The sequence below is a fragment of the Thunnus maccoyii genome, chromosome 8 (genome assembly GCF_910596095.1).
Source record: "Thunnus maccoyii chromosome 8, fThuMac1.1, whole genome shotgun sequence".
In the NCBI taxonomy this organism is placed as follows: domain Eukaryota; kingdom Metazoa; phylum Chordata; class Actinopteri; order Scombriformes; family Scombridae; genus Thunnus; species Thunnus maccoyii.
The window spans coordinates 33,108,185-33,252,363 of NC_056540.1; the positions used below are offsets into that span (position 1 = coordinate 33,108,185).

The window sequence follows — 144,179 nt, forward strand, 5'->3', positions numbered from 1 at the left end:
GGGGAGGAGGAGGAGGAGGAAGAGAGGGAGGACGAACTGGGAGAAAAACATGAGGAAGGTGGAGGAAGATGGGAAGGAAGAAAAGGATATTTTGGACAAGATGTGTAACTATCGTAGGCCAACATGTAGCTAAATCCTGACAACAAGCCAACACTCAATAACTTGTGGGTTATAGTTAAATAGTGAAATTCTGATGCTTTAAACCTGCATTAACTGATGTTTTGTCCACTAGTTTCCATCAGAAACAAGCAGCGAACACAACACTGACACATCATCAGCTTTTAAGTTGATATGTTGAACTTGTTAGCAAACAGTTGCTTATTTCCACATCCGGCAGTTACGGAGCAACATTATCATTCATTTGGAGTCGTGTTTCTGTCCACCTGGTGAATGTAAGTCCAATATTCACTCTCTTTTAGTTCTGTTTTTGCTCTCTAACAACTCCTGAGGGAAATACCTGGCTCTCTTTTGGTTGATTTCCTTTCAGTGAGCTTATAAGAGTACAACCATAAAAACAAGGACAGGACAGGTAGAGAAATCGAACAGGGATTAGTAAGAATTGCAAGAAAAAAGGGCAAAAAAAAGCATCATCAGACCGTAAAAAAGACTTAAAAGTGACACACACATAAATAAAAAAGACCTCTGTTATTACAATAAAGTGGCCTGTACATGAGAAGATCCCTGCGTATTAATTAAGAATGATGTTATTACTTTGATTATCTTTTTTGACGTGTTTATGACTGACCCGTGTTGAGGTTAAAGTGTCGTCTGCACCGCTGCTTCATCTGTCATTAAGTTTAATAATCGCACCCAAACTGTTAATCTGTTTTTCCTGCAGCGTGTGAAGCATATCTCTGCTGGCTGTTAGAAGACGATTAGTGAAGAGAGGCCACGCTTTACTGCCCACAACTTCCTGCAAGATGTTCAGCAAACACTTTAAAAAAAAAAAAAAAACAACTTTGTAAATCGTTGAATGATAACTGCAGATGAGCCATCATTCACACGGAGGCGATGAAACCAAGTCATAGAGGCGAAATTAAAAACGGTGAACGGTCATTTCTGTTTTTTTTACCTCCTTCAGCTTCTCTCTTCTCTCTTTTTCTCCATTAAACCCTCGCTGCTCTGACAGGTTGATGTTCAGCAGATAAAAATCGTGACGAGGGAGCCTTCAGAGACTCCTCCACGCTCGTTGGTGAATCGTCCTCAAGCTTTCGGAGGAGGCCGCCGCTGCGACGTCCTGCGGACCCCTCGGTGTGTGTGTGTTAGAGGTGAAACGGAGAGATTTAAAATCTGTAGAAAAAAAAGGCTGAAATCAGGGGAAAAAACTGCTCGACTAGCTCTATAAAAACTGAAACATACATCTTCCAATAACTCCAAAGCTATTTCATTGATTCTAAGACTCAGAGTTACAGTACAGACATCAAAATGTTCGACGGCTGGACTGTATGTACTGTTTCTGATGTGACTAATAAAATTGTCATATAACAGCTACACATAACACTCTTTTCCACATATTCGCCAGTAAAAACATAAAATAAACATAAAATAAACAAAAACAAACTGTAAACAGATCATAAAACAAAGTGTTCTGCACAAAATTGAAGCATGAAAGGATAAAAACACTAAAAATGTAAATAACTTATTTCCATAGTCTTACTGCAGACTGATAGTAAATATACAAGTTGTACATTTTTACTGTATTACTCCTCTTTACATTTCAGTAAATAAGATGTTTTTACACCTGTTTTTAAAAACTGAAATAGATTCAGAGGATTTTACTTCATCTAGTCAGCTGTTCCAAATTTTAGCCTCCAAAAACTGAAAGGATTTGGATCCAAAAGTGCATTTTCAAATTTCAGTCTTCTTACATTCGAGAGAAAAATTAGATACAGTTGTAAATACAGCTGCTGGTTACTATTTTAGTCTTGTCAGAGATGATGATAATTTTGCAAAAAATACATAGTTTAACTAATATTATTCATTTTAGATTCAAGAGGTCCATAGACAAAAATACATTTTTACCCACTGACAGCAACAGCAGACTGAGAGGAGTTTTAAAAGGTTGATGAAAAGTCAATCATAAGTTTGTTTGGCTTGTTTTTATGGCTCAATCACTGTTTTGTTGTTAGATGTTTTTTTTTTTCAACCGGTCTCGTCTGACTTGAATATCAACCATCTTACCCCGTTTTACCCTTAGAGGACCTCAATGGAAATAAGCTTTTATCTTTATTGTCTTTTTATCCTTGATAATTATCAATATATCAGGATATCAGTCGCTGTGCTGCAGATTAGCCTGACAGTAGTTAAAGACGTCACTATCACAGGAAGTTGACTTTCTGTAGGATTAATGACGTCTGGTCATGCAACACATTCTCATAATGAAATAACTATTGTACCTGCACTCAGGAACGACCCACAGGAGCGTAATCTGCCGCTTTCCAAAACCGTAAATCACTGTTAAAAACGCCGTGGTTCAGGTCTGGTTAGGGTTAGGGAAAGATCATGGTTTGGGTTAAAATGATCACTTTAAACGTGGTTAGTACTTCCTTAAAGTTAGGCAACCTTCGTCATTATGGCAACAGTAAACACCACGTTATGGTTTTTAAAAAAATGTCCTGATTCGTGGTTGAACATGACACTTGTGGTTAGAAACAGGAAGTGAACAGCGGTCTCCTGCAGCTAAGTTCACTTTCTGCCACTTTTTTCCATCTAACTATCCAGCCATCCACCCAAACCACCTCCTCCTAAGCGTCGTGTCTAGACGGTTACCCTAGATTTGTGAAACTCTCGCAAGATTTGTACATGTTGTTTTTTCATTGTGTGTGTTGCAGCCAAGGACTCAGGCAGATGCAGGACTGTCGTGCAACTAGCAATGTCTTTATTTTTTTGCTTTTAACAACGAAAACAAAGCAGTATATGCTCACTGTCACAGTCTGGCAGCAAACTTTCTCTGCTGCTAAAACGATTGTGTTCTTCTCTCGGCTACAATGGACAACAACACAGTTTTCTTCTTCTCCCTCACAACTCGCTTTTTCCGACTCAACAGCACACCCTGGTGGCGGGAGCCAGACAGCACATCCACAAACAATACTGAATGAAATACAAAAAGGCATTTAGGATTATCTACATTGCCTGCAGACAAGAACTTTAATGCAGTTTAAATTTAACCCATTAGGTGAATTAAGTTCTGCAAATTAACCTGTTAAACTCAACTAAATTACAAAAGAAAATAAATTCTCTGATTTAACAGTAGAGAATGCCCTCGATAACAAATATAAAATATCTCGCTGATATCAATTGACCCCTCACATGTACGTTGTACAAAAGAATGTTTGAACTCTACATCAGTTGCAAACGGTCTGGTAAAGGATCTCCATTGTCATTCAGGTCTTTATGGAGAGACACAGGTTCAGAGCTTTTATTCTCAACAAGAGCTTCAAGCTGACTCGTTTTTTCTTTTAACAGAGTAGAAGAGAATAGAGTCCTTAAGAGGCTGAATGAACTGAATTACAATATAGCAACAGGTTTAGATAATATACCTGCCAGGTTCCTAAGGGATGCAGCAGAGTGTATTACACCTGCTGTGGCCCATTTAATTAATCTCTCAATAGAGCAAGGAGGTACCCACAGATCTCAAGACTGTAAGAATCATTCCTCTCTATAAGAAGGGTAATAGGTTTGAGAAAGGAAATTATAGACTGGTTTCAATCTCAAGTGTCCTTTCCAAGGTCATCGAAAAGATTATACATGAACAGATGAATACATACTTGACTCACAACATGTTATTTGAATGACAGTCAGGTTTCAGAAAATCCTATTCCACAGAAACCTGCCTTTTATATTTAACAGACGGAAAGGAAGTTGATGCAGGCGATTTCTGTGAAATGGATACATTAGACCTTCAGAAGGCCTTTGATACTGAAGATCATGATATCCTGCTGTTCACATTAAAGGTCGTGGGGTTTAACAAGTTGGCCATGAAACAGGTCAATTCTTACCTCTCTGGAAGGACACAGATGGTGGATGTCAATGGAACATTTTCCAAAGCTAAAACTATCAGTTGTGGGATCCCTCAGGGGAGTGTCCTAGGGCCACTCTTTTTTAATTATATATTAATGACATGAAGGATGCCTGTCCTTCTCACCTTTTTCTCTATGCAGACAATTCAGCTATTTTTGTGTCACATAAAGATTTAGCAGTTGTGGAAAGTTCTTTGAGTAAATGTTGGGACTTGGCTGTCTGATAACAAGCTGTCTCTTCATGTAGGAAAGAAAAGAGGCTATTTGGTTCAAGAATTAAACCAGAAAAAGACCCCAGAGATGAAGGTAAAGGTAGGAGAGACTGTTATTTTAGCTAAGTATTCACTAATTAACATTTACATTAGATAAACATCTATCAGTGGAGGCCATAGCTATGACAGTCCTCAATAATCTGCCAAAAGACTAAATTCCTGGCTGGAAAATCAGGATTGTTGGATAAATCAATACTGAAGACGTTAGCTAAGGCATTAGCTCAATGTCACTTTGACTATGCCGCCACTTCCTGGTTTAATATATATTTATATATAATTGTACATCACAACACATCAAAAATAAACTCCAGACCGCCCAAAACACATTAATCAGGGTTGAAGTAAAGTTACCTCCCCGTACACATCTTGATTCAGCATTTTTTCAGATCAAATCAAATGTTTTTATCATGACACTGATAGCTCAGTATCTTTATCAGGTGGTACTTCCTCTTGTTTTACAATTAACAGACGTATAAAAGAAGGCTGCCGAGTTTCACCATCACTCTTCTTAGTTGTAGCGGAAATGTCGTCACTTCTTATCAAAAATTCACATGTTGCGCAATAGAGTGTCTTTGAGAACCAATTAGTCGTAAGTCAGCTGGCAGATGACACAACTTTGTTTTTGAAAAATTTTTAGCAAGTTCTAAAGGCTATTCAGATTACAGATTTATTTTCAGAAACATTTGGTTTACAACTGAACTACAAAAAGTGGGAAGTATTAGCTGTACATGAGGGTATCCCCATTAAAACTACGGTTTAAATACTTTGTGTGCGTATTACAGAGGGAACTAAATTAAGTGAAACTTTGAATATATGGAGCAAAATGGATGAATGCAAATCGAGGTTAGACAAATGGTCAAATGGAGGTTTTTCTCTTTTTGGTTGCATTTATATAACAAAGGTGAAAAGTCTTTCAAGATGCATTTATCCAGCTTATCCTCTTCCCATATATAACAAAACAGTAAAGACCATCAACAAGTTAAACTTTGACTACATTTGGAAAAGCAAACCTCATCATTTAAAGAAAGTAACCATGGTAAAAGATAATTAAGATGATCTAAAGGCCATTGACTTACGACTGTATAACTGGAACCTCAAAGATCAAATGGTTAAAAGCCTTTCTAGTAAATAATAGTTTTTGGTATTGTGTTCCCAGGAAATTTTTTTAAATGATTGGTTTTCTTTTACGTTGTGACTTTGTTCAAAAATTACCTGTAAAATGCTCCTTTTTCCATTCACAAGTACAGTTACACTGGAAACTATTGTACAAACACAGTTTCACTCTGCACGATGTTCCCATCTGGAATTACAGATTCATTCATTTTACAAATTGGCCTTTATTTTTATATTATATATTGACTGGATGGAGAAAAATATTTCACCCATTTATTAGATGAATCTGGCAACATCTTACCTTTTGAGGGACTCTGTATGAAGTTTAATTTCCAATGCAAATATAAACAATATTATAATCATTTTGATGGCTAAAACCGCACTACTTCAGCGCACTAAGAATCAAAAATCTTTTCTTTCTCCCATTTTTCCAGAAATTATATCACATTAGGAATCATAAAGGAGGATAAAAAAAATGAATTTCTGTTGAATACTTTATTTATTTTAGGTAATTTTTTTTATTCATATATGTAAATGTATCAAGACACAACCCTTATTGGTGGTTTGTATGAGAGAACTAGCACTGTACTGCAAATAACTGAAGTATATGAGGAAGAAAACAAAAAAATTACAAAAATATTACTATTATTATTATTATTATTACCCCTTAGCTATTTTATTCTATTATATTGTTTTGTCTTTTGTTAGGTTATTACTCTGTTTTCTAAAGAGCTTTCTACTGATGATGCATCACTTCCCATTTATTGTTGTACAATTTCTACTTCAATTAAAACAAAAAAAAAAGAACTGTCCTAAGAAGGAACTCACATCATTGAAATTACTACAACCGCTACAAAGCGTCTGTCACTCAAACCTAACTAAGGTCATTGTCGCCAGACCGAACTGTAGACGAGCTGGGTCATCAGAGAGCAGCTAACAGCGGAGGACGAGCTGTGCTCTCAGCTGCCTGTTCTTTAATTAAAATCACATAACTGCGTAGTTCAGTTTACAATAAACATAAACTCTGTCAGTCACTGAGTGTGATGATAATACTGTTTGCCGGTTTCTTTTAATTGCGCTGTTTAGAATGACTGTGTGTATTTAAGTGGATCCATTTACAGTATGTGACTGTCTGCTTGAGAGAAGAAGAGGAGACCAGAGGAAGAAAAGGCAGAAAATCCCTGTTTCATAAATATTTGGACTTGTTATAGAGCAGTGATGAGCAATTAGGGAAGAGAGCAGGGAGGGTATACAACCTCACCACTAGATGTCACTAAATTCTACACTCTTGGACCTTTAATGCTGTCAGGACATGAAAGATAAGAGCGGATTAGTAGTGAAACCGCTAGATATAAAACTATATTATCAAATCACAGTATTTTAACCCTCACACGACCAGCTTTAGAGTCATACAATCAGTTTTGTAGTCTCGTGAGTCATGGAGTCTTTCCTATGTATGGAAGGAGTGTATTTATTTAGACAGACAACTTTCTGATTCCATTCAAAAACTGCATTAAAATATTATTTATTAAAATTAATTTGTGGTTTCTCATCTTTAATCATTATTAGAAATATCACTGTTATTTTGAGTTAATATTTTCCTCTTTATGTTGCTTTATTTCTGCTCTGGTGATGATGGGAGATGTCTCGCAGTGCAGGACATGATGTTATTTCCCAATACCGAAAACTTGGTGAAGGCCAAGGTAGCAGTGTACATGTAAACCTGCTCACTGCTGCCTCTGTGTTTAACGGCAGCTCACCTTGTGTGTGTGTGTGTGTGTTTGTGTGTGTGTGTGTGTGTAGATAGATTTCACACCTGACTCCCCCCGTTGCATCTTAACATCAGACATTAGTTCAGCTCTCGTTGTTTTTATGTATCCCAGCACATCCTTCAACAATTATCTCCACTCATTAATTCCTCTCAGCTCGTCTTCCTCCGGCCGTCCACGTTTGTGACGCTGCGTCGGTGTAACATCATCATGTACAAACGCAGAAATGCAAACATGCGTGAAGAAATCTGCTGCACGCCGCACCTGAGCCAGCCTCCGATGAACCGAGGTCAGACGTCGTGTCGGAAGGCGTCGGTTCGCTGTTTCATCAGCGCTCGCTCACTCGTCGAGTGAAGTGAAGTGAAGCGCGAGTCAGTATGTAAATGAGAACGAGGAGAAGCTCCAGACAAACAGGGAGCAGGATGTAAACAAGGAAAAATAAGTATTAAGACCTCTGTTAGGGGAAAAAAGACCTGAGAACATTATTTTTCTGTATATGTAATTTTTTTTTAATTATATTATTTTCCATTTCTGCCAAGTCTGATGCCACTAAATCTTACAACACTGCACCTTTAAAGGGCACCTGATCACCCAGTTAGTTCACCAGCCTGCTAGAAAAGTCGCTAGATGTCACTAGATGGCGAAGGAGGTGTGCTAACTTGCATGATGTCATAATGTTAACTACACATATGCAAAATGAAGTCAAACTAAACTCATTGAAACTCCTGACGGTGGTTTGTACGTGCTGCTCTCTGCTGGACAACATTGAAATGCAACACAGCTCCTCCCTTCATGTTCTGTGTTGTGATTTGATTTAAATGAAAAATTCATGTCATAATGAAAACAATCCAAACAGCTGAGTAATTGTCCTTTTAACATGTTTTCATTTCATTATGACACAATAAACACATATATAAAATGGAAATACATACAACAATGTGTATTATACTCCTTCATTTCTTTGTTTAATTTGTTTTCATTTACGTCAGAGCTGCAACGATTAATTGATTAGTTGCCAACTACTAAATAAATCATCAGCTATTTTGATGATCGATTACTCGTTTTGAGTCATTTTTTCCAGATTCTCTGATTGCAGCTTCTTAAATGTGAATGTTTTCTTGTGTCTTCAGTCTTCTGTGATAATAAACTGAATATCTTTGGGCTGTGGACTGTTGGTCGGGACAAAACAACCAAAAAATATTCAGTTTACTGTCATAGACGACTAAAGAAACTAGAAAATATTCACATTTAAGAAGCTGGAACCAGAGAATTCTTTAAAAAACGACTCAAAACGATTAATTGATTATTAAAATAGTTGGCGATTAATTTAACAGTTGGCAACTAACAGAGTGTTGTTGCAGCTCTAATGGGGATTACACTAAATTTACCATGTGAGCTGTTATTTTTTTACCCAGACTTTATTTGTTTGTGCTGGTCGTGCCCTCAGCTATCAGCCATTATTTGAATATCGGCTTTTATATAAAATAAATGAAACTTAAAGAACAGAAAGCTGGAAACTCGTTTTGATAAATACTTTTTTGGATGAAGAATTACACTCGCAAAGTCTGAATTCATGACAGATTCAGTCTGTGGTCTAATCATCGCAGAGGTCACCTGTGACATCTCAGAGTCATTCTTTTTCTCAGGTAGCAGGTTAGCAGCACCGTTAGCTTAAACACAGAGAATTAGAGAGATTAGCTTCATGCTAATTTCCCCTGCAGTCCTGAGCTGCTGGCAGAATATTAACCAGCTCAGGTTTTATAAAGACATTCAGCGTCCTCCTCCTCAGGTAGACTGTAAGCAGACTTTGGATAAATCCAGCTGGCTTTGTGTTAATATTGTTTCCTCCGACTTATCCTCCATCATTTTTTTTTTCCTCGCTGTGGAAGAAGCAGTGGCCCCCAGCGCCCAGGGGCCTCACTGCCATCTTTTATTATTTATGAATCTGATTAATAATCTGCCACCCTGCTGCAGGAGAGGCTGAGATCCATAAAAGCACCCAGAAGAAAAGCAGCACCGGGGTGTAATTCCACCTCAGCGTGCTGCAGAGAAGAAAAGAGAAGAAATCATCATCTCCCACATGCTTAATGAGAATAAAAGCCGAGACAATGCTGCTCGGAATCCCAGACTCAGCTTGTTAAACTGAACTTTTTATTGAGGTTCAATCAAAGCGGCGGGGGGTTAAACACTGCAGGGGGTGGAGGGAGGCGGTGTGTGTGTGTGTGTGTGTGTGGAGGAGATCGAAAGCTCAACCAGTCTGTTCACTATAAAACTGCATTCGTGTGGTTTCTTGTTTATTGAACAGGTGAACAGAAATAGAAAAGTAAAACATCTCTAAAGTCCTGAACTCACAGTGAGCTTTGTCACATAAACCCAGTGGACTCTTGTTGTGTGAATGACACAGTTTTGGAGATGTTGGAAGAGGGATGTCAGATTCTTTTTGATGGAGTTCGGCTACCACTTTGCTTCCAGCAGAAGGCTAGCAATCAGTCTGATATTAGTGTTTATAACTGTATGTTTCTGAATGCTAACTATTAACTTGATGTAGAGATGTAGCCCCAACAAACACAAACAATCACAACAAATGAACCTGTTATCACAGCTCCCTAAATCAATGACTTTATCAAACGTTGATTGATCCAAATTATTGTTTGTTTGTCCAATTCTGAAGCAAATCTGTGCAAAACCTTCATGTCAAGTTCAGCTTCAGTGAACTACGACATGTGACTTCCTGCCGTCGACCAGAAATCATTATGACAGTGTTGACCTTTGAGGTGACGGAGAGCCGGAGAGTCCAGATCATATTAGTGGTGTGTCTGCTCTGCTGGAGTATAAAATGCTTCACTAAAGAGATGCAGTCAGTCGTCAGACAGCAGTCTATAGTACAGAAACATCATTTGTATAAACTGTGAACTTATTGTCCAGTTAGCAATCACACTAGCAAGCTTCCAAAATCAAAGTTAGCAACCCTAAAGGAGAGAGAGAGATGCAGTGAAGATAATATGAGAGTCTTTGGTGATGAAGTGATGAGTCACTAGCTGACCCAGCCGGGCTAACGCCGAGCAGCTAGTCAGTCACAATATCTCCTGCAGTTTTTCTCTATTTTCTCTCTTCTGTTTACTTCCCTCTGACATTTTCTTCTCTATTGCACACAATTTCATTCAATAAAAAGTGACTGAAGAGGGAAAGTAAAGCTCTTAGAGCTAAAAAAAAAAAAGTTGTCACGTTAGCTTAGCTCGGTCGCTAACGTAAGTTCAGCTTTGCCTTTAAAACAGCAGCAGTTCTCCTCAGAGACCATCTTTTGCAGGACTCCTTGTTCTTCTTGTAGCTGAAGATAGTTCTTTATGACTCTGGCTGGATGTTTGGGCTCGTTGAATCTAAACATCTAAAGTGACTAAAACTTTCTCTCAATACTTTATGTCCAATAAATTAAAATCCTAAAACCAAAGCTCCATTTTTAACCGTGTGGATAACACATTTAAACTTTGACTTTTAAAAGAAAACAGATGTTCTTAGTAGGTGTTCAGGCCTCATTGTACTGCAGCAAGTTGTCCAGACTCAACTTCTGACTGCAATAGTTTGAAAACTTCTTCTGAATGGAACATTTATAAAAGCATGTAAATGAAGTGCTTCACCATCAGACCGACTGATAGCACATGATGTTTTTTCCTGCTCCTCCCCAGTAATTCAGGTTCAGCAGATGGTGAACCCAGAACAAACGCCGCCTCTGAGGTCACTGCGACTTATCGGACCGTGACCTCTGACCCCCTGACGGCTGAATGTGTTGGAATAAATGAGCAGGTATTAGAGGGCCAAACACAGCGGGCCCGGCAGTAAGTGGCAGTTTATGGAAATGAGAGGTGATCTTTCCACCTGGGCGCGATAACCCCGGCGTTAATCCTCGCTTCCCGACCTCCTGCTGCCCTCCCGCTCAACACTTTCATTAGAGTTTAATCGCTGCACGAATAAAGAAAGTAAACTGCTTTTTAAAAAAAAAGCTGCTGCTGCTGCTGCTGCTGCTCGGCTGAAGAGACACAACTATGTCCAACATGTCAAAGTGTCTCTAACTCCGGTGTTGTGGTGAAGTTTTCCACCTGTGTAACACGGAGCTGCTGTTTCCTGCGGCCTGAAAACTCTTTGTCTGTTGCTCAGATCTTTTCTTTTCTTTCTCCTTCTTTCATTTCCTGTCTGCACGTTTATTTCTCTGCCATCTCATTTCTCATTACCGCCTTTTTCACCAACAACCTTTTTCATTCCTACGTACATTCTTCATATTCTTTTGTTTCCTTTTATTTGCTTTGTTCCTTTTTTTTTTTTATATTTTTCTCTTTTCATTCAATACCTCACCTTTACTTTCCTCCCTCCTTCCTTATTTCCTTCCTTCTATACCTCCTCCTTTCCTCCCTACTTTCTTCATTCTATACCTCCTCCTTCCTTCCATCTGTACCTCCTCTTTTCCTCCTCCCTTCCCTCCTTCCTTTGATACCTCCTACTTTCTTTCTATACCTCCTCCTTTCCTCCTTCCTTCCTTCCTTCTATACCTCCTCCTTTCCTCCCTCCTTCCTTCATTCTATACCTCCTACTTTCTTTCTTCCTTCCCTCTATGCCTCCTCCTTTCCTTCTTACTTTCTTCCTTCTATACCTCCTCTTTCCTCCCTCCTTCCTTCTATACCTCTTCCTTTCCTCCCTCCCCCATCCTTTCTTCTATATGTCCTCCTTCCCTCATTTCCGTACCTCCTCCTTTCCTTCCCTACATTTTCATTTCCTTTCCTGTCTTCTTCTTCTTTCTTTCCCTGCCATCTCACTTATTTTTCAGCCTCCTCATTCTTTCCATTTTCCTCTATACTTCTTCTTCCTTCATCCGTTCTTTGTGTCTTTTATTCTGTACATCCTCTTTTTTTCTTGCCTCCTCTCCTTCCCTACCTCCTTATTTCTTCCTCCTTTCCTTTTTTTCCTATCTTGTCCTTCCTCTGCATCCTTATCTCCTTCCCTACCTCCTCATTTACTTAACTTCCTTTAATTTCCGTTCTTATCTTTTTCTGTACATCCTCCTTTCATTTACCGTGTCCTCCTTTTCTTTTGCACATCCTGATATTGCCCCCACCCCCCGTTTCTTTTCTTACCTCCTTTTTTTATTTCCTTTCTTTCCTTTCTACCTTTTCATTCATTCCCAAACTTATTTTATTTCTCACCTCCTCCAGTCATTCCCTTCATCCTTTCTCCCCTCTACACCTCTTTTTTTCCTTTCCTACCACCTCCTCTTCTTCCCCACCTCAGCATCCTTTATATTCCTACACTCCCTTCTTTTTCCTTTATTTCCTACCTCCTCATTTCCATCTGTACCTCCTTCTTTCCTTTGCTACTTTCTCTTTTACTTCCGTACTCCTCCTCCTCATTCTCTCCTTTCCTAGCTCCTCATTTTCTTTCATTCCCTTAATTTTTTCTCTTTTCCTTCCTCGTCTCCTCCGATCCTTCTCTTTGACCTTTTTTACCGCTCGTTTCCTTTCCTAACCCCTGCTCCCTCTTTGTCTGGAGCTTCTCCTCGTTCTCATTTACATACTGACTCGCGCTTCACTTCACTTCACTTCACTCGACGAGCGAACGAGCGCCGATGAAACACAAACAGCGAGCCGACGCCTTCCCGACACGACGTCTGGCCTCGGTTCATCAGAGGCCGGCTCAGGTGCGGCGTGCAGCTCATTCTTCACGCATGTTTGCACTTTCTGCGTTCGTATATGATGATGTTACACGGACGCGGCGTCACAAACGTGGACGGCCGGAGGAAGACGAGCAGAGAGGAATTAATGAGTGGAGATAATTGTTGAAGGATGTGCTGGGATACATAAAAACAACGAGAGCTGAACTAACGTCTGATGTTAAGATGCAGCGAGGTGTGAAAACGGTCAACGCACACAGATCCTCCTTCACAAAACACTCGTTTTTCTCTCTACCTCTTCCTCCTTAATTTTACTCCTCCTTTGCTTTTCGCCTCCACTCCTTTACTAACTCTTTGCTTCTTCTCCTTTTCTTTCCTTCCTTACCTCCTCCTCTCCTTTATTCCTTACTCTTTTACTTCTGTACCTTTTCTCACCCGCCTTCTCATTTCCTTCTTCATCCTTCTTTCCTTCATTACTCTTTTACTACCTCTTCTTCCTTTATCTTTCTTACCTACTTCCCTTTCTGTTCCTTACCTGTACGTCTTTCCTTTCCTACCTCCATCTCTCCATCCCTACCTTGTTCTTCCTACCTCAACATCCCTTCTCTGTCTCATCCTTTCCTTTCACACCTTGTCATCATATCTCCTCCCTTCATTTCTTTATGCCTTATTTTTTTCCTTCCCTACATCCTCCTTTCTTGCTAGACTTCCTGCTTTCCTTCATTACATCCGTAATATTTTCTTCTGCCTCCTTGCTTTCTCCCTTTTTTTTTTAGAAGGAAGTACAGAAGGTAAAAAAGGTAAAGTAAGTAAACGTCAAAGGGAAAGGAAGGATGAGGGAGGAAAGGAAATGAGGTGATCAAGTGGGGATTAAGGCTGGTGACGAATGCAGTATTCAGAAAAGCACAAATAGTAGGTTTTTATGATTATTTATTTCGTACAAATCACATACTTCTGTTAGTACACTTTCATGTAGCACACTATGTACTTACTGGCATAGTGCGCAAATTTCTACAGGGTAGTGTCGTCTCAAATCAAACACAGCTGTTGTGCACTTACTGGAAATGGCGATTGCAAATTAGCATTAGCTAGCGTTAGCATTCGCGTTATCGTTCGCGTCATCGTTTGCGCTAACAAATCATTACAGACGGCTAAATTTACCCAAAAAACATACTGATGGCTTAAATCTGACAACAGTATAGTGGTGCTTAGTGCTAAAAAACACATGTATAACTTACATTTGTATAATGTGGCGATGTTCACCGTAGTTACAACGTACCCGGCCGCCATTTCCAGTTTGAAAAGTGGTCCCTCCCCTTCTGCTACGTAGCCAAGATGGCGACCGTTGAGGGCGAGAAGTGTCCATAGTTCCACACTCAACTTTTTGACCGTTTTAAACGCACCATCCGGGTTCTCACAGTGCACTGCAGTTTTCCATACTTCTCAGTGTGAACGCACTTGTGCACTCAAAATGTTAAGTGTAAGTACAGAAGTGAAGCGATTTGAGACACAGCGCCAATGTGGGGACCTCCCTCGTAAAAGAGTTTATTGATGAAGACTTATTTTAACACTTTAATATCCTAAAATTAGATTAGATTAGGATTTTTACGCTCATTCCCGCTTTTATTTGAATACAAAATAATTCTGCTGCCTCAACTAATACAGATAGAAACATAAATACTGGGCTCTCTGCACATCCCTAACTGGTATATGTTATAGTGGTTATACATGACATCAATATCAAAATAGTCATGGATGCCAACATTACTACAAACCTCAGCACAACCATCATCCTGGTCATCAACATCAGATCATCATCATCAACAGTTAACAGTCAACGACAACGCTCATTAAAACACTTCAATGGCCTCATCTTTAATCAGGACAGTATGGTTACTATGGCTACGGAAATGTCCAAGTACAACTCTTTCAAAGCATTTCATGAGCTGAGAGGTGAGAGCTGTAAGGGGTCTTTAAGTCCCCATGCATGAGGTTTTCCATCTCATGGGGATCTTGGACTGGAAGAGAGATAGAGAGAAAATGAACTGGAGCTCATCACCGAGTTGGTCTGCACACACCTGAAGGGCAGGTGGCAAGACCCCAACTGAGCCAGGCGCCTTTATTTGTCCCTCAGCTGGGAGCAGACCTCATCAGAGGTGACCGTTATTGGGGGGGGGGGGGGGGCTGGGGTTACCATTAGACCCCCTTAGAGAGAGAGTGGCGTGGACTGATTCAAGCTCAGCGGAGAAATCATGTGCGTCAAAGCCGGCAAAGAAGTGGTTATCCTCATCAGTGCGCTGGAAGCCCCTTCCTGTAACCTAGCAGTGGTCGAGCTCCAGCCTGTGATTAGCTCCACAAACCTCTGGTGTCACTCAGATGTAGTTTGCCCTCAACTTTATCTCTGTAATTCTGCTTCCCCTGTCTGATAACACGTCTGAGTTCTGTATATGCTGATTTAATCAGATCCTAAAGCTGATTTCTAGTTATTAATAGCAATCAGCAACCTTCCTTAATAACAACCTTCCTCCTAATTTTCCTCCCTACCTCCTTTTTCTGCTCCTTAGCTCCTCTTCTTTTCCTTTTATTTTCTACCTCATCCTATACCTGCTGCAACTCTTTCATACCTCCCATTGGACCTCCTTATTTCATTTTCTACCTCCTCCTCTCCTACACCTTTCCCTACCTCACCATCCTTCACTTTCTCTTTTTTCCTCAGTACTTCCTCTTTTCCTTTCCTCCTTCCTCCTTTTCTTCCCTACATCAAACCCTAACCCTCCTTGGCACCTTCCCTAAAGTAGAAAGGTAACCTCCTTCATTCCTTTCCTACTTTCTCCTTTTCCTCTCTACCTCCTTTTTCTGTTATCTTACCTTTACTCTTACTCTCGTGTTTCCTCCTTTCCTTTCCTGCCTCCTCCTCTCGTTCCCTGCGCCTAGTTGGCACGTTTGGCTTAGGGAAGCGAAGGAGGAGGTCGGAAAGAAAAGGAAGGAAAAGAGGAAAAGAGGTACAGTTGGAAGGAAAATGAAGAAGCAGGGAATGAAAGGAGAAAAAAAGGGAGAGTTAGAAAGAGAAAAGGATGTTGAGGTAGGGAGAGGAAGAATAATGGTCTTTCTTTGAACACAGAGGTACTTCTAACACTCCCTGAAAGTTGACGTAACTTTCCTTTAGGAGTCATTTCTTCACTCTCAGCTTCGCCCGCTTTGCTGAAAGTGAAAATGAAATCATTAAAAACGGATCGCAGAGTCTTTGTTCACCTGGACGCTCTCTCTCTCTCTCTCTCTCTTTTCCGAGCTCTGCAGGTCTCGTCGTCTTTTTCCTCAAACAGCCATTCTCCCCCTCGTCCCTTTTTTTCCCGCCTTTGTTTAATTTCTTCTGTAAGCACATGAAGATTAATTGGGCCTCTCTTTCAACTTACCTTTCCTCTCGCCCCGCTCGCTCCCCTCTCTCAGGAATGCCTCTCATCATCTTTTCATCAGTTCTACCTCTGCCCTTATACATTATTCAGCCCGAGTCTCTGTGCAGAGCTTGTCCTTTATTAGACTGTCGCCAGAGTGCATTCCACAAACTCATTAAAAAACTATTAAAGGCTGATGATTTCCTCTGATAAAGCCGAGCGGGCTTCAGGTTTGGTTTTCTGACAGAATCAGACGATGTGTCAAGAGGAACATCTGCACGGCGGCTCAGGCTCGCGCTTTTTATTTAACCTTTAGATCCGACATTTTAATCCAGGATGGATCTGTGAAAACAGTCACTGTACTCCCACATACATACAGATAACCCACAGCTCATGTTTACTGTATAGAAAAACCCTTTTTTCCTCTGCAGCTACTGAACATATCATCATTGTCACAGTACTTTTATCAAATGAAAATTAGTGAGTTTGCACCACTGAAGTAGTCTTATAATCATAAATGATTATTTTCATTATTGATTCATCCATCAACTATTTTCTCAATTAATTGATTTATCTAGAAAATGTCAGAAAATAGTGAAAAAAGCCTGTTTTTTTCATTGATATTCCATGTAGAGCTGCAACAATTAGTTGATTAGTTGATCACCAGGAAGTGAATCTCCAACTATTATGATAATTGATTAATTGTCCACTTTTAAGCAGTGAAGAACTGCTGCTTTGGACTGTTGGTTGGACAAAACAAGACATTTGATGTCATCATGTAGGGAAATGTGATGGATATTGTTTTCTAACATTTTATAGACTAAATAAATTATGATTGCCACGTGTTCTGTTGTTTGCACTGTACTTAGAGGAATCCCATATAATGATATACAGTATATTAGAGCTACAGCAATTAGCTGATGAATAGAAAATTAATTGGAATTTTTTTTGGTTCCACTTTCTCAGATGTGAAGATTTGCTGCTTTTCTTTTGTTTTACATCACTGTAATCCAAATATATTTATGGGTTTTGAACTGTCGGTCGGATAAAACAAGACATCGAGGCATTTTGGTTCATAGACAATTAATCCATCAATCAAGACTGTGTGTGTTTCCTTCCACTTGTTTTTACTCACATTTACAGTGGAAATACTGAAAGTTTTTCCGCTTGAGGTGTAAAAAACGTTTCTGCTTCCCTGAAGAGCTGAAAACATCAGATCTGAGTGGAGCGATGAGGAGATGTAACCTTCCTCAAATTAATGTTTTCCCTCATTTTTGAGCTTTGACTGCTTCTCCAAATGTTCACAGAACAGCAGTGGATGGAAACAAGCTTTTATTTCAGTTGTTTTTTGCTGATATTCTGGAATATTCTGATAAAACAGGGTTCAAGAACAGGAACTATTTTATGTGGTGTGTCACTTTCTGACAAAAAGCTTGATATGTGGTTCAACCTGTTGACTGACTGAAACCATCTGTCCATAAATCAGTCTGAAATCTTATAGTTTTCATGTATTTGTTAGTTTTTAAAGGTTGTTTTACAGCATTATGTTCTGTCTGATAGAGTCTAACTGTGATAAATGACACCTGTTCAGAGTGAATCCTCTCGCCTTTAGAGGAAACCTGATGAGAGGTTTTTTTTTCTTATTTCCACAGGGGATATTGGAGTATTTTGGAGGAGAACAGTTCTTCTGCCTCCTCTGGCATGTTAATTGATGCTTTTCAGTTTTTTGGTGCCTCTGTTCTCTGCTCTCTCTCTCTCTCTCTCTCTCTCTCTCTCTGGGGAGTTGCCTCCTCTCTGTGATTTGCCGTGGGAGTTTAACAGCGGCTGTGATCAGACGAGTACAGATAAGACGACGAGAGCGCACACACACACAACAATCAGCCTCGCAGGGTGCCGGCTGATTTGTCGAGGTCTTTTTCCTTTTTTTTTTTTTTTTTTTTTCTCCTTCCTGTTAAAGACGAGCGGAGGAGTCAGGTGAAGGGGCTCAGCGGAGAGATAATCTGCAGCGGAGGATAAAGAAGAAGAGACACTCTCATTTAAAGATCACCCAGGTGGAGAGAAGATCAACTCTTCTTCTTCTTCTTCTTCTTCTTCTTCTTCTTCTTCACTATAAAACCAAAACATGACATTTATATCTGAAAATGTTAATTTATCACATAACACTGTACTGAACTTAATGTTGCTAAGGGTATTCATGCTTTTTAATGGACTTTTTATTCATGCAGAGCAGAAAACGATGACTCGAATAATTGATTTGGAAGAAATTAATCAGCAGATATTTTGATAGTTCATTAATTGTGTAAGTATTTCATTAAGCCAAAGTGTCAAACATTCATTTGTCCCAGCTTTTCTTACTTAATGTTCTTACTTAATTACTTACTTCACTTAATTTGGAGGACTTGTTAATATCTTTCAGACTGTTTTTTGGAGCTCATCATCATCATCATCATCATCATCTGTGACGGCGGCATCGTCTAGGCCGCTCGATGGCGATGATTCGCTCCTCGCTGTGTTTCTCCATGATGTCGTCATTCAACAGGAATTTAACTGGAACTAAACGTCTGGTCCTCACATATAAAACAACTCCTGCTTTTTTAAACATAATTTCAAGGGGAAAAAAAGTCTTATGTTTGGGCCAAACGTAGACGAGAACGCCATCTTGGTCGTACAGAACCACATTTTATACATACATGCGAGCTCACAGTCCACAGAGAGAGAAGGATGAATGGAGGATAAAAAGCATCAATCAGGTCAGATTAGTAATCAGCTAATCTATTACTGGTACTCATCCATAATTAAAAAATGTTGAATGAACTGACCTTGTGATAGACTCCATTAGACATCCCCTAATCCCTTTAGTACTACTTCATGATGTTTTATTATAAAGTTTTAAGGCGGTCTGAAATAATAATGTTCTATTATTCTCCTTTGACTAATATCATGTATAGTTTTCATGTTGTAGATTAAGAACAGATTCACGTAAATGTGAGTTTATTTGAATGAATCCGTGGTGTTGTTGGTGTTCTGTGTGTTGCCGCTGAAAAGTCTTTTCCTCTTCCGCTCGGCTTCATATTTTGTAAAAATGAAACAGAAGGAAACTCGTCTTGACATGAAATCCGACTGGCCGGCTGCAGAAAGTGCTGCGAGTAATGAGCGTCTGCTCGAGGTGTCAAATAAGAGGATTACCTCGTTTGTGGGCTTTCAAAAGATAAGTGGATATCTGAGCGCTCATTCGGCCGCGCCGTCCGAACCCTGACCTTTCACAGACGGAGGAGGAGGACGGAGGAGGGGGGCGGGGCTTCAGGTTGGACTCCCACCCCCTCCTTCTCCTCCTCCTCTTCCTCCTCTTCCTCAGGGATGATACGTCCGTCAAGGGAGCTGACATTTCCGCCATTTATGGTCCAAGAAAAACAAACTGCCGCCTCATTCATATGGAAAAGTGCAATTTTATTCTAACCTTTCAGCTCGGCCGCTAATCAAGACGACTCCAGATTATCTTCACGTAATCACCTCGGCAACGGAGGCAGATGTGTGGATCCATCTAATCTGTCAGAGTGAAATGAGATCCATCACAGATCTGGATAATGGCCCCTGCAGATTGTGTGCAAAAATCTGCATCAATAATTCAAGCTCAGATTTTTATTATTCATGAGCGGGAGAGTGAGAGGAGAGCAGGGCGAGCGCGGGCGAAAGCTCTGAGGCCTGGATGTAGATTCAACCGCTGCTTTTAAACCAGCAGCGGAGCAGAGGATGCACACACACAGGTCCAAAACTCCAAGTGATGTTAGAAAAGGAAACGTAGGAAAAACATCTGAACATGAATCTTTTAGTTGCAGCAGACTTTATGGAGATGAATCGTCTGGTTTAAATATGGAGGGAATGAGAATTTTTTAAAAAAAAGGAATAGAGTGAAAGACTCACACTGTAGATTGTAAGATCAGTTTTCTCAACATCGTAATCTTTAGCTTCTGCCCGCCGTTAGCAACGCATGTTACCAAATTTTAAGCTCAGTGATTGGCTGTTTCTTGCTGAAATGCACTTTGGGAGTCGTAGTTAACTTCTAGCCCAGTTTTTCGTATCCACAGCCTTCTACCTTTGACTTTCTCTAAAGAACCAGATGTTTTCTAACTGAGATGTTCATCTTTTGTACTGATGATTAAACCAGGACGGTATCATGGTAACTGTGTGAAATCTGATAAACTGAAACTGAAGTTTGAAAAGTAAAACAATCAATGTGGATGTGAAGTTGGAAAGAAGTGAGGTTAGCAGACCTCTGTAGCTAATTGTCTCTGCTGGAGGCAAACAGCTCCAGGCTACATTAGCCGCTACTAGCATAACACACCGCAATCTCTGACTGAACCATAGACTGTATAAAAATATGGACGTAGTTACCGTGACGTCACCCGTTGGTTTCTGAAGAGCGGTTTTGAAGCTCAAAGTGAGCCGCTCCGGCCGTCGCCATCTTGGCAGTGCATGATGCTGCCTAACTCCCAGCCAATCAAAAATGGGCAAAGAGGCGGGCCGAACGGCTGAAACAAGCCACCTAGCGGCTGGCGGACCTGTCACTCAAAGCAGCCATGTCCTTCATTATGCAGAACTTTACGGCTTAATAACATTTAAACGGGTGAGTTATAAAAAAATTCACCCCCGTACAGTTGTCATGAAAGAGGAAATTAGCTACAGAGACCAAAACCGTTGTTTGTACCAGGCTGTAAACATGTTTATTTCTGCTGTAAAGTTGGACATTTTAACATGGGGGTCTATGGGGATTGACTCGCTTTTGGAGCCTCAAGTGGCCGTTCAAGGAACTGCAGTTTTTGGCTTCATTTTACAGCCCCAGAGGTTGCTGCTTGCTGGTGACCTGTCCAGTTGCATTGTGGGTAATGTAGGCACCAAGTTTTGACAAGGAAGAAGAATGTGTGGAGACAACAGACGATATCTCTGGTTCTGCTGCATCGATTTTCATGCTTTTTTTTAAACCGTCCATCGTGATCAGACCTGATAATGTTAAGTGAGTGTGATGCTAAATCTGTGGAGAACTCTATTAATAAACTAGGCAGTTAGTGAATAAGACGGGGAAATTAAATTAACTGAATCAAACCGCCAAAACAAATGTTGAGACTTAAAGAACAGAAATCTGTCAGGATTCAGCAAGAAACACACACAATGTGTCAGTTTGTTGTTTGTCTCCTGGGTTTGATTTACTGACAAAAACAACATTTCAACGCACCAACAGGGAGAGATGCATTCATGACATTTGAGAGAAGCAACTTTCTGTTTTCTTTTTTGAAATTTATATTCATTGCACCAGTTCGACATTATGACAGAACAACTCACAAACACAAAGGAGATGATCCTGTTGAAAAATAGAAATAAAATTTAAAAAATAAAGTGAATTAAAGGAGAGAAGAAAAACAAGTGGTGTCCATCTCTCCATAAATATTTCACTTTTTAAACCTTAACCAGGACACTGTGTTTGATTATTTCTATTGCCTTTAAAAGCAAAATCCTTCATAATAACCTAAATGATTGTCATTCTCTGGTAGGATATCAAGTATGAAAAGTGTTGCGTTCAGAGTCAAATTGGTATCCGAAATAAACATCATCTCTTCTCTCTCGAACATTTTGGATTTAGGAGATTTGAGAAGAGGCCGACCAGGCCGCAACCTCTCCAACATGTCCGATGAAATATTACAGTTTGACATAAGAAGAGTTTTAAAATACTTCATTTTGACCTTCGAATTCACTCCGTGTTGGACTTTTTATTAACCTGTGTCTGCTTTTGAATGTTTCCTCCCACAGTTCACCTGAAATTATAACATTCTTCTTTTGACATAATTCTCTTTTGTCAGGAAATTCATGTTGTAAATTTTCGATTTAATACCTCTTTTTACCCTGTTTTTGTCAAGTGCAGTAATCAGTTTTCTAGTGTTTCTGGAGATATTGTCTCAATTGTAAAACAAACACTACATATTTAATGGAAGAAATAACCAAAATCACTTGTTGTTCACATGTTTGCTTGTTGTTTGTCTTCTGGATTTGATTTTCTGACAAAAAAAACAGCAGTTCAGTGTCAAGTTTTTCGGAGTGTCCTTGAATGCACCACCCAGGAGACTTCCACAAAACAAATAAATAAATAAAAGAAATAAATATCTGTGACTGAATCAGCCTGGAAGGTAGAGCGTCAGTCATCAGTCATGATCAGTGTAATTAACAGTGAAAAAGCAGCGGTATGGTCCTTTAAAAGAGTCATCTGCATCGGTAATGTTTGTCTTGTGACAGGCGGCGTCTCCTCTCAGAAACAAATGTGTCCCAGAGAACACACACTCACACCACTCTGTGTCAATAAGTGACATTTTCCATCACAGCGACTCCTTTAACATCAAATCATAAAATTCAAATGCGGCTCGATGAATCTGAGCCTCAAAGCGAAGGCTCCTTTCACTCGAGTATTGCTGACATCTCGCTCACAGAGAGTCTCCGGTTTTTAAAGTTTAAACACAGATGTGCGCCTGCCTCGGCTCACTTTCAGAATATTTTAAAGAGGAACTTCACGGGGGGAGAGAGACAGATGAAGGTGAGAGTCTGCTGCCACCCAGATTAAACAGAAAGCATTAAAAACCGAGTTAACACCGACTCTCTGCCTCTCCGCTCAGGTGTGATGGTTTTAATCCGAGGGCCGGATTTTCAGATAGCGCTGCCTTTTGTCAGTTCCACTCACACGCAGTCTTTAAACATCCGCGCACCTGTAGTCAGAAAGTAAAGCAGAAAGTTTTAATTAGGCCTAAAAAACTTCTAATGTTCCTCTTCTTCTGTACAAAGGAAACAGGAAGAGAGTCGAGATCAAACTTTGCCCAAAGACAATAAGATAAAAAAGCGGCGTTAGTCAAAGGCTGTGCCCTTCAAAGAGGTTTGAAGAGGATAAATCACAGAATGAGTGTGTACAGCGCGACCACGAGACTGTCCGGGGTTTTTTTTTTTTACCATAAACGCCGCCGCTGGTCACGACAGAGAAAAGAAAAGAGAAGGATGTGCTGAATCCACACCACCGGACCGACAGTCTATTTGCACATGAGCTCAGTTCACAGCTCTGTCTCCGTCCTGAGCTGTGTGTTTGTAGTGAGGACGGGCGGGCTCATTAGATCGGGTGGTGTTGTTCTTGTACAACACGCCTCGCCACAAAGCTGCGGCGGCGGTGAAAGAACAGTCCTCGGGTGATTTCTGAAACAACTCACCCAACTCGCCGTCACCCTCTAAATGAGCCCGTGTGTTCCTCCTTGGCCCCTTGTTAAGAAAAACTAGTGCAATCTCGATAAAAGAGACGTCACAGACTGCTGGCCCCGCCCCCTCCGCCGGGTCAGATATCAGTCAAACGAAACAGTAGTTTGAAACTAGCTCCACCTCCAGCAGCTACAACAGTAACATGCTGCTCTAACACTGATGCTTCACTATTAATAATCTAATGATGTCATATATAATAATATATCAGTCAGAGGGACCAAACCACTACTTTTACTGCAATACTTTAACTACATCAAGCTCATAATACTTATGTACTTTTACTGCAATACTTTAACTACATCAAGCTCATAATACTTATGTACTTTTACTGCAATACTTTAACTACATCAAGCTCATAATACTTATGTACTTTTACTGTAGTAGGATTTTCATGCAGGACTTTTACTTGTAATGGAGTATTTTTACATTGCTGTATTGGTACTTTTACTTAAAGATGCAATGTTTAGATATATTATATATATATCCACACCAAGCGGCAATCTCCGGGGCTGAAAAATGAAGCCAATGTGGAAGTGCCAAGAACTGCAGTTCCTTGAACGGCCACTTGAGGTTCCAAAAGCGAGTCAATCCCCATAGACCTCCATGTTAAAATGTCCAACTTTACAGCAGAAATAAACATGTTTAAAGCCTGGTACAAACAACGGTTTTGGTCTCTGTAGCTAATTTCCTCTTTCATGACAACTGTACGGGGGGGGAATTTTTTTATAACTCACCCGTTTAAATTTTATTAAGCCATAAAGTTATGCATAATGAAGGACATGGCTGCTTTGAGTGACAGGTCCACCAGCCGCTAGGTGGCTTGTTTCAGCCATTCGGCCCGCCTCTTTGCCCATTTTTGATTGGCTGGGAGTTACGCAGAGTCACGCACTGCCAAGATAGCGACGGCCAGAACGGCTCACTTTGAGCTTCAAAACCGCTCTTCAGAAACCAACGGGTGACGTCACGGTAACTACGTCCATATTTTTATACAGTCTATGATCCACATGTATACATACACGCACATATGTACACATTTACATACAAAATAAAACAACAAAGCAAACGTGTCCTTTCTGCAGTGTTGAGGTGCATCAAGCCAGCGAGTTAAACATGGTTCACAACTGTCTCGTTTACTGAGAATATCCATTAATAAATGTTCAGTTTTACACACAGAGACATAAATGAAACACAGACCTGCCTGCTGTGTTCAGTTTATACGCTGCCAGCTATGATTACTGTCTGTTTCTCTGAATGCAACACAGCCTAGTTTCAGTTTCAGCTAGCTAACAGCTTCATGTTAGCGTCAAGCTATGAAGCAGGAACAAAAGCGGACATTAGATTTTGTATTCAAAAAGAAAATGGTGATAAATAAACAAAAATACATATTCAAAACATAATGTAATGTCTAGGTATTGTTTTTTACTTGGTGATATGGTGTTCTTCTTATGGTGATTTAATATCTATGTGTTTTTACCTTGATACATGTCTTTAAATGCCAAAGTTATTGTTTCAACCGTACAACCAGAAATGTTTGTTGTATTCATCCGAACTCGACTCTGGTATTAATAAAAGTATCAAGAATGACTTTGATTAGTGTTTTAGTGTTCAGAGCAGGGAGTTGTCTCACATTGTTTTGTTTTATTTACAATTTGTCTATGATCACATCAGATTTTTCAGTCTATGCGCACACACACATGCACACATGGCAACCTTGAAACCACAGAACCCCCCCCCCCCCACCACTCGCCTCACATAACAAATCCCAATTTAACCCCCCGCTCCTACCATTTGATGATAATAAAGCACCTCTAAAGATAGAGGGAGGGATGGTTTCACTTTTTGTTTCATTCATGAACGTTTGATTCATTTCCTTCTCTGTGAGAGGGAGTTTTTCCAGTTTGAACCTCACACTGAGCTTCAGAGAGAGATGGACGGCTGTGTGGAGATAACTGTGCTCTTAATGCTCAGCCTTATTAGACCGGACACTGCTCATAATTCTCCGTCTCTCACGGATGTTTAATTCATGTTCCTCTCAGTCTGACACATTCAGCTTCATTTCAGCTCCGACAAAGAGCAGCTGCTAATGGTCCTTTCAGAGAGGAGGATTAAAATAAAACACACTGCTGGACGGGACGAGGTAGGAGGACAAACGACGAGAAGAACAGAGTTGGACAGAAAAATATTCAATCTGTCAGAAAAATATTAACTCTTTATTTGTGTTAATGGCCAAGAAGGTCAACATCAGAGACAAGTGACTCCAAAGACAGACTCAGGCATTAATTTACTTCAGTTAAAGGAGACAAATTCTAAAGTCCATACTGATCCGTTTCTACTCTGCTGTCAAGATTCTGTCCATCATTAACAGTGCAAAAACCTATGATGGACACTTTGTAGCAACACATAAGCATATTAACTTACTGTTACTGTTTATTTCTGTTGACAGTTTCTCCAATATCTTTTCTACATTCCTCTATATGTCTAACTTTACAGCCTTTTTGGCAGGATTGCAGGGATCAGCCCTGTGAACACAGATGTCAGTTAGTCTCTTAAAGGACACATATTCTGCACATTTCCATCTCTATATTTATATTCTGGGACTCTACTGGAATATCTTTGTATGATTTCCAGTTAAAAACTCCTTATTTATCTTCTACTGGTCCTTTATGCAGCCCCTCAGTTCAGCCTCTGTCTGAAACAGGCCGTTTTAGCTCCTGTCTCTTTAAGGCCCCGCCTCCTGATGAGCCCACTCTGTTCTGATTGGTCAGCTTCAGGAAGCCTCGTAAACAAACTATAGTAGCAGGATTTCACTTCCTGATGTTGAACCGATCAGTCTGATGATGCAGGTTAACATATTTTCCATCCGCTGCTGTTGTGTGAATATTAGCAGATAAACAGCAGGTGGCGCTAATTCTCCAGTCGGTGCCAATAAAAACCGTCGCAGAAGAAGAAGACACAACGAGATGACGTCATTAAAAGAGCGACAGTCAAAGCTCAAACGATGGAAAACATGATGGAAATAGGACATTTCTGTTTGTTTCATGGTAGTCATGTGACAAATCTAATGTTTTCAGCTCTTCAGCGACGCTTAAGTCACATGATTCATGTACGTCATTACATTTGTTTTTATCCAAACAGCTTCTGTTACACTGGAGTAAACTGCGTAATTTAAAAAGGGAACAATTCAGTATTTTTAATGCACAAATCACTCATTTGAGTTAATAAATTAAATAATTTGAGGACATTAATTACTAAATTGAAGGAACAAAGTGGATATATTGACTGCAATAATTAGCAATTTGAGGGAATATGTTGTAATTTGTCTAAAATGTTCCCCTAACACTCACAAGACTGCATACATTTTTTAGTGATGTAACAAATTTCCTGTGTTTCCACTCTGTGTTTCCACTCATTCAGGTTGTGCATAAAACATGTGGATGGAATATCATACAGTATATACATATTCACAGCTCAGAAACAGCACTTTGTTGAAAAAGTGTTTCATGTGGGACTATATCTGAAGGGAGGCAAGGTCAGAGGAAGATGCCTTCATTATGTTGCCTTAACTGAGTCAGTATTTCCTTTCTTACAGATGAAGTAGAGGATATATACAGTATATATGTGCTGGAAAGATTTGCAGCAGGTCGTGGATTCAGCAGAGCAGAATGTGATGGAGGCAGATTAAAACAGGGAAGAAAAGAACAAAAACAGCCTGTACTGGGAGATAATCCAACTTGTTTTCAGTGTTGTTTCTTTTATTTCAGGAATCTTCTCATCGACTATCTAAAAACCGAGTCAGTAATGAGACAGATCGTTGCACCACAGTCATGAAAATCATTTGATCCCAAGAAATTCTGTAAACAAGCTGATTTCTGCCCACATGAGTACTTGTACTTCTTGTTGTGTATTTCTACTTTGTACTAGTCTCTGACTGAAAAGGGTTCAGATGATGATAGACAAGAAAATAGTGAATTAAAGGTGTTTTTCCTCATTCAGTATTCAAATTTCACTTTTTTCTTTTAATTATATCTTCAATGTTACCGAACATAGAAACTCAGGACTCTCCGGGATAATGTAATAATGCTATAGGTTTATATTATGGCCACAAGTTTCAATTATTTCAGTTTTGTTTTTCAGAAATCATGTGTTTTGTCTGTCAATTTAACGGACAGCTCTAAATACTACAATACCCATGAGCCTCAGCTGCTGTTGCTATGGAGAGGAGGCCAGTCGGAGCAGTGGTGAATTCAAATCTCTTTGTTGTTGCAGTTGAGAACAAAACACAGCACCAAAGTTACTGAAATCATCCACAATTAACCCTAAATTTGGACGTGACACTATTTTAAGCTCTGTGATTGGATGTTTCTTGCTGAAATGCACCATGGGAGTCGTTGTTAACCTCTACCTTAAAGTTTTTATGTCCACAGTCTTATAGCTTCAACTTTTTTATCAAAGAACCAGATATTTTCCGACATAATTGTTCATCTTTTGTTCACTCATCTCCTCTGTTGAACTGTGACGTTTAGCCTGCACACCGCTAGGACTTATGGGAAACGGTGTTCGTTAAAGGCCACTAAAACCACAAATATTGAATAAACAACAATAGTAGATGGTTTTTCAGAGAACTCCTGTCCTTATCTAAACATATGAAGCAAGAAACATGACATACTGTTGGTTCTGTTCCAAGGCTGTTTTTGTTTTTTATTGATTAGCAGAATTAAACATATTAATGAGATTCTTAACGAGGTATTCCTACTTCGGAAACAGAATTCGGAAGTTACAGTTTGATTTCAGCTCTCTATACATAGATTCTGGATTTTTACATGAAAGAGAAGCAGGAGGAATTCAACTTTTATTTGTGGAAAAACCGTATCAGACACAAATACAATAATTATTCAAAGCAGAATATTTTATATACGATTGTCAGCTTACAGTGAAATTCATTTTTTTGTTATGCAGCTCCGTTCAAGAGGTTGACTCACAGATTAAACATACAGTTACATATATAACACTTCATAGATGTACAGAACACATCAAACAGTCATGACAGTCATACATATTGTATCACATCATGTCTTCTGGATTCAGATCTCAAAGAGCAGCGCACTGATCCTGGTTCAGCAGCAGGATAAACTGATGTTCTTAAAGAATCCTTCAGCCTGTTGCATCTAAAATGAGGGACTCTAAACCGCCTGTTAGAGGGCAGAAGTTGGTATTCTCCATTTAAAACATGCGAGGACTCAGAGGAGATGCTGTTAGCGAGTCTGAGCTGCTCTTGTTGTGAGCCGCTTGAAAGGATTGCACCCCAGGTTGTACAATAATCATCAAACAAATTCAGATTTTATTATATAGTTTTAAGTTTCACAGATCAGCTGCTGAACCAGTGTTGCAGCACAGCACGACACAAAAATAATCTGACTACTGGCTGCAAAAGATCTGAGTCTATGAAGAAAGTAATTGTGCTGCTGTGTCTTCTAACAAACCAGCTCTATACGAGGAATCAATGACAGGGTGGCATCTATCATAACAAAAGGTATTTGTATGAAGAGACTTGTTTAATTTCTACGTTGTGAATTGTTACTGGAGGCAGGTGACAATCAGGAGGAAGGCCAAAAATAATTTCCTGTCTTTTTAGTAATGATAATAAGAGGATGTTTCTCACAACATTCAACAAGCCAATCAGCATCACATTGGTACCAGCCAGCAGAGACAGTCAGGTGGAATCATCAGAATAATTTTAGAAGAGACTATTTGGACACACTGGTGGTGCAATCAGCAGTGTACAACGTAAATAACACAGCTGAGCTAATGCAGCTGTGTCTTAAAACATGTCTGGGGTGGATCTTTAAGAATTAAATCAATCTTTAGCGTCGTATTTACTCTGAAGGCCAATTAATGACATGTGCCGTAGCCTACTCCGTCACTACTGTCGCAGCTCTAAAACGGTGGATAAATTGTTTTGAGTGTCACACAACGCCTTCAAAATGACTCGTTTCACCATCACAGTTTGATCCCTTTGGTCCGGTAACATTTGGAAAGTCAAGAAGAGCCGCATGATTAAACTATTTCATCCAAATTCAAGTTAGCAGAGAGCTAACTGGAAGAAGCATGGATGTATAATAAGAGCTGGATAGGGCGCCGTCACTCAGCCTTGCAGCCAATTTTTCCCAGTGGCCACTCGCAGTATTGCAGCGATAAAACAGCCCAAAAAGCATTTTCCCCATAAACCACCATTATTAAAGAGACGTCTGTAAAACTGTTGACAGGACACCTCGAACTGCAAACAACATTAATTATGACTCTCTCTATATGAACTTTTGATCCATGGAGGTTTTATATTTGTAAAACTTTCCTCGAGCTGAGAAAAGCGATTTAAAAACCCGTGATGTCATCACAATGTAAAGTCTACGGGTGGAGCGGGAACTCGTGGGCGGGGCCAGCAGGGGAAACACTACTGTGCATGTTCAGTGGGCCGCACAACACGGAGGTAAACCTGGAAGCTAGAAACTTTTTTTGGCGCATGTGCCAGCTGAGGAAGGACTGAATGGACGCCATTTTTAGCCTGCTATCCAGCTCTTATAATACATCCATGGACAGAATTCTTTAAAACTCTGTATACTGTGAAAAACAGAGAGATTAACCTGGCGGTGATAGACTTAATCAGTATCGTGTGAACTCATTTGGTTTAAATGTAACAGACGTTCATTTATATGTAAAAGTTCCGCACTGCAGGTTTAAGTTTGGTTGAAACGTAATTGCAAAAATACATGTATGTACACAACACAACTACATCCTTTAACCATATATTGTAAAAATGCCCAAATGTGAAGGAAATTTACCATATGACATTATTTCAAAATGTAATTGACATGTTTCTCATGCATTGATGTGAATCTTCATATTCAATAGTATATTTTTTTCATTTATTTTCTTTATCTGAAATGATGTTTTATGTTATATTGTACAGTAGAGTAAGTTTGTGCACATATATTGTTCAGTAAATTCTTTTTAACAACCTTGACAACACCTTTACATATCATAACCTCTGATTTACCTGCCTGCACTTCAAACTTCTGTCTCCTCCAACTCTGAAACCAGACTCTTGGCTCTTAGAAGGATGTGTTATCTAAGATAAAAGCCTGCTGCCTCACAGTCCCCACACCTTTTTTTTTATTCCTGTCCAAGCTCTAAAAACAGGTGAAATAATCTCTTCTTCTTCTTCTCTCGTTTTTTTTTAATGAAATCAGATTTCAGGACTCAATAAGAATGATGGAGGGTTTTTTTCAGCAGCTCTGTGTTGTTATTTTTCTGTTTGAGTGACAGACAGGAAGCTCTCTCTCTATGTCTCTCTCTCTCTCTCTCTCTCTCTCTCTCTCTCTCTCTATGTCTCTCTCTCCATCTCTCTCTCTCTCTGTGCTTCTATGTCTCTCTCTCCATCTCTATGTCTCTCTCTCCATCTCTCTCTCCATCTCTATGTCTCTCTCTCTCTCTCTCTGTGCTTCTATGTCTCTCTCTCTCTCTCTGTCGGTTCATGTGGGCTTCAGCATCTGTGTCATCATTAGTATCATAACCCCTGTAAATATGCATCTTCCTCCAGTGTTTCTCTCTGACTGATCACATACATTATGGATGCTCTCCCAGCCTATCCTCCTCCTCCTCTTCCTCCTCCTCCTCCTCCTCTTCCTCTTCTTCTCTTTCACCACCTTTTTATGACAAATGCAGTTTTTTTTTCCTCCTCTACTGAAGCGTGGAGCTTCACTGCCATCAAGTGGCCGCTGCAGCTGCTCCACCTCCACGTCACAGAGGAAAGTCTCACATTCAAATCTGATTCATCTGAACCATGTCGAGTCTTTTTTTTTGTTTGATATTGAGTCCTAAAAGACATATTTTCTCAAGAAGGGACATTACAGTGAGACAATTTCAGCCTGCTTCTAGTACAAATTCAGTTACAGTTTCAAGAAGTTTTAAGAATCAAGTGCAACTTAAGAAAATACATGAAAATAGACGACAACATGCGCAGCATTTAGGAAAGACGCTGCAAGTACCACAACACAAGGGAAGTGTTTCCAGAGGACACTTAAGAGTGATGAACACGTCAATAACTCATAAACGAAACGCTGTTAAAACACAAAGAGGCCTCTTTCCTACCGTAGTAAAGTAGTACTTCAAAAAATATTCAATAACTTCACTCTTATACAGTTTAGTTTCCCCAAAATCACTTCACACATCAACGGTCTGCTGTTGGTTAAACTACAACACTTAGTTTGGGAGGAATCTTAGTTTAAGATTACTGAACATTGTTTCTCTTTTCGGTGTTGCACTATGTAGACGGTCCCTGCTCACTCGCCTCACAGCCGGCTGAACATAGAGAACAATTTCATTTGTCCAGCTGAGACAAAAGGCTCATCGTCTACCTTGCTACGGTAGGAGAGAGGCCTCGTTTCGTTTATGAGTTATTGACGTGTTCATCACTCTTAAGTGTCCTCTGGAAACACTTCCGTTGTGTTGTTGTATTTTCAGCGTGTTTGCCTTCGTCAGCCACCGTAGTCTTCTTCCAAGATGGTGACACTTTGATTTGTATTGGAAAAAACATTTTAAAAAATCTCACTGTACTTGCAGAAAATAAGACTCAGTAATAACATGTTTACTTTTGGCAACACTTTACATAAAGCCCACTTTATTATCATGATATAAACAGTTAATACATGTTTTAACACACTATAAGGTAGCTGTAAGCAGATATAAGTGTTTATTAATGTATTTATCAACAACCCAGAAGTGTTTGCTGCTTATAAACAGATAACGATTGATAATATATGAAAACACAGTTGTAATATTATAAAATATTTCCTCATAGGAGAAGTTAGAGTTGTTGACAATTATTGTAAACACTCAAAATATTCTTATATCTGCTTATATTTGTGCCAATACAATTATTTCTGATATATAAACACTTTGTTTTCTTTATACTTTTACATTATTTAATATGTCGTCTGAACTCGAGCTGCTGAACCAGAACTCTGTACAACACACATACATACACAGACCTCATTAAAAATCTCATTAACATTTGTAACTCTGTTAACTGGTATAAATCCAGACTTGGATCAGAACCATGTTGTGTGTCTCGCTTCATATGTTTAGATAAGAACGGGAGTTTTCTGAAAACTCATCTAATATTGTTGTTTATTCAATATTTATGTGTTTTTGGCCTTTAATGAACATCGTTTCACATAAATCCTAGAGTTTTGCGGACCAAAATCACATCTCGACAGAGGAGACGCCATCTAGCGGTCGTAGTGACTGTGAGGCGGAGCAGTGATGCAGTTCAGATGACGGAGGAGGCTTTAACCCGACAGGAGACGCTGTTCATTTCCTGTTTCCAACTGCAAGTCGGGACAGTTGAAGACCGATGAAAGAAACGCTGCGGGACAGAGGCTCGACAGGAAGTGATGTCATGACTTCGGCTCTCTATAAAGGTGTGGTCACATGACATTTCCAGTCTCCAGTCAATGAAATTTCCCCACACTCGGGATCAAAAAATGTAAAAGATGGCACATTTCTCATGCGGGTAATAAATAAATAATGATGATAGTGATCAACAGTGTATAAAAGTGATGCTCGTAGTCTGGTAGTGTGATAAAATACTAGAAATACTATAATAATAACTTCTCCATTTCCAAACACAGACCAGCAGTGTTCCTATTGGCTCAAAGATGAACAAAGCTGCCGTCTGGACACCGAAACAGGAAACACACACTTGCATCCGTCAGAAATGTAACGTGACTGCACCTTTAAGATGACGAATCTGACCAAATATGTTGGCTCTCAGTATTTTGACAGATCTTGTTATTAAAAAGTTTTGAGCTCTGTTTCTATTGAAGATAAATGTTTTGCTACATTTAATCAGTGCTGAATTTGAACAGCTCCTGACCTCTGACCTCTTTCATCCTTCGCCTCCCATCATCCCTCTGTGCGTCTGTGCCTCTGTTGACAGAGCATTAGAATATGATTTCAGGCTACTTCATTTTTTTTTTTTTTTTTTTTCCTTCCCGCCTGCGCCGCTGTAAACATAAATCACAGCGAGTCGAGCCCAGAGCTCATATAAATGTCAGGATAGACAGCGGAGCTCATAAACCTCTAATTTGATCTTTATTCATCTGGGACAAGGCATGAATAAAAGCTCACCTAGTAAATCATCATTTTCTGCTCTCTGTCAAAACAGCTGAGAGAGAGCGATTCATCCATCCATCTGTCTCTGGAAGCCCCGCCTCCCGCCGCTCGTTAGGCAGCTCCACTTCTGATTGGCCGCTTCCTCCCTCGTTAAGCATGCACGCTACAGAGCGTCAGCATAGTAATTAAAGACCTTTATTTAGCTGGTTAATTATAAATGATGACTTATTTGATGCATTTAGAAAATAATTTTGAACGTGATGCTTTTAAACGATTAGAAAAAGTTTATAATGATTATTAAATGTGCTGATTAAAAGTTTTATTTAATTATTCCGTCTTTAAATGAAGAATGATGACTGAATGTTTACCTTCTTTTCCCGCGTGCGTCTTCTGATCGTATTGATCATTTTACACGTCACAGATCATTTATCTCCTGCTTCACATGTGACAGTTTATTGTCAGCATTTTATTAGTAAGTAACAGCAGCTCTGATTGGTCGGCTGCTGTTATTGTTGGCTATATTTACTCCTTGAAGCCAAAAGAACAATAAAACTGTGATTTATACTGTGCAAGAAAATAATAGAAGGGATGATACAGTAAAAAGACAAAGAATATCAGGGCCAGATTAACCCTCTATGGGACCTGAGGGGTAAAAAACACACTTCTGGGCCCCTAAGATCATATCCTCTTTTTTCCTTTTCTGGTGTAAATTTGTAGATAAATTATGGGGTGATTTCAGTATTTTTTTAATAATCAAAATACTGTAAATTCTCATACAAAAGCTGGTATTCAAATAGAGGTCAAATCTCAAATATGAGCACAAACGAATAGAGATAAATAAAAGAAAAAAACAACATGGTGGGAGTTGTCTTTCCATCAGTACCGTTCTGCTGCTCTGTTTATATTTTTAACAGAAATAATGTTTTTATACTCTGTACTTTTTTAACACCATTAAGCTACCATCAACGAAACAAGACTTCCTGATGTTTCTTCACATTCAAAGTCTACCTACAGAGAGCTGATGTCACTTCCTGTTCCTGTTATTAGTCTTTAGAGCCGTTTCTAAACAAACTAACGTGACCAAACTCTTCATAATGAAGGAACACGTCACCCAGTGCAGCGGTTTGGATCACTGACGTGTTTTAAATAGTTTTTGGACAACAACGGGGGTCTACAGCACATAGGAATAATATATATCAGGCTTTGGATACTCACATAATACTTGTCAGTGAATCAATTCATTGTTGGCTCTGCACATGAGATTTGTTGACAGTAAAAGAACATATTAAATCATCAATCATATGCTTTAACCACGCTAGTAGTATGACTCTAGGGACGGCAATGTCGTTAGCTCCACCACTTTAGTCCAGATTGAAATATCTCAACAACTATTTTTCAATGCTTTGCCATGAATTTGGTACAAACATGCATGATCTTCCACTATAACTCCATCACATGAGTCTGAGGTGTCAGCAAGCCTAAACAAAGACCTGGACATCAGAAATACATCAGAAAGTGGGCTGATGCCTAGAAGGTTGTCTTTGAGCCCACAGAGGAATAAAGAGCCGAAGTCATGACATCACATCCTGTTAGTCTCTGTTCCACCAGCTTCTGTAACTCGATGCAATCTCTGATTGAAGGAAACTGAATCCTTCATGATTTTAATGAAGTTTTCTTTACAGTTACAGTTTGACTTCAGCTCTCTATAAAGAGAAGGCTGCAAGGCTTTTAATGTGAAAATTGTGGAGGAAGTGTTGAGTGTAATTAATGGGAGCTTATTATGGTTCAGAGGATGAAGGCCTGACATGACTCCTGTTGTACTGAAGGAGTTAGTGTTGTGAAAATGAACATAATAGTGAATTTATCAAAACATCGGGTCAAAATGAAGGAAGAGTTGAGTTTGTTTAAACAGCAGAAAGTAGAAATGAACGTCTGACTCGAATATAAACCTGAATTAGATGAAGGTTTGCTTCTCTCTGACACTGACGTAAATAAGTCTCTGATGGATCAGGTCTATGATGGAGCAGGTCTCTGATGGAGCAGGTCTCTGATGGATCAGGTCTCTCTCTGATGGATCAGGTCTCTGATGGAGCAGGTCTCTGATGGAGCAGGTCTATGATGGATCAGGTCTCTCTGATGGAGCAGGTCTCTCTGATGGAGCAGGTCTCTGATGGAGCAGGTCTCTGATGGAGCAGGTCTATGATGGATCAGGTCTCTCTGATGGAGCAGGTCTCTGATGGAGCAGGTCTCTGATGGATCAGGTCTCTCTGATGGAGCAGGTCTCTGATGGATCAGGTCTCTCTGATGGAGCAGGTCTCTGATGGAGCAGGTCTCTGACAGAGCAGGTCTATGATGGATCAGGTCTATGATGGAGCAGGTCTCTGATGGAGCAGGTCTCTGATGGATCAGGTCTCTCTCTGATGGAGCAGGTCTCTCTCTGATGATCAGGTCTCTCTCTGATGGAGCAGGTCTCTGACGGAGCAGGTCTCTGATGGAGCAGGTCTCTGATGGAGCAGGTCTCTGATGGAGCAGGTCTCTCTGATGGATCAGGTCTCTCTGATGGAGCAGGTCTCTGATGGATCAGGTCTCTCTCTGATGGATCAGGTCTCTCTCTGATGGAGCAGGTCTCTGATGGATCAGGTCTCTCTCTGATGGAGCAGGTCTCTGATGGATCAGGTCTCTCTCTGATGGAGCAGGTCTCTCTGATGGATCACGTCTCTCTGATGGATCAGGTCTCTGATGGATCAGGTCTCTGATGGAGCAGGTCTCTCTCTGATGGAGCAGGTCTCTCTGATGGAGCAGGTCTCTGATGCAGCACGTCTCTGATGGATCAGGTCTCTCTGATGGAGCAGGTCTGTGATGGATCAGGTCTCTCTGATGGATCAGGTCTCTAATGGAGCAGGTCTCTCTATGATGGAGCAGGTCTCTGATGGAGCAGGTCTCTGATGGATCAGGTCTCTGATGGATCAGGTCTCTGATGGAGCAGGTCTGTGATGGAGCAGGTCTCTGATGGAGCAGGTCTCTGATGGAGCAGGTCTCTGATGGATCAGGTCTATGATGGAGCTTTTCTGACATCTACTGGTTCATCAACACAACTGCAACAAACAGATGATCAGCAAACCTCAAACACAGCTGGACTTGATGTTTTGTTGAAGATCCACAAATGAAAAAAAACAGAAATATTAATAAAACAATAAAAATGTATCATCTTTATCCAGACGAATAGATTCTAATAGTGATAGAAGAAGTATTTTACTGTTTTACCACAGTGTCAATAAGTAAAACACAGGAAGTGTTATTAGCAGATATAATTAAATCAAATGTTAATGTGTATATTAATATCCATCATATGAGTCAATGATTATTATTGATAAATTAACATGTAAGCAACATTTTAATACCGCAGCTTGTTGAGGAGAAGTTATTTTTAACTAATTTATATACATTCGGATCCTTTAATCTTTAACAATGCATCAGATTTCATAAACTGTTTGTGTGTTTTGTCTGTAAAATATTAATCTGCAAAGTAACAGAAGCTGTCAGATAACATAGTGGAGTAAAAAAAAGTACAATAAATCACACTGAGATGTACTAAAGTAGGAGTATAAAGTGTCATAAAAAAGGAAATACTCAAGTAAAGCACCTTATAATCATCATTTTGTCAATTTAACAAAGTATAACAGGAACCTAAATGACAAGGAAAATGACACAAGTACCTATGAAAATGATTAATAAAAATTGAAAATAGAAATAAAGTATAAATGTAAAAAATATTGTTTCACTGTGAAAAAAATGTATGAAATAAAAGTGTAATACAGTCTGTTTGAACATAAAGTTATTTTACCCAAATGTGTTTTTGTGTTTGCCTGAAAATCACTGAAAATATTAATAATTCACTGTTTTAAAAGTTTCTTTACATGTTATGATATTTAAATAACGTCATGATGAAAACATGATGGCCGCTCGTTGAACCACAGCTTCTAGTTTGTAGAGATGAAAGTAATCGATTCATTGACTGGTCGATCAAAGGACAAATAATCAGCAATAATTTTAATAACCAATTAATCGTGTCGGTGATTTTTCAAGCAAAAAACACCAAAAACCTTCTGGTTCCAGTTGTTTTTCTGCTGTTCTCTGTTATATCATCATAACTGAATATATATAGTCAGTCAAACAAGACAAGATACTTGAAGACGTTGTCTTAAAAGTAATCTGTAGAGTAATCAATAATGAAAATAATCATTAGTTGCAGCCCAACAAGTTTGATCAAACCTGGCTGAGTAACAGAGGAATGTAACTGAATATTTCTACTATTAATAAATTATAAAGTAACCTAAATAACGAGCGAGCGACTCTCCGCTGTGTTCGGTCTGAGCCTCACTGAAGGAAACACAACATTAGCTGCTGAATTATTTCTCTCATGTTTCTGCCAAGTTGTTCGGAGCTGCAGGGTTTTTTTCCTCAAAAGACAAACAAACAAAAAGAAAAGCTAAAAATAAAGAAAGTCCAGCTGCAGGAGATCAGCTCAGACTTCAGCCAAACACAAGATGGACAGTCAGTGTGTTTAGAACATCAACATGTTTCCCATCAAACTATAGTCTGTTTCTATGTGGGATACATGGGCTGAAGGTACAGAAAACATGAACTACTATTACTAATAATAATAATAAGAAGAAGAAGAAGAAGAAGAAGAAGAAGAAGAAGAAGAAGAAGAAGAAAAAGAAGAGGAGGAAGAAAAGAAGAAGAAGAAGAAGAAGAAGAAGAAGAAGAAGAGGAAAAAGAAGAAGAAGAAGAAGAAGAGGAAAAAGAAGAAGAAGAAGAGGAAAAAGAAGAAGAAGAGAAAGAAGAAAAAGAAGAAGAAGAAGAAGAGGAGGAGGAAGAAGAAGAAGAAGAAGAGGAGGAGGGAGAAAAAGAAGAGGAAGAAGAAGAGGAAGAAGAAGAAGAAGAGGAAAAAGAAAAAGAAGAAGAAGAAGAAGAAGAAGAACATGTTGTTCTCAGAAGTTTTTGTTTTTATTTGTTCTTTCCAGGCTGTCAAAATGATTTTGGTGTTTTGGTTTAATAATAAAGTCATAATAGCAAATTATTGTTGTATTAATGAAAAGTCTAATAAAAAAGAGAAGCATCTACGTTTAATGTACCTGCAGGCAAACACTAATAGGTAAGTTATGATTAAATAAATAATACATTTAATGAAGTATAAATAAGTTAAATCCTCAGTTATTAACCCTGAAGTCAAAAAGGTATTAAGGTACAACTTTGTTTAATGATGTTTAATTTGTCAAAAACATTAAATCAAGACTTTACAAAATATGTAATTTTTATATTTACATACATTTTGTGTCAATAATAATAATAATTACAATATATTATAAATAATAATGATGAAAAAACACATAGTAGTAAATCAAAACTACAAATATATATACACATATATTTAAATATATTTGTATAATATGTATAAATGTATATGTTCATAGACATATACTTATACCATCCTAACAAAAAAAAATAGAATTTTTTTTTTTTAAATGAAACTTTTTGACAAATGAATAAATAAATAAATGACATTCAGGTACAGTATTATCTTATACTGCATAAACCTTTCTCTGCATTTCAAAAAATATACAAAATAAATAAAGATTAAAAAAGAAAGGTATGACTCACAGAAAGCATCTCCAAAAACCTGGTAAAGCACCTGCAACATATAATATTTTTATACTTATTCTGCACTGATATGACCGGAGGAACCTGAAACAGAGTTCAGACAAACAAACAATAAGAGGAAACACAACCTAAAGACTGATGAAATATACAATACAAGAAGAAGATAAACAATCAAGAAGAGTCAGTTTTAGATTAAAATGTGACCAAAACAGCCTGATAATAATAATTCAATTCAAACAAAAAAAAAAAAACAGCAAAAAATGTGCAGATGAAAAACATCCATGCATACATACACATAAAACACATACACATACAAACATACTGTACAAATACGTGTGTTAATTTAAGGACAACAGTGTTGCAGCAGCTGTAAGATCAGCAGGCAAACTGTTCTGTTCTTTAGGTGCATAAATACTGAAAGTCATCTCACCAGACTCTGAACGTGCTGCAGACACACGGAGGAGATCTCTACCTTGTGAGCGCAGAGAGATGTGCTGCTGTTATAAACTAACAGCATGTCTGAGATGAACTGTGGAGTCAGACCAGTGAGTGCTTGTAAACCAAGAGGAGGATTTTAATTTGTATTCTGAAAACAACAGGAAGTCGGTGAAGGATCCAGAGGACTGAAGCTACTGATCTAATGAAAATGTTTCAGCTTTTCTAAAGGAAAGAAAGAAACTAAAGAAACACTTTATGAGGAAAATATTGGCTAATCAAAGACTCAGACAGGACTTCAGCTCTCATATGTAAATACAATGTTATGATTGTATGTAAATATATTCAGTGATGTTTTATACGGGACTTTTCAAATCATTTCCTCAACTTTTCCAAGAAGTTTTCTGCTAAAAAAAAACCAATGTAATTTGGTGCAAACAAAGGGAAAACAATGCAATGTGATGTTTTTGAAAGAAGCAAAAACCCAAGTTTCATTCATTTTTCATCTATTAATAGAAACATTTTTAAATATAAAGTATATGTATACAACACATTGTTAAAGATGAAACCAGTGGTTTCCAACCTTTTTGAGCTTTTGACGTCTTACAAAAAGCAGTGTGTAGTCGGGGTCACATTTCACATGTCTATGAGTTGTTAACAGCTCCACCAAATAGTGATTTTTCCCTCTAAACTTCTCACATGCTTTCATTTCAATAAATGTTCAAATGATCCAATATTTCAGCAAAAAATCAAAGATTAGAGAAAAAGTCCAAAAACTGAAAACAGATTTGTGTATCAGAACTTTGTTTTTTCTTCTTTCCTCTCCCATTAATCATCTCACCACCCCTCAGATTTATCTGCTGACCCTTTGGAGGGGCCCGACCCCTAGGTTGGGAACCACTGGACTAAACTAGCTAACTGTATATAAAGTAGTGTAAACTAGCTCCACCTCCAGCAGCTACAACAGTAACATGCTGCTCTAACACTGATGCTTCACTATTAATAATCTAATGATGTCATATATAATAATATATCAGTCAGAGGGACCAAACCACTACTTTTACTGCAATACTTTAACTACATCATAATACTTGTAATGGAGTATTTTTATATTGCTGCATTGGTACTTTTACTGAAGTAAAGGATCTGAGTAGGGGAGACCGGGGATGGTTGTAACATTTCTGACATCTCTGTCTGTAGCTTAGAGCTCTTTTAAACCAGCGCATTCAAAATGTGATGCAAACTAGTGACATGTGTCTGCTATTGAATGGTGCAGCTGTTATCTGTGCAGCACAAACAGAAAACGTATGGTTTAGTCTCAAACACAAGGAGTGAAATGTTACAATTGACCTCATAGTCTGGGTTAGTTGTAACATACCCTGGAGTGAAATGTCACATTATGAAATAAAGATTACGACAAAAACTTAAGATATTGAAAACTTTTTATTTAACACTTAAATGACTTTTTAACATAATTGGGATGTGTTTGCATGTGTGTGTGTGTGTGTCACACAAGCATTTGAACATAATAATAAAACTGAAAAAAATGTGCACCAGCTTCATCAACTGAACATTAGTGTGTCTGTGTGTGCCAAAGTATGTTAGTCACCGTCGGAGTCACAGTGGTGACAGATGTTTCATGGGCCCACAGACTACAAGTCATACACCGAACTCAATCTTCCTTCCGCGCTCTTTTACATCATTTGATGCTCTCTTCAAAATGTTATGAGACACCCCCCTGTCAGTCTTTCTCTTCCAGGACCTGGCATACTGAAATTCAAAGTAAACATATAAATACAGTGAAATGTTTTGCTTGGGGTAGATTGCAACATTTTTCCACATGTTATTACAACTAACCCAGACTCTTGTAGCCATGAACTAGCTTACCTTACAGCTAGCAACTGAAACATTAGCACTAACAACATAATTAACATGATTTAAGTTTGATGAGTTTATCTACAAAGCAGGCAATGCTATCACAAAAATAAATGAAGTAAAAAAAAATTACTTTCTTACCTCAAAATTAGTTTTTTCCTTCTAAAATCAGCTGTGTGTGTCTGCCGCAGGGTGTTACTTCCTCACATGGGGAACAAGGGCTAAACTGAGCATGTGCAGAGTGAATCAGGTGATTTGTAACTTGTTCCTGATTGGAGAATTTGAAAGTGTTACAACCATCCCCGGTCTCCCCTACTTCTTCCAGCGCTGTGACTGGTTTTATGATGCTGTTGGGACTGTTGTTGTTGTTGTCTCACTGACAGAGAAAGTTTAAGGTGTGACTTACTGAGATTTCATCCTTTATGAATCATCCTCGTAGCTGCTTCCGCTACTAAAATGTGACCCGACATGTTTGTAAACCGAGGAGCGTTTAAGATCCGACCTCTCAGAAAACGTCACCATGTTGAGTGTTTTGTGAGTTTCTGTTGAAAGTTTCCCTGCAGGCTGACGGCTGCGGACGCTCTGTGCAGATGAAACTACAGTTATGAGCAGAGAGGTCGGTGTTCAACAAAGTGGCACAATTTAATTTGTGTGGCAGGAACTGTGCAGCTCCGATAGACTCAGTAATGAAACCTCTCAGCTTTAAGTTCTGTCTACTTTATATTCACAAAGAGAAAAACGAGCGAGGCAGCCATCGTGGAGACATGCAAATACACTGATCTCTTTAATACGAGCTTCACCCAATTGGACGGCGACTTTGACAAGCAGAACAAATGCCCTGCGAGCACAAACACGCGCAGGTCAGGAGGAGCGGCGCTGATGGCCGAGGCAGAATTCTACTTTCTTTATCCTCTTTTCAACGCTGGCAGTCACATTCTGCCTGTTCGCTTACTGTTAAATTAGTCATCTGAGATTAGAGACGGCTTAAGGAAGAAAAGTTTCCCTCCAAAAAGTTGATAAAGCTTTGCGACTTAATGTATATTGAACATATGCAAAAATAAAATGTGAGGAAGGAAGTTTTGTCTTTATGGGGAAAGTTTCTGTGAACTTTTTTACGAGATTAAAAATATCCATTTTGAAAAAGCTGTTTATTCATTTCAGCTCTGCTTCCTCTCGTTCCTTTTCTTTTGTGAGATGTTCAGATGGATATTAATCTCATGTCTTTGTGTCTTAATCTTAGACATTTTTTGGGGGGGAAAATATTTTCTCGTTTGTTTCCCTGTCGAGAGTTAGATGAGAACATCGATACCACTTTTATCTCCGTCTGATGATTATGGAGCCTGGAGGTGATTGGCTGAGCTTAACATAAACAGACCAACACGTCCTCGTAATTAAACGACCACATAGGTGGATTATACCTGCACTCTATCAGTGCTTTCTAAAACCGTCTGTTAGACAATAATGATGTGGTTCAGGTCTGGTTAGGTTTAGGGAAAGATCCTGGTTTGATCACTTGGAATGTTTAAAGTTCCTACTTCCTTAAAGTTAGGCAACTTTCGTTGTCATGGCAATAATTGTAGTTGAATATGGAAACGTGTCACCGTATATAAACGTCGTCTGAACTGTGTCACTTCTTCAGGTCATAATTATATGAATACTGTCGTTGCTGGACAGACAGACAGAGTCAGGCTGGCTGTTTTCCCCTGAAGCTCATCAACTCTTGGATCTACAGACATCATTAGAGCCACAATTCGATTACAGATAACCAATCAATTGTTTCACTTATTTATTAGCACATACTCAGAGTTCAACACATGAGAGGGGTCTGTTGGCAAAAATAAAAGCAAAAATATAAAAACATTTTCTGGTTCCGGAGCTCAAATAGAAGATTTGCTGTTTTTCTTTGTCATATATGACAGAAAGTTGAATATTTTTACATGTTGAACTTTGAACTGTCAGAATATTCCTTCAAATACAGAAAACACAAACACATGTTTTTGTATTTACAGCATGTTTGTTTATTTGTTTGTGTTTTGTCTCACTTTGCATGTGTTGTCAAATCGATGAAGATGTTTTAAACATGTAAAATCTTTGGTCTGGTTAAGACGGCAGGGACATAACTCACTCCCCGAGGTATTGATGAGCATCAGAGGCGTCTCTGATGTGTTGAACTCTGAGTCTGTGCCCATAAACTCTGGACGGAGGTCGCCTGTAGGGTTTCTTTGTGTGAGCACAATCGTTATAAACATTAATTTGTCCCTTTATCAGTTAAACTTGTTAAAGTTTCTATATGTAGGAATCAGAAATTCCTTCTCGTGGTCGTTAAATGATCTGCAGTCAACATCCAGATGCTCACATGCTCGCGGTGGGAGACTGTTGCAGGTAATATCTTTATTCTCGCTTCTCATAATTACATAAAAGATCCCCCCCCCTTTTTTTATCGTGATGTTGTTATTGCAGGAGTCCCTTGAAGTTCTCCTGAGGGAGACAATAAAAGCGACCTCGACCTTTTCTTTATTTGCAGTGTGTTGAGTTTTCAGTGACGCTGCAGAACTGAAGGCTTCACTGAGCATCATGGATGACATGTTTTCACTTTTCTTTTATTGAGAAAATGATTAGCAGGTTAATTGACCACATGAAGTATTGATGTTCAGGAAAGCAAATTAGCATATTTTCCAAAATTTCAAACTATTTTTTAAAATTTCTCTTCATTGAGACTAAAGAACTCAAACCATGAAACATTAACATCATTGACCAGTGTATAATCAGCATATTTAGTCCTGGTTATATCTCTAGTCTCTATTCTTTTTTATCTATACGCAGGTGACAAATGAAAGGAAAAACCAACATTCAGTGTGTCAGTAAGGTGTTTGACCACCACGTGCTGCTCCTTGTTATTGATTCTACAGTCTCTGAACTCTACTGGAGGGATGAACTTTTGAATTTCATTCGGTGTTTTGATGACGGTGGTCTCTTTTATTTGGATCAGACCTTCTTCAAGACCAACAATCAGTTGTTGGTCCTGCTTTAGTTTCTTTCAGACAGCGAGCAGTTGAAACACAACGTCAGTGTTCTGTACTTTGTATCGGAGGCAGCAGAGAGCAACGACACTGCTGCAACTCCAGACTACCTCTGATAATACCAACGAAGAAGTACACAGACCCTTAACTAAAGTAGAAGCAGCAATAAGACAATGTTACAAGTAAAAGTCTTACATCCAGAATTCAACTTGAGTAAAAGTTTTGCCAGCACAATGTATCAAAAGTAAAAGTTCTCACTGTGCAAAATGGCCGAGTGTTCAGTTATGTTGCCTTCGAGGTCCCAGACAGATGATATATTTTATGATGTTACGTTACGATGAAGAGTTAAACGCCACCTGCTGTCTGTTCATCCACAAAACCAAATCCTTATAAATGAAGAACCTTCAACACTTCATTCAAATCTCTTTGTAAGTGTCCAGACGAGGTAAGAGACGAGATGATCATCTTCAGTTATTACTGTGCTCTGAGCAATAAACCAACAAACTCTTTTTTTTTGTCTTATCTTGTTGTAACTGGATGATACCTGCAGACACTACTCAGGGCAGAAAAAGTGCTTCCCTCCTCTGCATGTTTTTCAAAAAAATAAAAATTGTCATTTCATGTGTTTTAACAGTTTTTTTTACAGTTAATATTTTCCTGAAAAGACACTTGAACATCAACAATCAATAATAAGATGGTAAAGCGTTCGGAGCCAAACACATAATCGCTGTGTTTACGAGCATGAAGAGGATAAGAATATACTTTAGATTGTGCACACAGCCTGTAAACACTGTATAGATTCAAGCAGAAGCACATCTGTCCCAGCAGACAAACATTAATGTGAAATAAAAGATGGAAACAAGGTGACTGAAGCTCCTCCTGTGTATGATGTGGAGTCAGAAGGTTTTTGTTCTGCAGATGAAGCGTTTTTGACCACTGATGTACCTGCAGCTCAGTGATGAAAGGATCAGATACAGACCAGGATTTATAAAACCAGTGTTGATCCATTAAAGGAAAATTCCGTCTTATTCACAAAGTTTTTCTTTGAACAATAATTTATTTACAGAAATGCGTTGATCTCAAACAGTTTGTATAAAACAGTAGAAAACATTGTATCAAACTGATTCACATTTACATTTATGAAAATAAACAAAGTTTAATATTTACAAAGTGTCATCTACAGAAAGATTTGTACATTTTTCTTCATGATTCCACTGCTGACGTCTTCATGCTCCGTGTTCCAGGTGAACCTTCATCCTCTTCAGTACACTTTGGACCTGCGAGAACAGAAAACATAAAGGCACAAAAACCAATAACTCGAATATTTCCAGATGCAGAAGAATAATTACAGATTTTGATTGAAGCGAGAACCCTCTCATCACCTGGAGAAAGCAGAGACGGAGACGAGGCCGAGCAGGAACTCGAGGGCGTAGAAGCAGAGCAGCACGGCGCTGAGGAGGAACTCCAGCCGCAGGACGAAGGTCTGCAGCAGCAGGTAGTAAACGGCCAGCGCGGCGCAGGGCAGCAGGATGAAGAGCGACACCGCCGACGCCAGAGAGCGTTCACACAGGTTCCCCTTCCAGCCTGGACCGGGACACCGAGACGGTCAGCACACAGGATCTGATTATTGTTCAGCATGAAAACCAAACTTTTACCGTCTCACCGGTTTTAACTAGACGACATCTGGACATATATAAACCAGCTTTGTTTCCAGCTTCAACACGAGATCATTTAGGATCTACATCACAGACGCTGAAACGATCCGTCCATCGAAAGAAAAATGATCAGCAACAATTTTAATAATCGATTTTTCATGTAAAAAAACACCAAAAATCTTCTGGTTTAAGCTTTTTAATGTGAGGATTTTTCTGCTTTTCTCTGTTTTATATGATTGTAACTGAACATCTTCAGGTTTTGGACTAAACAAGATATTTGAAGACGTTTTCTTCGGCTCTGAGAAATTAATGGACAGTTTTTCATGACTTTTATAGATTTAACAATAATCAAAATAATTCTTAGTTGCAGCCTTAAAGGTTTTATAACCTCATTTTTCTCAGTCCACAGACAATATACAGAGAATATTAGAGCAGGAAGTAACAATCATCAGTTGTTTTTATTAATTGTTTCAGGTGTAAAATGTAAGAAAATTGAGAAAAATGTATCAATTTCTTTTTAAAGAAAGTTCAGTTGTTTAGTTTATATGAAGTGCAAAAACATCCAGTACAAGTTCTCAGAAGGCGACATCAGTGACATCATCAGTGACATCATCAGTGACATCATCAGTGACATCATCAGTGTCTGAAACTCTGAATTTACACTGATATGGATATAAGAAAAGCAACAAATCCTCAGACTGGAGAAGAAACCAGAGATGTTTTTTCTGGGAAGTTGATTTAAACGAATACTTGTTTGATTCATTTCTCTTAAACTACTAATTAATAATCACCTTATAGTTATAGATTTATTACACTTACATTTGCAGTTCAGTGTTTGAACTGGAATTTAAAAGGTGTTTCTGTAAACCAGCAGCATATGGAGGCAGGAAAATGATTCACTGGTATTACAGAGTACTGATAATAATTAATGGCTTCAAATGAAGACAATATTAACCCTCAAACCTGCCAGAATCTGTACAAATAACAACAATAATAATAATAATAATAATAATAATAATTAAGGACACAGCATTTGGGAGTCAGCAGCTTCTGACTGAACTCTTCCACATGTTCAACCTCACACAGCTGCATGTTGTTGCAGCAGATGTTTGGCATCTTTGCTTTAAAAATGACTAAAACAATTATTCCATTGGAATGGCTGTGAGTATTCATTCATTCATTCATTCATTCATTCATTCATTCATTCAGTTCAGACACTGCTGCTGATGGAATTAGAAAGTTTCTTCTCTGCTGCTGAAGACTGAAACGTAACCAGCAGCTGTTGTCCAGCAGATGGCAGCAGAGAAGCTGAGACATGAATCTGCCTCAAATTTTAAACCAAACATGTAGATTTGCTTCATTAATAAGGTGAAGTTTAATTTAATGCGTCTCAGTTACTGTTCGGTCAGAGGAGAGTATATCTCTGTTCGGTGTCTCAGTCTCACCGTAAAAGATCCTGAGAGTCTCGAGGCCGAGGAAGAGCACCAGCAGCACCACGTCCAGAACCAGATTATCTGACGGGTACGGGAGCAAAACACCTGCAAACAACAAAGAGAAGAAGAAAATACAAACACACAGGTTTCATGTCTAATATTAAAACGGTGAATATGAATTTAAAAAGCAAGAATGAAATTAACTTTACCAACTTAAGTTTGGAAATTAATTTTTAAAAAAAAGTCCTTTAATGATTCCCCTCTCTCATTAGGACACTCTGACCTTTGACCTCCTTCCTTCAGCTGCCTGTAGTTTTATTTTTCTTGCCACCAAAGCAAAACAAACAAAATGTTCATAAATGGTTTTGACTGTTGACGGCTCAGTCACTATCGCTGCTAATCAGTGGTGAGAAGGGTCAATCGGTGTTTCCTAAAGCCCGACACGACGTCCTCTAATGTCTTGTTTTGTCCACGACACAAAGATATTCTGTTTACTGTCGTAGAGACTAAAGAAAACAGAAAATATTCACATTTAAGAAGCTGGATTCAGAGAATTTGGACATTTTGTTTGAGATTAAAACAAACCAATCACAAGTTATCATGTGAATAAAAGCAGCTAAATGTTGGATTCCAGACGACTGCTGATGAAATCTGACCCGAAATCTGGGATGTTAAAGTGAACCGTGTGTCAGCGTGTGAACATGTGAAGGCGGCACAGCAGCTTACACACCTTTATAGATGAACATCAGGATCTCTGCCAGGTAAAAGGCAGCAAAGTACCAACAGTTCAGATACAAGAGGATTTGCAGAGGAGTGGAGGACAGCTGAGGATGACACGGTCAAGGACAACAGACACAGACAGAACAAATCAAACAGACACAGACAGAACAAATCAAACAGACACAGACAGACAGAACAAATCAAACGCAGACAGAGCAGCTGCAGCTCTACGTCAGTTTCATGTGAAGGATACGATCGGTTGGCTTCCTGCAGAGAAACAGAGAAACCAAAAATACAGCTGTTAGAGGCAAACTGATAAACACTGACAGAAATGATAAAAATAGAGCTTGTTAATAAATCAATATTATATCAACAGGAGACTAGTTTTTGTCTAAGCTGTTGGTTTATTAAAATATGGCTTAAACATTGTAACATTTTCAGGTCTTGAAAGCTGTTTTACGGTCAAGTGACACAATTTTCTGAACTCATTTAACCAAATTCTACATATAACTTTTTGACTTTTATTTATTTGTAATAGTTAAAATCAAACAAATAACATTAAAATGACAATGTGTAGGGAGATAAAAGGTATATCAGTTTATTAATCACATCTGCATAAATAACAATTAGAGCTTCTGCTGAAAAAGCTGAAAAAGCTAAAAAAAAAAAACTGAAGCTTAAACTGTGTTTTTCTTCAGATATAAGAACAGTTTTTCTCTCCAGGATAAAGTTTGTCCATGTTTGACTTTGAGGACATTTTGTACATGAATGCATCATCTCATCACAGAGCTCTGAGAGTCATTAGGAGCTGTCAGGTCCTCACTCATCACTGCACGCTGTACGCTCGTGTTGGTCGACCCGCTTTGATTCCTGTGAAACTATTACATCATCATCTAACTGCCAGTGTCAGTGGGGGCTGCTGGGGGGGTTTTAATGCTGTTTCTCAGTCCAGTTCTAGTTTAAAGGTTGTATTTTTAATCGTCATTTTATTCATGAGTTTATTATTTTATATTGACTAATGAGAAGTCTGTCTGGATTACTTGTTTTTATGTTGTTTGACTGAACTTTATGCTGCTGCCTGTCTTGGCCAGGACAAAAAAAGAGATTTTTAATCTTAGTGAGGTTTTTCTTCTTCTTTGGTCTGCAAAATGTAAGAAAAAATCCCCTTCACAGTTTCCCAAAACCTGAGTTCACACATTCATACCCAAAAGTAATCTGTTTATTATTATTTTTGGCACAAAAAGCATTAAAAAAAAATCACATTTGAGAAGCTGAGAAGCTGTTGCCGATTACTTTTCTGGTGAACTATTCAATTTTCTTCTTTTCTTTTCTCTAAACACAATATATTCACAATGGCAAAAATATATGTTATGTTAAAATATTACATAGGAAGATTAGAATTAGAAACTCTGAATTGTATCTTTTATATAAAACCAGATATGTGGTAAAACATGAATGTCATTAGTTGAAGGAATTAAAGGTGTCTGTGCAAGAACTGTCAGACTTTACATGTGTGTTAATATCTTCTGAAGACACCGATATCCATATATAAAACATAACTTAATGTACTGTTGATACTGAGGTATTTGGTTGAAAAATATTGCCACTATGTTATAAAACATCGTCACTCTACCCTGTTATGAAATCATCCAGTCAAATCTCTGATGTAATGAACATGAAACTGACTTATTTCTGCTGTCAGGAGCAATTTCAAGTTTGTCTTTTTTTTTATCTCTGGTCAGTGAAAATGTGCAGTTTGTATAATGACTATTTGCATTTGGAAACACATCTTGTCTGATGAGTAACAGCTAGTGTGAAGCTTTATGTGAAGCAGAATTTACACAAAAGTCTCTGTGTGAACAGTTACGTTCAGGAACATTAGCATCAGCTACAGAAACAGGCAGGCTTACTGTCTCCCTGGAGACTGCTCCAGTAAATGTACTTAATTACTTTCCACCGCTGCTCACTAACTTATATTAGCAGTGTAACTGTTATAACGTTAATAAGAGAAGAAGCTACATGATGATAAAAAAAAAGCTGCTTCTCGCGGGTATTTCCGACCTCGCGACGGTTTGAAGTTACGTTACGCAGTTTCCTAAATAACTTCACCGCGTTAAATACTATAATGTACAAAAAACATTATAAATAAATGTTGTATACCGTCAGATTTATGTGACACAAAGAGTGTGCGACTTACCAGGCGCCATGTCTTGTTACCATAGAAACAGCTTGGCGGAAGTGCTTCTTCTTCACTTTTGGGTTAAACAGCAGCGGTATTTCCCGCCATGCTGCCCCCTACAGCTTCAATGTCACTATGGCGCAACTGATATCAATAATATATTTTTTATTATCTTTGTTTATGGTACAAGATAAGATAGATAGATGAACATGAAACAAACAAAACAACAACAAAAATAACACAATGTTTGGTTTAATCATTTTAGATTTTCTTATTGTACAATGCATGTGTGTGTGTGTGTGTGTGTGTGTGTGTGTGTGTGTGTGTGTGTCTGTTGGGGCGGGGGGGGGGGGGATGTTTGTCTAAGGATATGGAGCGGAGGGAGAGCAAAAGGGAGAGACTATTATTGTTTTCAACTATGTACTTTACTTTCATTATATTATTCTGAGTAGTACAGTTGTATGTAGTTGTATAGTTTGGTGTAGTGTATGTTGTATAGTATGTATATTATCAAACGTCCCAGACATTTAGGATTTTGATGTTATTTTTTGTTTGTTTGTTTTATAATGCAATTATAAAATTCATTATTATTTGTTGACTTGTGTGTTTTTAATTTATCAGAAATCATAAAACTTGGTAACCATGAAAGGTTTTGTCCTTGGAAGCATCAAGTTGACAGTAAAAGGTAAACTTACTAGCTTTTTTCAAGACCTTTCAATCACATCTTTGTCCTCCTCCTCCTTTGTTTGTCAACCTTATATATTATGTATATACATACTTGTATTTTAAACCGTTTTCATAAAATAAAGACAGGGAAAAACTAAAAACTAAAAAAAAGGAAAAAGAAGACGAAATTAAAATAAGAACTACAATACCCAGCATCCTCCTGCAGCGCGCTGATTGGCCAGAGTAGTCCGATGGTTTACGTGGCACTGCTGGGTCTGCGCAGACTCAGTCGAGCTCTCTCCCGGCAGGAAGATGGTGTCGTGTGTGTTGTCGGTTTTACTCCTGAACGTTTTCTGCAGTTTCGTCTCCTCTTTGTACTTTCACATCGGAGAGACGGAGAAGAAATGTTTCATAGAGGAAATCCCTGACGAGACGATGATTATTGGTGAGGAGAAGTCAGCGGCTAATGCTAACCGCTAGCTCACCAACTTTAGCTAGTGAGCTAATCGGCTAAACGAGCTAAAGTTAAATATCTTATGTTTCTGCGTTTGTGTTTAAATCTTTAATTATTTAGTAGTGTTAGCCACATTAAAACAGCAAAATATTGATTTTTGGATGTCAAGAAAAATCGGCGCACGTTATCTGTAGAAATTATGATAAAACGCAAAGTCTGATACTGACCTGATATGAACAGTCGCTGTAATCATTCTTCCTGTTCATACTGACTATTAGAAGAATCACCTTCATATGTGCTTTCAATTTTTCAATTTAGCATCAAATTCCCTCTTTGTGTTTCCTCGGACAGTGTTTCCCTGGTCAGTATGAACAGGAGGAATGATTACAGCAAGAAAAACAGGTTTCACTGTTCATTTGGACTCCTGACTGTTGGTTTAAGACACACTTGAACAACTGTGAGTGTGTCCTTTAACTCTAATTGCAGTTTAAATACATTAAACTAGAGCTGCAACGATTAATCGATTAGTTGCCAACTATTAAATTAATCGCCAACTATTTAGACAATCAATTTATCATTTTAAGTCATTTTTTAAGGAGAAAATGTCTGATTCCAGCGCCATAAATGTGAATATTTTCTGGTTTCTTTAGTCCTATATGACAATAAACTGAATATCTTTGGGTTGTGGATAAAACAAGACATTTGAGGACGTCATATTGGACTTTGAGAACCATTTTTCACCATTTTCTGACATTTAAAAGACTAAACAGCTATTTGATACTAATTGAACTAATTCAGTTCACTGTCTATTAGTGTCTTGCAATACATGTTTTTAATTCCCTATCCCCACATACAAATGTAAAATCATAACTATGACACACCTGTCTGTCTCTCTGCAGGTAACTATCGGACTCAGCTGTATGATAAGCAGAAAGAAGAGTATCTGCCGGCCACTCAGGGTCTGGGGATGTTTGTGGAAGTCAAAGATCCTGATGACAAGGTTAGTCCCGAGCGTTTAAAGCTGTTAACGAACGAACGAATGAAACGAGAGTTTATTATCTGTTTACTTTGTATTGTGTACACATTATTATCATCATCATCAGTTGAGCGGGATTTAACGGGTTAGTTTGCTCTGCGTGTTCCCTGCAGGTGATTCTGTCCCGGCAGTACGGCTCAGAGGGAAGGTTCACCTTCACGTCACACACACCTGGAGAACACCAGATCTGCCTGCACTCCAACTCCTCCAAGTTCTCCCTGTTCGCTGGAGGCATGCTGGTGAGGTTTCCCTCCTGCAGAGCTGCAATGATTAATCAATTAGTTGTAAACTATTAAATTAATAACCAACTATTTTAATAATCAATGAACCATCTTGAGTTATTTTTTTAAAGAAAAAAAGCTAAATTTCTCTGATTCCAGCCTCTAAAATGTGAATATATTCTGTTTTTTTTTAGTCTCTATGACAGTAAACTGAATATCTTTGAGTTGTGGACAAAACAAGACGTCATCTTGAGTTTTGGGAAACATTTTTCACCATTTTATGACATTTTATGGACCAGTCGACTAATCGAGAAAATAATCCACAGATTAATCGATAATGACAAAAGTCACAAGTGTCAGCCCTCCACTCCTGTAACACTATCAGACTCTTGATGGCAAGATTTTTTTAAAAAGGATGAAAATCATTGCAGCAGAACCAAATATATCATCTTCCTCAAATTCACACATCCGTCTTCCTTGTCAAAGCCTGGCGCCTACATTACCCACAATGCAACTGTACAGATTCACGTGTGTTATGCTAGTAGCGGTGAATGTAGCCCGGAGCTGCTAGCCTCCAGCAGAGACGAGGAGCTACAGAGGTCTCACTTCTTTCTAACTCCACACCTCCAGATTTGATTACTTTTCTAACTTGTAGTCTTCAGCCTGAAACCGACGCTGACTCAAGTGACATCATCAGTGACATCATCAAAAGGTTATATACTACTTTTTGCACACAGAGAACACCTGGAAACACACTCAGGTGGAAAATACCTGCAGTTACCCTTTAAATAAAACCTGTAAAGCTGCATTCAGACACAACTTAAAGAAAAAACGTTCCTGCTGTGTTCCTCGCGTCGCAACAACACACTTCAACTCTGTGACTGGTTTCCAGTTTCCCCTCATGTCTCTGTAGGTTCACGAAGTGCACTCATGCAGGTCGTGATAACCACAAATCATTTGCTCGCACTGAAACACTCGAAGCAAATCTGTGTTTGTGTTGGTGGAGGTTTGTGTTTCGCTCTGCTGGATCGTTCAGATGCTTTTACTGCGTTTTAGGGCTGAATATCAACACTGATTCAACTCCTTGATTCAGTTACATCAGATAAACACTAATATTTGTCCTGAGAAATTATTTTACTTCAATATTCAACATGTGAGCAACACTGTTGTTACATTTCAGGATGAACTGTCGACACATTTCCTGCTTAGAAAACTGGATCAAGCAAAGCAAATGCAAATAACACGTCTATATTTATCAGACCTACGTGTGTAAAACAGTTGAGCAAGAATAATAAAAAGACCTGCATCACCTGCAAGAGCCTCATCATGATATATATTTAAAAAAATAAAAAAATATATATATACAGCAACACATAGACTGTCAGTACCTGCTGTGTCAACTCCATTCATCCAGCCCTGGTGTTACTCACTGACCTCGTGTGTGTTGTGCTGCAGAGAGTTCACCTGGACATCCAGGTGGGAGAACACGCCAACAACTACGCCGAGATCGCCGCCAAAGACAAACTGACGGAGCTGCAGCTGAGAGTGAGACAGCTGGTGGAGCAAGTGGACCAGATCCAGAAGGAGCAGAACTACCAGCGGGTCAGTCTGACTGTTCACTTCAGTTCATTACTGTTGTTTTAATGTAGACTGTCGGTCCCAGCGTTATTTTATTATTTAACCTTTATTTAACTAGGAGAAGAGTATCCTAGCAACAACAACAAGTACAAACAACAGAAAACACACAATCTCTGAATGTCAAGATGTATCAATATCAACCGATGCAGTTATAAATCATGAATAAATATCTAATAGAATCATATAAAATGTTACGTCCTACTAGACCTGCAGTGTCGATTAATCAATTAGTTGATTGACGAGCACAAACTGCAGATCATTTAACGTCATTCATGAGAATTTGCTGCTGTTCTTTGTTTCATTTGATTGAAAATTCAATATGTTTGGATTTTGGACAGAACAAAACAGACAATTTGATGACATCATCTTCAGGAAACCAAATGATTAATCGATTAATGAAGGAATTAATGAAACATGTTGTTCATCATTCAGAGAAGATTTCAGACTCATTCAAACAACCTGAAAGCTGAAAATCAAATCAAATGAATCACAGATCAGCTGCAACTAACCATAGTTATCATTATTATTATTATTATTATTATTGTTGTTGTTGTTGTTGTTGTCTTGCAAATGTTAAAAAATTGTGCGAAAATGCCATTTACAGTTTCTTTGGGCCCAAAGTGAAGCTTTTAATTTGCTTGATTTGTCTGATCAATAGTCCAAAAACTTCATGATATTTAATTTATTCATATATGACAAAGAAAACGAGGAACAAACTGAGTTTTTGGGCAGAGCTGCAGATTATTTTCATTATCAATCTGTCGATTATTTTCTGGATCAGTCGTTCATTCTGTATAATAACACGCCCCCCCCCCCCCCCCCCCCGCTGTCTGTCGTCTCTCAGTACCGCGAGGAGCGTTTCCGTCAGACCAGCGAGAGCACCAACCAGCGGGTCCTCTGGTGGTCCATCGTCCAGACGCTCATCCTGGTCGCCATCGGCATCTGGCAGATGAGACACCTCAAGAGCTTCTTCGAGGCTAAGAAACTGGTGTAAAACGTTCACCTGGGAAATGAGTATGTGTGTGTTTGTGTGTGTGTGTGTGAGAGAGAGAGTGAGAGTGTGTGTGTTTGGTCTCTACTGATTGATGCAGTACTGAGCGGCGGCGGCGGCGGTCGCTGCTGTCGGAGGAGAAACTGCAGACTGCTGAGGAAACAGGACACAGAGAAACCCAGCTGCACGATTCGACTTACAAACATCTTCAGATTATTATTATTGTTATTATCATTATCAATGTTCTCATTGTTTCCCTGTTTGTAAAGAACCCCCCCCCCCCCCCCCCCCCCCACCACCCCCCACCACCCCAAACACACATCTGCAGTAGACTAGCAGGGAAAAATGTGACTCTATTTATTACACAGAGAGATTTTACTGTTTAGATTTGGATCCAGTTCTGCTTCAACGCGACAGGAAACTAACATTTATTCGATGAGATATTTTATAGATTTGCCCTTTTTTCGTTCTTTAATTCTCTGTAACGAGTCACAGACGCCGCGTTACCCGAGATTCAGACTCACACACCAAGAAACGATCATCAGTTTAAAGCAAACGCAGTTTGGCCTCTTGAGCGACGGCAGAAATTCTAACCTGGATTCAACACTTTTTGTGCCAGATATCATTTCAGTTGCAGTTGAACTTAATACAACGGCACATTTATAAACGGAGGCTGCTAGAAGGTCTGTAATTCACACTGTTTGGCTCATAATAATCTCAGTGTTAACAACATGCGGCTGTGTCCTCTGTGTACCTGCAGGATTATAAAGTTAATCCAGCAGAGGGCAGATCAGGACTGAATCCTCCCTGATCGACAGGAATACCTTCGATTCAGAAGTTCAGATTTTGCAACAGCGTAAACAAAACTGGAGGATGTTACTGTATCGTTCGTTTTATTATAACAACAGCAGAAGAAGAAGAGAAGCGGTGACGAGTGTTTGTTAGTTTCTCTGCCTCCGTCGCCGCTGTGGTTTGTTTCAGAGTTACATCCTGACATCCGGTCTCTGCTGTTAGTCGCTCACGTGTAGAGTTTTATTTTCTGAGAAACTGGACGTCAGACATGATTGACGGGGGGGATGAGGGGGGGGGGACGCCGTCGTGCTCACACGATGATAACAGGAAGCGCATCGGAGCTCTTAATCGACCTGTGCGCGGCTTTTGACGTGTTCAGTCACATTATCAGACTTTTTTTTGACTTCAATACGGACACTGATATGACATACCTTCAGCACTGGATGCTACTACCATCAAAATCTGAATAAACTCAGATTTTTTTACTTCGCCTGTGACGACATCAGATCAGATCTGTAGCAGGTTTCACAGTCGAGCTCTCTGGAAGTAAAAAAAAAAAAAGAGCCTCATTGTTCAGTTGCTTCGCTCTAGTTTATAAACCAGTTTACGTTGAGTGGAATAAATGAGATGTTTCCTGTTTTTTTTAAGCTTCTTCAAGAGCCAAACAGACAGATCACGTCAAAAAAAAAAAAAAAGTCCAAGATAATCGCTGGACAGAGGAAACACCTTCACAGATGAAGACGTTTACACGTTTAACTCTGCGTGTCTTTAGATGTCATCCTGCTTCTCTGTAGATCAGATCTTTCTGTCGATGAGACACGTTTCCTGCTGCAGAACATATCTGATGTAAATATTCCAGCTAAATTGAAGTTAAAAGGCTTCGGTGATGATGACGAGCGGCTCTCAGCTCTCAAGTCTGTCAGGTTCTTTTTTTTTTTTTTTTTTTTTTCAGTGAAATCTTACCAAATACAACAGTTTTTGTGTTTGTTACTGCGTCCAATTTGAATGTATGTTTCTGTTTTAGTCGGCTCGGCGGAGGCGTAGAGAGAATATTTTGGTATCGATCATCCATTAATTCTAATCAGATGAGAAGAGCTCGCTCCCTGGTGTTTTTATTATTAGTCGCGTCTGTCCGCTGTTACGCTGCCAGAGACGCCTCCTCCTACAGGTTTCTGTCCCATTTTCAGTCATTTTTCTTTTCTAAGAATTTGCTTTTTATTCGGGACAAAAAAAAAGCATCATGTGTGGCAGATCTCCTGTGTGAAAGGACAGTTTCTCAGTGATTAAATGATTAATTGTTGATTTGACACTGAGTGGATCTAGTGAAGAAAATTTGAAGAAAAAAAAAAAAACCAGCCCCATGAAATCCCTCCTCAGCGCTGCATCACCAGCAGCTCTGGATGATTGTTACCTGGAAGAACTAGACTCGGACAGACCCGAATCCTAAATATTCAGCGTCCATGACTAGTTTGTTCTGTGAGGAAAAAAAAGAAAAAACCCCGAGCAGAGAGAAGGTTTCAGATCCTCTGATGTTCAGTGAAAAGAAACCTGTGAAACAACTTTTTAAAGAAACGTTCTCGAGAAGGAAGAAATGTGACCTTTTTATTCTTCTTTTGTGTTTTTCTCTCTTCACTTATCAAGATTTTGTTCCTCTTTTTGTTTTCTGGTGGTTGTGTTGAAGATATTTTTTTTTTTTTTTGCTGCAGGTTGGTTTCAGAACTGTTAGAATTTTGGATCATTTGGTTTTTTTCGGCTGGAAAAGGGGCTTGAATTTATTTTCTAGAAAGATTCTGTCCATGTGAAATGTGTCTAAAATTGCACTCGAAATAAAGTTTTGTCACATTTGGTTTGACTGACTGAGTGTTTGATTGACAGATTTTACAGACTGTAACTGTATTACATCCACAGAAGAAATATGTTTTAATGAGATTTCAAAACAATGTAATTAAAATCAAACTGATCCATAATGATTTCACCTGCTTCCTAAAATAAAAATAAAACTATTTTATAGATTTTGTCTCCTTAGAGAGGAAAAGCAGTATTTTCAAAAAATGAAGTTATTTACAATAATATACATATTTGGGTTAATCTGTCAGTAACGTATTGAATGTAGGTGTTATATCAAATTTAAAAAATAAGAGTAATATTGTCCTAACTGCCTGCAGATGTTCAAATTAAACTTTTCTCTATTATTTATTTATACACTATATAGTATAAATAAAGTCTTTTTGAGTTTAAAGAATATATATTTCCCAGATTGTTTTAAACACTAAAAAAATTAACTATATCGTATTAGTTAGATGATATATGATGTAACTTTGTATTATGTGTCCTGTGTGTTATTTGCTTCATACTGTTTGTTATTGTGCTGTTTTATGTTTGAATTGTGACCTGCTGAAGAGACGTCAGATGAACATTAGCTTTAAACTCACTCTGATACATCAAATGGTAACAGTTCTGTTCAACACTGTACACACTCACTAATAAATAAAATAAAATATTTTCTGTTTGTTTTTTATTTTTTTGGGGAAAAGTTGATTCAAAGTTTTTTCTTGCACTGCCTTACATTATATACTACACACACACACATATATATATATATATATATATACATATATTTATACATGTGTACTCAGTGTGAAAGAGACGAGGACAAAGAAACAACCTACCAAAAACTGGTGATCATATGAACATGGCAGCACAATTAAATATATATTTATATTTATATATATATGTATGTATATTACTAAAAAAGTTAATAAAACTTGTGTTTTATGCTTTTCTGTTAAATTTCTAGGTTCACAATTTTTCAAGTCTATATAAAACAATGGTCAGATGGCCAAATGTACACAGAAACAGTTTGTTGGAAGTATTTTGCTAAGTTAGTCTTTTCAGTGCAATTATGAGATATAAGACATAATTATTAGATACTAAGTCATAATTATGAGATAAGGCCTCCAATAGTTTTTTTCCTTTGGTGAACGCAATGCTCCTCCATAAACAGAAATCTGCTGCTCCATAATCCAGTCCTGCAGGTGGCGGTACTGTTTATCAACCGCTAATAAACCCAAAGAAGAAGAATAAGAAGGTAGGAACCTTTACAGTTGTTCCCACTCGGACTCATACACGAGTCGGACAGTATTACAATCGGCTCCCGTTATTTTCTTATATTATGCGGCGTGAAATAACCGGTGAATGTTCCGCCGGTCGGTGCTTGTTTTGTTAAATGTTGAGTTTTCTCAGCCGTCGGCTCGGTTTGTGACGCTGAACACAGAGCTAAAGCTAAAGCTAAAGCTAAAGCTGGTTACAGAGTGCTACGTGTACAGTAACCGTTAACCGAAGCAGAGACGTGAATCCAGAATTAACCGGTTAGAAACACAGATTTATAACTTTATAGCCTACTGAGCAAATGTGTACCTGCCGTAAAACCGGACTAACGGAGGGTTTACCCGGAGAAGAGTTAGCAAAGAGTTAGCATGGAGGGCAGTTTGTGCTGCGGGATGGACGAGTGAAAAACTCTGAATATAACCGGGTTTAAACTCGGTTTGTTTTTCTCCTGCTGCTGATTTTATGTTTGTTTAAAGAAGTGAAGTTTCATCTTTATAACCGGACTGAAATCATTCAGCTGTGAGTCTGTAAAGATGATGTATTCATCGAGAAGGAAGCCTGTCCTCTACTTTAAAGAGGAGAGAAGGTAAGTTTATGTGTTTTTAATGATAATGATATTATTGTTTAGTTCAGCCAGTGGTGGAAAGTAACTAAGTACATTTACTCAAGTACTGTACTTAAGTACAATTTTGATGTACTTGTACTTTACTTGAGTATTTCCATGTGATGCTACTTTCTACATTTCAGAGGGAAATATTGTACTTTCTACTCCACTACATTTATTTAACAGCTTTAGTTACTTTTCAGATGAAGATTTGACACAATGGATAATATAACAAGCTTTTAAAATACAACACATTGTTAAAGATGAAACCAGTGGTTTCCAACCTTTTTGTCTTTTGACGTCTTACAAAAAGCAGTGTGTAGTCGGGGTCACATTTCACATGTCTATGAGTTGTTAACAGCTCCACCAAATAGTGATTTTTCCCTCTAAACTTCTCACATGCTTTCATTTCAATAAATGTTCAAATGATCCAATATTTCAGCAAAAATCAAAGATTAGAGAAAAAGTCCAAAAACTGAAAACAGATTTGTGTATCAGAACTTTGTTTTTTCTTCTTTCCTCTCCCATTAATCATCTCACCACCCCTCAGATTTATCTGCTGACCCTTTGGAGGGGCCCGACCCCTAGGTTGGGAACCACTGGACTAAACTAGCTAACTGTATATAAAGTAGTGTAAACTAGCTCCACCTCCAGCAGCTACAACAGTAACATGCTGCTCTAACACTGATGCTTCACTATTAATAATCTAATGATGTCATATATAATAATATATCAGTCAGAGGGACCAAACCACTACTTTTACTGCAATACTTTAACTACATCAAGCTCATAATACTTATGTACTTTTACTGCAATACTTTAACTACATCAAGCTCATAATACTTATGTACTTTTACTGCAATACTTTAACTACATCAAGCTCATGATACTTATGTACTTTTACTGCAATACTTTAACTACATCAAGCTCATAATACTTATGTACTTTTCCTGCAGTAAAGGATCTGAATACTTCTTCCACCACTGAGTTCAGGTGTTGTCGATGTTCAGTTTGTTCACTAGATTAAAAAGTGAAATGAAACCTTTTAAAAGTAACTCACTGTCTTGACCTTTCAAGAAATGAGACCTCAAAAGTTCCTCATCATGAAGACAGGAACAAGTAAGTAGGAACTGAACCAGTGGTTCCCAAACTGTGGTCCAGGGACAACCTGAGGTCCTTGAAGTTACTAGTTTTTTGTAAACAGATTTACTGGCTGCACTTATTTACATTTCTGATTATAGTTGTTTGCAAATTGAAGTTTACTGTTAAAAATATGCTCTTATTATTAATGGTATTTACTTTATAACTATAAAGTGTTTATATCTTTGCCACTATTCTTTAATAACCTAATTTAACACCAATGTTTAGAGCTGCAACGCTTAATTGATTAGTCAGTCAACTAGGGCTGCAACTAACTGTTGTTTTCATTATTAATTCATCTGTTGATTATTTTCTTGCTTAATGGATTAGTTGTTTGGTCCATAAAATGGTGAAAAATGGTGAAAAATAATTCTCAATGTCTAAGACGTCGTCCTCAAATGTCTCGTTTTGTCCACAAAGATCTTCAGTTTACTGTCACAGAGACTAAAGAAACCAGCAAATATTCACATTTGAGAAACTGAAATCAGAGAATCTGATGACTCAAAACGATAAATCGATTATCAGAATAGTTGGTGATAAATTTACTAGTTGACGACTTGTCGATTAATCATTGCAGCTTCAGATGAGACGCAGTTTGGGAACGCCTGCTTGTTGTTGAGTTTGACTCTGGTTCACTGTGTGATGCATGTGAGGCTCCGCTCTGCTGTTCTACATATAAACAGCTACCGGATGGATTGTTGTGAATTTAGTTCTAACATTCATGTTCCTCAGAGGACGATCCTCTGACTTTTCCTCCAGCGCCACCGTGAGCTCGACTTTATAGTTCTTTATTGAAATATATAGCTAACAATCATTGGATGGATTGCTGTGAAATTTGTTTTAGAGCTGCAACGATTAGTCGATGGACAGAAAATTAATCGCCGACTGTTTTGTTAATCGATTCATTCTTTGATTCCAGCTTCTTAAATGTGAATGTTTTCTGCTGCGGTGGAAGTATAGTAACAAAAAGAGGGACTTTGGCACTAAAAAGACTGTAACGTTGAAAGATATCTACTTGATTTGACTCATTTGGACGCTGAAGCTTCATATTAGCTTCAGATAAACTTTTAAATATATTTTTGCACAGAAGGAGGACTGTGGATTTTGTCCTCCATCACTTCCATGGTAAGGTCATTATGAAGGGATCTTCTAATGGTCAGTATGAACAGGAGGAATGATTACAGCAAGAAAAACATGTCTGCAACCAGCAAATATTTGGCCTTTTTGCTTTAAATATAAGTAGAACGATTATCTGATTATAAAATAGTTGCCTATTTAATTATCCGTTGATCAGCTAATTGATTAAATGACTAGTTGTTGCAGCTCTAGTGTGTATTGCCTTGACATATATGGAGTTGTTTGCATGTCACTGCTCTGCATGTTCAGCTGTTCTGACGGCGTTCTGCTCTGTGCGTCAGCAGGTTCCTGTCGGGGAAATGTACGATCTACAAGCTGTTCGGTCTCTGCATGGTGCTGGTGCTCGTCTCTCTGCTCTGGCTGCAGCTCAGCTGTTCAGGCGAGATGTCGGCCTCCATGAACAACGACGGACGCCTCCAGCAGCAGCAGCAGCAGCAGCAGCCGCCGCCGCCGCCCTGCCCGGCTGACAGTCGGGCGTCCGCGGCGGACGACCCCTCCTGGGGTCCTCACAAACTGGCCATCATCGTCCCGTTCAGAGAGCGCTTCGAGGAGCTGCTGCAGTTCGTTCCCTTCATGCACACGTTCCTCAACAAGAAGAAGATCCGCCACAAGATCATGATCATCAACCAGGTGGATCACTACAGGTCAGGACAGATCTGATGTTGGAACTTGATCTGGTTTGTTGGATCAGTGCCAAATAAAGACAAATCCAGATAATTCATTGCTGTTGATTTAGCAGCAATGTTTTGTCGATTGACTAATAAATTAATCAACATTTCTGGTTTATTAAACCACTAAGATGTTGTTTGTTTCTACAGAAGAGGATCTCCATCCTCATCATCATCATCATCATCACCATCTTTCATCCTCTGCTTCTTCACGTATCACTAGTGCAAAAACAGTCGATTAATTGATCAGAAGATAAATTGACAACAATTTATTTTTATTTAACAAACAAAAATCTTTTAGATTTTCTGCTTTTCTCTGTTTTCTGTCACTGTGAACTGAATATCTTTGAGTTTTGGACCAAACAAGACATTTGAAGACGACACTAGAGCTGCAACGATTAATCAATTAGTCGATCGATGGACTGTCGGTCGAACAAAATAAAACATTTGAGTCGTTACATCTGATGGATAAATTATCAATAGACTGAGGTTGGTTGAAGTCAAGCGTCCTTTTAATTCAAACAGAACATATGTAATTCAGGGGTATATATTGACGGCCTTGATGCCCTTTGGAGGCACCTTTAGTTGTTTACAGATTCCTTCTAACAGACCTAGACAAAGCTTTACAGAGCTCTCCCTTCCACATGATGACCATGACGTCCATATAACTGTCATAGCGTTCCCATCAAGACCCTGCCGCCAAATATATACATACATATGACCGTACCTACTGGACTAATACATGGATTTTTCTATCAACATCACATACAGAAAAATGTCCATCACATTTTTCAATATTTTCTGACATTTTATAGACAAAACAATTAATTAATTAATCAAAAAAATAATTGGCAGATGAATCTATAATGAAAATAATTGTTATTTGCAGCTCTAGACGTCGGCTTGTGTTTGTGGAACATTTGACGGACATTTATTTGGCGTTTTATGGAGCAAACAAAAACGCAATAAATCAGAAAAATAATTAATTGATAAACAATAAGATAAAAATGATTTTTAGTTGCATCAGTAGTTTAAACTATTTGTTTTTATGGCTCAAACTGCAGACAGACAATAACATTTCTGACCCGCCTGAAATTTCAGGCAGATGATCGATCGATCTGGTGATTAATCAGACGTCATGAACATCGAACCGCAACCGATCTGATAGAAACTCAAACTGGTTCTAAAGTTAATCTGAGGCATCAAACTTAATCCACATCGTTTGCCCAGTTTAACAGAGAAATCCAAACCTAACGTGAAGTGTTTTTTCTTCTCCCGTCGTTCAGATTCAACCGAGCGTCTCTGATCAACGTCGGCTACATGGAGAGCGGTAACGACACCGACTACCTGGCCATGCACGACGTGGACCTGCTGCCTCTGAACGAAGCTCTGGATTACGGTTTCCCGGAGGACGGACCTTTCCACGTGGCCTCGCCCGAGCTGCACCCGCTGTATCACTACAAGACCTACGTAGGAGGAATCCTGCTGCTCACCAAGAAGCATTACTACATGGTACTCACCATGCTGTCAGAACAGCCTCACAGCTAAACTCCAGCTGACGATTCATTAAGATTTTATCGGCTGAGAAAGAGAAAATAAGACTGAATGAACGGTGTGTTTTTTTTTGCAGTGTAACGGGATGTCGAACCGGTTCTGGGGTTGGGGCAGAGAGGACGACGAGTTCTACAGGAGACTGAGAAAAGCTGAACTTCAGGTAAACGTCTCAGAGATCAAAACACAAGTTAACTTTAAATTAATATAATTACATTTAAGGCTGCAACTATTTTGATAATCAACTAAAAAAAATACAAAATGTTTCTTCTAGATTGTCACATGACAGTAAAGTGAATATCTTGATGTTTTTGGACTGTTCATTCATTATAATCAACATTTTTCACTCTTTGCTGACGCTTTTATAGACCAAAAGATTGATAAATCATGAAAATAATAATATATAATAATAATGTTTGGATTCATAACTCTTAAAAAATAATTAATATTACTCAAGTTAAAGAGATAAATTAATTAACTAAATTGAAAATGTTTGCTCATATCTGAACCCAAAGAACATCTGACTGAACTGAAAATATAATAATCATTAAACAGGTGAAGATAATAATAATAATAAGAACCTTTCAGAAACAGGTTTACAAAGTGCTTTACTGACATAAGAGCAGATAAAACGATGAGTCATCACTGTCTGATCAAACAGAGATTATTGTTTTTGTCAAGAAATTTAAGTTTAAAGCAGCTGTTTGATTTATATTTCACTCTCTGACAGAGATGAGACGTGATGATATTTTATCAAACTCAAGTTTTACCTTCAACATTTACAAGAAACTCAAAGTCGTCTGAGAAGCAGAAACCGGACAGAACGTCATCATGTATGAGATGTAGATGAAATGTTTGACACGTCGAGTCGACAGCTGCGGAAACCGAAGCCGATCAGCTGATCAGAGTCGAACTGACGTGAGGTGATCAGCTGATCGGTCGGTGATACAGAGTGACGCGTCTTTACTCACAAACAATCTTTGTGTGAATTACAGACGCGTTGACAGAGAACTCACTCACGTCTCATTTCATCAACGTTTGTCTGCTGCTGCTGATCTCATCTGCTGCTGACGTCATTGAACCACAGACAGAGACGCTCAGACGCTGCTGCCTGAGCGCTTTCTATTGATCTGTGATCATGAAAAGACTGATGACAGATAAAAGCTTCAATAACTGATTCGTCTGGGTATTTTACTGGGAACCAGTTATCAATACCCACCTTTACCCTTTGATCAGTTAGATCAGTGTCTGATAAGTAAACATGATCAATATCTGTCCTGATGGTTGTTAATTCTTTATTCACAACAGTCAAATTGAGAAAAACAACGTAAAATATAAACAAGAACAAGAAGAGGAAACAAAGCAGGAATTCAGGATCATTCAAGAAGCTTTTAACATTCAATAAAAACAAATTAATACACAAGAGGAGGAAAAAATAAATAAAGGGATTAAAATTAATAATCAGGTAACATTAATCAATAGTTTTATGTTTAAAAATGGTTTGTTCCTTTTTTAATTTGCATTTTTACTAGAGAATTGTATTAGAGTTTATTATCAATTAGAAATAAGGTAAAGTTTGTTTTTCTATTGGTCCGTTTCATTTCATATATAAATATATAAGGAATTTGGCAAAAAATTGTTATATAAATAGTTGGATTAAAAAGCAAACATTGTTATCCGATCATGTGACCTGTTTTTATCTAGAGAGAAAGTTTTGCATATCAGTCAAAAATATTGTGAAGTACAAACAATAATAATAATAATAATAATAATAATAATAATAATAATAATAATAAGTGAAAGCTTGTTGATTCTTTGTTGCTTCTCGTGTGTTTTTCTTCTCTGAAGCTGTTCAGACCGAGCGGCATCACTACAGGATATAAAACCTTCATGCACATCCACGACCCGGCCTGGAGGAAGAGAGACCAGAAGAGAGTCGCAGCGCAGAAACAGGTGCAGACGTCGTCCGTTACCGTCGCATTCAGAGATAAAGAAAACCCACTCGCCTGTAAATCTGCCGGCTTTTAGAAAAAACTTCAAAAAAAAACTTCAACACATAAAGACTTTAATTATTTTAAAAACCACATCCTGTAACTCCTCCAGTATTTGGACAATATGAACTAAATGTTTATTTTCAGTCTGCATGTGAGTGTTTTTATTATTATTATTATTGTTATTATTATTATGTGCACAAGTGACTCAGATGATTGTTGAAAGTGCTGCAGAACATTTATGATATTTTTAGAAGAAGGCAGGTATTATAAAATCTTTTTTCTTCTCCCTGCTCCTTCAATCATAAAGTGTCTTATATGTTTTCACAAGTAGTAACTGATATTTTGTATAAAAATCTTGTTTTTGAAGTATCGATGATTAAAAAAAGAAAGAAAGGTGGAGCATCGAGTGCAGAAGACTTCCTGAACTTTATAACTAAACATCCAACAGATCATTTTTCTATCAACTGATGAACATTAGTGAAAAAACGTCCCAGAGTTTAAAGTGTCATCTTCAGCTGTCATGTCTGACAAAACAGTCAAAAACATAAATCCAAAAAACAAAAAAATATATAAAAATATAAAAATATAAATATCATCCAAAACAGAGAAAAGCAGCAAACCTTCACTGAATAATCGACTCTGTACCGTATCAGCTGGAATATAAGATATTCAGTTTTCTGCCATGTAAGACCACATTTTTGGCATTTTTGCTTAAAAAAAGATCCTAAATGATCAAAATAGTTGCTGTCGATCATGTAATTGATTCATCGACTACTCGTTGCAGCTCTAATTGTCTTATTTTCGGGGTAATACAGTAATAGATGATGATGAAACAGAGATAAAACCTCCACTAACACTGTTGAAAACTGTCAGCGTTAACCCATAAAACCTGTTCGCTTCTCCCTGCAGGAGCAGTTTAAAGTGGATCCGGAGGGCGGACTGACGAACCTTCGTTACCTGGTGGAGTCCCGACAGGAGCTGACGATCAGCGGCGCTCCCTGCACCGTCATCAACACCAAACTGGAGTGCGACCAGAACCAGACACCCTGGTGTCTTCTGAGTTAGAGGACAGACGCAGGACGGAGATCTGGCTTCGTTCTCCGAGAGGCTTTAATGTTTTTTTTGTTTCCGGTTTGTGCAGAGCGACTTTTATCTTGTTTTTTTTGTTTGTTTTTTTACTGAAAAGCACTGACAGATCTGCAGCTGCACCGAGCGGAGATGAAGAAATCAACTGTTGCTTTACTGGTACAAATCTTTAGTTTAATATCCCCTGAGGATTAAACAAACTACATTTCCCTCTTTTCAGGTACATCGACAATAAAACTGCTGTTTCACAAGCCAATAAAACATCACAGTGGACTAAAACCTTCTAACGACGGTCACTGAACCGTCAGGCTGGTCGGTTCAGTCTCCGACACGTGTTGTTTTCTCACCAACAGCAGAACTGAACTGGAAAATCCACCTCAGCGGAGCAGACGGAGACGGACTGTTACTCAGCTGTTTTTTTCTGAGCCAAACCAGACCAAGCTGAACTGAACTAAATAGAGGAGCATGGCCAAAATCAGCTGTTAAATTTTATGTCATTATTATTTTTTTTTTTTTTTTTTTGGTATGTGCGGGCATGGTGTGAATGCAAACTTAAAAGTCTATATTTTATATTCTGGGCTTGTGCAAAAGGAGCAGAGATGGCGGAGGGACGCCGATGCTAACGAAGCATGCTTCACCTGATATCTCAAACATCTGCCAAATACACATCACACTGTAACACCAGAGAGAGGTTCACTTTCACTTTGATCCATGTCGGACAGAAGGATCACATCTCAAACTCCTTTTAAAAAAACAAAAAACAAAAAGTATTTCACAAAACTCTGACTACTAAAGCTTCAAAAATATCTCATGATGTTTTTATTTTCCTGCTGACAGTGTTACAGTGAAGACAGTGAGGTCTAAATCTGATTTAAACTCTTCTTAATGTGGCGGGGAAAAGCAGGAAGTGTGCGTTTTATTTTGTTTTTACAGAAAGTCCCTCTACAAAGTAAACTGAGCCAAACTGAACTGAGCTGAATCAGATGATGATGATGATGCTGAGACGGTCTAGTAATATCAGCATAACTGGTTTCATATTTTTTTTAAAAAATGCACATTTTTGACTGAGAAGTGCCGGACTGAGACGTCTTTGGAGCCATTTATACTTTTAATTCAAGTGACTCAGATCTGATAAAATGCAGATGAGATTTAAGACACTTTTATTTACATCTGGATCCCAATTCTTTAACTTTTTTAACATTTTTGATTTGACAAGTCACTCCACTTTTTCTCTGCTACAGAAGGTGTTAATCAGAAGTCTTAATCAAAATCCATCCTGATAGTGATTCTCAAAGGCATCAAAAGTTATTTAAATAACATTAAGAGATACTTCATGTTTCTGAAATAAAACCTTTTATCTACTGATGACTTCCTGCTGGAGGGATGTTTATCCTCAAACTAAAATTTGAAATTAAAGGGAAAAATTAAAATTAGAGGAACCAACGAGAGCTCAATGAGAAGAGAGGTGACGATGACTGAGCCTGTAGTCGTAAAGATTCAGCAAACCCACTTATTGCAGCTCAGAGGAAAACCTGATGCCAATATATTTATTTTTGAGAAATATCCTTTTAATGTTTTTTTAAAATTATTTTTATTTTTTATTTTGTTCAAAACTTTTATGTCTTAAGTTTTTATAAATGAACTGCTTCATGGCTGTCTGATCCATTTTCAGGAGTGATTAGATCTCAAACGTCAGGAGAATTATCTTTAGCTAATACTTCATTTTCTTGCATAAAATTTTTAATTTTATCCATCAGAATTTTTTGTTTTTGTTAGGCTGGAAATGTTAAGCTCATCAATGTCTGCAAAAGTAAAAATCTGGGAATTTATTTCAGATCCAACTGGTTAAAAAAATGAGCCCAGAGACACAGGACAGTGTTTTAAGTATTTCTATTATGAAAATTATATTTAAGATTTGAAAAACGTTATAAACGGTTTTAAACTTCAGTCACGATTAACTTATTTTTACATTCTAACACTTACATGGACGGACGGACACTTAAATTCTTCACAGCCTCTACAAACTGCTGGTTACTCAACGATAAATACCAGAAATATACTGTCACATCTTATAAATCTACAGAAGAAAGACGTCCCTTACTTGTTAATTTACACCTGCAGACACTCAGGGCTCAAGATTGCTGGGTTGAAAATTAAGATTTGATTTTTTTTTTTTTCCTTTGAAATTTTTGGAATATGTACAAATTGGTTATGTGTTAAAAAATTTTCTCTCCATTACCACAAAAATATTTGTTTTTGTTGGTGGGTTCCTCTAATATGTTTCAGCTTTCAGAAAAAACTGAAACAGAAGTTTTGCAAATGAAAAGTGCAGTACAAATTAAATGAATTATTATTATTATTATAGGTTTTATACAATTTTACCTTATAAAAATGCAGAATTTTGGCTCCTTAAACCACCAAAAAGATCTCAAGAATCACTGAAACACCCCTTAAATAGATCTTCAACCCAGAGTTCTTCTGAATCTATCAACATACATCGTTCCCGTAGAAAACTCGACTAACGGTTCTGTTACAGTCTTGGTTACTTTGTGTAAACGTAGAGGGCTGCCGACAGTCTGGTTCTCTGTTGTTGTAATGTGCTGGTCGGCCTCTAGAGGGCGCTGTGGGGGGTTTTAAAGGGCCATGAGTGATGGGTTTAGACCATTACAGACCATGATGTCGTACTGATTTTATTTTCAAGAGACAACGGTACCATGTATTTGTACAATATTCAATATTTATATAAACCTGACGCTAAAAAATATCTTTTTGTCTGTCTGTTTGTATTTGTTGTGTGTGACTACTTTTCTACTTATTGCTCTTCTCGCCACATGTTAGGTCTATTTTTGCCAGAGAAGCTTGCGTCTTTAAATGTATATAAATGCCTTTTTATTCATTGACAGTTGACCTAAAATGAATGTTTAATAATTCATTTAATTTTTTTTTACTTTGTCCTCACACACAGCAAAATTACACTGCAAATTTATGATATAGTTCACATTAACATATTTTTATGTTTGTTGACAGATAACACAACAAGTGTCAAATTTCATCACAGCTTATAAATACTACCTGCAGTAGTGGAAAGTAACTAAGTACAAAACATCGAGTCCACAGAGAGACAGCACAAAGACCTATCAGGGGAAGAGCTCAGTAAATAATGAGAATAACAATGAAAAAGTTAAAACATTCATGGATTTTCTTGAACAAACTTGAAAAAAAAAACAGCGATCTGCAATCTTACAGGCAGTCATCACCTGGCACCTAACTGCCTTCAACTTAAAGATACAGACAGGTTCCAATCATCAAACTCAGTTTAAAATCTGTAATTAAATGCTACAGAAATAGCTTTAATATCAGAATGATCTTTATCAGTGATCTTTATAGGTGTCACTTTTAGACAGAACTGATAATGAGTGTTACATCCCCGAAAAGGTGTAGGGGGATGAGGGAAGTAACAATAAAGAATTACCCAGATAAGGATGAGTGGGAAGCAGAGATGTATAAAAAAAAATGAGAGAATTTATTATACAATATAAATGTGAATGTGTGAACAAAATAAAACAACAAAAAACGAGCCCCAGAGAAGCCGGTCAACGTACGAAACACAAACACAGTTACATAAAGTCAGACCAGGAATCAAATTCACCCTCCCTACAAGTAAGGAGTAATCTTACCAAATCAGTACAGAAACCACACATGTGGTTGACACATCAAAGCTGTCAAGTGAGACACACTGCCCAGACTGGAACTCTACTCAGGCTTTTAAAGGCAGGTGAGCTGATGACTGAGCACACCTATGCTCACTCTGTAAACACAGGGGAGGGTGCATCTAAAGAGAATGAGAAAAGAAGACAAATACAGGTGCACAGCACCAGGGCTGTAACAATGACTAAGCATAATTTATTTGCATGCAGACAGCACAGAGTCAATAAAGCTGTTGTTTTAAACATAGAACCTGACACAATCAACAAAGTTCAAAAACAAGACACATGTTGAGCTGACTGTCTCTATCAGCATTTTGGTTTTACCCTAAAATCAACTTGAAAACAGATAACCCTTTAATTCAGTTTTCGTGTGAGGTAGTTAAATCCTTACAAAAACATTTAGCCTTCGTTGGGGCATCTTTACTATCATGCACTATATGGAATAACCCCCTATTAATTTCCTGGAGGCAGAACACTGACGGATAATACATGGCAGTGTCAAGGTATGAATCATTTGGGGCACACTGTAAAAAAAAAAAATTATTTCACAGAAATTTACTGTATTATTTCAGTTTTGTTTTTAATTTTTTCTACAGTAAGTGTAAATGCCATAAAAACACTGTAAATTATTTTTATTAAAAATATTCACGATAAAATAAAGGCTGTAATCTGTAAATTAATTACAATTGTAAAATTAAGGCAACTTTCAGGTTTTTTTTACTTTAAATTTTATGTTAAAAAAAAGTTAAAAAAGGTTTAAAAAAGTAAAAAAAAAAAACACTTACCGTCAAATAACGGTATAAAAAACCTTTAGTTATTCTACAAAGAATTTTTTTTAAAATACAGATATTTACTGTAGATATTATCTGCATTTTTACAGTCCAACTGTTGTAAAATAAAAACAAAAAAAAATGAAATATTGCTAGAATGCTAAATAAATGTATAAATGTGCACAAAAAATGAAAAACTTTGCAGAAATACCTTAAAATTACTTAATTTAAATAATGGCTTGTTTTATACAGTATTCTTTTGTAAATTTATATAATTATCCAGTTTATCCTTAAGACTGCCCCATCAAAGCACACATTTCTGGATGTAAAACATAAAAAAATGATGTAAAATTATATTCAAATTATCCTCCTTCAACACCCATTAATGGTATCTTGAGAGCTTTAGGCTTTAATTGTATGTGATTATCTCATCTATTTACAGTAAATTCCTGGTAAAAATATTGGTTTGATACTGTACAAAAAAATAGGATCCTGTGAAAACGGCTTACAAAAACATAATTTTAATAATAATTACCTTATAAAAACATTATCTGAAAGTAATTACAAGCAACTATCCAATAGATCCACAGGCTTTCCCAATTAATGTATGAGATTTACTGTATATAAACAGTATTTGACAGTAATTACAAGCAACTATCCAATATATCCATCTGACACTCTTCTTCAGAGGGATATTTTTTGTAGCTCCCTCAATTTGTTTTGTGCATTGCATTGTGGGAGAATATTATCCATCAATAGCACACACAAAAATAAATCAAAACTCAATTTTGTCACTTTTCCACTATGAGCACACTAAACATTTAAACGTGCTGTATACTGAATGAGTGATCCAACTATGGTGAATGACGAATGAGCAGAATACGCTGAATGAAACTTAATGACTCTTTTGTCCACTCTACTGCTGTGATTTTTAGATATATATTGTATAGTCTGAATATACGTTCATATTTCTATCTCCAGTGGATTGGAAATGTGTTTTACTTCTTTGAGGGAGATGTCAATCAAAGACAGCCTATACAGGCCCACACACTGCTAAGTAGAGGGGCCTCTAGGGGCCTTTAAACTGGGAGAAACAAAGTAATTAAAAAATATATTGTTACTATATATATATATATATATATATATATATATATATATATACACACACACATACAAGGGATTTTGCAGCCTTAAAATGTTTATTTCATAGTTTTGGTTTCAGGGTGGGTTAACAGCAAAACAACAAACAAAAGGGAACTAAAGCTAATCGACCTAAAATTACCTATTTAAACATAAAGAAACAAAAATACAAATCACTGACATAACTCCTAACTTAACAGAAACAGGAGGAAAGATATTTAAAAAAAATGCCATCCACCCCTACAGAAACTGGGCTGTTAAATATATTTACAAAGTTATTTACAATACTGTACACAGTGGGTCAGAGAAGCAGAACAACAGCAACAACAATAACAATAGATACATGACTAGCAACAGCAGGAACAGCAGGAGAAGGACATCCCCACATCAGTGCGGTCCATGGGGTTTCCTGCGGATGAGAAAGCACAAAGAACTCTGGGGAAGAAGTCAAGTTAGTAACATGCATTAATGGTAAATGAATACATACAGATGAAGAGGAGGAGAGAGGAGCTCAGTGCATCAATGGAAGTCCCCCGGCAGTCTAGGCCTATAGCAGCATAACTAAGGGCTGGTCCAAGGTGAGCTTGGTCGGCCCTAACTATAAGCTTTATCAAAAAGGAAAGTTTTAAGGGTGTCTGAATCTACTGATATTTACACATTTATTCAGATATCATCATCATTTACAAAAACACATTCACAAACATCTTCATGGATGTACAAAGAGCCAAAAGACTTTGAATGATTTCTGAACATCATTTCACAAACTCCTGAACAGTGCAGGATGGTGTTGTAGTTTGTCACTCTGGCCACCAGAGGGCGCTAATATTCATCAGCATTTATCATCACACCTCTGTCAGTATTAATTTCACAATTATCTTCATCAATGTGGGCTTGTTAGAAATCACTGGGACAGAAATATTAATGACGATAAGTAGTAAAAGTATTTGCAGACAGACATTATTAACATCTTGAATCATAAAGTTGATGATGAGCGTTTGTGTGGTTCTATAGAAAAAACAGAGGAAATACAAAAGTGACTAAAACTAAATAATTCAACAGTAATGGTTATGGTGATAGTAATAATACCACAGTGAAAACCATTTATGACCATTATTTAAATGAATATTTACACAGACAATGAAACCAACAACATAAAACCTCCCTTCAATACCAACTATATTCCACAAATCGAACCAAAGGAATAAACAATGACACCTGCTGGCGTTAATCAGACATGACAGCTGAGTACTGATGATGCAGAACTTATTTAGAAACAGTCAATGAACAACAGCTGTCAGACTGAATGTGAGTTAAACATATTAAAGTGACACTTTAAACAGTCCTGAAACTATGAGCACTAGTATAACTCAAAAATACCTTCAATCTACTATATGAAATTAGATATGAATTAACATGCACACACACAAAAAAAAAATGGAGAAAACTAACATCACCTTCTGATCATCGTGAACTTTATTCTTTACACAGGACCTAAATAAACACTCCAGAGAGAAACTAAATCTTTACTGTATGTCAAAAACACACAACAGCTCATGGACTTCTCATCTCTAATGCTGTGTTCACATCATGTGGGATGGATGGTAGAGGCGAGAAAGATTCCCATGTTTACAACTTGTGAGTGTTCATGTCACAGAACAAATCAAGACGGCTGCATGATTACAAAGTTGGTGGACTGAGGCTCAAAAATACTGTTATTGACAATAATCCACCATATCCAGTAAATATCAGAGCTTTCAGCTTTTCCACTTCACAATTACCACTTGAATGTTGATCTGAATTCTATTTACAAGTCAGAATCTCATAATTAGCATAATTCCAATATGATATGAATGCAGCATAAAAGCAGCCACACTCCAGCTGCTGAGCCTCAGCCTTCACCATTAGAGGTGTTCATTTAACCAGCCAATGGGAGGCCTGTTGCTCTGACCATCATTTGTCATGTGATCTCTAAATAAGTGAAGGAATCAGGTAACACAGTTACTATGAAACTATTATAAGAACTACAACTAAACATTGTGAAGATCCCATTCCCATTATCCCATTACAGTTCAAGCCTTTCTAATACACTAACAACAGAAAACAACAACAACTGGACTCAGTTTATCATTTGATTCATTTTACAAACAAACTGTCAATTATGTGGAAACCATGTTTACATTTACAAGCAGTGAGAGATCATGGTGGTACTAAATACCATCAGCTGTGTGTGATCCTGTACAGACTGAACTATCTGGTCAGCAGTGAGAAAGTTTCTCTAACAGGAGGAGACTCTCCCCCCTACAGAGGACACAGAGAAGCTGAGGCGCCAGGCGAGAGCCCAAACCTAAACCCAGGACACAGAGGCTGAGTGAATGTGGTGTTGAAGGTGTGGAGGTGGATCAGTGTGTCAGAGGAGACTCTGTAGAAGGACAGAGTGCCAGCAGGATAGTCCACATACACTGCTACTCTGTTAGAGACAGAGGAGGAGGAGATGATGGATGTTACTCTGTTATTGTGACAGACAGAGTAACGGCCATCAATGCAGTCCAGACTCCAGGACTGATCATTCCTTCCAAACATACAGTCATCACTTTCTCCTTTCCTTCTGATTCCTCTGTAAGTCACTGATACAAAAACCACCTCTCCACTCCACTCAACCTCCCAGTAAGAGCGACCAGTCAGATCATTTCTACACAGCAGCTGAAGCTGGTCATCAAATCTGTCTGGATGATCAGGATATGGCTGATTCTCTCTCACATGTGTCACCTTCATGTTGTTGTCGGACAGTTTGAGTTTTCAGTTTACTGTGTTTGGATCCACTGTGAGTTCATAAAAATCTGATGGAGAGAATGAGACACAATACAGCTGTAGTTAATGATCTATCATCTGTTTGATGATTACATCATCTTCATCCTCAGTAAGATGTTAATGAGTGATGTCACAGTTTGAAGTTTGCTTTGTTTTCATGAATCAAATGAAAAACACACTTACACTTCCTCAGACCTGGTGTCAACCATCGAACTCCAGCAGGCTGCAGCCTGAAAGGAGGAGGGGGGTTAGAGCAGCACGTTCTCTTTCAGCATGCAAACATGGACATGACATCACTCTATAACAAGTCAGCTATATGTTTCCCATGCAGCTCTGATCTCCTGATCAGTGCTTTGCTATTGCCAGGCAACACAAATATCAATCAGCTGAGTGTCGGTGAGCTACACATGACAACTATCAATAGCAGCTACATTTAGCCAATCAAAAACAGGCGTCTCAAAGTCAAATCACATCGACACTTTTTCTTTTGAGACTCAGCAGTTTGTGTTCTGAACAGATGACAGGACTGTTTAAACTGATTCACACCAACATGAAAATGATAAACCGCCTGTTTCTGTTTGTCTTTCCTGAACAATCTTTGGACTACTGACAAGTTATGTTCTCTCACACACGTGTGGAACATTCTTACATGATGGTTACAGCTGACAGTCAACTGCAGTGTGAAGTGTTTGAGGTGAGTTCACTGCAGCATTCTGTGTTTCATTTTACGTCCAACTGTCTGTCCGTACCCGAGAGTGTCCACCTGTCTGTCCATACCTGAGAGTGTCCAGTGACCAGTTTGGATCCTCCAGTCCAGCAGACAGCAGCTTCTGTCCTATCTCTCCTGGATGATTGTAGCTCAGATCCAGCTCTCTCAGATGATAGGGGTTGGAGCTCAGAGCTGAGGCCAGAGAAGCACAGCCCTCCTCTGTGATCAGACATCCTGACAGCCTGCAGACACACAAAACAACACACATCACATTATCTGAGATCACTGCAGGACTGGAATGTAGTGTCTTTATTACTGTCATTACAAATGTGTTTCTGTAATCTTTACAGTTAAAATGAACATTTCCAGTCACTACTTCTCATTTCAAATGGCCAACCACTGTAAGGCTCTTATTGTGAAGCACCTCTACAGCTTCCTGTAACTTTAGTAAACATGATGTTAGCGACTGCTAACTCTTCACTGCATAAAAATAGGTCTAAATAAAAGAATAGTAAAAGAAGAAGCAGCCACAGTGAGCTGATTAGATGAAGAGCTGAAGGTGACAGACTGACTACACTTTGTATGAACATCAAGCCTCCAACACGACACAGAGGTAAATGACTGTCTCAGACACTCACAGTCGAATACAGAACAGGAATCCCAACTAATGTGGCATATAAGGACTGAACGCTATTGAAATAAAAGTAAAAACTAACAGTAAGGAAACATTTCTGACTCCTTCACTTACACTCACTGACTCTACCTCACACAGTTTAAGTAATCATCCAGAGTTTTAAGGTTATTAAAACAAAAGAAGAATTAAATGATGGTTAACCACATAACAGCTGGGGTGCACTGTCATATCACCATTGTGAGGAAAAATCACTATAATCCCAGCACAGATACTGCTCTGCAATTACAAGAAAAAAAACTATTAAAAAACTAAACTAACTGTTAACAAAAAAACTGTTCAGTGAATAACTGTCTATATTTGTTTTACTTTGGGCTAGTTACACAATTCTTCATTCACTTTTTGATTCTTAACATTCCTCTCTGGTATTTCAGGTTCCAACAGCAGAGACAGAACAAAATTCATAAAAATATGTTATATAAAGTTTTTCGTAGGGTCTAAATACAACTGGCCTAAAAATAATTTGAGTAGAGAAAATGCCCAGGTGTTTATGTACTCATATAAATCACAGTTTAAATGCTGATCAGTTAAACAGGTTAATGAAAGCTGACCTGAGAGTTTTAAGTGTACAGTGTGGACTCTCCAGCCCAGCAGACAGCAGCTTCACTCCAGAATCTTGCAGGTTGTTGTTACTCACATCCAGCTCTCTCAGAATAGAGGACTGGGAGCTGAGAACTGAAGACAGAGCTACACAGCTTCTCTCTGACATGTTACAGTCACTCAGTCTGAAGAGACAATAATGAACAAGACAACATGTAATATTTGTATTGAAATAAGTCTAAACTTTGATGATGTGTAATCTCTGACAAGTACTGGCTACAGTCTCTGGTGTTCTGTTGTAAACCAGCATGAGATGTGACAGTTAATAATCAAGTAACAAGAATAAACAGTAATTCAGTTATATAAATCACATAGTATCATAACATGATGAGCTTCTTATGTCAGTCAAAGTTGATATCTTTTTCTACACTGTGAAATTTAAAATCCTGATTAAGATGAGATTCTGAAATACTGAAATTAGAGAGGCTGTTTAAACTGTGTAGTGACAAACATGATCTGACCTGAGAGTTTCCAGTGCAAAGTGTGGACTCTCTAGTCCAGCAGACAGCAGCTTCACTCCCCAATCTCGCAGGTTGTTTTTACTGAGGTCCAGCTCTCTCAGACTAGAAGACTGATCGCTGAGAACTGAGGACAGAGCTTCAACACTTCTCTCTGAGAGGTTACAGCCACTCAGTCTGGAGAATAAATGTGAAAAGATATTTAATAAATTGTTTATTTTTCTCCCCATTTAAAAGCTCTCTTTAAAGATCTTTTCAATAAATCCAACTATCTATGTACTTACAGAGCTTTGTTGGAGGCTTTGACCACTGGCAGCAGCCTCAGAAGAGCCTCCTCTGAAGCAGAGTATTTCTTCAGCTCAAACAAGTCCAGATCTTTTTCTGATGACAGTAAGATGAAGACCAGAGCTGACCACTGAGCAGGAGACAAATTATCTGTGGAGAGACTTCCTGAACTCAGGTACTGTTGGATCTCTTCCACTAGAGAACAATCATTCAGTTCATTCAGACATTGGAACAGATTGATGCTTCTCTCTGCATACAGATTCTGACTGATCTTCTCCTTGATGTACTCAGCTGTTTCCTGATTGGTCTGTGAGCTACTTCCTGTCTGTGTCAGCAGGCCTCGTAAGAGAGTCTGATTGGTGTGCAGTGAAAGACCCAGGAGGAAGCGGAGGAACAAGTCCAGGTGTCCATTTGGACTCTGTAAGGCCTCGTCCACAGCACTCTGATAGAGATGTGTCTCTGCAGATTTGTCTTTTCTTGTTTCAGACTTCTTGGATCTTGTTTGTTCTTTTGCCAGCAGATTTACTCCAGAGTTGGTGAATGTCAAATGGACATGAAGAGCAGCCAGAAACTCCTGAATGCTAAGATGGACAAAGCAGAACACCTTATCCTGGTACAGCCCTCTCTCCTCTTTAAAGATCTGTGTGAACACTCCTGAGCACACTGAGGCCGCTCTGATATCGATGCCACACTCTGTCAGGTCTGATTCATAGAAGATCAGGTTGCCTTTCTGCAGCTGCTCAAAAGCTAGTTTTCCCAGAGACTTAATCATCTTCCTGCTTTCTGGATTCCAGTGTGGATCTGTCTCAGCTCCTCCATCATACTTGATGTTCTTCAGTTTGGACTGAACCACCAGGAAGTGGATGTACATCTCAGTCAGGGTCTCAGGCAGTTCTCCTCCATCTCTGCTTTTCAACACATCCTCCAGAACTGTAGCAGTGATCCAGCAGAAGACTGGCATGTGGCACATGGTGTGGAGGCTTCGTGATGTCTTGATGTGGGAGATAATTGCGTTACCTAGCTTCGTATCTCTGAATCTCTTCCTGAAGTACTCCTCCTTCTGTAGATCAGTGAACCCTCTGACCTCTGTCACCATGCCGACACACTCATGAGGGATCTGATTGGCTGCTGCAGGTCGTGTGGTTATCCAGAGGCGAGCAGAGGGAAGCAGTTTCCCCCTGATAAGGTTTGTCAGCAGTACATCCACTGAGGTGGACTCTGTAATATCAGTCAGGATCTCATTGTTGTGGAAGTCCAGAGGAAGTCGACACTCATCCAGACCATCAAAGATGAACACAACCTGGAACTCTTCAAACCTGCAGATTCCTGCTTCTTTGGTTTCAGTAAAGAAATGATGAACAAGTTCCACAAAGCTGTACTTTTTCTCTTTCAGCACATTCAGCTCTCTGAAAGTGAATGGAAATGTGAAGTGTATGTCCTGGTTGGCTTTGTCTTCAGCCCAGTCCAGAGTGAACTTTGTGTTAAGACTGTTTTCCCAATGCCAGCCACTCCCTTTGTCATCACTGTTCTTATTGGTTCATCTCTTCCAGGTGAGGTTTTAAAGATGTCTTCTGGTCTGATTGTTGTTTCTGGTCTGTCTGGTGTCATGGATGCTGTTTCAATCTGTCTGACCTCATGTTCATTGACCTCTGCAGTCCCTCCCTCTGTGATGTAGAGCTCTGTGTAGATCTGATTCAGAGGGGTTGGGTTTCCTGCTTTAACAATCCCCTCAAACACACACTGGAACTTCTCCTTCAGGTTAGACTTGAGTTTACGTTGACACCTTCCAGCATGAGTCCCTGAATGAACACACAAGAAATAAGATCAGTGAATGAAGTATAAAGCAAATATTTCAGGATTACATTCTCCCAATGATTTCAGAATACCTTGGGGTGAAACTACCTTTGAACATCTCTGCCAGGGAGCTTGCTGATACTGTGAGCCAAATTAAATCATCTACCTCTCCCCTTGATCCACTTCCTGCAACCTTCTAGTCTGTTTTTTGCCACCTAGCAGATGATACACTTATTGTTAACTGTTTGCTCCAGACTGAATTTTTCTTAATTCATTAAAGATCTCTGTTATTAGGCTTATTACAAAACAACAGTCTTGACCCTGCTATTTTAAGCAATTATTGGCCCATTTAAACCTTAGTAATGTAATGAAGAAGATTGTCTATCTTCAATTACACCAGGGTATAATAAATTCCAGTCTGGTTTCTGACATCTTCACAGGACTGAAACTACAATGGTTCAAATGTTATCTGGACTTTCAATTTCTCTGGGTGATTTCAGATCTAACAGATTTGACATACTGTATGAAATCCTGCAACCGTCCATTTTTTGACCTCTGCCTATTTAATTTGTATGTTTCCACTTGGCTCTTTCATCAGCAAACACAAGATGATTTATCATAGTTATGCAAATGATACTTGTTACACAGGCTAGAATGATCCGTAGCTCACTCTAGTGCAACACATTTATTTCCTGTTAAAAACCTGAAGACACAGCTTAAGTCAGAAACGCTGTCTGTCCCATGCGCAATATTTTTTTTTCCCAGGATGGCAAAGTCATGACCCGCCTTACACTGCCTTTGATTGGCTTTCCCTGATATTCTTACCCTAACCCTAACCAATATCACTCCTCATGCCTAAACCTAACCAACTCAACCAACTGAGGCCACGAATACTAGCCAATCAGAGGCAGAGTAGGACGGGTCATGATTTTGCCATCCTGAAAAAAAAGAATTGGTGTCCTGTACATACGTTGAACTCATTCATCACGTACTGACAACTGCTTCTTCTCTACTGGCGCCAGCTACTGATGCCCCAGTACAATGCATAGAGCGTCATCTGCTGACAATGCTGTGCTTAGTAGGAATACAATAACCACACATCCCAGTAAAAGACGTAACAAAAGAATAATACAAATCATTCATATGACATTTTTAAGACCTTAGCTTTCACTGAATTCAAAAATAGGGATCATGGGTGGGGGGGGTAATATTTCCCTGTCTTTTCAAACACCCAGTGCCACATACCCAACTGTGCATCTCACTGTCTCCGGATAACATTAACACATTAGATTCACTGTTCAGCTGCCTGAATTATATTAATCTCTGAATGTCACAAAACATCCTGCAGCTGAACAGAGTGGAAACATAAATCTCAGTGTAAAGTTTAAGAACACAGAGGCAGCACATCTGTACCTACTTGGAGTCCAAGTCCTTTTCCATCACTGAGCAAGTCAAAAACCTGGAAGTTATTATTGATGCTGACCCACATGTTAATTCACACATTACTAAAATCACCAAAACATCTTTCTACCATCTCAGAAATATCCTGAAAATCTTAGTTTTATCTCTCAAGCAGATTCAAAAACTCTTGTCCTTGGCTTTATCACCAGCAGTTCAAATTACTGTATCGTCCTTTTTACTGCTCTTCCTGCTGAATCCATTCAATGGCTCCAGTTTAACAAAAATTTATCTTGACTAGAAATAGAAAGTTTGACTATATCTGTTCAAAATTTTTAAGTGCTCCACTGGCTACCTGTCCATTATAGAATTTGTCTATAAAGCACTAACTGCCCCCTGAATATATATCTGACATGCTTCCATTTTATCAGCAAGGCAGAGCTTTCAGACTGTCTTCTTTTCCAGAGTTAATTCCAAATCATGCAACAGATTATTTAGTGCTGACGCTTCTGAAGTATGGAAGAGTCTACAGCTTATTTGCGGTTTTCACTAACACTGTCCTGTTTTAAGAATAAAAAATGTTTATTTTGTTTATCTTTTAACTAGTCTGTGTGTGTGTGTGTGTGTGTGTGTGTGTGTGTGTGTGTGTGTGTGTGTGTGTAATATCTTCCTGTATCTATGTTCAAAGCAAATTTTTACTGTTATACTGTTTTATCACTGTGAAAAGTTCCTTCAATTGCTTTTGTATTATAATGTGCTCTACAAATAATCTTGATTTGACTTTAAGAATGCATATATGAACATATTTTCCTCCATCTCTTAAGCCATCAGTAAATGTCTCATTTATCCAGCATTTTAAATCTTTATAGAAATCCTCTTACTGCTCTGCAGACAGTCAGCCAGCTCCTCCTGCTTCATTCTCCTCAGGAAGTGCAGTGTGACCGTTAGAAAAGCCTCTCTGCTGTTCCTCCTCTGCTCTTCCTCCTCACCGTCCAGCACCTCATCATCCTCCCTCTGACTCTCTAAGCAATCTGCGTAATCTGAATTTAGAACCTTCTGCATCTTCTTCAGCTCGTTCTTCACAAAAGTGACAATGTTCTCCTCCAGCAGCTGGAACAGAATACTATATGAATGACACAATCAATCTGAAATCATGAAGCAAACGTCAGATCCATGTTGGACAGACAACGTGCAGCATGGAGATGACTGTGAACAGAATAGATGTAAAAGTAGTTGTTGTACATGCACAGACCATAAATATGGAGTCCAGGTGTGTTTGATGCTGCTGGGCAGACTGACCAATGGGAACCTCTGAGCTCTCCTGGTCCACTCTGTGGAGGAATCATGAAGAATGAGCTCACATTATGTCTGTCCACACAGAGACAATCACAAGCTAAATGTCCATTAAGTGATATTTGGATGTGAACAGAGAATCAGATGACTCCCTGTAGTGGTAAAGCTTTACTAGTCCTGCTGATCCCACTGAGAATCAACGGCTCTGTCTGTTTGTAGCTTTCCGCTCAGTGTTTTGCTTCATCAGTTAGTTTGGTTTAGTCCCAACAGCTCTGAACAACCTTTCATACAGCTCTCCCTCCCTCATTGTACACTGCTGAAGTGCCCTGGAGCAAGGCAGCTACAACCTCCAGGTTCTCCAGTGGAGCTGCTCAGTGTCTGCTTGTATCAGACTGAACTGGGCACCTCCCAGTATTCTGTTTGACTATGTGAGTATGAGGCAGAGTGCTGCTGAAAAAGAGCGTTGGTGCCTAGAGAGTCAGTAAAAGTTAAAAGACTGGAGATCTCACTGAGAGTCTGATAGAAACACATCATTTGGTTTTTCGTTAGCAGTCTTACCTCTGATCAGGAGAATTGAGTCCATCTTTGAAGAGTAAAGGATGTTCCATAGACCTGTCACTCTTCATGGACACACAGCTGTGTTCAGATTCAGGTAAATCTGGGTTTTCTGAATTCCTCCTGATAGAAACAAAGATAATGTGCACTACAGGTAGAAATTGTGAATCACTTTGCTAAATTTCTTAGTTTAATTCAGTTTAGTTCAAATATCTGTTGTCACTGACTTCGTAGTTCATTCATTTTCCTTCTAAACTAAGCATTCACAACCAGGTGAGCCTGGAAATCTCACCTGGTTGGTCAGTGTAATGACTTTACAGGATAATTTTATTGTCTCTCAGTGTGTTTTTTTAAATCGTAGAGTGATTCTTCAAATTCTAGGGGTGTTCTAAACAAATTGTTACACACAAAATATAAAGAAAGATGTTTCATTGCATTGCTGTTATTGCTCTCAGGTAATATACTACCCCATCCAGATCATGACAGTGATAAAGCCATTTATAATACTCCTGATGATTTTAAATGTCGGTTAGGATCGGGCTTAATGCACATGAATTTACAAAGTTTGATAACTAAATTAGACTTTGTTCATTTATGTGCTTTGACATATGATGCTGATGTTATTGTTATTCCTGAATCATGGTGAAGTAAAATAGTTTTAGAATCAGACATTTCCATAGATGGGTATAATATTTACAGAACATAAACATGATCTGACACTCTCTGAATGACAGTCACTGATGGAATCACAAGTTATGTTCGTGTGTAAAAGTGCATTAATCATAGTAATGACTTGACTATGAAACATATTTATTTCATTAAGACTCTGCTGCCACACTGACTTCAAACATGATGCCGACTGAAACAGAACTGAGTTTGTTAAGACATTTGTCATGAATTCTACTGTTGTAAAATACAGTGAGTGAACTTCAGCTGGACCTAATAAAGTAAGTAACATACAGCTTCAGCTTGTTTCAGCTTTCCATCAAAACTGACGTCTTTGCATCATTTATGTCCTTTAACAGTTTGGACAACAGTCCATTGAAGTATAAATAAAGTTCTGAAGAAGTATAAACGGAGTTCCTCTTCTAATAAGACTTTGTCATTGTAAATTGTTCTTTAACATATTTAGTAAAGTTGCTGACATTATAAACTAACCTGATGTGGACTTGCTCTTTCTTTCCAGGTCCAGGCCCAGATCCAGAACCAGGTCCAGGTCCAGGTCCAGGTCCAGGTCCAGGTCCAGGTCCAGCAGTGTCTGGTCTGCACTGCTGCTCTGGGCTTCAACACAACACACACAGAGCTTTGAGTGTGAATAATGATGGTGCAGTGATGTGAGTGGAGATGGACAGTCAGAGATCCTCATCTCACCTCTGAGCTTTGGTCCGGCTGTCATGTTCCCCACACAGAGAGCTTTTAGAGGGAGGGACTCCCTCTTCTCTGTCCTCACACTGATCCATAGCAGAGAAACACCTTCACACAAACACAACACATTATTTCTCATCATTCCTCTCAGTCACATGACAAACACACAGAGCTCTAACTGGAGGAAAGCAGCTCATCCACTTCAATACTAAATACACTCATCTGATAGTTTCCATGTTGTTGGCACTTTGAGCTGCAGTGTCATAGCTAACAAATCACTTCCACAATGCTCACAATGGGTCTCATGCAAGAAGCACTCAGTATGAATGAAACTGACGAGTTCAGAGCAGTCGTACGAGTCCTGAACAGACAGTCTGACTTTCTTCACAGTTTAAATATGATACAGAAATAAAATAAAATGTAAAAGGTTTATATATTACAGAGGTTTAGGAGAAGAGAATGAAAATGTTTTTGCAGGAATCTTTTAGATGGTTTGAAGACTAGAGGGGAACACTTCATGTTGCTTTTTCTTTGGCTTTCTTTGGGGATCAGATCACTTTTCACTTCTTTGATTTGATGGACTTTGAAAAGCTCTTCAACATAAGACTAATTACTGAGGACATTCAGTCTGAAGAAAGATACTCCAAACTCACAGCTCCTCTGAACTCATAGTACCTCACCTGACTCCCTAATACACACTACACACTGGGAAGAACCACCTCAAATTACCTGAAGCACTTTATACTGACTTATTTACATCCACAACACAACTTTGTCATATTAGCACGACTGTTGCAGCTTTATAGTAGAATATTAACTGGTACTAAAATATAAATGAAAAATACCTTTTTTTACAATCATGCAAGAAAGTAGGATCATTTTTCAGCCCTGAGTAGTGTCTGCAGGCTTCCTTTCAGGCTGCAGCCCCAGCAACAGTCTGCAGAGCCTGACTTCTTGCAGTGAGTGAACTGTAATAACTGAAGGAGATTAAGACGAGCCTTTCGCTGGTTGCACAGTCAGAGGACAGTTTTGAGAGATGTTGGGGAGAAAATCAACCTGAGACTATAAAGGTGGGGGGCTTTGATGGCAGCTCATTGATTTCACCGTATAAACTTGGAATCTGTGTGTAACAGGTCACCTGTTTTCTGTACAGAAAAGCGTTTAAGCTAATAGTGTTATCGTAAGGTCTCAACGCCACATCAGAAGATTTAAATAGTTCATGAAGTTACCGCTGCTGAGCCAAATGCGTAAATTGCGCACAGCCCTTCTTCCAGTCTGGAGACGCAGGTACGGATGCTGCTGCTGTGTGACAGCCACAGCTGTTCATTTAAGTCAGAGAAAAGGAGCAACATTACACATCTATCAGCGTGAGACAGTCTGAAAGCGGATGTTTCTGAGCTCCGGCACGATTTAACCACTTCCTCCATCACTGCCAAACACAATCTGTATGTTGTATATTAAGATATTTTTTTTTACCTGTTTTTACTTCTATGTTTGTACTTTTTATGGACGGTAACTCTATTTTTACTCAGCATGTGACCCACATGTGCTCTCTGTGTTTCTTCCTCTTATAAATAACAAATAAAGTTATTTGAACTTGAAGCTGTCACTAATACAGACAGAGCAGGTTGTTGTTTTTCTCCGCAAAGAAGACAAATGTTGGAAGTTATTGATCTGTGAACACTGACTCAGTACTGTCAGCTGTGATTGGATACTTTGAACAGAGACACTAAAATGGAGGAAAACTTCCACCATGTTGATTTGTGTTGACTGTTAGTAGAGCTCTGAACTACAGATTTCTGCTGTTTCTACTGGAACTAAACTAACAAGTTGAACAAAGAGTCATTCAAGAGTCAAACAGTGAAAACTGTCACAATACAAACACAATAAAGTTACAATAAATACCTTTAGACGGAGAAAAGAAGCTGCAACACGACGATAACAGAAAGTGAAGTGAAACTCCAAAAAGGAAAAAAAAAAAAAAGAAAGACAGAGAGAGCGAGAGAAAGTGTCTGAACGTTCAAACAGCACGTAGAAGAAATGACGTAAGAAGAAGAAAATGTATGAAAGTCTGAAAGTCAGGTTGGTCACAAAGAGACAAACAAGAGAAAAGCAGATTATGGAAGCAAAATATATTTTAATATCATCCTTCATGTACATGAAAGTTTCCAGAACAATCAGGAGAGAAACAGCTTTATAGAATAATGTACAACATAAAGATACTGAATATACACACACCATCATCAAACCAGTCTGTCCACTGTTAGATTCATACTGGGACCAGTTAGACTGTGTTATGGGAGGACTGGTGGACACACCTTCTACTTTTCCTCCACATGTCAGAGAGAAACACTCAACTGTTTCATTATTCACTACATTTTATTTCTCAGAGCTTCTGTATATTGTTGAATGCAGGACTTTTACTTGTAAAGGAGTATTTGATGGTAGTTTTACTACTTTTACTAAAGTAAAGGATGCGTTTTATTTCTTCCACCTCTGAACATATAAACTGTGTGAAACTGAAGTGTTGGAGGAACAGAAACATGAGCGTCTGCTGCCACCTGCTGTTCACTCACAGCATCACATCCTGTCAGAGGAGAAGCTGTTTGCTTCACTCACACTTTAAAACATGAAAACAGGAACATTTAGGCTTTAAAAAGAAATGAAGATGTTTGAAATAATCAGATCCAGTGGTGTCACTGAGCCTCAGCAGCTCTCTATGGATCAATAAACTCCACCAGTGTTCAAATACAGAGATAGTGTTGCTGTGAAGAGACTCACTTATTATACATATATCAGATGTGTTGTAAAGTCCCTTTAGAAATATCACATGATGTATTTTTAGACTTTTATTATGTATCTCACAGTGTGTCTGTACAACATGAATCCAATCTATCTTTGACTTTCATAAAACGGATGATTTTTGCTATAAAATCTGACCAATAAACACGAACTGATCATTTTTGAGTCGCTCTGACTAAAACCCAAAATAGTTTTACAGGCAATATAAAAAATCAAAACTGACTTCAAATTTCTGAACTTTAAAGATCCTCCGCACATGTTTTAAGAATATAAAAATACTCTGCTTGGAATAATAATGTGTGTCTGATGTCGGTATTCCATGAAAAAAATGGCATCTCATCCTTCATTAAACATCCAGAATCTGTAAATATTTAAAAATCTTTAGTTGAACTACTTCACTGTAAAGTCCATTCTCAGTGTTTGTTGCACTGGAGGCTTCAAGTTTCCACATCACACTTGTGTAAGTCGCATACTGGACCACGATTGGCTCCAAACTGGTTGTGACCTCATCAATCCTGCAGGTGTTAAACTGAGATTTAAAGTGAGCTCAGAGAAACAGAGAAGAAGAACAACATCACAGTCAAGAAGAAGAAAAACATGTTTGAGTGGAGGAGACTTTAACGAACTCAAGTATTTCATGTTTTTAAGAAAAACGGTTCTGTTGAATCAAATCAACATAAATCAACAGAATTTGATCTGTTCATTGATCCCCATTCAAGTTAGCAGAGAGCTAACCGTAAGTTAGCCACTCGGCCGGCAGAAGTCTCTGGTGAGCATGCTCAGTATGCTTTCATCCGGCCAGCGTGGGAATGTCAAACCCGACACCAGACTAAAACCTCTGTATACTGTGAAATGCAGAGAGATTTACCTGGTGGTGAAAGGCTTAATCAGCACTGTGTGAACTCGTTTGGCTTAAATGTAACAGACATTGATTTATATGTAAAAGTTCTTCACTACAGCTTTAAGTAAAGGATCTGAATATCATATTACAATACAGTAAAGACATATATCTTTAGTTTAAAACAATCACATCAATGAAACAACACCTGAGCGACATGAGAGATGAAACTATTACATTCCTCATAAATAATTTTTTTTGAATGAGATGCTTGAATGATTGAAGGCAGTTTTTCCAGATGAAGTTTATCTTTGTCAGTTTTGTAAAGTACTTGAGTAAATGTACTTAGTTACTTTCCAGCACTGGTCATAAGGGCAGAAGGAGGACTGAGGATTTTATTCCCCATCACTTCCATTGTAAGGACATTATAAAGGGATCTTCTAATGGTCAGTATGAACAGGAGGAATGATTACAGAAAGAAAAACAGGTTTCACTGTTCCTTTGGGCTTCTGACCGATGTCTTAATACAGAACTGAAAAACTGTGAACTCGTCCTTTAAAGGAACAGTTTGCTGTTTCTTCCTGTTTACAGAGTTTCTGCCTCTAACAGGAAGATGATGTTGCCTTTGTTCAGCTGCTGGATGAGCTTCCCCGGAGGCCCCTGCAGCCATGAACACAAACCAGCTCTGATGGTACAGTTACAGATTTTTTTGGGGGGAAGAGCCAAAGTCAGAGATGGAAAGACAAAGAGAGGAAGGGGTGTATCTACACCTTTGCCCCCCTCAAAGCTGTTCCCCCCAGGGTGCAATTTTCACCTTTTGTTGGAGGTGACTGCTGGTGTCTATTTGTGGCAGCAAATAGACACCAGCTACACTCCTGCACTGCAGCTTTGTGCTAATTTTTTAATTCCCCATGCAGTGATTATAATGCTTTATCTTAGCAGTAATATAAAATAAATTAAATTGTATAGTAATAACTCAGAGCACTGTGGTGCACAGATCACACGTTTTTATAGACGCCGAGGGCTCCGGAGCAGATGTGGTGCCAACACTTAATTTTCAGCCTTTGTTAATGAACGTGGGGGATTATGCTTCTATTATGGAGCAATTAGTAAAAGATAAAAGATAAACTGGAGGGAGGAGTACATGTTATCATATTTACTTCATGGCTAATACAACACTGATGGACCAGAGGGAGTCAAAACACGACCAAACGTCTCATTTGGTGATTTTTATAAACAGATTTAATGCACACATGCAGCGCTGCAGCCAAGAGGAGGAGGATTGTGACTCTTTTGGAATATTACAGTTTTATCCAGCTGGTTCCCTGCAGGGATCAATACTGAGTCCACATCTTCAAAACTCTTCACACAGTCGACACAATAGCAACAATCATGGATTAAACTGTGACACATTTAGCATTGTTTACACACAGAAAGCATTCAGTGACTACAGCCTTCAAATGTCCTCAATACTTTCCTCACTCAAACACAAACAAGCAACAAAACATTTGACATGTTTACATCCTCACTTCCAAACTCTTCAGTTTATGTTCAAACACTAACATGTATTCATACGGATCAGAACCACACTGAAATACATCTATATTCAACCAAAAAAACAAGACGTGCTGTCAGAAATAAAGCCCACTGAAAGCTTTCCTGCTGCATTTCTACGACTGGTCCCTGTAGATACACTGTAGTATCTTCTATAAAGAGCTACATTACACACTGACAGCTCAGACATTATTATAAGAATATCAATTATAGATGCTTTTAAGATAAGGTGGTGTTTTTTACCACCAGTGTCGGTGCAGTGCAGCAGTGTTTTGATGATTTGAGGCCTGTTTTGTTCATATCTACTGGTTGGTTTCATGTTATTCTATTGATGGACAGTTGCCAGCGGTAACATGCTGATAAAGGCAACATTGGTGCACAATGCAAGTTTTAAAATATCAGACAAACTGACTCTGCAAATGTTATTTAAGGAAGAAAATGCATTTAACTTGTTTGTTAGGCCTCAAGGATACAAGAGCTGCACAGAGTAGCTTTAAAGTACAAATATACAGTACAAGGAATTTACACAATTATGGTAACACAACCGAATGTGATTATTTACCTCCATGTTTTTATTATCTACGGTTTGTAGGTGTGTGTGCGTGTGTGTGCGTGTGTGTGTGTGTGTGTGTTGCTGCGTCGGCATCAGTCCACCTACAGATGGTCGGACTCTCACTCGTCTGTCACACTCTGATTGGCTGCTTCGCTGCTGCTGCTGGAAGCTTCTGCACCGAACCTGACAGACATTTCACAGGAAACAGACACACACACACAACCACACACACACACACACACACACACACACACACACACACACACACTGTCTGTACTGCATATATACACTAAAACTGGGTTAAAATTGGGTCAATACAGCACAAACACAATACTGGGTTAATGTTGTTTTGAGCCAGTTTTAGTCTTATTTTTTATTTTCCTGTTGGGTCATTTACCCAAACTAAAGCTTGTTATAATCTCTTCTCTTTTTAAACTTACATGTCACGGTTTGTTATTGATTGTTAATAACTAGTGTATCTTCTGAATGTTATATGCATTGTGCAATAAACAAAACATTTGTGACAGTTTTTAGCTGAAGCTTGTTGTTTGTAACACTGCTTCACAACAACAGATTGCTAAAGTTAACCTGATGTTGTTTTGGTGCTTTATCGACCCAAACCGGGTCAAATTTGATCCCAGTGATTCTTTAATGTGTATGAAGAGCAGCATAGTAATAATAACATCACATACCAGAGGAGATCACAGTGATAAAGTCAATATGAAGTCAGATTATGGAATGATATAAAACCAGGTTTCATTAAGTATAATAAGTTTACTATAAAGTCACTGCATTACAAAGACTCAACAGAGCACCAAAAGTCATCACTTCCTGTTCAGCTTCTGTATCTCAACACAATCTCTCCTTCATCTGTCTCTCTGAAAAATGAAGCTTTACTTTCATATTCTAAGACAACTCTGCTGCACTACAGCTGTCAGGCGTTAAAACCTACGAAACACTACAATACAGCTCCCATGACAATGTACCAGAGCAGCAGGTAAAGGCTGCGAAACACAGAAATACAGAAGAAACAACGATATTATATAATTTAGATTAATTTTCTTTTTTTAAATTACCACCCTGAGATAAACATCCAGAGTGAACGACACAACATACTGTTGAGTAAGGTTTGTTTAAAGCTGGATTTTTATTTATTTGTGTTTTTACAAATTTCAATCAGATTTTACATCTGCAGCAGAACCAGAAACCATGTCGGCGAGCGGGACCCTGTGATAATGTCATCATTACAAAACTGTCTTTGTCCAAACTCAAAGATATTTATTGTGTTGAAATGTGTCTTTTTACGTCACTGACTTCCTTTAAATATACAGATACATCATCTATCAGGCTGGATTTTGAGGGGAAATGTGTCTAAAAAGAAGCAGCAGACATGTTAATTATTTCCATCTGATGGAACAATGCAGCCATAAAACACAGAGTCTTGTTTTAAATATTTAAACATCATCTTCTAACTGAATTACTTCTGGATAAATTCAGGAGCAGTTTTCCAGTTTCCTGCAGAATAAATCTGTCGGAGGAAAAACTGGTTTTGTTACTGACAGACTTTAAATGATTTTAAACTGTCAGCAGGTTCGATTAATAGAAACAGACACAGAGATTCTGATTTTTAAGACATTTGTTGACAATATATTTGGTTTGCGGGAGAGAATAACACATTTTTTTGAATACAGGTTGAAATTTTTACTATATATGAACGCCATGCTGTTCAAACATACCAACGTTGGTCTTTAAAACCAGAGCTCAGTGGATTTTCTCACTTCTTCATTTCATTTTGTGCATAAATTATATAAATTATACAAGATTTGAACATTTTTCAAAACATTTATTAAAACAAAATGTTATAAATCAGTAATTCATAATCTAATATATACAATTGTTCAATTAATCCACAAAACTATCTATCAATCTATATACTGTATACTGCTGTATACTTGAATAATTTCATTGTCTGCCATTTTATACATAGTTATAATATATAGTTATAAGTTATGTTGAAGAGTGAGATTTTACACACAAACCTCTGACTGATTATAAAACATTCTGCATTAACATAAACCTTTGATTCAACTTGCACTAAACAGTAAACAAAGCTGTTAAAATCAGCTTCACCTCAACCAGCAACAACGTTAAAGTCCTGAATACATGTCAGTGACTCAGTAACAATAATACTGTAGCAGTATAATATTCTGTATATACATAATAAACAGCAGTTTCTTGATAATACTTCAATGTCTTGAGTCCAGAACTTTTATGTTTAACTTTATTTTTAGTATTTCTACAGTGTAATATCACTATTTTTCTTAACTAATTGACCTGATTATTGTTTTGCTGATTATAAAACTGTGCAGCTTCTTCAGATCCAGTGTGTGATTCAGTGTGGAACCACTAGAGGACGCTGTGCTGTTTGTTATGAGCTGACTGTCCCAGCAGCTGAATGTTCAAACTTTATTAAAGCAGGAGGAGAGTTCAGTACAATCACACAGATCCACATGTTCACTGTTCAGTATCAAAGCTCTGATCTGAACACAACAGCCGGAAAGCAACACTTTATTTACAGGACCAGTCATTTCTTTCTGAATCCTGTGGAAATTAATGGAAAGAATCATGTAACTTAGTACTAATCATATAGGGTCAATAACCAATAATCTATTTGAGTCTGTAAAAAGTATGTTATCCCTCGTACTGTCTGTCTGTAATCCATAAATAAATCATATCATATTCTCTGTGACCAGACCTTAATTTTTTAAATGTTTTCAAAAGTTTCCAACCTTTTTGTCTTTTGACGTCTTACAAAAAGCAGTGTGTAGTCGGGGTCACATTTCACATGTCTATGAGTTGTTAACAGCTCCACCAAATAGTGATTTTTCCCTCTAAACTTCTCACATGCTTTCATTTCAATAAATGTTCAAATGATCCAATATTTCAGCAAAAATCAAAGATTAGAGAAAAAGTCCAAAAACTGAAAACAGATTTGTGTATCAGAACTTTGTTTTTTCTTCTTTCCTCTCCCATTAATCATCTCACCACCCCTCAGATTTATCTGCTGACCCTTTGGAGGGGCCCGACCCCTAGGTTGGGAACCACTGGACTAAACTAGCTAACTGTATATAAAGTAGTGTAAACTAGCTCCACCTCCAGCAGCTACAACAGTAACATGCTGCTCTAACACTGATGCTTCACTATTAATAATCTAATGATGTCATATATAATAATATATCAGTCAGAGGGACCAAACCACTACTTTTACTGCAATACTTTAACTACATCAAGCTCATAATACTTATGTACTTTTACTGCAATACTTTAACTACATCAAGCTCATAATACTTATGTACTTTTACTGCAATACTTTAACTACATCAAGCTCATAATACTTATGTACTTTTACTGCAATACTTTAACTACATCAAGCTCATAATACTTATGTACTTTTACTGCAATACTTTAACTACATCAAGCTCATAATACTTATGTACTTTTACTGCAATACTTTAACTACATCAAGCTCATAATACTTATGTACTTTTACTGCAATACTTTAACTACATCAAGCTCATAATACTTATGTACTTTTACTGCAATACTTTAACTACATCAAGCTCATAATACTTATGTACTTTTACTGCAATACTTTAACTACATCAAGCTCAGAATACTTATGTACTTTTACTGCAATACTTTAACTACATCAAGCTCATAATACTTATATACTTTTACTGCAATACTTTAACTACATCAAGCTCATAATACTTATGTACTTTTACTGCAATACTTTAACTACATCAAGCTCATAATACTTATGTACTTTTACTGTAGGAGGATTTTTCATGCAGGACTTTTACTTGTAATGGAGTATTTTTACATTGTTGTATTGATACTTTTACTTAAGTAAAGTATCTGAATGCTTCTTCCAGCACTGATCTTAACAGCAGTCACTGTAAATGTGTATTTGTGTTTGCTCACCTGTCTGTGAGTGTGTGAGAAACAGTACAGTGTATATTTTATCTCTGACAGTGTGTCTCTCTCTCCTCCCTCCTATAAAGTCTGTGTGTGTCTCTGGCTGCCGGGGGCTCGGCGCTGAGTTATGACATTTTTAGCATAGCTGTGCTGCAGGTGAAAACATGTCGCTCTGAAATGCAGTTTAGCTAATGGTGCACCTCCTGCAGCAATTTGTCCTCCACAACAACACATAAATTACCGTTTAGGAGATGACTGTAGGCCCCTGGCGCTCCGCTCCGCTGACTGACAGTTTGGGCGAGTACAGCGGCGGTTCTCAAACTGAAGTCTCGAGGGGTTTCAGGGAGTCCCCGTTTCAATTTAAAGCTTAATTTACAAGAATTCCCCCAATTACAGGCTGAAAAGATCCTTTTGGATTTCACTCACAAATCCTTCAGGCAGCTGTCTGATCAAGGAGAACATCAGAGAACCGTCTGATGGGCCCTTCAGACTCTCTCTGTGTGTGTTTCCATCCACCTGTTTTTATTCACATTCTCTGTTTGTGCCAGAAATTCAATGTCTGTATAAAAGTAGTCGTGTGGATAAAAAAACAAATGTAAACAGATGAATTAAACATCACTGAAAACATCAGATCTGTGTGGAGCGATGATGAGACTGTAACCTTCCTCACATCAATACAGGAAACTAACAGAAACGTTAAAAATTTCCATCATGTTTTCCACATGGTTTTACTTTATTTGAGCTTTCGTTGTTACTGTTCTGCAAGTTTTGCAAAACTGTGTTCTTCAAGCTATTCTTTTTGCACGAGAACAGACTCTGACACATACAACTTATGCAGTAGGCGGCCTACTCAGTTATAGAGATCAGTGTGATCTCCTTCTGACCTTTGAGCATGCATCTCTACCTCAGCCTTGCAAACCGTTGGCTAGTTCACAAACTGCTGTAAAAAACCCAACTGAGACACATATTCTGAATGTGCTGTGTGCACGTCCAAAGAATGCTCCTAAAACCCAAATAATATCAGTTTATCCCACATCTTAACCGGAAGATGCTACTTTTGGAATAAGAGCTAATTCAGAATATCCAAATGGAATACGCTGTTTACATGACTTGTATCAAATTCGGTATATTGTCATATTTGGAATAATGGTGGAATATTAGTGTGCATGTAGTCACAGTCTGTAGGAGGAGGGAGCAGAACGAGGGAAATAAACACTAGTGCATGTAACTTTTTTTAGCACCTTTAAAAAACTCTCCTTACCCCGCATGTATCGTATCTTTTTCCAGCATAAACTCGACTATAAAAGTTTAACTTGTCATTTTCTTTAACAAAGTATAAATCTACCAGGAACACAAATGCCAAGAAAAATGATACAGGCACCAAATACAAATGTACAAATCAGTGAATATTTTATTTATAGAACAGTTCAAGGTTGGAAAAAATCATTTTCCCTATTCATACACACACATTGTATTTATATTGTTTATAGCCCCTTTCACACATGCGGTCTATCCCTTAAATGTTCAGGAGCATTTCCTGCATGAAGTCATGTGTGAATGGAGGCAGAGATCGATATTCAGGGAAATCTGTGCTGCCAGTTTCACACGTCAAGACCCCTGTAACATTTCAGGGAAAATGCTGGTACGGCTGTGTTATGAATGAAAGCAGCAACATTGCAGGGATGAACACGTAAAGGGTTAACGGCCGTCTGATGAAAGACGCTTTCACATGGAGAGCGAACCAATCACAAGCCTCCACTGATGATGTATTTGAATATGTGACTTGTTTACTGTTGATTTGCCAAAGCTTTTGCAGGTGATTTGTCTCACAAAGTCGTTGAATATTAAATGTTACAGTAACATCAGCACCAAACGGCTCCTCACCCGCCAAGTTCCTGAAAATAATAAGAGGCGTCTTCCGCCGTGTACACGTACATCCGGCCCTTGTAAAGTGTTTTTATCCCAACTTGCTTTTGTGCCTTTTTCATTTAAAGTTTATTTGATGCACTGAAAATATTAGTTGTTCACAGTTTTAACAGATGTTTTATAGTCTATAGCTCAAGTGATTTTTTCAGCTTGTCCCTATATGATATTTAGATAAAATGATGCTACTATAAATATAATTTACATTATATTACAATGCCACCATGTTATATACATAGACTGTCGTTTCTTATGGCCTGTTAGTCTAAATTCCCTTCTTAAATGGTACGTTCATTGCTTTTTGCTTAAAAGAAACAGCACTGAGAGAGACTCCACTATTCTCCACTATTCCTATTTGATTAGGAATTTACTAGCTGTGCAGTTTTGGAGATTTCAGGTATTTAATGAACCTGAAACAGGATCCCATAGTGAACTGGTTATTGTAACCCAATCAACCTTAAACCCTGCACCGACAATGAAGAAATTAAGTTATTTACAATAAATCAAGTGAATAATTGCAAAAATTAAACAAAATAAGTAAAAACTGATAAAAATGTTGAGAGAAAACAGTTTGCATGTATTTGTTACTGTAGATGTTAAGGTGGAGCCACATGTTTAAGGTGGAAAACCTCCTAATATTTACTGATATTTTAGATTTAACTTTAGATCCTCAGCTCCTCTTTGTTCTTAAATCAACAGTTAGTTCTCTACTGTTAAAGATCTATATTTGCCTCACAACACTCCCAGAGGATGATGGGATTGGTTGGTGATGGACACTAATTACAACATCAGGACGTCCGTGAGGAATATGACTTGGTCACTGGAGGGTTTTTAGTTTTCTGATGGGTCCATCGGGGAACGCTGAGTCTCTCGGTGGAGTGTTTGAAAGGTGAAATGAGTCTCAGGTGTGTTGCAGGTATATTAATGTTAACCTGTCTTTCTCACTTTGTTTGTTATTTCAAAACTCCTTCCGACACTCACTGAATGCAAACTGGCTCAAAATACCAACAGATTTATTCTTAAAGAGAATTTTTCTCAAACTAAAACTTTTCTCTGAAATTTCTACAAACAGTTTGGAGTTTAAATGTTACTTAAATCAACAAGTTTAACACATAATGAATATTTGGAGATTAGATTTGATCAATTTCAACTTTAAGTTTATTGTCAAAGGGGGGGAAATTTGTCTTGCAGTTAGGTAAAACATAGAGCACACCAGAGCAGCGACTAATGAATATTTTCATTATTGATTAATCGTTTGGTCCATAAAATGCCTGAAAACAGTGAAAAATGTCCGTCACAGTTTCCTGAAGTCCGAGGCGACGTCTTCAAATCTCCTGTTTTGTTCAAACGACAACAAAATCCAAACATATTAAATTTACAGTCACACAAGACCAAGAACAGACGCAAATCTTAACAAAACGACATGAAACGTTTCATACCTGAAACGATTAATCGCTTATCAAAATAGTTGCAGAGTATTTTTCTGTCAATCAACGAATCGATTAATCGTTGCAGGTCTGGAACACACAGACACGAGCGGACAGATTAAAGTAGATAAAACATGAAAAAATACATGAAACATCAAGTGGCAGCATGAAATCATGAGTGTTTATTCGTCACAATTCAATCCAACTATCAGATGATGATTATTATTGGCATATTTCCATTTCAGTCTAGTAAACAGCTGTTAATAATCACATAACTGATCTTCTGTTGATTGACTAATTGTTTTATTGACTAAGACTAGAAAAAACAGCTGTAAGCAGGCTCGAGAACATTTACAAGGGCCAAAATCACCTTTGACACCACAGAACAGTTGCAAAAACATGACAAACTTGTAAAAGCAACAGTGTTGGAGGTGATGAGAAAACGTTCAACAACAAACGAATAACTAAAGTTTTACGGTCAACATGTGGAGCTTAAACATGTTCTGAGTCTTTACTTTGTGTTAAAAACAGCAGCATTTTTGCAGAACTGAGTCATGATGTTCAGTATATTCAATATTTGACAGTTTAAACTCTGTTTTTCAGGCTGATTCTAAGCAAAAAAGCATCATTACATGTTTATGTCAACATAAATAATGAAATCCAGAAAGTCCACATACACCTGAACTCACCTTGTTGAAAATATTTAGTTCTCTGATGTCACATCTGAGGAATTCTCCATAACTGATGTTTCAATAAGGTTTGGCCAACAGTCAAAATGTCCTCATGTGGACAATTAGTCAATCAATCGATTAATTTAACCTCAACTCATCTAAGCAAACCTGAGACAAAAGTCAGAGTTTTTAGGACATGAAAATGAAAATGTTCCCGCATGTCGCTCGTGTTTGTGTCGTGAGCTTCAGAGGGTTCAGAGCTGTCATCACTTGTCTTCTGTCTCCTTCATTTCTCCACCGTGAAGAACCACAAAGTATACGTTAGTGTCAGAGGAACAGTCAGTCAGTGTTTCATCAGACGTGAGGGACTGACAGGAACCATGGAGACGTTTGTTCTGACAGTCGACTTTAAGACTTCTTTTAATGCGTCCGAGATGACAGAAACTGACAGAGAGACGACCGACATAATGTCTTTGTGAGTTTCCTTTCAGGGGAATGTTGTCCGACCACGTTTGTCTGTGTGTGGAAGGACGCGCTCTTTGAGGCAACAGCAGTAAAACAGAGACACTGAACAGATTCAGTCCTATTTAAACCCTGAACTTGTTTCCTCGGCTTATTTTAGAATCTGTCTGGTTGTCGTTTCCTCTGCAGTCTGAGATCACAACATCTGATTATCCACTAGGGACGGGCCATGATTTTTGAATGTTCAAATACACATTAAATTATAAAAAAATATAATAGTTTATGTGACTATCGTGTTGTCTTAAAAAATATATTTTCCATTGTTTTTTTGGCTGGTAGTGTTATGGATATTCCATAACTGACCAGGACAACAGAATGTCAAGCTGTACTCCTCTGTTCTCTCAAACAGAAGATAACACATGTTGTTTAATAAACCAGGAGCCTCACAGGCGAACCAAGGCCAGAATGCAGGTCATCATCAGACGCAACAAGACAAACCAAAGATACAGATTTAGGTCATAGGTTTATGATTCGGAACTGACGAACTAGTTTCTATGATTGGCTTAAAGGCTGGTTTTGGACTGTGTGGGTCAGACGAGTTTGGGGACACCGTACGAACAGGAGGTGTCCCTTGAGTCGCTCTCCCTTGCAAGGTTCTTCATTAAAGTTTTCCCAGAATCATCATACGAAGTTTGGTTTGGTCTTCTCTTCTTCAAACTGACAACTGCCAGTGCATCAGCTCCGAAAATCCACAACAGGTAGTAACATGTTACTACTGGCTTCCCAGCTGGTCTGGAGATGCTGGGGGGAGATTTACGCTGGATCGGCTCGCGTTGGCGTCTTGGGGCTTTAGCTGCTAACTACAGCAGCTAATGATTGTGTTTCCATAGTAATTCTAAAAGAGGCAGATGGATAGCCAAAACATATGACACACCGAGCAAGAGAGAGCAGGAGAGAGAGAAGCCATCGCTAACTGCTAAGCTAAAGTAACTAGCTGATCTGAATAGCGTGTAAACAACTGTGGGATTAGCGAAAAGTCGCTAAAAGGAGGAGAGAGCTATGAGAGCTGTGATTTTTGATTGAAATTCCCATCTCTTGGACGTTCGGTGAGGTTTCTGGCAGGTCAGAAATTTTTTGATCAGCTGTCTGCAGTTTGACCAGTTCCACGATTTGATTTCCCACAATTCAGCATGAAGTTACAAGAGAGCTTGTAGTGTGGAGAGAATCTACGGAGGCCGGGTTATTACAGCTCTGGTTGGTTTCTGTAAAGAAGCATCACTTTTAGGATCTGGCCATCTAGTTTGTATACAACTTTATCGGAATTGGCAATCAGTAAACCCGTTCGGTCCCCATGTGATCATCTAGTCTGACGGAAATTCAAACAAAGAAGAAGAACCCATTCTGTGGGGTTGTTCACATCATGACGGTCAATCAGGGTCTTTCACTTCCTCTTTTAATTCTTTTTTCCTCCTTTCTTTCCTTCTATATTTTAATATTTTTGATTAAAATCCTTCCTTTCTGTCCTCCTTCTTTCTTTCCTTTTGTTATTGTCCTTTCTTCTTCATGTCTTCCTTCTTTCAATCCGCCTTTTCTTGTCTATTTTCATCATTCCTTTCTTTGTTTGTCTTTCCTTCCTTCTGTTATCATTTCCTTTCTGTTGTAATTTCTGTCTGGTTTCTTCCCTTATTTCTTCTCTTATATCCCTTCTCTTCCTGTCTTTATTCCTTTAATCTCTCTATCCATTTCTTTCCTTCCTTTGGTCCTTTTTGTCTTTTCTTTTTCTCTCCTGCCCCCTTTTCCTCATTTCTTCCTTCTTTTAATACATCCTTTCTTTCTCCTTTCCTCCTTTCCTCTTTTCCTTTAATCTTTCTTTTTCTCTGTTTGTCATTTTGTCTTTCAGTTGTTGGTCCTCGTTCAGCTGAAATTCCAAAATGTAGAAATAGAAAATGAGCCATATGAGGTTTTTTATGCTCTTTACCTTCAATATTTGAGTCACATCTGACTGCTGATACTTTCCTTTTATTAAAATATTGAATGCAGGAGTTTTCTTCTGTGTTGTTCTGCTATTGTTCTACTTTTACTGCAGTAAAGGTTGAAGTTGTTCTATATCCAGGGAGTAAAGTTCTCACAAAGGTTTCATCTCAGGACTGACTGTTAACTCACAGATACGACTCGATTATAAAGTCACACCTTGCATATTCATGTGACACACACACAGTAGTCGGCGACGAGGACGACAGACACCCAGCAGGGTGTTTAGGGGACCCTGATGGACAATGTGTCTCGGCACGACCTCGGGCGTCACCCGGCTCTCGGTGCAAATGGCCTCCACATCTCGGCTCTAAAAATGAACATTTCAATATGTAGCTGGCGGCGTCGGAGACAAGTCCACAGACGTCTGAAGTCCATGAGTGTTTGGTGAAGTCAGAGTCCGAAATGAGAAGTGGTGGAATGATCTGAGAAGATGTTTCTGGTCTCTTTTGTTCTGGCCGACTGAATCAAAAACTCTTCTCTTCATCTTCCTTTTCACTATAGTTAGTTTAATAGAAATTTGATTATGTATCAGTTCTCATATAGACAGATTAAAGGTAAAGCAACGAGTGGCATCGACACAGAAAATTAAACGCCAACTAATAACTGAACAAGCTCTGATCTAGAATATAGGAGATGTTGGTTGGTAAGTGTTTTTGAAACTTTGTTTTTGATTTTGCGTCGGATCTAAACTGTTGTCAGACTTTGTCGGAGCAGAGCACTTCCTGTTTTCACTCTCTGAGTTTTGGGTCAGCTGACGTGGGTCACACCTTATATTGTTGCCTTGCTGTGAAAATCTGATACTTCCTGTCCTCTCATCATGCTAGTAGTATGTGGGAAAATTAGTATTTTTATCAGTAATATCTTGGCTCAGTTTGTATTTTAATAGCATATAATTCACTGTTATAACACACTATAATGTCAGTTATGAGAAGATATAAGGATATTTTTAAGTGTTTATTAATGTTCAGTATTTGTTAACAATTATAACTTCTCCTATGAAGACATATTTTATATTGTTACAACTGTGTTTTACTATATTATCATTTATTATCTGTTTATACAGCAGCAAACACTTGTGGGTGTCCACAGGAGGAGTTATAGTTGTTGACTAACATTAATAAACACTTATATCTGCTGACAGCGACACTATTGTAACTTATAAACCATTTATTAACTGTTTATGCAATGATTATAAATGCTCAATAGACAAACTTAAAGTGAAATGTTACAGAAATGAAATTTATAATGAAAATTGATGTGGTAACATGAGTGGATGCAAATGCATGAAAGTAAGAAGTCGACGTCTGTCAGAGGATGTTTCAGGTGTCAGAGCGTCTGCATCACATCAACAAACTTGTTTTTCTTTCTATTATTCCTCTTTTCTTCTCCGATCCTCCGGACGTACCTGTCGGCCCTCCGCTACATGGTTAAACACGCACAAGGACAAAAAGTAAACATGATGACCTCATGGCGGCCAGCAGGCGGGTAAACAAACAGCAGTGAGGTGAGCAGGGAGGCGTTTAGCAGCTAATTGTCTTCACTGGGGAGCTGTTATGGCCTCACTTAAAGCCTGAAAAGTCCCCAGACCTGAGGGTTGGAAACATACGCCACTACAGGAAGAGCCCGGGGGCACAGAGGACGCACACACATACACGCACACCTGACTGAAAACACACACATACACACACATATATACACCTGACTGAGAACACACACACATGCTCACCTGAGCCGCCCCTCCTCTTGATACCTTTCAACACTTTAGGTGTGGAATAAACATCCTCTGAGCTCGTCCAGCAGGTAAGATCAGCAGATCAAAGAGAGACGCTGACAGGACGACGTGACCAAAGCAAACGATGGACAAGATTAGGAGACGTCTCACAAATTTCACCTCAGTTCATGTCCACACTAAGCCAGCTAAATTCATAAATTCGGCCCTCCGTCCAGACGTTAACAGCATTTTTCTCCCCTGAAAACTGAGCTTTTTCCAAAACGTCCTCCAGAGTGTGTAAATGTGAAAACGCCGGCTCGGCGTTATAGTGTGTGTGAGTAGAAACGCTGTCATATCACTGACAGAACAGATGGTGGCAGTAGTGCAGTGATTCATTGGAAGATGAAGAAGAAGAAACACAACAACAAAAATGGTGGACGGTTTCATGCGAGTGTTGTTCTTTTTATTGTTTACTTTGACAGCTTGTTTAGAGGTAAACATAGTTACCACCTTTATCTGCTCAAACTGTTGGAATCTGCTGCAATAATCTAATATATAATATAATGTAATATAATATAATATACCGTTTCTTCTTTGCTGGTTTTCTGTGGCTGACTTTCTCATCTGTCCTCCTCACATGGCCAGTAGGAGGAGAGTTACCCGTTTTGGTGTTTTAATGTGGACGGAGGTACTGTTGACTTTTGTCAACAGAGACTTATTGAAGGATGAAATATACAATAAAATCACACAACTAGAACAGAGGAATAAGCTGTAGTAACAGTCCAGATAATATTTAAACATTAAATGTAAGGCTAACGGCCTGGACATTTAAAACGGAGAAATTTTGCTGCAAATTCAGTTAATTCCAGTTGAATCTGTGTGATCAGTGGATTCTTACTAATATATCAGTATATTTTGTTTGAATCAGTTATGTGGCATTATGCTGTTAGAAAGTTTTTCTCAGTTTAGGGCACCAACTTGCACATTTCTACTGCAGGAGGACTTTTTAAATACTGTTGGCAACATGGTCAATAGTGTAGAGTGAGTATGGAAAAATGGATTATCCATTAATAATGTATTTTCCCTTCTGACAATTTGTTGCTTTTTTATGAACCATAATGAATAAAAGCAACATACAGCTGTTTGTGCTGCAGAGAGGAAACATACGGACAGTTGTAAACTGTTGCATTTATAGTTTTCTAAACTAACTGTAGATTTATCTCCATCTTGTTGAGTTTAGAGGGATTTAATACTCACAATGTCACTTCATGGTGTCTGGAGCTGCAATAATAGAGTAAGAGTATAAAAGCAGCCTCGCTGTCAGGATCCTGTCAGTGATAAAAGAACCTTAGTGCAATAAAATACAGCTGTAATGACCATCATTTGTCTGTCAGTATGGTAAATTATCCGTCTGTTAGAAATCATGTTTTAAACCCGAGTGGACGTTTGTCTGTAAAAAATGTTTCTATCTTTGACATAATAATCTGGGAAATTAAGTGAAAAATAATTTTACTGAAAAAATAAAACTGTTGTTTTGATTCTCTTTAATATCATTTTATTGCACACTTGGATCAGTTTGGGCACTCAGTGATATTTCCTGTCGTCCTATTTTTCTTTGTCTTATCTCTTCTGATCTTGAACCTCATCATCTTCGCTGCCCGACGCTCCTCCTTGTTAAATTTTCCTCATTTCAGCGCTCCATAAATAAAAGGCGTTCCCGTCTGTCGTCTTTACTTCCTGCCTGCAGCTGTCTGACAGCTCTGCCCACCTCCAACACTAAACCTGAGGGTGCTTTACGGATACTTATGTGGTAATATATCGTCCTGGATACCACAGGTGTCTTCCTAAAGTGGTCTGGATCAGATAAGAATGGACCCTCCTCCCCTTTCCCGCCCCCCCAACACTTCAGCCCCCCCACCCCCCCATACCACCCCATACCCAAGACCTGCAGGAACCTGTTCAGATTAATCACAATCTCTTCTTTAATTTGTTTATTCATGGCTATTCTAGAAGTCAATTATTAGATTGAAAAGACATGTAAAATGTCTCAATGGTGAATCTAGGAGGTAAATTACCTTCAGTCCACTTCCATGTTTTTAATGGCCACAAACTGAGATAGATTTTGATCGGTTTGATTCATAAATTAGCTTTATGGTGTGAGCAAGTTCAAGTTTATAATACCATTAAAAATACAATTCAAAATACTGATAATAAAATATAAAGACATGATAGCACAAATTTATATATCAAATATCACCAAAGTTGAACGACGTACCTCTGTGCTGATTTACTTTAAAGCCACTGGTGAATCCTTTGATCATCACAATTCCATTCAAATAATTGAATTTGGTGCAAAAAATTATGACATAAACATGTGACTTTAATGAGGCCTAACATGGAATTTTGTACATGAAATGAATTAATTTTACAATAAAAAGTAGATTTTGGCACATGCTTATCCTCTGCCAATCCTCAACCTTCTTTTTGTTTCTGCAGATGAAAGATTCCTGTCACTAATAGTAGTGTTCACCGTCTGCATCCATTGTTAATCATGCTAGCAGTGTTTCTCTATGAATGACAATGTCTGCCATGAAATCTGGTTCAATCATTCATGTTCCCCTCAAGATGAATTATAATGCAGCCTCTCAGTTCAGCCTCTGTCTGAAACAGGTCGTTTTAGCTCCTGTCTCTTTAAGGCCCTGCCTCCCGATGAGCCCACTCTGTTCTGATTGGTCAGCTTCAGGAAGCTTCCTCCGGCTCCGGAGGCTACGTAAACAAACAATAGTAGCAGGATTTCACTTCTTTTTCTCCTTCTTTACTCCAAATGTCAACTTCTCCAATCCATCTGTACATGTTGGAGCTGAATCACATCTGAAATATGAGAGTGGACAACACATGGAAATATCTTAGCAACCACCTTAGCAACAAAGGCTACAGAACAGATGGCTGTTTATGGGCATGCGCGATGAGCCGACATCAGCAATGTAGAAAAAAACGTCGCAAACGAAGCGTTCAGAGCAGGTAACATCCGACATCAGAACAGGATACAACCACAACAACCTGAATAGGTCACCTTTAACTTTTCATCTAGCGCCATCATCAGGTCAAAATTTAGTGCTAAATCGCAAATATTAGCATCCTAACTGTTGAAGTAAGATAGTGAACATTATAAACATTCAACATATAATAAACATACAAGACGGTAAAAATGACACCATGTGTTCATGTATAAACTCCCCCTGGTTGAGCCTTTATTCTTCAGAGTGTAGACCAGACCTATTCAGGAAGGAAATGTGAAAATAATGATATATTTAAGCAGACAGAAGAAGTCTGGTAGTAAATTTACAGACAGTCGGACAGTCAGACGGTACACCTCGAGCCAATGCAGCACGGTGGTATGTTTGCTTTTTTTCTGTTCTCTTTTAAAAGATGGAAGTGTGGAAATTACCTAACACATGTGAGCGGAGGGAAACTGGGTTGTAGGTCTTCATACCTGGCGGGGGATAATAACAGGTATTTTAGCAGCCAGATGAGTCGATGATTGTAGCAGAAGGCATTTTCTTTCTCAGAGCGAGGGAGGGAAGCTTTGGCATTTGGCAGTGTAAACCGGTTGTGACAAGTGGCCATAAATTACACTTTAAAACATCCATTAAACTCATCTGACACAAATAGTCACTGATGCCAGCTATCAACATACCTGAGTGACAGTGATGGCGTAGACAGCTGCGGTGATGAATGTGGCTTTTTTTGGATGTGGCACAATGTAGAGAGGGCAGAGAAACAATGTGTGATTCAATCAGATATAAATGTTGTAAATGACTCACAATTACAGAAAGCGCTCAACACACCCGCCCTGTTAGTCTGCCCTAATGGACTGATGATTAATTGATAAATACAATAGATACAGCAGATAGATGGATTAATTTATCTGTGTGTCCTTGTGAAGTAGGTGAATCTGGAAGTTGGTGTGACAAGTTGTAGAGCTACTGTAGCTGGCAAGCTAACGATAACATAGCTGTAGCAGCCACAATAACCGGCCATGGTAGCTAACGTTTTAGCTAGTTTAAACTAGTGGATCTCAAAGTAGTGTATGGGGACCCCCAGGGGGTCTCCAGAAAAAAGAGATATAATTTATTTTCACTATAATTATAATGTATGACTACCTCAGTCACAGTGTTGCATACTGTAATAAAATAACTTAAAGCAAAAATCTTTTCAGATGGGGTCCATGGTGTAATTTGTGCCAGTTTAAGGGTCCATGACATGAAAAAGTTTGCGAACCACTGTTTTAAGCTAGTTAGCTTGGTTACTATAACTGGTGAAGCTACAGACAACTCTTCAGTTAAGTAGATCAGCCACAGCAACACACATTATTCTGTTAAAAGCAGTGAGAAACACTACAAACTACCACGAAAAACTATTTTAACACATTGAAACTACTTCACATTAAGTGTTACAAGAAGTAGTGACTGTTTAATGATTAAAAAATGTTTGAAAAAATGTGTCTTATTATTATATGATGTGGCTCTCTACAGCAGTACAGTTATTTTTTTGGCTTTTTTGAAAAACAGTTGTTAGTTGTAAAGCTACTGTAGCTAGCAAGCTAACAGCTGTAGCAGCCACCATAGCTCACCAAAGTAGCTTCCTTTTAACTGCCAGCTAGCTCTACCCGGTAAATAAGCTCAGTTTATTCAGTAGGTATATTTGTACCATCAACTGTCTCATAACACAGCAGCTCAGTTTCCTTAAATGTCAGGACTCACAAGACAGTTTGTGTTTCAGAATTCACCGGAGTCGATATAAACTCAGAAGCGATTTCCACTGGTATCAGAAACATAAAGATGAAAATAGCGTCTGTGCAGCTCTGACATGCTGTCACATCTTTAACAAGGTGCATGTCAGCTGCAGCGGTTTAACCACTTAACCACCAAATAAAATGTTTGTCTTGTGGGATGTAATGAGCGTTGCACCCTCTAGGGGTCAGTAACAGCTCTTCAGACTTGTTTTTAGTCTTGTTATTTTTATTTTTATATTGTTTTTTTTGTTTTGAAAATGATCTTGAGGCAGCTTCTTTCCTCTTTGTCAGTTATGTAAAATGGATTGTCTTTGTCACTTAACGTTACAACTTAGTGTGTGTGTGTGTGTGTGTGTTTAAAATCCTTTAACCAGAGAAAGCTACATGCCAAATGCCAATCATGTACCTCTCTGGTATGTAAACACTGACAGCATGAACCTAGTTTGCTCTGCACTCGGCCCAGCAGTGTGTGTGTGTGTGAAATTAGATTACAGTGAATCAGCTCTGTTCACACCTGGCATTAAATGTGTCTCAGGTGATCAGATCACAAGTGGCCAGCTCTAAGTACAGGTGTGAAGACCACATTCGGAGGTGGTCTGGGCCGCTTATGGCCACATTCTTTCAGCAGTGTGGACGCAATGTCTCCTGGGCCACACTGAAGGACTGCCTACTCACCTGACACCCTAAGTATGTACTCATTTGCATGCCAAAGGTGTCATATTAAAGTGTGAAACAACCAACGCAGGCGTCCGGAGCAGAGAGTATAAAGTTATCAGTATATCTGTGAACGTAGCAGTGCAGTGTGTGAACAGTTTAGGCTGTTTGTCAGTGAATAAATGTTAAAACTCCTCAAGACCCAACCCGAGTTCCCGTATCCTGCTGGCCACCTGCTGATCAAAGTGAAGGGGGTTAACCCCGGGGTTAGCCTAACCTGACCAGGCTCACTTAAGGTGGACTGACCTTTAAGGTGGACCAGCTATTCTCACTGTAGTGACAATCTCAGCCGCTCCTAACAGTGAAATGTCCTACAGCTGAGTCTCTCCTGAGTCTCTCTGCACCACATTCGGTCTTTGATAACAGAAATGATGTACATATTTATTTGCATATAGAGCGAGGAAGTGAGATCCGATCATCATCATCATCAAGAAGTCACTGGAGACGCATGTAGAGACGCATTTTAATGCCAGGTGTGAAGTGATGTACTTAAAACTATGATCAGATCACCTAAGACGCATGTTAACGCCAGGTATGAACAGGGCCAGGGGGTGAGTAGTTTTTATAGGTCTTTCCATCAATAGGCTGAAGAATTTTAATTGCATGCTAAGCGAATCCCTGGTTTTATCTGCTGATGAAATGATTACATTCAAAGAGTAACTTGTAAATTGTTGTGGCTCTCTGGGAAAGTCGGGGCGCAGCTCAGTTATTTTCTTTAAACAACAAAAGATTATTTTATGTCAAATTGATGTAAAATATAAATGACACATGAAAAATAATCACTGGTGCAGCCGTGTGATTTTAAAGTTGCATACTGTAACTTTAAAAACACACGGCTGTGGTAGCTACAGTTTGGTTCAGGAAGTGTAATAATCCTATAAGTTTATGTTATGGATATAGTTTGTTTCTAAGAAATCATGTTTCGGTTGTCATTTTGTTGAACGACTAAATACTACAATACCCATGAGCCTCAGCTGCTGTTGCAACGGAGAGGAAGCCAGCGGTAATGAATTTAAAACGCTTTAGTACAGTTTTTAAAGGACTTTAAGCTCCAAGCTGCAGAAGAGCTTCAAGTGTGACTCACAAAACACCGTCTATGAAAATGAACAAGACTTTTATTGCACGAACCGACGACACCTGAAATAACTCAAAATAACTTCGCCGGTTCGTCAGCGTCTTTGCTAAAACTAAATCAAAAGGTAAGGTTGTGATCATGTTACAAACTACAAAATAAAAGCTGAAGTGGTGCAGGAACAGAAAAAATGCAGAAATGGAATAAGTTAAATAAGAAATGAACAAAAAGAAACAGTAAGTTCCAATATTTTAGACCACATAAATGAATTGTGCAAATATTTGTTCAAATTTGCAAAAATCAGAAATGATCTCATGGATTGCTTTAACCTGCAGCGTTGACACCGATCTTTACTTGCCTCTAGTCTTTTTTTTCCATTTTATACCATCATCTGCTGGAGACGTGTGTTGTGTCCCCTTCATGATTTTAAAAATACACATTTCCTCGTGCACAAAGTACAAACAACACGAGGATCCATTCATAAAAAAAATGCAAATGCTGCAAATGTCCCAAAACTGACAAAGCTCAAGTGGTTTTGGTCGTCCCTGCTGTCTAGTTCCTGTACTAAATACTGACATGAACTGAGTGAATTCTTCTAGTGTGTGTATCTTCTGATGACATGATTATTTTTAAAATAATTTATTTATATAAATATATTTTTATTTATTTGTTTTTTTTAATAAAACTGTCACAAAGAAAAAGTCTTTATAACCTAAAGGGAAACTTTCTCTCTTCATTAATTTCTCACTTTTCTTCTTCTGTCACTCAAACATATTTTCATTTAGATGGACACACATACACACATACACACACACACACACACACACACACACACTCATAGCAGTGTGTGATTTCCTCGCTGCAGGCTCTTTAGTTGAGTCAGGTTGAGCGTGACTGAAAACTGGCCGATCAAACAGGCTATTGAGTTACACCGCTGTCAGTCTGATGTCAGTGTGTTACATCACACACACAAACGCACACACACACACACACACATACCTCGGCTGTCTGAGTGTTTCAGGAAGGGTTCGGTGGTCTGAATACAGGGGTTTAGAGGATTAACAGCTCTGGAGTGAAGAAAGAAAGAAAGAAAGAAAGAAAGAAAGAAAGAAAGAAAGAAACTCGCCACCTCTCACAGTTTCTGCAAGTTTTTGTCAAATTGCTACAAATCATTGTCACATATGTGAGGGATAATGTACAGCGAGCGGGTCATTATTGTGAAAGGAACCCCAACAGGGTGATGCAGGACCCCGACTGCATACTGACTCAGCGGTGAGAGAGGCAAAGTAGAGACTGTTTCACCTCAGATACTGAGGAATTTCTACTCCTGCACCATTGAGAGCGTCCTGATGGGGAAAATCACTGCCTGGTACAGAAACAGCAGTGACCAGGACTGCAAGGCCCTGCAAAGAGTGGTTTGTACATCTGAACATACAATAGACGGTGCTCTACCCTGCCTAAAGGATATTTACACCAGGCGCTGGAAGAATAAGGCTGAGAGAGTCATTAAGGATCCCAACCACCCTGATAACAGCCTTTTCTTCCTGCTGCAGTCGGGAAGAAGGTACCGAACACACCAGGCCGACACCGAGAGCTTTCCCTCAGACCACTAGGATCCTGAATCAACACTGAGTCCACATGTTGAACACACAAAAGCAAATCCTTCCATCAGACTAGAACACAATAACTCACCTGTCAATCAGACACACTGAGATAAAAACACAACAACAGGCAGCACATGAGGATCTTTATTACATCACTGTTTTATTGTATATATGTAGTTTTAAAGGTTGATAGTGTATAAATGTGTATATTGTGTTTATGTAGTTTAATGGTTGATAGTGTATAAATGTGTATATTGTGTTTATGTAGTTTAATGGTTGATAGTGTATAAATGTGTATATTGTGTTTATGTAGTTTAATGGTTGATAGTGTATAAATGTGTATATAGTGTTTATATGTAGTTTAATGGTTGATAGTGTATAAATGTGTATATTGTGTTTATGTGTAGTTTAATGGTTGATAGTGTAGAAATGTGTATATTGTGTAAATACAGTCAGATGTGTAGCTCTCTATAGAACGTACTACAGTGTATCTACAGGAAACGAGTCATAGAAATGCAGCATGTGTGGTTATGATCCGTATGAATACATGTTAGTGTTTGAACATAAACTGAAGAGTTTGGAAGTGAGGATGTAAACATGTCAAATGTTTTGTTGCTTGTTTGTGTTTGAAGTGAGAAAAGTATTGAGGACATTTGAAGGCTGTAGTCACTGAATGCTTTCTGTGTGAAAACTATGCAAATGTGTCACAGTTTGATCCAGAATTGTTGCTGTTGAAGAGTTTGAACATGTGTAAAAAACTGTAATCTAACATGTGGTTAATGTTTTACCTCTTATGTCATGGTATAAACTGCATCACTGCATGCAAGTTTGTTCAGACATAAATCCATAAATTGTCCATGTGAGTAGAGTACATGTATATAGTCCTTATAAATATATAATACATATATATATATATAATAATGTGAGTATGTGCCTCTGTGGATTTGTGTGTTTGTACGTACACATGGGTAAAAATGTATGTACATGTAAATTAGTGTGTATTGCAGTGTGTACTGCTTGTGTGTATATGTGTGTGTGTGTGTGTGTGTGTGTGTGTGTGTGTGTCAGCTTCATGCAGACTGCATCACAGATGGGCGAGCGACTTGATATCCTCCTTAACTCCAGACGTGTCAGAGAAAGAACAAAAAGAACGACAGAGCAGGAGGGAAAGTGAGAAAGTGTGTGTTTGTGTGTGTGTGTGTGTATTTGTGTGTGTGTGTGTGATTGTGTGTGTGTGTATTTGTGTATGTGTGTGAGTTTGTGTGTGTGTGTATTTGTGTATGTGTGTGAGTTTGTGTGTGTGTGTATTTGTGTGTGTGTGTGTGTGTATCTGTGTATGTGTGTGTGTATGTGTGTGTCTTTGTGTGTGTGTGTGTGTGTGTGTGCAACAGAGAAAAAAGAGAGAGACATCAGTTAAGAACAAGGTTTAACCCTTTTACCTCCTTATGAATATTGCAGCACCCTCGGGTGTCATTAGGGACAGACTGTGTATGTGTGCGTGTGTGTGTGTGTGTGTGTGTGTGTGTGATGGGGAGGGGGGGGAGTTTGGCAGAGCACCGCCCTCGGCCGTTGGAGGTGAGAAGAGTTAATCCTGAATTAAATGATCTGGCACTTTACAAAATACACGACAATTACACAGATAATTATACCAAGCCTTCACACAGAGCCCACAGGTCACAATTAACATGGGCTTCACACACACACACACACACACACACACACACACACACACACACACACACACACACACACACACACCTGCCAGGTGTGGCACAGAAATACTGCTGAGCTCAGGTGTGTATGTGTGTGTGTTTAAGTGTGTATTGATGTGTGTGTGAATTTATAATACATATTGTATGATGCATGTCATGTAAGGTGTGTGTGTGTGTGTGTGTGTGTGTGTGTGTGTGTGTGTGTGTGTGTGTGCGTGCGTGTGTGTGTGTGTGTGTGCGTGTGTGTGTGTTGAGGGAGATATAAACTGCACAAAATGAATGACAGTACAGACGTGTTTAGAAAGTAAGAGCCCTCATTTGCACATTTTCTGTCATACATATTTATTATGTTTTATAGAAAAGTAGTAACATGTACATAGTTAATTAGTTATTTATTCATTTAAACATCTGCACATGTTCAGAGAGGCAGCACTGTTGTATCAGTGTTAATTTAGTCAAAGAAATCTTTTTTCTCCACAACAAAAATGACACATAAGTAAAATAAAAAGGAACCATAGAAAATAAGGACTATGATGAAAAATCTTCAATTTTTCATCAACAAATAAAAACTACAGGATAATGTCAGATGCTTCTTATTAACAGCAGAGCAACAGGTCAAACAGCTAAATCAACTTCTGAAGAGAGATATTATTGACTGTTTTACTAATCAGGAGCTACAGTGTGTGATTACAGATGTCATTAGTTCATTCGTAGCTCCTCTACTCACCTACATCACTACAGACAAACACCAGCAGAGCTGAAACTTACCAGCGAGGAAGAACGTAACAACTACACTGATCTAAAGCTAATGTTGATGTAGAAAGTCAGGAGCCTGGTGCTCTGTGCTGACGTTATTCTGCATCTCTTTGACCAGTTGTATCTATTCATCTGTAATTTATTCCCCTCAAACTACAGCTGCAGCAGCGTTTATGTGTTTGTTTGTTTGTTTGTGTGGTTGTCAGACACGAGTGGAGAGTTTAGATCCCCTGAGTGGACGGTTAACTAGCTCCCAGCAGGCCTTAAACACAACTAATACACACCTACAGGGACGTATGATGTGTGTAGGTGTCATGTGATGTCTATATCATGTGTGTGTGTGTATATGAACTGTATATGTATCAGTTCACCTGTATGAGTGTATTTCACTGTGTGTGTGTGTGTATGTGCGTGTTGCTGGTAACTGTCTCCTCTCTGCCATCTGTACCTGCAGCTTGGCTTCCATCATTAACCAAACCACAGTGATGTGTCATTAGGAGAGAGACACACACACACACACACACACACACACATAATGTCATGAAATAATGAAGTCATGTGATACTCGACTCAACTCGAGCCAACAATCCACTGAATGATTTTTACTGTAAACTCAATTTAAATTCTCCCCCAAAAGGCAGAAAACAAAAGTTTAAAGAGTAAATTAACTTTTTGAGTTTGTAAATTATGTTTAGAGTCATTTTATTATTCTAACATTTCACACTTAAATCACAACAACAGTTCTTTATCTTAATCTCCAGTGACACCTCACGTAGAGTTGTGAAGTGTGAGAGTCCGCTGGATCCACAAGTGTTTCTCCTCAGTCAGTATTCACATTTCAAATTCATCTTTAAACAATCTCCTCCTCTCCTTATTATTGAACACATGAACTCAGGGCTCTCCTGGATAACGTAACCAACATATATCTTCATCTTCTGACCACCAGTTTGAATGATCTCATCTTCTTTTCTCAGAAATCACGTTTTGCTACTAGCTACTCGCTTGTATATAACAGTGATATGTTGATGCTTATTGTCTTTGTTTAGCTTTGTTGTCCTTGTTTTGTATCTTCCTAAACTTTGTATGTATAAATATACTTGGCCAATAAAGCTGATTCTGATTTTGGTGGATGGCTAAAAAATACTACAATACCCATGATCCTCAGCTGCTGTTGCTACGAAGAAGAAGCTACAGACACTGTAGTTACTGAATTCACTTAAAAATGACCCAGAAATGAAAAGTAAACGGCTTCATGCAGCAGATTGTTTTGTTATTTTATTTGTTATTGTCCTTTATCTGTTTTATCTAGTATTCAGTTTTCTGGTTTTCTATCTTTTTTTGCTGCAAGTCATCCCGTGTCTCTCCTTAAAGGTCTTGTTAGTATCAACTGTCAGCTATTAAAGTAAAAACGACGAAAACAATTGTAAAAAAAAATGCAGTAATTTGTAGGATTATGTGCTTTCTAGTTCAGCCTATGTGACTAAATGACGCATCTCTAATCTGCGTCCCATCATTCAAAGTGACACTGAAGATGGAAACTAAAGCCACATCAGCTTAAAACAACATATTTATGACCGAGCAGCAGACAGAACAGCAACACGTTTGCTGAAGATAATGAGATATCTCCCGTCGCCGGACTCTCTAACAACCTGCCGACGTGTCTCCAGGCAACACTCGGCTGGTCGACTGTGAGACTGTTTATTTAAGCTGTTAACACCCACTTGAACTTTGTTGCAGAAGAAGAAAAAAACCTCAGACTGAACCAAGATCTGTTAAATCACTGAGTCAACACAGAGCAGCTCGACGACATCGACATGTAAAAAACTGGTATTCTTTCTTTATAAATGTCTTCTTCTTCTTCTCTGTGCAGAGTTTGTTTTTAAGCTCACCTTAAATCTCAGTTTAACACCTGGACGCAGGATTTATGACATCACAACCAGTTTGGAGCCAATCGTGGTCCAGTATGCAGTTTAAACAAGTGTGATGTGGAAACTTTTATCAGTCTGTCTGGAAAGATGAAGCGTGTTCCTGGAGTTTACGTTCCGTATTCTACAAAAAATCGGCGCCACTGCAGCTCTCACTTTTAGACGTTCAAACCACATTTAGTGCAAAAATGTATTTAAAAGTTGATGTGAAGCTTATATTCAGCTTCAGCAGTCTGAGTTAGTCATATCAAGTGGATATCTGACACATTTACAGTCTTTTTAGCATCAAATTCCCTCTTTGTGTTTCCTCGGACAGTGTTTCCCTGTTGAGCTGCAGGTGGAAGTATAATAACAAAAAGAGGAACTTTGGCACTAAAAAGACTGTAACGTTGAAAGATATCTACTTGATTTGACTCATTTGGACGCTGAAGCTTCATATTAGCTTCAGATAAACTTTTATTTTTGCACAGAAGGAGGACTGTGGATTTTGTCCTCCATCACTTCCATTGTAAGGTCATTATAAAGGGATCTTCTAATGGTCAGTATGAACAGGAGGAATGATTACAGCAAGAAAAACATGTTTTAATGTTCATTTGGATTCTTGGCTGTTGTTTTAAGACACACATGAAAAATTGTGAACCCTTCCTTTAAGAGATTTTAGTCCAAAATGTTGTTGTTTTAAATGCTGGTGTGACCAGGCCTTTAAAGGACCAGTGTGTAGAATTTAGTGGCATCTAGCAGAACGGACTCGGCAGAAACGGAATATAATATTCATGAGTATGTTTTAATTAGTGTATAATTACCTGAAAATAAGGATTGTTGTGTTTTCGTTACTGTAGAACGAGCCTTTATATCTACACAGGGAGCAGGTCCTCTTCCACGTTGCACCACCATGTTTCTACAGTAGCCCAGAACAGACAAACCAAACACTGGCTCTAGAGACGGCATTTTGCGTTTTTTGCGTTTTTTGTGAGTTTTGCGACCGTTGTAGGTTCTGCTACACGCCTGGAAGGGGAGGGGAGGAGTATTCAGCTGGTTGCAATCTGCAACCTCAACGCTAGATGCCACTAAATCCTCCACACTGGTCCTTTAATTCTCATTCTCCTAAGTGTCTCAAACACTCAATCACACACTTAAATACAGTAAGTTAGGAAGAATAATTAGAATTAACAGACATAATTTGGAGATTCATTTGTGATTGTGTACGTCAGCTGTGACAGTAACATCCTGCATCCAGCAGCTGTTACAGAGATTATATGTGAAGCTGCAGCAGCCACATGGAGATAAACTCAAGTTGTTGATTGTTGTTGTTGGGCCGAAATTCATAATTACATGTATGTGAATGTGTGTGTGTGTGTCTGACTTCCTCTGAGAGATTGTGGTTGTTTATTTTATGTGTGTGTGTCACTTCTGATTCATTTGCAGTTTACTCGCTCTGTGAGAAGCGGAGGCGTCGACTTCACTTCCACTCTGCGGCCGAACATGTTGTTGTGACATATTTGAACACGCGTGCCAAACACACGCCGACATACAAGGCGGCCATTGTTTCCCGCGCCGAGTGGTGCTGTTGTTATTTGATGACGCTATTTGAAGGACTGCGGTTTTCTCACACGGCTCGTTTTTTTTAGCGTTCAGCACTGTGACTGTGTGTAATGTGACATATGCTGCTGAGAGCCTCTTGTGTCTGAGACTTCAGGCTGTTATCACGCTGCAGTTTTAATAATGGGCGTTGATTAAGAGTGTTTTCTTGCAAGCAACACGTTTTTTTTCAAGAGTTTAGTTTCAAATTAAGTGTAATATGCCTTTATTAAGAAAGAGAAGAGAGAGGATCAGTTATAATATGCTAGAAAATGTAATTAATTTCCATTGGATTTGATCATCGGACAAAGTGAAAACTCAACACTTCCTGCACAGATGTTTCACATTAAAAGCCATCCCTCTCTTTCCTAGTATGCTTCAATGTGAAACATCTACAGGAAGTGTTGATTTTCATTTACAAGGGTTTATAATAACACTGAACAATTATTATTATTATTGTTTAAGACAAACTGGTGGTGAGTGTGTGTTCATCATGCGTGTAACATAGATTGTAAAGAAATATGGACGTAGCCACTGCGACGTCACTTATTGGTTTGTGGCCTGCTGTTTTGAAGCCTCTAGTTTGGCGATTTGACCGTCGCCATCTTGGATTTGACCGTCACCATCTTGGATTTGACCGTCACCGTCTTTGATTTTTGGAGCCAGAAGTGACCATATTTGGAGCTGACCCTAGCGCTAGCTGCTAGCTTTGTTAGCACCGGTTAGCACGGTGCATTTACAGTATATGGTTAACTGTGATAATGCTAATGCTAGTTTTCACTAAAACACTTCAAACCATTAAAACTAAATGTTCTTACTGGAAAAACTGAACATCTGACTCCTTAGACAGTCTTGTAGTTTAACCAAACACTGAACAAGACTTTTTTAGGTGAGCAAAATGTTACAATTACCTTTCATGAACTGAAAACATACTGAAATAGCGACAGCTACACCTATACTCGTGTATCTGAGGTTACGCCATGGTTACGTTATGTGATCAACGTTGTCACCGTGGTAGCAACTCGTCAATCACGAGGTAGGCATGCCCTAAAACATACCCTGCTTCATTGTGTATTTTACTCTAAATGGGACCATCATTTACAAAATGAACATCATGTTGTATTGAAATAGACTTAAAACTAATGATTGAGACCATAAACTCATTAGGAAAGTGTTTACTGAGGTAATAAATCAAGTGAAAAGTAGGGTCACTTCCACATTGGCTCCATTCTTCAGACTGGCAGCTACCTGCTTGGTGTGTAACAGTACAGGAAATTAAAAAATTAAAAATATAATCCAGTACGACTCCTTTGTTGTCAACTACGGCAACGTGTGGCTGCCAAAAAAAAGTGTTCAGTTTCTCATTATAATGAGATCCTTCTCATGTTTGCACTGTTATTCTGAGATATTTACTCATTATTACAGATACCAAATTATTATCTGTTAGTTACCTGTGATTATTATCCCAAATTGTGGAAAGCTTGTGAAAATGAATGGCTTTTTAATATGACTGACATTTGATTATGACGAGTATATGATGATTGAAGTTGTAAGTTATAACCATACAATCAAAATAAGTGTAGCAGTGTAGGCTATACAATACCTTCTATTTAACCACTGAGTGAATCTTTTGTTTTAACGACATTTGGAAGTTTCTTGTCATAACAACTGACCAACTTATCATGTTATAGTGAGAAATTACAGTCGCATGCAGCAGTTTCTTTTGTCCAAGACAAATCTCTCCTGAGGGAGACAATATAGTGACCTTGACCTTGATAAGATAAGATAGACTTTATTGTCCCAGTGAGAAATTTGCTTTGGACATCACAGTAGTAACAGTAGTAACTCTGTAGTATAAAATCACAGCAAAACAACAATAAAAAATGAGCACATTAATCCATCAATTGCACATGCCCATCTTCATTAGAAAAACTGCACACATGGAGCACAATATATCACGGCGATCAACGACAAGAAGGACCGATACGGCAAACACATATGTCGGCCTCGGTGGTGTTAAGGGCTTTAATGGACAGAAGGACAGATGAATGTTTGAAACAGTGGTGCCAATAAATCATCTCAGGGGTCTGAGATGATTTATTGAGCCTGTCTGATCATGGTTTGTTATGGTTTGTTTGAAAAATAGCCTGAAGGCTGGGATGTTGAAGGACTCCCGAGATTTTCATGGCTGTCTCTGAAAGTTGGGTGATTTGGGCCTTTGACTGTACTGTCAGGTTGCCAAACCATGCAGAGATACAATAGGAGGCTCTTCAACGCCCCAGAAACAGCACCGGGAGATGAAGCCAATTTGAGATAGTGGCCAAACCATGTGATTACAACTTCCTGTCTGTCATGTGATGTACACTGGCCAGAAAAGCATTTTTCCCCACATACAATCATTGGAAAAGGAGCAGCTGTATAACGGTGAATAAATGTTTCTGAGCAAAATGATTCGTTTTATTATCAGAGTTTGATCCATTCAGTCTGATAACATTTAGAAAGTCAAAAATTTCAAGTGAACGAGGAGTCAACAGGAAAGCAGAAGTCTCTACTGAGCATGCTCTATGAGCCCAAAAATCAGGAAACCTGAGCAAGATCCAGGTAATTTTTTTACAACGGGAAGCTGATTTTTTGGCTTCATCCGCCATTGAGCAACTTTCATAGGAATGAGTGGACGTCATCTTTGAGTCCAGTTCAGTTTTTAAAAATACATCCAGGAGGCTCCCCACTGCTGCATGATGGAATCAGCAGCACTTCCTGGAGCAGACATCCTCCACATGGACCTTCTACACTAGTTTGTTATCCATGTGGATAACCAGAGTCCATCTGCACTACGGTGTGGTCACTGATGACCACTGCATGATCACCAAGAGATTTGGGGTTTGTTTGTTTTTTTGTGTTGAGGATGAGAAGATGTTTGTCTCACCACTGCACAAAGTTCTGGATGGTAGACTTACACACCTGGACATCAGAGTTATTTAGCATAAGTCCCAGCATGGCAGTGTCATCAGAAAACTTTACAATATATTGGTTTTCAATGCATTCAGTCACTGACATGCTGGGAGCGGTATGAGGAATGAATGGTACCACTTAATAATGAATGGGTTGATATTGAGCTGATTCAGTGTGTATAGTAATATGTGGGGCTGCAAGTGTTAAATGCAGAACTGAAATCAACAAACAATAGTGTAACAGAGGCCTTGTGATTCTCCAGATGTTCACTCACCAGATGTTTACTCACCACTTACCATGTGAACTATACTACTAGGTCTAACTGTGGGTCCACCTCAGACTGCAGCTTGCTCACCATAATTCTTTCCATGTATTTCATCACCGCTGGAGTCAAAGCAACCAGTCAAAGTCTGAAATCATTATCATAGTGTTCATGTTTTGTTGTTTGCTGCTGGTTAAACTCAGATTGTAGTTGGTCATTGTTCCTGGATGATGAAGAAACCATCTGAGTATGTCACATAAAACAACTTAAAGGTAATATCAGACTGGTTCTGCTACCGAAGCAAAGAGTGTAAAAGTAGTTAATGACTGATGAGTCTATCTGACTCAAATGTTGCATTTATAGTCATGGGAGCCAATTAACAGTGTGAATTATTTTTCTAATAAAAGATAAGCTATTGTGTTTATTTCCAGTTATTCTGAGCTGCAGTGATGGAATCGGAGGTTAAAATCATCCTCACTGTCAGCTGTCAGAGAAAACCAACTTAAACAATTAAAATGCAGCTGAAATCATCATTATGTGTTTAGTGTCGTAAACCATCTCTCCGTTTGTTAGAAGCTCTGTTTTAAAACCAGAGTGGAAACAGAAACATGGAACAATAAAATGTCTCTACTGACCTATAAAAATGTATTAAATTTAAGCCCAAAGATATCTGCTAAGCCACTAATCTGACCTGTAAACAAAGATAAACCACACATATCAGCTAATCTATTAAACTATTTAAAAAACCTAACTGACAAATTACGGGAACACTTGACTGAAAATGATGATTTAACTCACAAAACAATAATAATGTTGGGGAGCAGTGAGGAGGGAGAGGAGCTGAACCCAGCAGTGTGGTGTTAAAGCTGTGGACTCAGTATTGAACCGTCCATGTAACCAATCAGAAATAAACTGTAATGGTTTAGATAATCAGGCTCGACTGAAGGTTTGTTTACAACCTGTCTGATCTCTCTTGTTCCCGCCCTGTTGGAGTCAGATCTCAGCGATTAATTTGGTGAGTAAAACATTTCTAAAAATACAAAAATAAGACTTAAAAGATTTTTTAAAAAACACAAGAATTTTCCTTTAACTGTAACTTGAATCTTTGGGGCTGCAGAGTCGTCATGATGCCAAAGTCGGACGTGTAATTGGCCGTCACGTTCGATGCTAATGAGTCTCCATATCACCTAATTGTCCGACAAACTGTTCCTTTAATGTCCGCCAGTGTGTGTGTGTGTGTGTGTGTGTGTGAGCCTCTTAATTTATGCAGGATATTACAAGACGCCTTCTGCCGAGCTGCTTCTTCCCTCCACAATAACACACATCCTCACTTCTCCTCCTCCTCCTCTTTTCTTTTGCCTCAACCTTCTGTTCTCCTCCTCCACTCATTTCCTCTCACTTTTCCTCCCCCCCATCTCCCCCTCTTTCTCGTCTCTCCCAGACAACTGTGACTGTTTTAATTCTGACCGCTGATTAGCCCGAATCAATTAAGTCCTCCACGCTGTGTCCAACAGCAGAGCAGCATGGGGTATTTAGACTATTTAGGCTCCCATTCATGTAGCTCCAGCCTCTTAATCACCCTTTAATTACAGCCTACGACTATGGGGGCTCAAGTGGGACATTAGGCACGGCTGCTTTCTCTGCAGAGTGGTGGGTTGAAATGAGCTTTGGGGGGGAGGTGAAGTGGACGCAAGAATGAATCAGACTCCGGTTTCTGCGTCCAGCGTCCTGTCAGCTGATTGTCGTACAGTCCACCAGCAGGAGTCATGAATCAATTATTGTAATTGATTTTCTTTTACTGAGCTGTTTAGATTCATATCTAAATACTCCATTACAAGCAAAACTCCTGCATGAAAAATCCTACTGCAGTAAAAGTACATAAGTATTATGAGCTTGATGTAGTTAAAGTATTGCAGTAAAAGTACATAAGTATTATGAGCTTGATGTAGTTAAAGTATTGCAGTAAAAGTAGTGGTTTGGTCCCTCTGACTGATATATTATTATATATGACATCATTAGATTATTAATAGTGAAGCATCAGTGTTAGAGCAGCATGTTACTGTTGTAGCTGCTGGAGGTGGAGCTAGTTTACACTACTTTATATACCTTGCTGATCTGAACTGAACTAAACTTAAGTTTGGCTGCAATAACCTTGAATAAAGATTCAATTATGGGATTGTGATGACCAACAGACAAACATTTGTTGATGTCATTTCCACTCACCCTTTCAATTTAATCATTAAAGGACACAAATCCTGCACATTTCAAGGTTTATATTTATATTCTGGGGCTCTACTGGAATATCTTTGCATGATTTCCAGTTAAAAACTCCTTATTGATCTTCTACTGGTCCTTTATGCAGCCTCTCAGTTCAGCCTCTGTCTGAAACAGGCCGTTTTAGCTCCTGTCTCTTTAAGACCCCGCCTCCTGATGAGCCAACTCTGTTCTGATTGGCCAGCTTCAGGAAGCTTCCTCCGACTCCGGAGGCTACGTAAACAAACTATAGTAGCAGGATTTCACTTCTTTTTCTCCTTTACTCCAAATGTCAACTTGTCAAATCCATCCGTACATGTTGGAGCTGAACAACACATGGAAACACCTTAGCAACCACCTTAGCAACCACCTTAGCAACAAAGGCTACAGAACGGACGCACGTTTATGGATGACGAGCTGATGTTCTTGTTCGAAAAATACAACAATTATGAACTTTTAAAAGCATATTTTGATTGCTGGTGAGTTAATAAGGATCCAATCAGCTCATCATCTAATCAAAACAACACCAGAGATGATTGTTTGTACAAATCTGCACTACTTAGACACTGAAAAATTATTCATCAAACCAAAAAAGCTGGAAAAAGACACATTACTGCAACATCTCTACTCCTGTTACTCATCTGTCATAACAGCAAATAAAAAAACAAAAAAAACTGTCGACCAATCAGAGTGAACAGAGTGAATATATTAATTAACAAAACATGAATAATAAAAATAATAAAAATATCTTTGTTTGTATAGAACTTATCAAAACAAAGTTACAAAGTGCTTCACATAGAAACATATAAAATAGCCTGACAATAAATAAAAATAGTAAAACTCATAAAACATGATGTTGTAAAAACAGAGCAACAAGATCAAAGGTCTTATTAGGAAACTTTAAGTACTATGTAGGAGGATGTGGTAGAGAGAAATGTATATATGTACTGAAAACTCTGTTAATATGGCCTCAGAGGTGGAGTGAAGGTGAATAAAGTTGAATGAAAGAAAAATATAATTACACTTTGAGGGTATTAAAACATGAATCCAGTGGGTGTCCTCCCTAAAGCTTTAAAATATTCTGCCTGTAAAATCAAACCACAAAACAGAAACTGCTGCAGTTTGTGACTCGTTCCTAAACATCTTTATTTGAAATAAAATCAACTTCTGAGGAAGGAAGTTAAACTCTCGCAGCTATCAGCGTTACTAATCCTTTTTGTGCTTCTCTTGTTCTGCCGTTCAAAGCGACGGCAGGGATAACATCACTTCATTGACAACCAGCAGTCCCGGTTTGTCAATTAGACGTTGTGTTGGGTTAATCTCCTGCAGGCCTGCTCGGGGTTTTCACTCGTATGAAGGGAGAGAAAAGCAGAGAGCTTTAATACCGTCTAATGACGTTATGGGAGGAATAGCCCCATGCCGCTGGGAACCTGATAATCCCACTTTGTTCCTTTCGGATTTGTTCAAGAACCCCCCTCCTCCCCCTTCCTCGTTGCTGATCCCCTTCATGTTGCGCCGACACAGTGAGGCCCCGCTGTCGGGCCCCCGTCCACCCCTCATTCTCTAAACACCTCTCTCATTTGTTGGGCCGCGGCCGGGGGCGCGCACCGTATTATTTTCTCCTCAATTAGCAGAAAAGGCTTGTGCTGATCACTTCCTCCGCTAAGGTGAGCGAACATTCCTCAGGACTGTGTTCACGCGGGTCATTAGGGAGGTTATCGGCGGCGAGCGGGAAGCAGAAACCTTTAAGAGTTAATAAAACCAGGCGAGATGGAAGAATCCTTCTGCGTGGATTCGTTCCAAAACCCACCAACTGTCGCTTCCTCCCGCCTGAATGAGGCAAACCTGGAAAGAAAGCCCCGATGAGAGTTTCATGTCACGTCTGTTTGGCGGCGGGACGCAGGCCGACAGTTGCCGGCCCTCCAGAGCTCCTCCCCGCTCTTTCAGCCTCATTATGGCGTCTCCTGTTCATGGGGAGGGAGGGAGGGGTGGGACTGAGAGGGGGAGCTTTGATGAACCTGTCCTCCCATTTCCGCTGGACTCTCAGAGACTAAAGTCTGCCAAATCCTTCAATCCAGAAACCCTCCCCACTCCTCTCCTCTCCCCCCTGTGTGGTGTCACAGCAGAGGGTGATGGGTGAGGAGGGGGGGGAGGAAAGGTGAGAGCTGAGACCAGGATCAGGGACCGGCTGGAAAAATCTAACACTTTCACTCACAAAGAAAATAATAAAGACAATGTGGCCGAACTCAGAGAGAAGAGAAAGAACAAAAAAACTCAGCTGGAAGAAAAGTTAAAGGTTCAGTTCACCCAAATTACAAAACAACACTTGTTTTTTTTGTCATAATCACTCACCTGTCGTAGTAGCTGAATGATATGATTTATTTATGGATTACGGATACAACACAAAATCTGAGGGGAACAAGTGATTATTACTTATTTACAACTTGGTCCCAAGATGTTAAAAGACAAAGAAACACAAGACGTTCAACATAAAACTTAACAATAAAATCCTGAAATCCAAACTCACTGCAATTTAATTAAAACACAATAACGTCCATTTTATTACAACACAGACAATTTGATGGCAAAAGTAAAACCGTCATTGAAAATTTCATTATAAATCTGCGTCCTCGTTCCATTAATAAGTCTGAAGCTGACTTCTACGAGCTCCTTTTGTCTTTAACAAAATTGGTCGTATGTCAACATCAGTTAGAAGAGATGCATTTGATAAATACAGTAAAATATTATATTGCACCACCTGCAAGTCTATCTATGTGTTAACGATGATACAATAAGTCAGAAAGTATTGTTCTGCAAAACAGGAACTTAAGTTAGTTGGCAGTCTTAGATAATATTTTACCAACAGTGACTGATCCAATATTATTGTCATAGATAAAACTCTAAACCAGCAGTCTGCGTTGCAGTATTTGTGGGCACAGATTGTGCACAAGAGTGATTCATTTCAGGCTAAAAATGAACATTTGCTGACAGTAAATCGTGTGCACTTATCAAAATAATTTTCCCCTGATACCTGTCAAACTCTACAGAAGATTTATGGAGGATTTTGGAGGAACAAGATGAAATTTAAACTCTGTCCAGCAGCTCTACGACTGAATGAAACTACATATTGTACCTCACAAAGCATTTTACCTCCTCTCATGCAGAGCTGAGTAGATTAACACTGAGTTACAGCTTCATGCTGCATTCACGTCATATCAGAGTTACTGATATGTTCACAACAGCAGATATTTGTTCTTGAATGGAGAGAGAGCGCTCTTCCAGTGTTGCATTCTGGGTTGTTTGTAGCCGTGATGTTGCTAGGCTAGTGAGTTTCTTCCAGTGTGTTTATAGTGAGTCGGTCAGCACTAAAGTGTTTGTTAGCTCAGTTTAACCTGCAGGAGTTTCTGGAGACTCGTGTTTTTCTGCCACAGAGGAAATAAATTGATGACGAATGAAAAACGACGTCTTTACTGCAGAGACGGCGAGCGCTGAATCATCTGTCAAACAGCTGAGAACGACGGCTGTCACAGATGATGAGGAGCTCAAACAGAGAGAATCAGACAGTCTGACAGGAGAGAGAGCGAGAGGGTGACTGCTTTCCTTCTGCTTTCATGGACGTATTTTACTTTTTTACAAGACAAAAGGCTTCAAGCATTAAGACTCTCTACTGCTTAAATTAATATTATCATAAAGTGTTTATCTTCAAAAAGTCTTTTTACAAAAACATTATTTTAATCTTTACACGAGTCCTGACTTTATTCTCTGCATATTGATTATATTGTTGTGATTTTATCGCTGTGTACATGCTGATATTTTTACATATTTTACCCTGATGCTCACATCTGTAAGTAGAGCTCTGCTGTGTGTCTAATTTAATGATCAGTAACATCTGTAATCACACTAGAACAAACATGCATTACTTTTCATTATGTTTCATGCATTTCATTACTTATTTTCATCCTTTTTTTTTTCTGTGCAACAATCTGATTTTGCAAAATTCAGTCTTAATATTTCTGCATTTATCTTGTGTTCCACATCTTAATGTGTCTTTTCTGTTTTTTTAATCTCATATTTTCATCCTCCAGTGTTTTTCTGATCCTTCAGAGCTGATCTGTGACCACGTGCTTCTCTTCGGTCTCTGGTGAGTTTAGTTGGATGAGCACTTGTCGCTTTCTTGTCTTTAGAGACTCTTTTGTCTCGTCGTGTCGAGGAGAGGGCGACTCCTCTGCCCTCCCCCCCCCCTCCTCCGGCTGCACCCTCGGGTGCCAAGAGGAACTCCAGGAACAGAAAGCCAGATGGCCGCTCGGTTTAAAATCGGTCCTCGGCGGCTCGAGACGCCATCGACGAGCGTCCGCGGTTCTCCCGGAGTCACAGGAAGCAGATGCACGTACATATGCTTTTCCCTCAAATGATCCGGCGTTCAGCGGAGACGAAGCGGGAAGACGCAAGGTTGTCGGTTCTGATCCCTGCGGCCTGCCCGCTCTGATCTGTGTGTTTGTTTAGATGATAGAGGACAACCGAGGCGGGAGGGAACTGAGGCTCAAGTACTGGACTGATGACATCACTGTGACATCATCAGGGTTATTTCCCAAACTTTCCCAAAATCCCCAACAGTCCTTCAGTCTTTTTAACTCTTTTATTTCTTTTTTAACTGACTGCAATAAAAAAGTAATAAATTCTTACATCATAAAATTTATAGAAATATAATTTATGAAACCCCTGAGATCATATTATCTTCAGTATTTTTTGTCTTTCATTTCATTGATTTACTTTTTTATACTGTACTTTATAGATAATTATACTATATTTTATTGTTGTTAGCAGCACTTCTGTGTTGTATTGTGTTCTTGTTTTATTTTTGAAATTGTACTCGTAGAATGTCAAGGTGAAATAATGTACACACTAAAAATCACGTTAGCTAACTGTTAGCACCCGTGTGCGGTTGTTTTGACCCAGAGGTGTGTAGGTGACGACGTTTAGCTGCTTTCCGCAGTGCAGGTGGTGACTCATATGTTTGTCCCTCGGGTATTACCGTAGCTGTATGCGCTCGCCTCGCTGCTGTGCTGAGACTGTTCACTACTAAAAACCATTAAACTAAACCCAACGTAACTACTGATACTGATACTAGCTCTCGTACAGACGTGCTGCCCTCCCCACTTCCTGTACATGCTGATCTGCTGCCCGAATGCCGAAGAATACCAAACACCGTCTGGGACTCATTCATGTACCAGAGTCAGACAGTGTTTGTTTGCCTGTTAGCCTGAAAAAACAAACTGTTTTCATAAGTTATCAGCTGTATTTAGCATACAGCCTAATATTTTGGGGGGATAATGAAGTATAAATGTATTTATTACCACTTGACACATACACATCTGGTTAGAGTGTCCTGAATTGTAATGGCCTGAGAGGTGCAACACCCAGGACTGGAAAACTCAAAATACCCAAAACACTCAAAATACTCAAAATACTTGGTACATTTAGAAGTCTGGAGTTTACTGAGACAACTCATAAGCCACAGTTTCTCTTTGAATCCCCTTGTTCAGTCAACACCCACACAGCAGGACAGCATCATGGACGTATAATAACAGCTGGATAGGGCGCCGTCGCTCAGCCTTGCAGCCAATTTTTCCCAGTGGTCACTCGTGGTATTGCGGTAAAAAATCTTCCTGCGGCCCAAAAAGCATTTTCCACATAAACCACCACTGTAAAAGAGACGTCTGTAAAACTGTTGACAGGACGCCTCGAACTGCAAACAACATCAATTATGACTCTTTCTATTATGAAATTTTGATCCATGGAGGTTTTATATTTGTAAAACTTTCCTCGAGCCGAAAAAAGCGATTTAAAAATCTGTGATGTCATCATAATGTAAAGTCTATGGGCGGAGCAGGAACTGGCGGGCGGGGTCAGCGGGGGAAACACTACTGCGCATATTCAGTGGGCCGCATAATGTGGAAGTATACCCAGAAGCTAGGAACTTTTTTTGGCTTATGTGCCAGCCGAGCGATTCCTATAGGACTGAATGGGCGCCATTTTTAGTCCAGTATCCAGCTCTTATAATACATCCATGGACAGTATACACACCTTCTCCCTGTGCTGCACGTTACTCTGTTACTGTTACTGTTGCGCTCACAACTGTCCCTGTAAAACAACAGCAGGTAGGAACCAAAATTACACCTTGACAAGCAACTTGATCAAACAATAGTATGACATAGCAAACTTAGTTCTGCAAAAGTCCAAAATAATATAGTGGAATTATTCCAACTCAAAAACTTAATAAGTGAAATAAATTAGTACAATGTACTTAAATAATGAAAAAAAGAGTAACTATTTTCTATATTACTGGACTAAAATATAGTATAGATAGTATGATTGTGATCTATTCTTTTTAAATTTACATGTCACTATTTGTTACTGACTGTTAATAAGTTTATGTTTTGCAGTTTTGAATGTCAAACTTGTTCACCATTGTGTGAAACATTGGCTCAGAATAACTATATTTAATTCACAAAAACAATCATTTTTTAGTGTGTAGTTTAGCTCATTACTGGGTGAACTGCAGCAGATCTTCTGAGCAGTAAAGACAGTCAGTGTTTGAACAGTTTAAACTGGGAGCCAGATATTCAGAACATTAAGAGACAAACTGTGAAATCTTTGCACAAGCTGACTTTCCAAAATTATCTGCCGTGTTACATGTTGCTGCCAGTGTGCTGGTTGTGTCTGATAGGTGTGGGAGAGCCGACCGTCTGTTAGCGTCGTAATTAGCAGAAGATGATGGCAGAGGCGGCTCGTGACGAGACAGACCGTCCTGTAACTCGGAGGTTACAGGTTTGAGTGCCTGGAAATCACAAATCCCTTCGTGCAGTTCAGTTCAATTCAAAGAATAAAAGATTCATACTTGCTTGTTTGTTCACTTCTCACCTTCAGGTCTTCAGTTCAGGACCTTCAGTCTATACAAGCGCTGCACATACGTTTAACAGCTCAGCGGCTGTTATTTACAGCAGAGTTATTAGATTACGGTCGTTTCTGTAGGTGCTACTGGTCTTTTAATAAGCTTTAACGATGAGGCAACATGCTGTGGATCACAGCTGAGCTTGTGTTTCCTTTTCATTTTCTTTTCATTTTTATACAGAATAAATTCCAAGTGAACCAAAATGCTTCAAGTCACATCCTGGTGAGAAGGTTCTGTCCTCTCATTGGTCAGATGTGTTCGGGGTGGGACCGGGAACGTAGACATACTTGGTTGTTAGTCCAGTTTAGCTCAAACTTGCAGCCTTGGAGTCGGTCAGATGGAGGTCAGATCAGGTTCCCACCACAAACGAACCGCTCCAGAGTTTGTTTGTGACCAGACTGAGGTCACTTCCTCTGAACGGTCTCAAACAGACAAAACAACAAAGGTTTCAAAACGTCCTGAAAGTCACCAGTGAGTGAAAGCTCCTGATTCAGTCAGTGACGAAGGTGATTCAGTATCATCGGTTCACTTTGAAGATTTGTTCGTATTGAACGTGTATTGAACTTCTTTAACTGTGACATAACAGGCAAGACTCTGAGGTCTGTTTTATACGATGAACCCTCCCAGCTGTCGTGGCAACATATTAGTGATACACTGAATAACTGCAGCCCCAGTTTGTGCTTCAGAAGATGGAACGTGAATGTTTGTTTCCATCTGCTACTGTTGTGTGAATATTAGCAGATAAACAGCAGGTGGTGCTAATTCTCCAGTCGGTGCTGTTAAACCGTTGCAGAAGAAGAGACACAATGACATGACGTCATTACAAGATCGAGCCAAACATGATGGAAATATGACATTTCTGTTTGTTTCATGTATTGATGTGAGGAAGGTTACAGACTCCTCATCATCGCTCCACACAGATCTGATGTTTTCAGCTCTTCAGCGACGTTTAAGTCACATGATTCATGTACTTCATCATTTATTCATTCAGTCTGTTTACATTTGCTTTTTATCTACACGACTACTTTTACACATCAGAAAACAGGAAACTCAGATTCTTTTAAATGCACAAATTGAGCATGTGCACCGTTATTTAAACAACACGACGTCTCTCCTGTCCATGACGGCCAGGTTTTGATTTCTGATGAAGTTTGACAACACACCAACGCTTACGTAGTGTCACACAACAACGTGACATTTGCTCATCTACTGGAAATAGGTCGGACCAGAAGCTCGGCGACGAAGCGACTACTTGCAGGGCTAGTTGGTAAACTCGGTAGCGGTCAAGCTAACCTCTAACGCGCTAGTCAGTCACAACGTCTCCTGGCGCTTCTCTCTGTTTCCTGTCTGCTGTTCTCTTTACCTCACACTGACATTTTGTTCACCATTGCAAACTATTTTATTCAATAAAATGTTATTGAAGAGAGGAAATAAAGCTATCAGAGCTAACGTGCTTGCTAACTGTCAGTTAGTGATAACAGGACAAGAAGTTCACACAGTTTATTCAGGAGACACAGATGTAGTATTGACTCCTGTCTCATAACTGTCTTCAAACCATGTCTCTAAGTGGTGCAGTTTTTACTTCGAGAGATAAAACTGGATGGTGACACACAACTCATAAGCTGTAACAGCTTCCTTCATTTTGGACTCTAACAGCTCTGGCTTGATGTTGGTCAACAGCGAGAACTTGTAGAGTTCAGAAACTTGAACTTGACATGAAAATCTGTTCAGATTTATTTCAACAAGCGAGTGAATCAACTGATCACAAGATCTCATTGGAATTAATTCTGTTTAAATGAAAGAACTGGCGTGCTAAACTCAGTCTTTAGAGTGTAATGGGTGCAAAAAAATAACAACAATAACAAATGAATTCATCAGCACACACAGATACGTGTATATCACTTTTTTTAATGATGCACACCAGCAAAAAACGGATACATTTCAGCCCCAGACTTTCTTTGGCGCATGCTGAACCACGCCCAAATTAATTTAATTCACCAAAGAATTTTGCCGTTTTAAATCCTGATGTGTCCAGAGCTTTAATCTTAAAAATAAACCATTAACCAGGAACATCCTGAAAAAGACAACACTTCTGATTTGACATTACTTCTCTAAAGTCATGTAAAATTACAAGAGTCATTTTTAATAACACTATGCCACATTAAATCATGCAACTGTTTTGTCTTTTGCAAATAAACTAAACTACTAGTTCACTTCTTTGTTTTTCCGTCTGTCTTTCTTTTCTTTCTTCATGTCTCTGTTGTTCTTCTTCCTCTGTTTCTTTCTTTTCTTGAACTCCCTCCTTTTCTTTCTCATCTCAAACACCTGCAGCGCCTCAGGGCCGATCTGTCGTCCACTGCTAACTCCAAACACACCGGCCTGTCTCACACACACACACACACACACACACACACACACACACACGCAGCAGCGGCAGGAAGTGAAGGAGCGTGACACCTGAAGAGCTTTTACAAAGGTCAAAACATCTCAAATGATCCTTCACCGTCCCTCCAGGAATCAACATCAACATGTAAAGTCCTTCTTCAGCCATCGGCCGCCCCGAGCCGCTTCGTTTATATCATTTATACGTGAAAGCAAATCGTTTATATGTTACATTTCAACCCTGACTCCTACAAATTCTGTTTATATCTATTAACAATTTGCTTTGTCAAATACATGTTGGAGGAAATTACCTGCAGAGAATTCATAGGATTGGACATAAACAGTTGAGTATAAACTCATAGACTTATGACTGAAACCAAACTGTTGGACAAACATCAGAAAATCACCAAAGTTATCAGGATTCATCCTGAGGGAAACTTAAATATTTTTTAGCAAATTTAATGGAAATGCATCCAGTAGATTTTGGGATATTTCAGTGTGTGTTGGACCAGGAGACACAGTCATCCATAACATGATACTAGCAAGGCTTATGAGTCAGAAACTGAATTTTATATGCAGATATTGCAGATTTTTGCATCATCATATGTTTTTTTTCCTTCTGGGTAACACTAAGTCCACCTATTTATCAATAATAATCAGTCTATAAAGAGTTAATAAATGGTTTTTAACACAGTGTAATGTAGCTGTCAGCAGATATAAGTGTTTATTCATGTATAACTCCTCCTGTGGACACCATGATGTGTTTGCTGCTGTATAAACAGATAATAAATGATAATACAGTAAAACACAGTTGCAATAATATAGAATATGTCTTCAGATAATTGTTGTTATAATTGTTGATAAAAACTGAACATTATTAAACACTTTAAATGCTTATAACTACATCATAATGTGTTATAAACAGTTTATATACTGATTATGAACAATAAATACTGTGTGTTACTTATTCGGCCTGTAAATTATGTAAAATTATGACTTATGTTGGTGCTCGCTCATGTATAGATTCTGGTTGGTGCATTTATTGTATTAAATATTAATATATTATTACTATTTATCAACCTTCTCAGTAAAACTACATGACAGCCTGATACAGCAGCTGCAGCGACGCTGACAGAAAAGCCCTCCAGCATGTTATGAAAACAGCAGAAGACATTGTTGGAACGGAGCTGCCATCACTAGAACATCTTCACAACTTCATAAAAGACATTACACACCCTGAACGCCATCTGTTTAAGCTCCTCCCATCAGGCAGGCGCTACAGATCAATCTGTACTGCTTATATTTTATACTCTTTATCGCTGATATTTTTAATATTTCTGTCTGGTTTATTCTTTGTATGAATGTGTAAAGTAAATATGTGTATATACAGGAATGCACCGCATGAGGTTGACGCAACTGTAGTTTTGTTGTGTTTGCATGATGACAATAAAGTTCTTGAATCTTGAATCTTTAGACGAGCGTTAGTGGGACAGTTTTGGGGACGTTCATGTGAATGATGTGAATGTGTTAAAAGAAAAATGGATAAAGACATAAATGTGTGTAAAACTTTGTTACTTTCATGCTTTAAAACTACATTATTGGTGTTGTTTTAGGTTTTATTAACAAAAAATCCAGTTTTAGATGGAAACACAAAGGTTGGTTAACAGGAAGGTTAATATTTGTTATTATTATTGACATTTGAACAAAACTAACAGAAAAAAAAACTGATTAATAGATTAAAATAAATGCTGCAGCTCTGGTTTTGTTTCTGTGTCCATTCCAAACTGGTCTGGTGATGCTGATGGGAACCGAACCCAGCCCAGTTACCCACAACCTCCCCTTCCTCCCCCTCCCCCTCACACACAGCTACACCTCCACCCTCCCACCACCCATCATCCTTCCTCCTCCTCCTCCTCCTCCTCCTCGCCTTGTTTAGCTTTGACACCTCAGCTGTTCAGCAGGCTGCAGAGAGGAAGGTGTGGGGAGAGAGAGAGAGGGAGAGAGAGAGCTGATAATGAAGGTAGCATGTTGTTGTCACCACAGATTGTTGCTGAGGGCTTTCTACGCCGCCACGTTAGTGTGTGTGTGTGTGTGTAAACTCCACCCATCTCCGTACTTTCCCCCCCCCCCCTCCCTTCCCCCTCCTCCCCCCTCCAACATGGACTCCATTTAGCCCCCAATCACATCCTCTAAGCACACACAAATACTCACACTTTCATAATTATGACATAAATTTACACACACAGACACACACATACGCACACTCAGAGGTATTTCCACCCTCACAGCTCCATCATCACTCACACCCTGATCAGCTTCAGCACGGTGGAAATGATCATATCTGTCCTGATGACTGATCATTTTAACTATTTATCTCTCAAACTCAACCAGAGCTGATGGAATAAAACAAACCTGTTTTGCTGAACATGTTTACATGCACACAAGCAACGGTTTGATATGCAGAGTATATAAATATTAAACATTTGCTTCTGTGTATTCAGTATGTATACAGTACCTATGATACTTTATACTTCCACTCCACTACATTTCAGAGGGAAATATTGTACTTTCTACTCCACTACATTTATTTGACAGCTTTAGTTACTTTTCAGATGAAGATTTGACACAATGGATAATATAACAAGCTTTTAAAATACAATACATTGTTAAAGATGAAACCAGTGGTTTCCAACCTTTTTGTCTTTTGACGTCTTACAAAAAGCAGTGTGTAGTCGGGGTCACATTTCACATGTCTATGAGTTGTTAACAGCTCCACCAAACAGTGATTTTTCCCTCTAAACCCATAAAGTTTGTTATGATGTGTATTTTAATGATTTGTGCCTCACTGATCCCTGATTGATGATCTTTTACTGCCTCATTCATGTTGAAATGTTGAAAGTTATCGTAGAAACGTGTTATAAATAAATCTGCTCTTTATTATCCTTTATTTTCTACTTGGATGTTTGTACAGCACGTTAATTGATCATCTCAGCTCTTCAGTTAACACAATGCAGGATGTGCTGTCACTCCTCACATGCAGAGGACAACAGCTGTGTGTGTGTGTGTGTGTGTGTGTGTGTGTGTGTGTGTGTGTGTGTGTGTGTGTGTGTTGATTAAGGGCCTTCAATCACGCTGGGAAGTGGAGATCATCTGAGGACTGATGCTTCCTCCGGCTGTTGTGTGTTTTTGTGCATGCCAGGGAATTTGTGTGTGTGTGTGAACATGTGTGTGCGTGTTATACTGTGTGTGTGTGTGTGTGTGTGTGTATGTGTGTGTGTGCAGATGGAAGAGGTAAAAAATATCCCCCTGGAGCAGCCAAGTTTCCGGTATTTGTAAAATCTGAACTGCGAGTGTGTGTGTGTGTGTGCGTGTGTGTGCTGCAGGTGTAAGGATGTACACTGAAGGTGTTGGTGAGCAGGGTGATAGGTGTGTGTGTGTATGTTGTGTGTGTGATGTGCAAATGTGTACATTAATTTACTGTGTTGTGTTTGTGTGTTTTTTTTTGCACATTTCAGTGATTACATGTGATTCTGTCTGTTTGTAGATGTGTTTGTGGATGTGTGTTTTTATCTGTACATGTATGTATAAGTGTTATGTGTGTGTGTTTGAAGACGTGTGTTTTGTGTGTGTGTGTGAGTTTGTGGACGTGTTCTTTTTGTGTACGTTCATGTGTAATTGAATGTGTGTGTGTTTATAGATGTGTGTGTGTGTGTGTTCTTTGTGTGTACATGTATGTGTAAGTGTTATTATGTGTGTGTGTGTTCTTTATGTGTACATGTATGTGTAAGTGTTTTTTATGTGTGTGTGTGTGTGTGTGTGTGTGTGTGTGTGCTCTTTGTGTGTACATGTATGTGTAAGTGTTATTATGTGTGTGTGTGTTTTGTCGCTGGTGTGGCAGCGCTGCAGTCAGCAGCTGAGGTGGCATCTTTCCTCCAGAGAGACGAGTGAAGCATCAACTCTGCAGGGTTGGAGGTTTAAATCCCACCTCACCCATCATGAACCCCTTTCAGACATGAAACCTGTAACAGTTGTGGCTTCATCTGTCTGTGAAAGAGTCGTCCATCATCATCATCATCATCATCATCATTTCACTCCTGTAACACCAGACTTTCGGAGAATGTCTTGTATTGTATATTTCATACGTGTCGTTGTTGCCTGTTTACTGGCTTTATAATCAACTTAAAACACTGATCTGGAAGCTGCAGACGTTTGCTCATCTTCATTCTAACATGTCAACAGAACAATTTATAATTTCTTTTTATGAACATGATACACTGTAGATTTTCTTTTGATTACATTTTCATTAAAAATACACCCACAACTATCTATTATTTTCATTATCAATTAATCTGTCCTTTATTTTTTTCTATAATGTCAACAAATTATGAGAAATACCGATCACAGTTTCAAAAAGCCAAAGGTTACATCTTCAAATGTCTTGTTTTGTCCGACCAACAGTTCAAAACCCCGAAATATTCAGTTTTTTATTCAGTTCATGTGAGACAAAGACTGAAGAATATTTGCTTGAAAAAATACTTATTATACTTATATTATATATTTATATTTCTTTTGAGATTTTGTAGGATAAGTAATAATAATATTCCAAATAGTTATTTCATTGTTTCATGATAGAACATTTAATGTTAAGATATTTGATTATTTTGTGATGTTATTATGACTTTAATGATCTGGACATAAGTTTGCATGTGGTGATAATAAATATAAAGTCCAATACAAATCACAGATATTGTCTTTTTTTACAGATTTGATTATGAAAACTGATATACTTGATGTTACATTGCTGTTGTAATCCTGCAGGTGCAAATACTGTATGAGAGGGTTGAGGTGTAGTTAATGTTATTATTTTCAGTTCTTGCAGGAAATTTCAAATTCTGCAAGAACATGTCGACTGAGAATGTGCATGACTCAGCAGGAGTTTATTGTTCTGTGTTTGAACTCGTCATCATGTCCTCACAATCAGGCTGTTTGTTATTAAAGATGCAATCCAACATGAAGTTTTCAGTTGAAGCGTTCCCTGCAGACGGTGCTGCAGCTCGTTAGTAAACACTGATTCATATGTTCATAAGTTGAGATGACAAATCATATTAATATCCGCACTCCAAAAAAAAAAAACTTGCTAATGATACCAAACAGGCCGCGCTTGGCTGCAGATCTGCAGCCGTTTGCCACCAGTGTTTTTCATCCTACTATTTGCACCACACACTCTATCTCTCCATCTCTCTCTCTCTCTGAAAGTGAGAAGTTGATTGGCTGTCAACAACTTTCCACATTTCTCTCGTTTTTTTTCTCCCTCCATCCACACTGTTCTCCTGCAGCCTAATTAACACTAAATGTGCCACCGGGCAAAAGCAGAACGCATGGCAATATTTGATTACATGAACAATAAATTACCATCAACAACACGCTTATGAAACACATTGAAAAATAGTGACAATGATAATTATGTACAGTCAAAACTATGGTGTCAGAGGCGGCGGCGGCGGCGTGGCGAGGACAGGTAGAGCTGTAACACGGCGCGCGCTGTTATCATAATCACTGTTAATCTGTGCAGCTCTGCCAGGTCGTCTGCCGGCCAATTATACACACATGTCAACATCACCTGAGGAGACGATACCAACGAGATGATGAATTATTACTCTGCATTAACCTGCTCATCCATACATGGAGGCCCCTTAACATTAGAGAACAATAAGTGAGATGGATGTTACGACTGGACTCTTCTCATTTGTGGCTCCACACCGTCTGCTGGTGCGTTCAAGAAACGTCTGCTCTCCTCTTGAGCCCCCTTTAACTCTTTTTTTACATTTGAGAGCATTAAAAGCACCTTTAACGCTTTTCTTTTACACTGAACTTTTATGACTCTTCCTAAAGTGATCCAGAATACATAAAAATTGAAATATTTAAACTTTTTTGTACATTGTTGTACATAAAGAGGGTTAAATTTGACCCGTGTTTATTCAAAAATGTATTCTTCACCCTCAGTAAGTCTCAATGACATCATAATGACTGTAATGTTCTCTTGTTTTAGGTAACTTAGTACAGTGCAGTGCAATCATTAATGTTTTTTCTCCATTATAGGATTAATCACCCATTAATTAATGACTAATAAGGTATTTATGAATGAAAAGAACATTTGTGGTTCAGAAGTTTGGTATAGAGACTAATCATGAGTCAGAATATGAACCGTGTGTGAAGTTTAACCTTTTAGTACTTTGTTGCACTTGCTCTTTGTCATTGCACTCGTACCTGGTCTTAAGAGTTTGTACTGCGGCTCTTTCAGAGTCTCTGTCCTCTAATTCCTCTAAATAAGTCGCTTTGAATAAAAGCATCTTCCCAGTGACGAATGTAAACGTAACACGGTTCTGTTTACAGCACTAGTTCAGTACTTATACTGTCGGCTCAATGCTGGACAAAGGAGGGGAGACCACACATAAGTTGTAACTAAAACGGATTTATTGTATATAACTTAAAGATAAATGAAACTAAACACAACCAAAATCCAACATGGTGGAAGCCAGAGGGGAGAGAGGGCAAATGACTGACTGCCTCCAGCTTATATAGAGGCTGAGAAGTCCAGATGGAGTGAATCCTCCTGACGACTCAACTCTGCCCACCAGGCTCTTGCAGGTAGAGGACTCAGTCTGTTCCTCCATGTGTTGAACACTTCATTATTAGGGACCGAGCCCAAAAGGCAGAGGACTACTGTAAACAGTAGTCCTTGCCTAAAGGCGAGGATCCTATTGTTTTTCGTGTGTTTGTTTGTTTGTTTCTTTATTATTACGCCACTTAAACCCTTAATTTGACCCCCTAAACATGCTCAAAACCTCACCAAATTTGGCACGCACATCAGGTCTGGTGAAAAATTTGGTAAAATGTGAAAATTAACCCCGAAAGTGCCAAAATGTGCTCTCTAGCGCCACCTATGTAACTATAATGGCCACCACGGCTCACAGCCTTTCATAATAAGACTTTGCCCCAATTTTGGCCCCTGAACAAACGCTATCTCCTCCGAGGGCGTTAATGGTGTCGGCTTCAAACTTAATAGATGACTTATGACACTGTGCTGAAAAAAACTTTGTAATAACTTAAACGGTTTGGATTTAATAAGCCCTGAAAGTTGCAGTGCCACATCACCCTTACAATGTAAAATAATGGGGAGGCAATCTATGGGCATGAACTTTGTGTCAATCAGAGGCTTCTGACGTCTAAACTATAAGTCTGACCACTTTCAAACCTGTATCAATGGATTCGCCACAAAATTTCCTACTAAAATATGATTTTTAATGTAAGATTTGGCCAAAGTCATGGGATTTATGAGGATATTTCACAAGAAGCGTCCTCTAAAATCCTCCTCTCCAACTGCCCCTGGTGATGTCACTCCCTCAGTGCTGTGAAACATTCCGCAATACACACTCATTATAAAATCACAGGAAGAGCAAGAAAAGACTTTAAAACTCACACTCTAATATCTCAAAAACAGTAAAAGATAGAAAACACATGTATATTCAAGATTTGTAGGTCAAAGTCTCGTGACTCATTTAAAGTTCAAATGAAGTTTGTATCTAAAACTATGTGGAAGCAGTAAATGTTCAAAAAGGTGTGGGTTCGCTCACACTCTCCATTCAAATATATGAGTATTTTTCTGTGTCCAGCTGCAGTTACTTATTGTCTCTACACACCTGACAGTACACATGTCAATCAAACTTTAAAATAAAAGCACACCACACTTATAAGAAATATCCCTCATTTTTAAAAAGCAAAATGATCCCGACGGGCCAGAGAGCGAGGTCCCGACCAACGCTCTTTTAATCTCAACTCCCTGTTAGCTGATGTCTTGTCATAAAAACTCTCCTGCTTTATCTTTCATTTAGTTTTATCTCATTGTATCATCTTCTAGTTCATTTCTCCTATTCATTCATCTCACCATTCTCATTTATCTCGCCTCATTTCATTTGATTTCATCTCATCTCTTCAGGCGTATCTCTCTATCTGCAGTGTAGAAGAAGATCATTTCTTCTTCTGGTGTTTATTCAGTGTTGCTGACAGGTGTGGAGCTGTTAAGCGGTGATAAATCCTCTTCAAGTGTCTGATCTCCGTCACCGAACCCAAAGATTGTGACATGTTGAAGACAAAACGTCTGACATGTTTGTCTCTTTTCCTTCCCGTCATCCTTCTCTTTCAATCCCCCGATCTCTTCCTTTCTTTCCTTCTCTCTCTTTTTGTCATTTCACGACATCATTCCTTTTTCTCCTGTCTTCCGTCTATATTTGTTTCATTCAGTCTTCCTTCAAGCTTCCCTCCTCTTTCATCATCCTCTCTCTGCTTTCTCTCCTTCCTCACCTCTATTTTTATCATCCTTCCTCCACACTCTCACCCCACATTTCTCTCTCTATACGCTACCTCTTTTCTTTACCAACACATTTTGTCTTCTCTCTCCTGTTTGTCCTCCTTTATTCATCCCTTTTTTCTTTCTCGTCCAACAAACCAGACTTCCTTTATTCCTTCTACTCTTTCTGTGAGTCGTCATCTCTTCTTTCTCCTGTTTTACCTTCAGTTTTCTGTCACTGCATTTTCTTCTTCTTTTGCTCTGATCAGTTTCTCCTCCTCACTCCTTTCTTTTTTGCAATTCCCTGAACTTCTTTGTTTTTCTTTCCTCTTTCTTTCTTTTCGTCCAGCACCTGTGTTTTATTTCATTCTTTTCCCGCTTTTTCTTTGTCCTCCAATGTTTATGTTCTCTTCACCCTTCTGTCCAACAGTCCAACATCTTTTATTACTTCTCCACTTTTTGTTATATATCAGTTGCTTTTTTCATTTCCTCTCACCTCTTTATCCTCATATCTGCATATCGTCATCCTAAACTGTTATATTCACATGTGGAAGAAGTATTCAGATCCTTTACTTAACTAAAAGTACCAATACTACACTATAAATACACTCCATTACAAGTAAAAGTGTTGCATTCAAAATTTAACTGAAATAAAAGTACAGAAGTATTATCTGTACTCATTAAGCAGAATGACCTCTTTCAGAGTTTTATATCACCAGTTATTAGTGGAACTGCATCATGTTAGCAACATATTTTGTTTTTGCTGATTTGCATTAAAGTACCAAAATATGTCAGAAGTTTCTGATTTACATGTGTTGGTGTGTATAACGCTGAACATGAATTTGATTATGTACAGTAAAGGTACAGTATGTAAGTTTTTTTTTCTTATTTAATTTTGAAATATGCTCCAAAGCATATTCTAATGTGGAGAAGTGAAGACTTTCGTAACTCATCTACTCTAACCAATCAGAGGAGGCCAAAGTCAGGGGCGGGAGCTCACGGCTGTCAATCAATACATGAACGTGCTTCTGGTCTATACTGCCCCCTCTCGTACTGAGGCTCCAAGCTAGCGTTAGCCGCTGGAAGAAGTCACTGTGGCTAACGAGCTCCAGATACCTGCATTAATTACAGGTGGATGGCAGAGTCACTGTATTTGTCATCCAGACTGCTATATATTGTTTTTGTACTATAGTAGTGCTATAAATGCTCCAGGAGACTTTTTAAGGGAAAAAAAGGAAATTACTCTTATTATCTTATCTGTCTTATTATCAGCTTGTCAGTCATCTGCAATCACACTAATCTGTATGAAAGGTGCTCTACACCTAAGTTTATAAAATATGATGCATTGTTGTGATTAAACCGCCCCAAAATATGTAAAGCAGTATAAGTTGCTCCATGTCAACCAACTACAACATTAAAGCAGTGCTTTACTTGTTAATGTGATAATAACAATAATATGATAAAAACAACGCTGACAGGGACATTTCTTTTGATGCTCTTTAGTATATTTTGTCTTGTTTTTTTATTTGTAATGTAGTTTTTTTTTTTAATTGCAGTAAATTATGTGAATATTTCCTCCACATGTGGCTGCAATGTCCACATACTTTTGGCCATGTACTGTCCCCTTTTTTCCTTTCTCTCTTCTATTTTCATCCTCTCAAAAAAAAACATGTCTTCCTTCCTCTTCAGCGCACTCTCTGTTGTGTTCCTCCTCCCTCCTCTCTGACACATTTTAAAATCTCCGTCTTTCTCTTCTCTCTTTTCTGACACATTTGCCTTCTTCTTCTTCTTCTTCTTCTTCTCCTCCTCTCTCTTCTGTCAGGACACACACACACACACACACACACACGGCGGAGGTGAAGTCGAGAGGCTTGTCTTAGCGTGCCATCTGTCCTCGGCGCTGACGTTGGCTCTAATTACTGCGGCTCCCCTGGCTAATGCTGCCTCATTAGGCCGCCGGAGCATGTGCAGCCGACACAAGCACCGCCGAGAATTTGCACCAGGAAACGCGAGCTCGAGCCATTATGGGATCAGGAAATCTGTCTGGTGCGAAAGGCAATTCACACCAGCGGCTAAACGCTCATTTTGCTTCTCTCTCTCCCTCTCTCTTCAATTCTTCCTCTCTCTGTCGTGCTCTCTCGCTCCTCTCGACTGGCTTTGGAAAGCGTTTTCGGAGGCCCGAGTCCAAGCACCAAAACAAAGAAGTCAACAAGGAGTCCAGCTCCAACAGAGAGCAGCGGTACTCACATGGATTCACCAAACACTGGTTTCTGACACATTATACACTCACAGCTCAGACAGTGAGGTTATAGAAATATACATTATAGATGTTTTAAAGCAAGGATTGCACACAGCTGATTGGTCTAGCTTTCTGTCAATCAACACATGAACAGCCCTGGTGCTTCTGAGCAAAATGAGCTCATCATAAATCTTAAATGCAGCTATCCACATCAAACAAATCTTCATTTTCAAATAGTTTTATTGGTTATTCTGAGAAGAAAATGTGCAGTAAACCATAGCCTGCATATCTGAGGCTAATAATAGACTTTGAGAGGCACATGATTGGAAGGAATTAAGTCACTGAGTATATATTTAACATGTTAATCAGTGAGCTTTAGAGGTACTGTAGGTAGATTTTATTACCTTTGGACAGAGCCACGCTAGCTGTTTCCAACTGTTTCTAATCTTTATGCTAAGCTAAGCTAACTGGCTGCTAGCTGTAGCTTCAAATCTACTGTTCAGACATGAGATGAATCAATCTGAACATCTAACTCTCTGCCCGAAAGAGAAAAGTGTTTTGCTCAAAACGTCAAACTTCCCCTTTAAGACAGGTCTACTAACTTTATACAAGTAAACATGCGAATGTTAGTATGCTAACAAGCTAACATGCTAAACACTTACCTGCGTTGGTCTTTGCGTTCAGGATTTCAGTTTCTTTTGTTGTGTTTGACGGACTGAGAGAGAGTCAGGATGACAGGACAGATTTAAAGGTTGTTACAGTTATCTGGTGAACGCCTGAAGGCTGTTTCATGTTTTATTGACTGACATGCAGCAGCTGCAGACATGCATCGCGCCCTGCGGCGTTCTCATGGCGACTTCACACCTGAAGCCTTCCTGTACGACGGGAAGAAGAGCTTTTCTCTGCACTTCATCTGTGGCTTCATTATTTTAAATTTCAGGCACATTGAGCCTCCTGTCAGACACAAAATCATTAAATCATTTCAACCTTTTAGGGACCCAAAAACTTTTCTAGTATCAGTTCATAACACTTATGAAAATAGAGATAATTATGATTCCTAATTATGAATTTCATGTGCAAATTTGTTTTCATCTGGTTCGGTGCTGTAATGCTTGCAGGTTTCCCCTCATGGGTGAAAAATTAACACCTGCCATATACAAAAGCTGTTTACACCAGAAGCCTCTCTGACTGTAAATTAAGCATTATTTGGAGCTTTTTCTATTTTTAAAAGCCAGTTCTATGACTGTTTTGCTGTGAGTTTCTGTCTGTAGTGCCTGAACTCCCTGCAGCTCCTCACCATGAATCATCTGACAGACTGCGAGATAAAGATCTCTGAAGTCTTTATCTCCTGACTCGGTTGTGGTTTCCTCA

General features: G+C 38.7%; 3 protein-coding genes, 2 long non-coding RNA genes and 1 pseudogene across 7 annotated transcripts; 3 read left to right on the forward strand and 3 right to left on the reverse strand.

Annotated features, from left to right (window-relative positions):
- The first annotated feature begins 17,308 nt into the window (after positions 1-17,308).
- On the forward strand, positions 17,309-20,578 carry LOC121902100. Its single transcript, XR_006097459.1, has 3 exons — positions 17,309-18,272; positions 18,447-18,520; positions 18,638-20,578. It is a non-coding gene; the product is annotated as an uncharacterized LOC121902100 (long non-coding RNA).
- A 25,142-nt stretch (positions 20,579-45,720) lies between these two features.
- Positions 45,721-51,596, reverse strand: tmem216 (transmembrane protein 216). Of its 2 annotated transcripts, none has more exons than XM_042419252.1 (6): positions 51,529-51,596; positions 48,728-48,741; positions 48,485-48,578; positions 47,767-47,859; positions 46,049-46,250; positions 45,721-45,943 (listed from the first exon to the last, which is right to left on the reverse strand). In XM_042419252.1, exons 1-6 carry the CDS (start codon positions 51,533-51,535, stop codon positions 45,928-45,930), a joined length of 426 nt encoding a protein of 141 aa, XP_042275186.1. In that variant the 5' UTR covers positions 51,536-51,596; the 3' UTR covers positions 45,721-45,927. The 2 variants fall into 2 exon arrangements, with proteins under 2 accessions (XP_042275186.1, XP_042275185.1); XM_042419251.1 differs by lacking the exon at positions 51,529-51,596 and adding an exon at positions 50,672-50,757.
- On the forward strand, positions 51,588-55,952 carry tmed9 (transmembrane p24 trafficking protein 9). The gene is made up of 5 exons (XM_042419250.1): positions 51,588-51,764; positions 52,673-52,773; positions 52,923-53,048; positions 54,486-54,632; positions 55,513-55,952. Exons 1-5 carry the CDS (start codon positions 51,632-51,634, stop codon positions 55,660-55,662), a joined length of 657 nt encoding a protein of 218 aa, XP_042275184.1. The 5' UTR covers positions 51,588-51,631; the 3' UTR covers positions 55,663-55,952.
- Positions 55,953-59,524: 3,572 nt separating this feature from the next.
- Positions 59,525-68,781, forward strand: b4galt7 (xylosylprotein beta 1,4-galactosyltransferase, polypeptide 7 (galactosyltransferase I)). 2 transcript variants are annotated; one of them, XM_042419638.1, is made up of 6 exons: positions 59,525-60,145; positions 62,722-63,084; positions 64,395-64,620; positions 64,739-64,822; positions 66,508-66,612; positions 67,563-68,781. In XM_042419638.1, the coding sequence occupies exons 1-6, from the start codon at positions 60,093-60,095 to the stop codon at positions 67,716-67,718; spliced, it is 987 nt and encodes a 328-aa protein (XP_042275572.1). In that variant the 5' UTR covers positions 59,525-60,092; the 3' UTR covers positions 67,719-68,781. The 2 variants fall into 2 exon arrangements, with proteins under 2 accessions (XP_042275572.1, XP_042275573.1); XM_042419639.1 differs by having other exon boundaries at positions 59,527-60,145; positions 62,725-63,084.
- A 6,030-nt stretch (positions 68,782-74,811) lies between these two features.
- LOC121901479 lies at positions 74,812-76,939 on the reverse strand (annotated as a pseudogene).
- Positions 76,940-83,385: 6,446 nt separating this feature from the next.
- LOC121902072 lies at positions 83,386-85,360 on the reverse strand. The gene is made up of 3 exons (XR_006097453.1): positions 85,319-85,360; positions 83,951-84,070; positions 83,386-83,430 (listed from the first exon to the last, which is right to left on the reverse strand). It is a non-coding gene; the product is annotated as an uncharacterized LOC121902072 (long non-coding RNA).
- Positions 85,361-144,179: the final 58,819 nt, after the last annotated feature.

What these genes read in the sequence shown, in the direction of transcription:
- tmed9 (XM_042419250.1), top strand. Translation starts at nt 51,632, where the DNA reads ATGGTGTCGTGTGTGTTGTCGGTTTTACTCCTGAACGTTTTCTGCAGT. An exon ending in TCAAAGATCCTGATGACAAG is followed by an intron (nt 52,774 to 52,922) that starts GTTAGTCCCGAG and finishes TGTTCCCTGCAG; the next exon opens with GTGATTCTGTCCCGGCAGTA. An exon ending in TGTTCGCTGGAGGCATGCTG is followed by an intron (nt 53,049 to 54,485) that starts GTGAGGTTTCCC and finishes GTTGTGCTGCAG; the next exon opens with AGAGTTCACCTGGACATCCA.
- tmem216 (XM_042419251.1), bottom strand. An exon ending in CCTGATGTTCATCTATAAAG is followed by an intron (nt 47,860 to 48,484) that starts GTGTGTAAGCTG and finishes TGTTGTTTGCAG; the next exon opens with GTGTTTTGCTCCCGTACCCG. An exon ending in GACTCTCAGGATCTTTTACG is followed by an intron (nt 46,251 to 47,766) that starts GTGAGACTGAGA and finishes GTCCCGGTCCAG; the next exon opens with GCTGGAAGGGGAACCTGTGT.
- b4galt7 (XM_042419638.1), top strand. Translation starts at nt 60,093, where the DNA reads ATGATGTATTCATCGAGAAGGAAGCCTGTCCTCTACTTTAAAGAGGAG. An exon ending in CCAAGAAGCATTACTACATG is followed by an intron (nt 64,621 to 64,738) that starts GTACTCACCATG and finishes TTTTTTTTGCAG; the next exon opens with TGTAACGGGATGTCGAACCG. An exon ending in GAGTCGCAGCGCAGAAACAG is followed by an intron (nt 66,613 to 67,562) that starts GTGCAGACGTCG and finishes TTCTCCCTGCAG; the next exon opens with GAGCAGTTTAAAGTGGATCC.